This window comes from Vipera berus (genome assembly GCF_964194415.1).
Source record: "Vipera berus genome assembly, chromosome: 1".
Lineage (NCBI taxonomy): Eukaryota > Metazoa > Chordata > Lepidosauria > Squamata > Viperidae > Vipera > Vipera berus.
The window spans coordinates 64,520,094-64,664,272 of NC_138202.1; the positions used below are offsets into that span (position 1 = coordinate 64,520,094).

Below are 144,179 nucleotides of genomic sequence, written 5' to 3' on the forward strand. Positions count from 1 at the left end.
TGATCAGGCAAAACATTCCTGAAAAAAGGAATGGCTGGGAGCAAGTGGGAACAACTAGACCTGAACAGATGCTATGAGGATGACATACCAACAGCCTTTCTACAGCTCCCTATAGTAAAAGAGCTGGAAAACCATGCCACTCAAATTCAGTGGCACGTCTTTCTTTGAGACAAAAAGGGGAAATATTTTTGATGCTATCTCCAGCCATAAAACCATGATTATAGCCACTCATACAACTTTAATAAATAAATAAGTAAAATAAAAATTACCAACTTCTAAGTCTACATTTTCTTCAGCCATTGAGTCAACAACTTTGGCCTATGCTTCATTACTTCTTAGTATTCAGCAATTTTTATTGAATTATTATTATAGCCCCTCCATGTTTAGTGGCTACCTTGTTTAGTGGCAGCCTATAAATAAGTCATTAGTAATAAATTAAAAAAACATCATTTTCTGACTAATATGGGGACTTATGCCCAAATGTTTGTAATGGACAACAACACATGCCGGTGCGAGAGTAATGCTGGCATTGCTGCACAACAAAATTTTACCTAAATGAGGTCACAGCAACCCTTTGCAATCTCTTTCTCTGTCATGTGGTTTGCTTAGCGACCATTTAGCTTCTGATATAGGACATGAATTGCATTTTAATTTTATTATTTATTCATTTCAATTATAATTTTAATTCTAAGCTGCCCTTCATACAAGTTGTTACAGCATGAAAAATGGGAGATCAATGCTGTCTTTCTTCTTAATCTAGGCAGCGAGATATATATATATATATATATATATATATATATATATATATATATATATATATATAAATTTTTTTGATTGCTAACAAAGAATTAAAGGGAGACTGATATGCATTTCAAACTTATTTGTTCTCATCAGTCAAATCTCAGAAGGGTATGGCTGACTGATGAGAACAAATAAGTTTGAAATGCATATCAGCCTCCCTTTAATTCTTTGTTAGCAATCCAAAAAAAAATTACACACACACACACACACACACACACACACACATATATATGTATGTAAAAAATTTTGGATTGCTAATTTACACAAATATGAGCTGTCACTGTTGTGACTACTGCCTGTGGATGGCCTTGGGTTAGGCTGAAACAGTAAATAAGATTTGCCCCGTGTTTGGGGCCTAGCAAGGTATTCTAAATACTTAACAAACACTATATATATACATATAATGTAAGTAGAAAATGTATTTGTACATAAGTGTGCACACTCTGTTCCAGACACATACATACTCACAGAATTATGTAGAAATATCTAAACATTGGTTATATCAAAATGTTAACTGTTAAAGAATATAGACTTTGGTTTAGATTAATTATAAATAATGGAGACAGTTTTTGTACAGCATCCAATTAAATGATTATAAATAATGTATGGTTGAAGACTGCTATCTGGACCTCATCTAGATATGCAAGTTCTTCATTTTACCATTCTATCATTAAAACAGCAACAAAACTCGAAATATTAGTCAATACAAGTGCAGCATACATTTTGATATTAGTTCTGTCTCCATATGTGCAAAAACAGTATTTCTATTCCTATTCATAGACTGAGCTTCTTATAAAAATAATTATAATAAAATATAGAAGATAAACTTAACCGTTTGAATGCCATACAAATAATTTTAGGCAGACACCAATTCAGCAAATCTTCAATAAACTTATATTAACCATCCCCTACATCTGTTGCAGATGATATAAAGCTATTTATTTCCCTGCCTAAAATCCAGATTTGCTCTCTTCCATACTAGTGCACTTTGCATAGAGACGTTCTTTGCTTTTAAGAAAACCATTCAGCTTCAACCACATAAGAAACAGTTACTGGGGAACCCTTCCTAATTCCCATGTAAACAAACTCCTTAGCATTCCCTTGTTGGTATAAACCAAGGGATTGAAAAGTCTTTGGCGGATTGTCGGAAGAAAAAAGCAGAACAGAACTTCATCTAAAATAAGGTGCTCCCGAAGGGAAGGGGCTACGAGTAACATCACCCAGGTCACACTGTCATTATTTTCTTTTTGTTCTGGGATCTTCTTTCAGTTGGGAGTCACACCAGCTTCTTTCTGACGTAGTCTTTCTTTCTGTTGTTTAGGAGAAAAGGAGTTTATTATCATTCTTTGGTTTAGCTTTTCCATCTTTTTTTCAAACTGCAGGAAGTATATGGTTTACGCCAAAAGAATGGAACAATCTGAAACCAGAGTAGACATAAGCTTCCCCGTCCTGAAGTGCCACACTAAGACAGGGAAGGATATGGTTTTAAGTATATGTCAAAAAGCCTGTTGTTGTCTGTAAAAATTACAAATGTGAAAAAAACACCGACAGTTAAAAGTGGTAGAAGTAAAGAAAAAAGAAAGACTAACAGCATGATTTGAAGCCAACTACTTGTTGGGGTTTTTCCATTCCCTTTCCTTCAAAAATAAGTATTTTACCCAGTCCATGTGGCAAGCTGCATGGTAATGTAACTGTAGACCAAACGCAATACAACCTTGATAGCCATACATTATCATACACTATTTTGGATAATTTCTACCAAATTAATTAACAGCAAACTCTCTTTTGATTTCATATACCTGCTCGACATCAGACTGTCCCTCAAATAAATAGCCAAATCTTTATATGTAACAAAGCTTCTACATGTTACTCAATAAAATAAATTGGACTTAATTCCCTCTAGCTAGCTGGTACCTGTATTAAGCATCTACATGAAGCAAAAGAATTTTCCATCTGTCTTCATAAAAAAAGAGCAGTCAATACTGGACAAAATCCAGCAACCTAGAACTTGTTCTTAAATAGATTAAAATGACAAATTTAGAGAGAGTCTTACAGGAATGTGCTATTAACTATCTTTTCTGTCTATAGTTTCACATTCATATTTTAGAAATGGACTCTTGAAAAGCAAAAACAATGTCTGGGATTATTTAATTTATAGAATGCAGCAGGAAACGATGTTGAGTTAAGATCCACAGTGATTTTGTAAATTGGCTCCAGGTCATAATGTCATTGCAGGAAAAAGCCTTTAGGATACCTATCCTAAAATTGAAAATACATACTTGCTTTTAACTAAAACTTCCAGCTATATTAAAAAAAACCAGAATCACAATATGAACATAACATACCAGACTGGCAGTTGGATTGATTTTCCTAGTTTCCACTTTCTTTTCTGAAGTTAATTTGCTCACTGATTGCTGAGCCACTTGAAGTCTAAAACAAAATATAGGCAAGTATTATTAGAGCTTTAAAAATGATATATGTTCACCACATAAAAGTTGTTTTCCTAAATAGCTATACTTTATAAAGCAAACACACAGAATCTACACCAATTCTCTTATCTGGCAAATTTGGAAAAAATATTATCTAAATTTTTAGAGCTGGTATAAGACCTAACCTACATTCAGTACCAGTGAGAATTTTCCTAACAAAATGTCTTTTATTTTATTTTTATTTTTTATTTTAATTCCATTTATATCCCGCCCTTCTCCGAAGACTCAGGGCGGCTTACAAGCTTAGCAGTAGCCTTCATTCTATGTATATGCCTGCTTATTAGGGCTTTCACACACACCCCAAGTGGCATTATTACAAAGTCAGCTTAATTGCCCCCAACAATCTGGGTCCTCATTTTACCTACCTCGGAAGAATGGAAGGCTGAGTCAACCTTGAGCCTGGTGGGATGCGAACCTGCACTAATTGCAGGCAGCTGGTGTTACTTAAGGAGGCATTAGCCCACTGCTCCACCAAGGCTTTTACTGAGATAATCATTGATCCAACTCCTTACTCATATTAGCACTGATTGGGAACAGTCCCCCAGAGCTTCTCCAATCCAACCTGAAAATACTGTGAAATGGATTTAGGGTGTTTCATTGCAAAGCATGTGTTCTGTTACTGAACCATAGTTCTTCTCTTGCAAGAAAGCACTTATCAGGCCAGTATGACCTTCATTAGGGTCATTATGATGCAGTACTAACTCCAATCAGTAATGACATCAAGGTGTAAATCCTGTGAAATGCCAGACATTACATTTTAACATCTCAGTTAGTACTGAAGACATGTATTAAATTTTTATACATTGGCTCTCTTGCTCTTAATTCATGGATTGTTCTTGATCTCTAATGACCATTTTGATGGTGTGTCAGTACCAAGTGGTCCACACCACAAACAAACAAAAAAATTGCTATATATTGCTACTACCAGCTCACTGAGAGATCAAACTATAATTTTTATCGAACACTGGAATGTCTTGTTGAACAGAGCTGAGTATAAAGAAAATTTCATCCATGGAATTCAGCAACAAAACCTAAGCTTCTTTAATAACTATTTTGGTTGAATCAGCTAGGACTATAATATACAATACAGTTAGTTGGATTACCATGTTATTGCTGGTTAGTGGAACAGAACCTTAAATAATCGTGGCTAGCTAAATAGTATCAGTTGTCCATTTCTAAGTGACATTTAAAGTAACCCCATAAAATTCTGATCTATTACAAAACACTGTCAGTGGCCCAGCAGATTACTTCAAAAATTTCAGCTACTGCGGAATATGGAAACAAGAACTGCAGTGCCAATTAGACACTAATTCAAAAAAGTACAGAATTGTCTCCTTAATGGTTCCTATATCCTAGAAAATAATGGAAATAAGACTAGAATATTCTATGGTAAAACAAACAAGCAAACAAATTTCTATAAAAAATTGAACACTAAAACTTTCAGCCCAAATTGTTAATATTCCTATCTAGTCAACTTTGGGGAAAAGCATATTTTTAAATCTAAATGTTTTTATAGTAGGTCAAATAACAAACACATACATAGTCATTCACACTTACTAGCCAATTCAAGATCATTATAAAAGTACATATATTTTTTGTAATTGCACACATTAAATAAATTGTTCATGTGTTAACAATCTTAACTAGCTTTAAAATATATTTTTGCTATTTGCTAGTATAAAAGTTTCACCTTTTCAAGAATACATAAGTGTTGTGTCAGGGCTAAGGATGAAAATAGGCTGCTTACTTAACCCCATGGCCTCCTTTTCATTCAAAGGATCAAGGGAGAAAAGGATGGGAATTAAGGCATGAAGTGATTTGATACCAAAAGACTGATTTGGTATCAAAGCCAGCAGGATGGACCTTCTATAACCAGCTGCTGCCATAAGACATTCTCAAAACATATTAAATTCCTTATGATTAACAGAATTTGGGATATTGAAAGATTCCAACTATAATTGAGAGCCAGTTTTGTGTAGAGGTTAAGCCATCAGGCTAGAAAACAGGAGACTGAGAGTTATAATCTCACCTTGGGTATGAAGCTGGGTGTGTGACCTTGGGCCAATCACCTTCTCCTAGCCCTAGGAAAGAGGCAATGGCATAACTTCTGAAAAAAAAATCTAACCAAGAAAACTGCAAGGATTTGCCCAGGCAGTTTTCGAGAGTCAGACATGACTGAATGGAAGAAAAGATCAATAACTAGAAAGAGTGCAGAGAAGAGCAACAAATATGATCAGGGGACTGGAGGCTGAAACATATAAGGAATGGTTGCTGGAATTGGGTCTGTCTAGTTTAATGAAGAGAAGGACGAGAGGTGACATGATAACAGTGTTCCAATATCTCAGGGGCTGCCACAAAGAAGAGAGAGTCAAGATATTTTCCAAAGCACCTGAAGGCAGGACAAGAAGCAATGGATGGAAACTAACCAGTTTGATGATCATACTTCTATGCACTGCTCAAAGTATGTAAGGGGGGATTATGTTGATCTGGAATCAGGGGAAAGCATACAAGGCATACATTGTGAATATGTGCAGATGGCCCTGCTATCTTTGGGTACTTGCAGAGTCATGGATGCAGAGTCATGGAAGGTCAGCAAGGAAAACACCCAATGTCCCAGGTCACCCTACATGCAGTATCTTTAGAGAAACACCCAAAAGGAACATATTTAGCTATTTCTGCTTTCTCCTTTCTTATCTATGGTGTGCCAGCCTTTCTTTGTGAAGTCTTTATCTTATGTGTGTCAGCTTTGCTGGGTGAATTGCTTATGTAACCAACAAGTATAAATATTGGAATTTCCTGTCATTCGGGGCTTCTCTCTTTTGGAGGAGCCCATCTTTGTTCAGCTGAATAAAAATGTAAAGCTTAAAAAGGCAACTTCTGGTTTCCTGTATTTCTTTACCAAGCAACACCTCAGATCCTGCACAACAAATCGAAGAGAGAAGCAACCTAGAACTAAGGAGAAATTTCCTGACTGTTAGAACAATTGATCAGTGGAACAACCTGCCTCCAGAAGGTGTGAATGCTCCAACACTGGAAGTTTTTAAGAAGAGATTGGACAACCATTTGTCTTAAATGGTATAGGGTTTCCTGCCTGAACAGGGGGTTAAACTAGAAGACCTCCAAGGTCCCTTCCAACTCTGTTATTCTATTCTATTCTATAGTATAATATCCTTTGTTAACAGTTTTTTTTAAAAAAGTGTTCTTAGCTTCTTCAGGGTATATTGTTCAATCAATACAGAAATAGTTAAGTTTTATTTGGCATTTATTACTGCATACTTAATGCTTGCTTCAAATGATTTTCAGTGTGTGAGTAAGTGCACAATTACTTTTGAAAATACATATACATAAATATTATTTTAGGCTGAGTTCATGCATAACATCAAAACATGCTTTGTCACCATGGGAATAAATTTATAGGGAACAACGTTAAGTATAACAAAATAACTCAATTTTGTAACTAACAACATATTTTATACCATCAATTCCAAACCAGGTTTGCAGAATAAGCTAGTTTAGTGTTTTTCAACCTGACAATTTAAGATGGGATGGACTTCAATTCCCAGAATTCTCCAGCAGGCCACCATTCATCCATTTTAAAGTTTCCAAGTTTGAGAAACACAGGTGACGTATGGAGGAATGGACATTTACACTTCAGGAAGAAAAATCACCTGTTGGAATATGATATTTTAGAATTTTCTTTGATATCCATAGGGTAATATGAATGGAATATGAATTGTTTCTAAGCAATGTTTTGTCTATGGAACAATTTTGCCCATGACAGAAGGCTTGGTGAAAAAGAATTATGTTTTTTTAAACATAATGCTACTGCCTCTTTTCTGATAGCCCCTACCTCTCTTTAGTATGCTGGATCATTTTTCTCTAGAGCATGGGAGAGGGGTATAAGACATTTTTCTCCACTTGGGCAGATGGAAACTTGAATATTTACCTATCTTAAAAAAAATCACAAAGAATAGAAAACCTTCACACTGAACTCATTGTTTCTTCTTCTGTATATTTTTTTCCTTCCTAGCATTTTCCCACAAGTGCAAAAGACAAAACATTAGCTGCATACTAATGTCATCTAAGTATTCATATTCTAAATATCAGCAATTATTTAAAGCTTCATATTTATATAAATGTACATTCAAACTCTGGACATTTGCTGCAGTGGTCAAACTGTGAAATCACGTGAGGTTGAAAGAAGGTGCAGACTGGGACAATTTTGTTGAAAGATGGAAAGATACAAAATGTGCTCACGACTTTGATCTTTAAATTCTACATCTCGCTGCTTCTCAACCACAACAACTTTAAGACATGTGGACATCAACTTCCAGAAGTCATGATTCTGGAGTTGAAGTTAACCCAACTTAAACTTGCTCAGATTGTGAAACACTTGCTGTAAAGAGGAGAACAATACAGATGGAATTTCTTAATTAATTCCTAATTAATCCAACTGAACCACACTGTTTATATTAGTAACCTTTTTAAGAATCAATTATCATTTACTTGAAAAGAAGGCCTGGTGAGGATTTGGTTGTTTTTCCTGACTTCATGTGACTGCTGGGGATAATGATGAAATCTTTATATGCCGTTTCACAGGCAAAATGGAAATAGCTTCTATATTATGTCTAATATCAAGTCTAAGAGGACTTTCCCTTCCCTGACATTTTCTTTCTAAGCAGAAAAAAGTGACTGCTGCTTAAGATTGCTGCTTGTGATGAAAGACACCAATGACCCACAATGTTTGCACATCTCTTTGTATAAAAAGTAAAGTAATTTACTGAATTATCCACATCTGCATCTAATTTAAAATAGCTCGTTTAAGCAAATTTATGCTTCTAGTGTTGGACAATTAACATTGTTATTATGTTGAATGCCAACTACTATGTGGCAAGTTATTCATTTAGGCTCAAGAATAGTAATGTAGTCTTTGCTTGTTTAATATAAGGAACACACAACACACATACACACATGCTTTAAATGTTTAGAATAATTGTTAGCCTTCATCCAGCTTTTCACTAGATGTCATATGAGGAAGGAGATGCTTGCCTGAAAAATTTGTGTTCATTCCCAGCAAGCTACTATATTCCTTACTTTGCATTTCTGTGGCACATAATCCCATAATATTTTGCTTTTCAATTCCTGTATTAAAATAGAAGCTGGTGTCTATTTAACAATAGAATCTGTTGGGTTTGGCAACAAATATACCAAAATAAATATTCAAGAATGTTAGAACTGAACTGAACATTATCATTTTATAGTTTCCTTTTACTTTATTACTAATTTGAATTATGTTACTCATTAGTCTATTTGCTCAGATATTTTGCTACCTGTATGCTTCAAAAGTTGATTACAAACAATATAATTTATTAGGAAGCATGACATATAACAGAGGTCTTTAGTTTTTTTCTGGCAACACCACTTTTTTTTTTAAAAAAAATCCCATTACCCCTGATCAAGTGTCAAAGTTCAAATGATAGAAAACTGGCTGAGTTAAAGGAACTTTTTAATGTGTGTATTAGTCTCTCACAGAACCACAACCAATTCTTGCAAAACCCATGGGGTTCCATAGAACATAATTTAAAATAAAAGGAAGGAAGGAAGGAAGGAAGGAAGGAAGGAAGGAAGGAAGGAAGGAAGGAAGGAAGGAAGGAAGGAAGGAAGGAAGGAAGGAAGGAAGGAAGGAAGGAAGGCAGGCTATACTAGAAAGTTGCATTCTGGACAAATGGAACCTACTCCAAAATAATATAATGTGGAGTGGTCCAGGAGTATAGGTTTCTAGCCATGTCTTCTTCTAGAATATTTATTTCATTTCCCTTCTCTAGAACCATTCCATGATTACTAAGCATGCCCAATCATCATTAGGCTGGGTTCAGGAAGAGGGAGCGTTCCATTTCTGCAAACTTTCAAATCAATCCCAGCCTGTTTTCTGATGAATGAGTATGGGATTAATTTGGCTGTATAAGAAGTGAGAGTCATATAAGTGAATTCAATAGGAGGGGGAAGTAAAATGAAATGTAGCAAGACCACTGGACTGGGAAACAATATTATAATATGTCATTTAAAATATGTTATATTTTTAATGCAAACTTGTTACAATACAAAAGAATATACTACAGTGATGAAATTATTAAATAATCATCCCAATCTTTCTTTTTTCTCTTTAAACTTTCAAACAGTTCAAACCTTAACACAAAAGGGTGTTAACTAAAAACTAATAAAATCAGGAAATGATGGGACATGGCATGGCATGGAATTTGAGCTACACAGCAAGATGCCAAGAAATAATCCTATAAACTCAGTATAGGATTTTGACACTGTGCTAAATGTGGTCTGAATCCCATAGGTTTCCCTTTGATGCAAGCGTGGACATATTCACTTTTATTTGTTAGTGCTGTCTGCAACACCAATATTGCCTCACTTAAAGTTGTCCAACATGAAAATGCAAAGAAAAGCAATCTGTTCCAAATTAGCACAGTTCCTTTTTCATTTTACTAGCTACCAACTGGAAGGGGTTAAGAAAGTGTAATTTATCAGATTATATGTGTTTATCTTTTTGTGGGGACAACATCCCTTTGGTCAATTTCCCTAGGCACCCTGAGGGAATAATCTTTCCTTGAGGTCCATTTGATCTTAAAGAAAACAGTGATGCCTGAGGAATACAGGAGTATAATTTGTTGAGTTTGAAAATGAACAGCTCCCCAGACTTCTAAAATAATATTAATGGCTTTATTGGAACCTTACCTTTCTTTGGAAATGTTTTTGTTCTCCCGTTTCCAAGTAGTCTTAAAGTCACTGCAGAACTCATACCAAACCATGAAAACATAATTTGGCGTGGTCTCCTTGTCACCAGATTTTGGCTTTATTCCATAGTACCTCACCATTTCTTCAAAGCTGGAGGATGTACAAGGGGAAAAAATGGATAAATGTAAACTCACTGGGGAAATTCAATGGCAAGTTTGCTAGCATAGATTACTGACTAGAAATTCCCTCCCCCAAAAAAAGAAACAGAAAAAGCAAAAAAAAGCAAAATGGTAGGTAAGATCTGAGAACGAATCACATTTTAAAAAGTTGTTTAGAGAAATGGCACTGAATTGTACCATTGTACATTCCCCAATAAATCTCTCCCTAATAGACTATTAATTCAAAGTCATGGCAACCTCTCCCTAACTGAAGGTTTGCAGGTATTAATATACTGAAAATACATTATTTGTTCCAGACTACTGGAAGTCACAATCTTGTGGTGAATATCCCTAGGACTATTTTTACCTCCCATGTAGCTTCTGCTTCTTCGTTTGTGTCTCCAAGCAAGTTGGAACAACAGGGATAAAGATGAGGTGAACTTATCAAGGGTATATTGCTTAAGGACAATTTAAGACTTAAATTGCGGGCACTGAGATCTAGAATTAAGTTTCTTATACTGAAGAAGGATGTGGCTGGTGAAACTATGCATATGTAAAGCTTCAATGGACATTTTGCAAGGTTTTGGGTTTTTGACCTGAAAGAAGACTAAAATATTCTTAAATGATCTTTTGGACCTATAGTAAGCTTAGCATATAGTATTGTTCCCTGACTTCTGTTTTCTTCAAAGAAGTGACAGAATACTTCCCATGTTTTTAACCAAGCAACCTTTCTTTCATATGAAAAGAAAGCTGTTACAGGAAAACACATCTTTCACTTAAATTCAGTCCTGTTGGATTTCTCTGTGCACTGTATATATTTTCACCTATAATTTAATCTCCCCACACAAGTTCTAACTGTATGAAAATGCTGGAAAGAGTAATATGCATTTGAAGAAAGAATCCCAATCCTAATACTATTTAAAGATATTTCTGAATTTATAATCCACAGAGTTAAGAACACTAGAGAGCTTACCACTTTTGTGCATTGTCCAGGAGAATTTCCTCTGCCTTGTGTTCTTCTACAGCTGCAAAAAGCATTTTAAAATAATTTTAGAAATCTGAACGTGTGTTTTATAATTTCACACTGCTCATAGAAAAATGAATATTTGGAATATTAACATATGGATTATGAATTAAGAAATTATGTCATCCTTGTAAACATTGTAGGGAAGAACACTGACTAATTGGCTTAAAAATATTCCATAAATACAGAGGCTGGTGTAATTGGCTAAAACACTTTTAGAACAAAAGTATATGCTATTCTTATGATGATGAAGGGACTACTTGTGAGGAGATGCTGTACAGACCAATAATAAAGCACTTATTTTTATTGTGTTACAAAGATGCTTTATTTACAGTGAAGGTATACACAATTCACAATGATTTTGGTCTCCTTGTAGCTAATAGATTCCATATGTTCTCTAGTTAATCGCTTTTTTAATCCATGAAGGACATATCCAACAAAAGAGATATATTTGCCTGTATTTGTAGCTGTATCCCAGAATTACTGTACCTCAGGGTTTGTAGCTCAGGTTGTAAACAACCAAGCTCAGAGAGCACAAGAAATTCTAAAGGAAAAATATTTAGATGTTCAGGACCAAAGTTATCATACAAAGATATTTCAGATCCTGACAAGAAAGATTACTTACACTTCTGTCTAGAAGTGTAAGTAACTCAGAAACTATGGTCTCTTATCCATTCTGATTCCAACATACAGATATATCCTGGGAATTTTTTTGTGGAATTATAATGAAACATTTTCTACCAGGTGGCCAGAGATGATATTGATAGTGCTACATAGCTGAATTTCACAAAATATATGAACCATATATATGACAACCCTTCCCGTGTCTCCAAGGTTACTATGGACTAAATCTGGAAATCTATACTGATGACAAATTCCATAAAGCTTAGCTGTGTAAACCAGTGGTAGTTTACAGGTAAGTAATAGAGTCAATTTTTAATCCAACTGTAATAGCTACAATTATCTAAACCATAATAAAAATGATGCTCTGTACACTTATGTATTCACCCTATTTTCAATAGCTTCAAATGGATTCTAATATATGGAAATTGATAAAATCAGGCTCAAGGAACTCTTAGTAAACATAAAATGGATTGTGACTGGTTTTGTTTTCAATTTTGTATGCCATTCAGTATTTCTTTGGTAGAAGGATAGCCAAATAAATATCCTTAATAAATGAATAAACAAAATTGTTTGATAATGTATAAATGAGATTGGCTTAAATACAAAGTTGCTTTATGTAGGGTCAGAATTACAAGATTGTTCACCACATTTCTCCTTTTCCAGTGCAATCCCTGTTTTATTCTGATTAGATGTTAGCCCTTTGAGGTAGACCAGACTTGGAAACCAAAATTATGAAGACCAAAACTGCTTTTATTCTTCTCTTTTATGGTGATTTATGTTTCTCCCTCCCTGTCTTTATCTATAAAGATAAAGGGGGTGGAGTTTAATCTGAGACATTTTCTCAAACTTCATTTCTGCTTTGGATTCAGATTTCTCTTATCTGAATGTTGCTTAGTTGCAGGTCTTCCTCCTGATCTTCAAGGTCATTGTAGCAGCCTATTATATTAGGATTCAGGCTTGCCATCTCCAGTATCTCTCTGGAGAAACATCTCAGTGCCATCAGATTAGGAATTTTATATACACCTTGAACAACTGGAAGACAAAAAAGTGGGTTGCCATTCTCCATGGCCAGTTTAGTTAAAATCTGTTTTCAACCCAGATTAGTTTGGTCTATTTAACAAACTTATGGAAGTAAACTGTTTTCAAGTTATGTATAAATATTTTTATAAATGGGTTTGCAAATCGTAAAGTGTTACTTGTTCTTACACTTGAGATATTTTGGAAAATATCTTGACAGTTTTCAACTACATGATGCATGAAAGTTCAAATAACATTTAAAAATAACCCCAAAATACTGATTATATTTATACATTCCACCCATAGAACAAATCCAATTGTTTATTATCAGAGGTAATACAAGGAAACCAAGAAATTATGTTCTGTTTAAAAATGGATAATGTTGCCTATAAATTTGTCAAAATTGTGTTGAAGGTAAGTTTACTAGGCAATTATAGCAATAAAGCCAGCTAAGACAGATATTATATAATTCATTTTTCTTGGATATGTTTGTATATCAACAGAAAAAGCTTTTCAAAGTTTGTTTTTTTATATACTCAAGAAATGGAACATATTTTAAAATGCGTTTCAGTTCATATCCTCTTTTGAAATATAATACCAAAATAAATTGAGACCAATCATAGTATATGTCTCAAAACTCAGTATTTTTCTGGGAAACAACTGCAAAAATGAATTTTTAAAATATGATTCTCCTGCATACACATTATTAATCAATCATTATACCCCAAATGTGGTTAAACATGGTAACTTTTAAAACATAGTATTGTTTAACACAATAAAAAAGAATATTTTTCATTTTCTTTATTCCAAAGAAAACAGAAAGACTAATCTTTCTGAGATTGCTAAATACAGGCAAACAATTTAAGAAACTGGAAAATTGGTTTTAATCCCTTTTAAACAGAATATGTATGAAACCAATCTGTTCAGCTTTTGAAAAAATAAACCAGACAGACTATACTTATAAAAATGAAGGATTTTTTATGGGGGAAGGGGTGGGGTGGACTTAGTATGCTCAGAAGTATGATGAATTATGGTTAATAAGAATAGGAAACAGGTCATTTGTAAAACAGGAAACTGTCACAAATACCGAGCAAATAAGTATATTGGGTAATAGAGTTGCAAAAATTAATAACTGTACATGAACCCAACTTTTAAAAAAGCTTATGGATGTGTTTATTTGAGTTCTTTTTAGAAAAAACAAAACAAAACGCAGCATTATTTCCTCCTGAGGGATGCTTAGAATGATTTATGGAGTTGAGGTTATATTTTATAAACTGAACTTAGTAAAGATTGATTTCATACAATCAAGTAAAGCTTTAGGAATATAATATGTGCAGCAGCCTCTTACACTTAAGGTAAGTTTTCTAGAGTGCTGGAATGGAGAACGGATTAAAGAATTCTCTTCCTTCATTATGACATTTTCCTTTTACAAATAAACATTTCTGGTGGTCGGGAGCATGGGTTCATTTTAAAGGCACAGCAGGAAAATGCCAAAATTGAAATTAATTTTCTATGGATTTGTGTAGACTTTTTTCACACTGTGAATTGCTTCATCTCATTTCATTATTCTTTTATTACCTGTCTATAATGAATTATTCTGCCATATAGTCTTTTAAATCAGAATGAGCATCGGAATTGGAGAGTTTGTGATAGACATTGGAGGCATAAGAAGAAATATATGTGCATTTTATATGGAACACACATCTGTTTCTTCGCACAAAAAAATAAATAATAGGAACTAAAATATAATAATATGGCAAAAGTATTTTTTTAAATTTTATAATTTAATATTTTAAAAATGAAAGAAAAAGAACAGCATCTATGTATAGTTCAGTGTTAGAAAAGTATTGTAGTAGGTGTTGGTTCAGTAAGATTGTCAAACTTTAAATTCTTATCCGTATACCAAAGTAGACTATGGACAAATGTTTCTCCTATTGGTTAGTCTCTCTATATAAATATCAAAACAATAAATGTTTTCATAAACAAGGATGGTAAATAATACAATTTCACTGAAAAGATAGGTACTTCTTCATCCCAATATGATAAATCTGTATAAAACCCATTCTCATATGAGGAAAACTCCCCAACTTAGTGATTATGGAGACTAAATAATCTGAAGCTGAGATGGACATTACTCAGAGTTGGTTGGAATCACTGCCCTGAGTTGGTTTGAATAGAGCAGTCAAATAAATGAAATTAAAAACAATTAATTAGATTTAGTTACATTATACTTCAATCTTCTCCAGGTTGATGGAAAATTCTACTTGTTGAACCAATACATCTGAAGGGAGTCAGAATGGGAAAGGTTGGTTTAACTTTGCCCTTTTAATACTTTTTTGATTCTGTGTTTACAATTTTTCATTTATGTTGCTAATTTGTTTAATCATATGTATATGCAAAACCCCTTCATGGATTACTGCCTTGTCGTGGCGAAGGGGCTTGCGTAATTCAATGAAGCTATGAGCTATGCTGTGCAGGGCCACCCAAGACGGAAAGGTCATAGCAGAGAGTTCTGACAAAATGTGATCCACTGGAGAAGGAAATGGCAAACCACTCCAGTATCTTTGCCATGAAAACCCTATGGACAGTACCAAAAGGCAAAACGATATGACGCTGGAAGATGAGCCCCTCAGGTCGGAAGGCGTCCAATATGCTACTGGGGAAGAGCAGAGGGCTAGTACTAGTAGCGCCAGAAAGAATGAAGCGACTGGGCTAAAGCCGAAAGGATGCTCAGCTGTGGATATGTCTGGTGGTGAAAGGAAAGTCCGATGCTGTAAAGATTTTTTCTCCATAAGGAACCTGGAATGTAAGATCCATGAATCAAGGAAAGCTGGACGTGGTCAAACAAGAGATGACAAGACTAAACATCGACATCTTAGGTATCAGTGAACTAAAATGGACAGGAATGGGTGAATTTAATTCAGATGACCATCAGGTATACTACTGCAGGCAAGAATCCCTCAGAAGAAATGGAGTAGCCTTCATAGTCAATAAAAAAGTAGGAAAAGCAATACTGGGATACAATCCTCAAAATGACAGAATGATCTCAGTTCGAATCCAAGGCAAACCATTCAATATCACAGTAGTCCAAGTCTATGCCCCAACCACCAGTGCTGAAGAGGATGAAATTGACCGGTTCTATGAAGCCCTACAGCACCTTATAGAACACCCAAAACTGATGTCCTTATCATCATGGTGGATTGGAATGCTAAAGTAGGAAGCCAAAAGATAACTGGAATAACAGGCAAGTTTGGCCTTGGAGTACAAAATGAAGCAGGGCACAGGCTGATAGAATTTTGTCAAGAGAATACGATGGTCATAGCAAACACTCTTTTCCAACAACCCAAGAGATGGCTTTACACATGGACATCACCAGACGGTCAACACAGAAATCAGATTGACTATATGCTCTGCAGCCAAAGATGGAGAAGCTCTATACAGTCAGTAAAAACAAGACCAGGAGCTGACTGTGGCTCAGACCATGAGCTTCTTGTTGCAAAGTTTAGGCTTAAATTAAAGAAAGTAGGGAAAAGCGCTAGGCCAGTCAGGTATGAATTAAATCATGTCCCTGTTCAATATACAGTAGAGGTGAGAAATAGATTTAAGGAATTAGATCTGATAGACAGAGTGCCTGAAGAACTATGGACAGAGGTTCGCAAGATTGTACAAGAAGTAGCAACCAAAACCATCCCAAAGAAAAAGAAATGCAAGAAAGCAAAATGGCTGTCTGAGGAAGCTTTGCAAATAGCGGAGGAAAGGAGGGAAGCGAAAGGCAAGGGAGAAAAAGAAAGATATGCCCAATTAAATGCAGAATTCCAAAGAATAGCTAGAAGAGATAAGAATGCCTTCTTAAATGAACAATGCAAAGAAATAGAAGAAAACAATAGAATAGGGAGGACCAGAGATCTTTTCAAGAAAATTGGAGAGATGAAAGGAACGTTTCATGCAAAAATGGGCATGATAAAGGACCAAAATGGCAGGGACCTAACAGAGGCAGAAGAGATTAAGAAGAGGTGGCAAAATTACACAGAAGAACTATACAAGAATGAGCTTAACGTCCCTGATAATCACAATGAGGTGGTCACTGACCTCGAGCCAGACATCCTAGAATGTGAAGTGAAGTGGGCCTTAGAAAAGCTGAGCAACAACAAAGCTAGTGGAGGTGACAGTATTCCAGCTGAGCTATTCAAAATCTTAAAAGACGATGCAGTAAAAGTGCTACACTCAATTTGCCAGCAAATTTGGAAAACACAACAGTGGCCACAGGATTGGAAAAGATCAGTTTACATTCCAATTCCAAAGAAAGGCAGTGCCAAAAAATGTTCAAACTATCGCACCATTGCACTCATTTCTCATGCTAGTAAAGTTATGCTTAAAATTCTACAAGCTAGACTACAGCAGTATGTGGATCGAGAACTACCAGAAGTACAGGCAGGATTTCGAAGAGGCAGAGGAACTAGAGATCAAATTGCTAACATACGCTGGATCATGGAGAAAGCTAGAGAGTTCCAGAAAAACATCTACTTCTGCTTCATTGACTATGCTAAAGCCTTTGATTGTGTGGATCATAACATACTATGGCAAGTCCTCAAAGAGATGGGCATACCAGACCATCTTATTTGTCTCTGGAGAAACCTATATGCAGGCCAAGAAGCAACAGTGAGAACTGGACACGGAACCACTGATTGGTTCAAAATTGGGAAAGGAGTCCGGCAAGGCTGTATACTGTCGCCTTGCCTATTTAACTTATATGCAGAGCACATCATGAGCAAGGTAGGGCTAGATGAATCAAAAGTTGGAATTAAGATTGCCGGAAGAAACATCAACAACCTAAGGTATGCAGATGATACCACTCTAATGGCAGAAAGTGAAGAGGAACTAAAGAGCCTCTTGTTGCGAGTGAAGAAGGAGAGCGCAAAACTTGGGTTGAAACTAAACATTAAGAAAACCAAGATCATGGCATCCGGCCCTCTCAATTCCTGGCAAATAGAAGAAGGGGACGACAGAGAATGAGGTGGCTGGATGGAGTCACTGAAGCAGTAGGTGTGAGCTTAAATGGACTCCAGAAGATGGTAGAGGACAGGAAGGCCTGGAGGAACATTGTCCATAGGGTCGCGATGGGTCGGACACGACTTTGCAACTAACAACAACAAATATGCAAAACATCTGTGAAACCTGCAAGAGGAATACCAAACAGATTCTTAACCAACCTAGCTGACAACTTTGTGATCCAAAAGGTAGAGTAGGGAACTACAGAAAAAGCTTTACTAGATTTAATTCTTACTCATAGAGAAGAAGTGATAGAGGGAGTTGAAATTGCCAGAACTTTGGGTGAGAGTGAACATGTCATATTGGAATTCAATGTAATACAAACACAAGCAATAGAACATAATACAGCCAGTTTCTTACCTTAAAAGAGTTGATTTTGATAAACTCAGAGAGAACCTAAGAAAAATTCCATGGATGAAAATCCTGGAAAACAACTCAAGAAGCATAGGGAACTCTGAAAAATATGGTAATAACAGCTCAGTCCAGAACAATATCACTGAAAAAGAAAAACAAGAAATCCAAGAAGCAACCAGCACGGTTGCACAAAGATCTCTCTGATAAGCTGAAAGACAATAAGGACAAATACAAAAAATGGAAAGAGGAACACATAACTAAGGCAGAATACCAGCATATAGACTGAATCTTCAAAAATGAAGTCAGGAAAGCTAAGGCTCAGAATGAACAAAGACGTGCAACAAAAGTCAAAGATAATAAAAAAAGTTTGTTTCAACATATAAATAACAGGAAAAAAGACAAGGAAACAGTAGGTCCATTTAAGAGAGAAGATGGCATGGAAATAATAGGAAATAGAGAGAAAGCATAGCTGCTTAACTCATTCTTTGCATCAGTCTTCACGAAAAAAGAAACTATAGCCCAACCTACCACAAACCTAACTGTAAAAGACAGACTAGAAATAAAAATTAAAATAAGCAAGAAAATGGTTAGAGAACACCTATCTGATCTTGACAAATATAAATTACCAGGACCTGATGGTTTACATCCTAGAGTTCTGAAGGAGCTGGCAGATGTTATCTAGAACCATTGTACCATATCTTTCAAAAATCCTAGAACACTGGACAATTACCTGAGATTGGAAAAGAGATGATGTAGTTCCCATCTTCAAAAAGGGTGAAAAAAATAGACCCAGGAAACTACAGACCAATCAGCCTAACATCAATACCTGGGAAGATACTGGAAAAGATAATAAAAAAACAGATCTACGAACATCTAGAAACAAATAAAGTTATAATTAAAATCTAGCATGGGTTTGTTAAAAACAGATTATGCCAACTAATCTTATTTCATTCTTTGACAAAGTGACTAAATTAGTAGTCCAGTGAAATGCTGTAGGTATAGTATACTTAGATTTCAGCAAGGCATTTGACAAAGTAGACCATAAACTACTTCTTGGTAAGCTAGAAAAATGTGGGCTAGACAGCATCACAATCAGATGGATTTGTAACTGTCTGACAAACTATACTCAACAAGTCATCCTTAATGGTACTACATGGAGCAAAGTAAGCAGTGTGGTGCCACAGGGTTCTGTCTTAGACACAATATCTTCATAAATAACTTATATGAAGGAATAGAAAGGGAACTCAGCAAATTTGCAGATGACACTAAGCTGGCAGGAACAGCCAACACCACAGAAGACAAGCTCAGGATCCAAAAAGGTCTTGACAGACTTGATCAATGGGCCTATCCAACAACATGAAATTTCACATGGAGAAAAGCAAGGTTTTACACTTAGGCAGGAAAAGCCAAAGGCACAAGTACAGATTAGGTGAAACCTGACTCAAAAACAATAACTGTGAGAGGGACGCTGGAGTCCTAGTGGACAATTGCTTAAACATGAGCCAGCAGTGTGCGGCAGTCACCAAAAAAGCTAATACAATCCTTGGTTGTATAAATAGAGGCATAGAATCAAAATCATGGGAAACATTTGTACTGCTTTATAAAGCCTTAGCAAGGCCACACCTGGAATACTACATCCAGTTTTGGTCACCACATTAAAAAAAGATGTTGAGACTTTGGAAAAAGTGCAAAGAACAGCAATTAAGATGATTAAAGGCCTGGAGAGTAAAACATATGAAGTATGGTTGCAGGATTTGGATTTGGCTAGTCTAGAGAAAAGATAGCAGTATTCCAGTATTTGAAAGGTTGCCACAAAGAGGAGGGGATCAACTTATTTACCAAAGCACCAGAATGCAGGACAAGAAAGAATGAATGGAAATTAATCAAGGAGAGAAGCAACCTGGAACTAAGGAGAAACTTCCTAACAGTGAGGACAATTGACCAGTGGAACAGCTTGCCTTCAGAAGTTGTAAGGTGCTTCTTCACTGGAGGTTTTAAAGAAGAGATTGCACAGTCACTTGTCTGAAATGGACTAGAAGACTTCCAAGGTCCCTTCCAGCTCTATTCTTATTGATCGATTGTCTTTCTCCCAAACTTTAGGTTGGGATGGGTCTCATCCTTTTAAAGAATTACATCTGTTTGAGGAATAGTCTTTTCCAGAAGTATATAATCTGTGCCTTTTACTGCATTTACTTTTATTTAATGTTGTATGTTGTCTTTTGGAGTTCGATAACCTTCTAAACCCATAATTAATGAATTACATAATTAAGAAATATAAAGTAATATAATGTATTTTTCACTGCCAAAGAAAGCACCTTTGTTGCCTGTTCCTATTTCATTTTAGGCTTTTTTGCTTCTCAACCACTAAATTGTCATGAATATACTTATGTGTTAACTATATTTTCTAATATACTATAATACTGAAAACTATAGATGGAAATTTCCGTAAATGTAAAGAGTTTGAATCTGAAGTCCCAACTGGCCAGCAACCAATTTTCATTCATGAACAAGAAAATTTAGCTCCACGAATAAATAGTTTTCAGCAAGGAAGCTTATTGACTAGTCTTTCTGTGGATAATTACAATAAATAGTCTATCCCAGCTCAGCAAACAGTATTATAAGGGTTGGTTTTCTATATACTTTCCAACCCTTAAGGAGAACCATGGAAATGAATCTGCAGAAAAATATACTGCTCAAAAAAAATAAAGGGAACACTTAAACAACACAATGTACTGTATTTAATAGTAGGATGTCTTATCTTGTGTTCCCTTTATTTTTTTGAGCAATATATGTTAAAATTATCTTTAAGAAAATTCAATAAAGCCTATTCATTTGGAGTAGAATTCTATACATTATCACAAACAATTCCGATGTGGATTGGAATCATTTCTATTCCCCAAAGTAATTCTAAATTTACTTGAAGAAAATTATGTGCTAATTTCAAAGCAAACAGAAGGTACAGTCTGCTATTTTAAAGTGGAACATCCAACTTACTGCATTTCTGTTACTTAAGTATATATTTTATATAGATTACATTTAGATCTATTATTTGTATTGATTTTGTGAGCTTTTGCTTTCAATAACAACTGCTTGAAAAAAAGGGAACATCTATATTTGTTCTATCTCTGGCAATTCTAATATTTTTCCAGTTGCCTGCAGCTGTTGTAATTCATGGGTAAGGAAAGAAAGAGAAAAATGCCTGTGTATGGAGCAATGAAAATCATGAACACAATAAATGTTTGGTTATTCCTGGAATTTTAAAAACATGGAAATTATGTTTTTTAAACTACTCACTGTCTCCCTAAAAAAAATAGATCATAGATAAAAAATAATGCACTCTGAAGCATATTCCCAATGATTCCAAATGACTATTTTATTTTGTTTTTATCACTAATGAAAAATATTTACTAGCTGAAATACTAATTTAGCATATCGTGCATTGCTTGACAGTCATCCAGGAGTTTCTTCCCAAGACTGTTCCTTTAAAAATAAAAACAGCTGCCCTTGATATGGTAGCATCTTCTAACTTTTCTGTAACAAATCACTTAAAGTTCTTTTTACATGGAGGTGATATTGAATATTATGTACAACAGAGGTCTTAGTGTACCAAGAGACTGAAAAATAGCTCTTCAGTAAAATGAAGAATACAAACCCTCTTATAGGACATAACAGTGCTTAAAAAGAAAAGCAGTGCTTTCCCATCATTTACAAAATTAGAAAGTTGATAAAAGTGCAATTTTGCTATTATATTTTTAAAGAACATTATCTGGTGACATTGCTATTTTGTTGATGAATTTCAAAAGTTTGCATTGAGCTTGATGATCTGTGAGTTGCCCTAAGAAAGTTACAACATAATATGTAATATTTTTATGTTGAAATGGAGAGAAGGGTTGGTTGAAATGTGCTGTTTTCACTTTCTCCTCTGCAATCATCGTTATTATTGCTACTGAAAAGCAATTTTGCTTGTATATCTTGATTAATCGCAAATCAAAAACTATATTTGGGGAGTAGTAAGAGGGGAAAAATAAGTGGCTTGAATCCCACTCAATGGAAAATTATTAAATTAAAAATTTGTCTATTTTTCCATTCTGCAATTTAGTATCCAATAATATCTACGACGATATTGTCATGGTTAATCAAGAAATATGAAAAGCAGAATGATAGTATTTACAGAATTCTAAGTTGAATGAAGAAAATTACCAAGAGTTATGTATATTGGCAAGCTAAGCATGCAAAAGCATGTAATTATGCATAGCATAATTATATAATGGTATAACCCTAAGCATGCATTTTTAGAATGAAATTGCACTGCTTTTCAAAGGAGATAGTTCCAGGATTGTACTGTAAAACTTTTTCTACAATTACCAGGGAATCTGCTGAAAAGAGTGACACCCCTGTAAAAAAGTACAGTCTATAGAGATTAACTACACATAAATCACTCTTGATAAATACAGTTGGTCAACCACTGATTTTTAACTAACCATCTTGCATTGTATTTATATGTACCAGATAAATATCATACTTCTGGTTTAATTTTCACCTATTCCTGAAGCCCTGCAATCTAACCAACCAAACATTTTTTAAAAAATGAAATGTGCTCTCTCTCTCTACTTCTCTCTCTCTCTCTCTCTCTCTCTCTCTCTCTCTCTCTCTCTCTCTCTCTCTCTCTCTCTCTCTCTCTCTCTCTCTCTCTCTCTCTCTCACACACACACACACACACACACACACACACACACACACACACCAGAAGTAAGAGAAAGACAGATGGTTATATAGAGATCAAGCTTTAGATACAGGTTAAGGTAGTTATGCCTATCCATTCAGTGGAATGATAAGCAGCAGAAATGAACTTTGAGGACAGAAATAAACAAAAATTGGGACTTCCTCCAAAGACCAAATAAGGGGTTATGAAGCATGCAGAAGAATCTTTCTGGGAAAAATAAAAAAGCAATGAAAATATGGCCTAATATGGGTCCCATATTCTATTTGAAAGGACAATTCATGTGAAAAGGAAAAAAAAAACAACAGACATTTTCTCCTGCCAACACAAGTGGCTTCTAGATTTTCCCCTAGGTTGATCAACAGATCCCCTCTGCAGTGAGAAACCTATTATTGCTGGAACCCTGCTGATTTTATGAGGGTTAGGGTTTAGGGTTGCTTAATTCATGTATTACACTTTTTTTTAAAGAAATATTGTTGTTAGCTGCAAAGTCGTGTCTGACCCATCGCGACCCTATGGACAATGTTCCTCCAGGCCTTCCTGTCCTCTACCATCTTCTGGAATCCATTTAAGCTCATGCCCACTGCTTCAGTGACTCCATCCAGCCACCTCACTCTCTGTTGTCCCCTTCTTCTGTTGCCCTCAATCTTTCCCAGCATTAGGCTCTTCTCCAATGACTTCTTCCTTCTCATTAGGTGGCCAAAGTATTTGAGTTTTAGCTTCAGGATCTGGCCTTCTAAAGAGCAGTCAGGGTTGATCTCCTCTAGGACTGACCGGTTTGACCGCCTTGCAGTCCAAGGGACTCGCAGGAGTCTTCTCCAGCACCACAGTTCAAAGGCCTCAATTCTTTGGCGCTCAGCCTTTCTTATGGTCCAACTTTTACTGCCATACATTGCAACTGGGAAGACCATAGCCTTGACTATACACACTTTTGTTGACAGGGTGATATCTCTGCTTTTTAGTGTGCTATCTAGATTTGCCATGGCTTTCCTCCCCAGGAGCAAGCGTCTTTTAAATTCTTGGCTACAGTCCCCATCTGCGGTGATCTTGGAGCCCAGGAAAATAAAATCTGTCACTACCTCCATTTCTTCCCCATCTATTTGCCAGGAATTGAGAGGGCCGGATGCCATGATCTTAGTTTTCTTAATGTTAAGTAAAGAAACATTAGTAGAGAAATAAAGTCTGTGTTGGTATAGTGGTATAGTTGCTGGGTTACAATTGTATTGTACATTATTTTAGAGATACTGTAAATCTTAGTGAAGGCAGTGAGACCTACTGTGTAAATATATTTAGCATTATCTAAGAATATAAAGAATACTATGATACCCATCAATAAATTACTGTTTCAATATATTAATACTGTTATGTTGTCACTAGCATATAAAGTAAATCATTATCTAAGGCTATGATGCAGTGACAATAGACCCACTCAAAAAGTGAAAGAAACAAAAGTGAAAGTAGAATGGTTCCCAGAAGAGAAAATATAAACCCTATATCACAAAGGATTTGAAGACAGGGAATGGTAAAAAGGATATGGAATCTACTGTAAATTTACTAAAGTTGAAGAATTATGTTTAGAATGCCCCATCACCATGTGAAGATAAGCTAAGTTAAGTGATATAACTTCTGATACCAGCTGAATTTTTTTTTTTCACCTTTATAAAGAAATGTGAACCGCAGTCTGCATAAATCTCAACCAATAATTAAGAGCAGACTTGCATTGAATTATATCAAGAACTGGAATGTGCTTAAACAAACAGATCGGAAAGAATGTACCTTTAGAGAAAAATTCTTCAAACTTATCCTTAAAGGGCTGAAGGTGTTCTTCAGATGATTCTCTGAAAACAACTTTCATTTGTTTTTCACAACCTACAAGAATAAACTCAGTGTTAAACAACAAAACACAAAACCTCTAAGAAAGAATAATAGCCAAATATTTTCAAGCAACAAATAGTTTCTATCCAACTAGTAGAAATAAATACCCACCAGAACTGTTAACATATTTTATGAAAATAATTTCTAAAGTAAGAAAAAGAACTGGCTCAAATGCCAGTCATTTAGGCGATCCATTAAGGAGTGAATTTGTAATAAAATGACTTAAAGTATCTTTATGAAAAATACTCTCGTACATAGCAACAGTCTTGCATTGTTGAGCTTTTCTACCACGGATGGGCTTCGTTCCATGAAACAGAGCTTTCTAGTTATGGACTATTCCCAAATGAGTGTTCTCTACTCACATTCACTGGCATCGCCGTAAGAGAAAATAAGGCATCCACCAAATTTTGCAAAGTGCCAACAAGTTTCAGGCAGCAGTTTAGGAAGTTAGTACAAATGATTTGAACAATAAAAGGAAAGTATTCTGATGAATTCAAGAAGTAAAATTATATTTTTTTCACTGATTATCAAAAGCCTGGCTGCAATCCAGCCTACATGTAAGTACTTTATCAACTCAGTAGTGCTTACTTCTGAGTAAATAACTTCAGTAGTTCCTTTCATTGATCCTTATATTATAAAATTGTATATAGTTTTTTAAAAGGTTTTTATAAGTTTAATTGAATAAGAAACCGAAACAAGTTATTTATAATTCTTTTTTACACATAAAAATGTAAACATTTTCATTACATATTCATACAATGAATAGCAGTGGGACTATACTTGGGTTGTTTTTAGGATGATCTGTGTAATCCAATTAATCCAATTAGCTCTAAAGTATGTGAAATGTATCTAAAGATTAATATCAAACAGTTGCTGTTGGCTTTATAGCTAGTAACATGAGAAAGAACACAGAATAGTAACAGCTTGATTAACACCTTTATATCTGAGTAACTTAATACTGTATATTTTTTATTTGTACATATGATTTTCAGTGAGCAATTCTCCATGTACATTAATATCTATAATTATGTAAGGGAATAGTACAGCTCTGAAGTGTTTTGAGAAAAGCACAGGATATGCACAGTTTTATGGATTAAGATATCCGATGTCCTCTGTGGGGATGTTCATCCCATATTTTCATGATACATTTTAAAAACACAATTCTATGTTCTCTTTCTAGTGGTTATAAGCAATGACTGCATAATGTGGAAATAATTAGATAAGGTAAGAATTGCTAAAAAAATTATAACAGACTGCCATTAATCATGTTGGTTGCTATCCGGGTCTCATGCAACCAGAAAGATTTTTACTTCTCCAACAAATTCCAAGTTACAGAGAATGCACTAGACATATATTCTGAAAGAAAGACTGAGCTTCTCAGCACTTTTAATTTTATTTTGGTGGGTTACTTGACCCATCAGTGCTGTAAACTGAGAGCAGGTATTGGGACATAAAGGCACCTTCTTTTTATCAATTTTACTTTCTGTGCCATCACTTATTGCTAGGGGACCTGGCCCAATTTCTCACACACTGCAGTGCCACTACTATAAACACTGGGCTGGGCATTCGCCAGGCTAGGACTCAGGAAGCCACTAGTGTTCCACCACTTCGGATGGGAAAGAATCACATCAAAGCTAGACTGCTTCTGTATCTACATAATCTTGATACATGTTAAAGTCCTCATTGGTATTATGAATCAGGTGATCAACAATATAAAGAAACTGACATTTCTAATGACTTCATTATGTGTCCACTGCATATACAAGCTATGTAGTATACTGAAAGAATGAGGGGAAAAAATAAATTTCTTCATTGATAATCCAATACTCTCTGAATTAAAAGGGAAATGTTTTTACCTATCTTAATTCAGAAGGCAGAAATGTACAGTGCAACATTCAATTCTACAACTAAATGAAATGTTTTTTTATTCCTGATCAAATTTCTTCTCTTCTACAGTTTTTTTAAATATCACACACAGCCTACATCTAGTCACATTAATTCAGAAGCACATAACACTGATTTCAATGTATGTGAGATGAAGAATCTGGCATTGTTTTAATGTATTAGTTCATTAAATATATAGACTGTTAGATATGTTCACCCCTTGTTTGGTTACAAAATTTTAAAAAAATCCAATAATATCAGCTAAAACATCTATGATCCCCCAAAAATATAATTAATATTTTTAAATGTTGGCTATTGAAAATTTATGTGACATGTAATATTAACAGATGATATGTATGCCAAATGCTGCACAACAGGACAGCAAGGGATCAAGCATTACATTCTGGATCAAGCAATAGCTCTGCTGTCTTGAATCTTCTCTCTAGGCCATTTGGCAGCATAATTCATCAACGTTTCTGAATTAGTGTTAGAGAAAAGTTCCAGAGTCTTTTTGCAAAGGAATAAAATAGGCCTGGACATCATAACTGGCATTGGAGGAAAATACCATCCGCCAAAAAAGTAGCTCACCCATGCAATTGTTCTTTTATTTCTGATCCTCTGTTATTATGTGAAAGAAAAGCATTATTTCATATACATATTATAATTGAAATGTACACTGGAAAGTTAAACCTATAATTAGAACTTGCCCAGAGAAAATTATGCTTAAATTTGGGATGGAAGCACGAATGTGAAATATAACTGTTATTTTTCAAAATTTGAGTTTATGAACTTCCTTACTCTCCGCAAATGTAGTTTTGATTTTCTGTGCTCTCCCAGTGAACCAATGTTTTATTTTGTTTTTCTGGCACTGATATTGCTGGAAAATAAAGAATGATTGTCTCTAAATCTAGCACAGCTAGGGCTACCAGATATTTGAACAGACAAAGGAGGATATGGATAATTGGAAGGAAGGACAAATGGTGGAAAGGAAGACAGTTTCTTGGCATCGGTGAGAAAAATGCTCTTACACCTACAGGTATATGAAATTACTTTTTCCAGTACCATATTGGTTTTTTTTATTTTTAGAACAAATATTTATTTTCAAGAATATATGATAGTAATAACATAGAATTGATGATGTCAAGCTTTTCAAATTTCACCATAGCAATGAATGTATGAGTCATGTGATTTATACATGGCTTTTTTTCTCATAGAACGCTCAGAACGGAGTTCCGGCACCTTTTTTGGATGGAACCTTGTAGGGTAGGCAAGGTGGGTTGTATGACATGTGTGAGTTCCGGCACCTTTTTCTTTTACAAAAAAAAGCACTGGATTTATATAGTGATCACAGATTTGAAGGGATTGGATTGAAGCCGACTGCTGGATTTAGGAAATAAAATAATGTAAATCTAGACAGCAGATGAGAGAAAGAAAGAAGATGACCAGTTTCAACGATTACTACTGTTAAAATAGTCCAAAGAACAACAATAACAATGATCAGTTGTCGAAAAGCCAACAATGTCTAAGTTTAAGGTTATGCCTGCTGGACAGAGGACATGAAGACAAATAAAAGGACATTCCTCCTAAGCAAAACATGGAACTCCCACTTGAACCAGTAAATTAATGGAAAGGCAGGACATAAATCTGCAAATAAAGAAGCTAAACAAAAATTAATGGTATTTATTCCATTATTTATTCCATTCTCTCTATACCACCCAAAGGCTCAGGGTTTATTGCCAGTTAACCCAAAACATGTTAAGATCATAAGAGACACCAACAAATAAAGTAGAACTTAGATGTGGTGGATATTTATATCAGGGAATCCTTGTAAGCAAGGGGCCTAGGAAGTTTGAAAAGTAGCAGGCATAGAAGCATGGCCCAGTCTCACCTGTCCAGCTCAAATTTCTGTTGGGAGACAGACGGCAAAGATACAAAATATACAGTACACATGTTCAGTGTAAAGAAGCATGCTGGTGCTTGTTCAAGTCAGTTTTATGGAGGGGTTGCTGTTTTGTTTAAACAGTAGATAAGGATGGTTTCTAAAGGAGACTGGATTCTTTAAAAAAAATCTTAAGGCAGACACAAAGTTACTTCCTCAGCTAACTCTTAGAGAGCTCTGGAAAAAACAGAGCTAATGACTCTTCATGCTTCTGCCAGTCTTCTCTCTCTGGATAATAAAATATACAATTGTAAACAGTCATATCTCATGCTGTGACCACACTGGAATGATAGCTAAGGAATGACAGCTAAGGACAGAAATGAGGATTAACAATCCAACTGGGAGATGCAACACATCTCTGGAAAGATTCAAAAAACCCTGGAACAAGCCATGTGTAATTACTAGAGCCAAAGGAAAGCAGCAAGGAATGCTGGACAGCTAACAATGGAGCAAAAGTACAAAAATAGGAAGTTGAAATGCTTGCCATCCTGTGGTTGGTTGTTATTGTTTACTCTTCATAAAAATATTAGTACACGATGCAAAAAATGATATTGTCTGCCAATTTTAATCTTGCTTAAAACTCATCCCATAGGGCATGGGCCAATATAAAGCAGCCAGCATAATATATTGATTTTTGTGCTGGCATAGAACTGTAGACACCCAGGTAAACTTGGACCAGTTATTTTTCCTGAGCTTAACCTGTCTCTCAACATTTCTGCTAGGGGATAAGTGAGGACGATTCATTTAAATACCTCCTTTCCCACAGGAAATGAAAGATATAAAATCAGAGACTAAATCAGTTCAGTTCAGATCTTGAGGAGGGCAATTGGCTAAAAATTGAAGTGATTCATCTATTTATGGACTGCAGAATTCAATAACTGTATTAAATTGACTATCCTGCATTTCCATTCAACCAGATTAAAAGAAGTTGATACAACATATTTCGGAAAATGGCAACTGACTTTGGTTTGGTCTTATCTATGCATCTCATATTATCTGTTAATTTTTTTTAAAAAAAAAAGCTCTGAATTACCTGTTTGAAATAAAACCTGTTAACCAAGATTCTGCTTAATCAAGATCTGCTCTGGGACCCTTCTAAAAAGAAGAGTGGGTTTTATGTATAAAAACTAAATATTACATATACATTATGAGCTATATGAAATTTAAAAATGAATGTTAGCATCATTAGAAGCTTCTTTACTTAATCATTTGCTGTTACATTTTAAAGTATGTTATCTGGCTATATACTGTGTTTCCATACTGCTTCATATCTAAAATTAGCATGAAAAATACCTCCTATCCAAAATGACAGTGGAATATAGCAAGAAACGTTATTTAAAATGTCACAATGCATGTACTGCTAGATATGCATTATGGTTTCCATGGCAATGACTAGAATTCACTAGTACAATATGAAAATGTAGCTTAATTAGCATATTGCCACTCCCAGTTTTAATGCATTATTGCACCCATCTTTTTTTTTAAAAAAATCCCCCAAGTAAAATAATTGCACAGTGCAATTTCTTTCCTTAATGTCTGTGACCAATAATCTTTTAAAGCTCCACAGACCCCCTGTAAATCTGTCCAGAGCTCCATTACATGTAAGCAACCCTTCACGTAAGGAGCACTGTGCTGTCAATCAGAGAGGAGCTGGTATTTTTAAGCATCATTTTAAAACGAAATGTAAAACTAGAAATAGTTCAGTGTTGATAAGGATGAATTGTTGAACAAATACTAGGACCTACCAGTAGCACTTACAGGAATCATCCCAACTAAGCCAACTAACAGCATAGACCCTTGAAACTGTCACTGATACAATCCCCCATGAGTTATGTTCCAGTGAAGCAGCCTACAAGCAGCCATTCTCTGTCTGTGTCTCCTGATGTCTGCTTAGAACTCAGCAGGTAAGTCATTATTCAGGGCTCCTAAAGGTTCTTGTATTTCATTTGAAACCCATGCCATCTCAAAGAACGCTTTAGAATTTAAAATCTCATTTTAAGGTAAGAGCACAAGGAAATTTTTTTTAAGGAAACACATTGTGATAACTGATTGAATAAACTCTTTTTAAAACCCTTTTTAAGGGATACAAAGTGCCCCTTCCTCTCCCTACTTTGTCTTTTAAACAAGGAAACACCTTGTTCTCCTAGAAGAGAGGTACATATATGATATTAACCAAGGCATCTCTAATAATGTTTTGGCTAGAAACTACATTTTAATTTGGGCAATGATCCCGAAGACAGCTAATGGAATGAATCGATCCCAACAGCCTACCCAAGTTCTTGGGTATCTAATTATACGAAAGTAGCTTCCATTTATATCCATACTTGACTGTGCACCAATGTTGAGACTTGGCCTGTCTAAATGCAAGATATTTTGTTGGGATGCGGGTGGGGGAGCTGGGGAATAAAGAATCACAAAAAGGTCCTGATTTTTTTTTTATTACCTGATTGCAGGATTCACCAGCAGAGCACATAGGCTCATGTCTTGCAGCTCTTAGCTGACTCTGGCCTTGAGAAAGTTGAGGCACCGAAACAAGACAACAACAAAATATGGAACCATTAAGTACTGGAGGTCTCCTCTTACTTCTTTTATTCAATATTGATTTAGCAGAGGTACAGCATATTTACTTACAAATAATCTGGAATGATGTGGCAGACGAGCAGAACCAAAAATTGGTTGAAGCAAGTGGCAGATGGAACCAGAGCCAAAATAGGTAAGAGTTCAATCTCTTTTCCTCCTTTTTAAATGCCTCTTTTTTCCTGATAGCCCTTTCTAGTATTTCTCAACCTTAACACGTTTAAAATGAGTGCACTTCAACTCCCAGAATTCCCCAGCTAGCCATGCAAACTGGAGAATTCTGAGAGTTGAAGTCTACACATCTTAAAGCTGATGAGGTTGAGAAACACTTGCTTCTTCTTCCCCCCCCCCCCGCACACACACCTACATTTGAAGAGGTAAGGAACAGTTTGCTATTTTTTCAATTGATCATTTACAGTGTGATTTTCAAATGAGGATGAAATGAGCCTGAGAACCAAGGGCTATAGTTTAACTAATGTAAGGTTATATTCTCTCTCTCTCTCTCTCTCTCTCTCTCTTTCTTTCTCTCTCTCTCTCTTTATGTCTCTCCTCCTCCCCACCCATCTTGCAGACTTAACTTTTAGAAACATAAAGCTAGATAAATCTCAGAAAATCTAGGGTAACTCTCTGAATTATGTAATTATTGCTTTCATTCTATAGATACTATACTCAAGGTGAAGGGTTTTTTTAAAATAATGTTCTTGTAGAGGGACATGCTACCCTTGACATTAAGCTTTTTAATATCAACCTTGTGTTATTACACTGTGAAGCTTCAGAAAATAAATCAAAGTAAAAATAAATAAAATAAACAAAGTAAGAACTTTTCACACAGTTAAATATTTAGCAACTCATCCAAAACACTGGACAGTATTTTGGCTTTAAAACTATTGTTTGGATTTAGCAAATGTGGCCAAGCATTTGAAAAGGGAGAAATGAAAAATGTAATCATTCTAAGCTCTTCACTTAACTAATTCATATTAGGCCTTCCATTAACTGGAAAAATTCTTACTCATGTACTAGCCTTGGAACAGTGCGTATTATTGGAGGTGATGTTTTCATCATTGTCTTGGGCTTATTCCATTTTTCCTTAGTTCACTATTACTTTTCCCATCTGTATTTTTCCACTAATAGTAACATTAGAAACAGGCTTAGGAGAGGGTCTCCTTGAGCCATTCTGTGAATTGCCTTTGTCCAAGCCTAGTCTTCCTTTTGAACAGGACCAAAGAAGGGCAATAAGGATGGTCAGGAGAGTAAATTCCAAGAAGAGAGAAGGTTTTTGTAAATGTTTTGCCTTGAGAAGAGAAAACTAACGGAGAGAAATGGTACAACCTTTCCAATCCCTGAAAGGATGCAAAAATAGTTCAAGATTTATTGTCTGTCAGTCAAGGCAGAATAACAGACGAATTTTGACACATGTCACAGCATAAAACAAACAAATCCATATTTTAATATTTATCCAGTTACACCAGGGGTGTCAAACTGCCGGCCCACAGGCCGGACGTGTCATCCGGAAGCCGCGCTCTCCCCATTGCCGGCAATGGCAAAACAGTCCCGATATGTCTTGCGACGTCACGTGACTTCGCGAGTTTGACATGTCTGAGTTACACTATATGCAGCCTCATCATTTTTTAAAATATTCCCACAGGTTTTATGACTTCCTTTTCAGCATTTTTCATATCATTAAGAATTATAGCATTTCTATACTAGATATCTCTTTCCTCTTACTTTGTGTCTACTTTCCTTCCATCCTGTTGGTGAATAATATATCTTCTAATATTGTTTTCATACAGGAACTCATTCCTTCTCTTTCTGCAAGCATTTTTTCCTAATTTTTCTTACTTATTGTCCATTCCTATCCAAGATCTGCTCTTGACACTACTAAGAAATGGCATTTAGCACTTCTCCTTACCATTTTGTTTTTTTGTAATAAACATTAAACATTTACATTTACATTCATTGAACCTTGTCTTATATGGTTTAGGAAATATACTATACTATACTATACTATACTATACTGTACTGTACTGTACTGTACTGTACTGTACTGTACTGTACTATACGATATGATGCTATACGATACTATACTACTTTATTTTACTTTACTTATATTTCCTAAACAGATACTTCTGTTTTCATCCTTAGACCATGATCTAAAAATGAATTTTCTGCTCTCTTCATCTCTTTCACACTTACTCATGTCACATGAGTGAAATTCTTTCCTGTGTATCTCATGTATTTGGAACAATTCAGAGTTAGACCTGATTCAGTGGAATATAATGTAAAATTATCACAAATTTATGGATTTTTATTTTCATACACATCCACAACCTAGATGAAATCAATTCACACTTCCTAATATAACTTGTAGCCCTTCTTCAGTCAGACAGCCCTGGTGGTGTAGTGGTTAGAATGCAGTATTGCAGGCTAACTCTGTGCATTGTCAGTTCGACCCTGACCAGCTCAAGGTTAACTCAGCCTTCCATCCTTCCAGGTTTGGCAAAATGAAAACCCAGATTATGGGGGCAATATGCTGACTCTGTAAGCCACTTAGAAAAGGCTATAAAGCACTATGAAGTGGTATATAAGTCTAATTGCTAGTGCTAGAATGAAATCTACATCTTCACTTCCCTGAATGTAATCTTCAGTTCCTTAGGATCAGACCATCTTCATTATAACTTTTCTTTTCTGGATTCACAGACCTTTAAATTACCTATTGTTCTTTCATTTAATTTGTTAATTCATGTTTCCTTACCATTTTATTCTCTTCAATTTCAAGTCATCAGATATGATTACAGTTAATGAACTCCCAACACCTATCCTGGCTTTAGTCAATTGATGACTTCTGCATAATTTTCTTTTGTAAGATAGGGAAAGGATATTGCTAAGCTAGTGGTAATGATAAGGACAGTACCACTCAGTTTTGGCACACTTTGTGTCAATGTGCGACAAGAACAACCAAAATCCACTTTGGAAAAACAACCTATAGACTAATTTATAAAGCAGAGTGTTGCTTACATTCCAATAAGTGAAATATATATGGTTCCATTCAATATCACAGTAGTCCAAGTCTATGCCCCAACCACCGGTGCTGAAGAGGATGAAATTGACCGGTTCTATGAAGCCCTACAGCACCTTATAGAACTAACACCAAAAAATGATGTCCTTATCATCATGGGGGATTGGAATGCTAAAGTAGGAAGCCAAAAGATAACTGGAATAACAGGCAAGTTTGGCCTTGGAGTACAAAATGAAGCAGGGCACAGGCTGATAGAATTTTGTCAAGAGAATACGATGGTCATAGCAAACACTCTTTTCCAACAACCCAAGAGACGGCTCTACACATGGACATCACCAGACGGTCAACACAGAAATCAGATATATGCTCTGCAGCCAAAGATGGAGAAGCTCTATACAGTCAGTAAAAACAAGACCAGGAGCTGACTGTGGCTCAGACCATGAACTTCTTGTTGCAAAGTTTAGGCTTAAATTAAAGAAAGTAGGGAAAAGCGCTAGGCCAGTCAGGTATGAATTAAATCATATCCCTGGTGAATATACAGTAGAGGTGACAAATAGATTTAAGGAATTAGATCTGATAGACAGGGTGCCTGAAGAACTATGGACAGAGGTTCGCAACATTGTACAAGAGGTAGCAACCAAAACCATCCCAAAGAAAAAGAAATGCAAGAAAGCAAAATGGCTGTCTGAGGAAGCTTTGCAAATAGCGGAGGAAAGGAGGGAAGCGAAAGGCAAGGGAGAAAAAGAAAGATACGCCCAATTGAATGCAGAATTCCAGAGAATAGCTAGAAGAGATAAGAATGCCTTCTTAAATGAACAATGCAAAGAAATAGAAGAAAACAATAGAATAGGGAGGACCAGAGATCTTTTCAAGAAAATTGGGAGATGAAAGGAACGTTTCATGCAAAAATGGGCATGATAAAGGACCAAAATGGCAGGGACCTAACAGAGGCAGAAGAGATTAAGAAGAGGTGGCAAAATTACACAGAAGAACTATACAAGAATGAGCTTAACGTCCCTGATAATCACAATGAGGTGGTCACTGACCTCGAGCCAGACATCCTAGAATGTGAAGTGAAGTGGGCCTTAGAAAAGCTGAGCAACAAGAAAGCTAGTGGAGGTGACAGTATTCCAGCTGAGCTATTCAAAATCTTAAAAGACGATGCAGTAAAAGTGCTACACTCAATTTGCCAACAAATTTGGAAAACTCAACAGTGGCCACAGGATTGGAAAAGATCAGTTTACATTCCAATTCCAAAGAAAGGCAGTGCCAAAGAATGTTCAAACTATCGCACCATTGCACTCATTTCTCATGCTAGTAAAGTTATGCTTAAAATTCTACAAGCTAGACTCCAGCAGTATGTGGATCGAGAACTACCAGAAGTACAGGCAGGATTTCGAAGAGGCAGAGGAACTAGAGATCAAATTGCTAACATACGCTGGATCATGGAGAAAGCTAGAGAGTTCCAGAAAAACATCTACTTCTGCTTCATTGACTATGCTAAAGCCTTTGATTGTGTGGATCATAACAAACTGTGGCAAGTCCTTAAAGAGATGGGCATACCAGACCATCTTATTTGTCTCTTGAGAAATCTATATGTGGGCCAAGAAGCAACAGTGAGAACTGGACACGGAACCACTGATTGGTTCAAAATTGGGAAAGGAGTCCGGCAAGGCTGTATACTGTCGCCCTGCCTATTTAACTTATATGCAGAGCACATCATGAGAAAGGCAGGGCTAGATGAATCAAAAGTTGGAATTAAGATTGCCGGAAGAAACATCAAGAACCTAAGATACGCAGATGATACCACTCTAATGGCAGAAAGTGAAGAAGAACTAAAGAGCCTCTTGTTGCGGGTGAAGAAGGAGAGTGCAAACGTTGGGTTGAAACTAAACATTAAGAAAACCAAGATCATGGCATCTGGCCCTCTCAATTCCTGGCAAATAGATGGGGAAGAAATGGAGGTAGTGACAGATTTTATTTTCCTGGGCTCCAAGATCACGGCAGATGGGGACTGTAGCCAAGAAATTAAAAGACGCTTGCTCCTTGGGAGGAAAGCCATGGCAAATCTAGACAGTACACTAAAAAGCAGAGACATTACCCTGTCAACAAAAGTGCGTATAGTCAAGGCTATGGTCTTCCCAGTTGCAATGTATGGCAGTGAAAGCTGGACCATAAGAAAGGCTGAGCGCCAAAGAATTGAAGCCTTTGAACTATGGTGCTGGAGAAGACTCCTGCGAGTTCCTTGGACTGCAAGGCGATCAAACCGGTCAGTCCTAGAGGAGATCAACCCTGACTGCTCTTTAGAAGGCCAGATCCTGAAGCTAAAACTCAAATACTTTGGCCACCTAATGAGAAGGAAGGACTCACTGGAGAAGAGCCTAATGCTGGGAAAGATTGAGGGCAAGAGAAGAAGGGGACGACAGAGAATGAGGTGGCTGGATGGAGTCACTGAAGCAGTAGGCGTGAGCCTAGATGGACTCCAGAAGATGGTAGAGGACAGGAAGGCCTGGAGGAACATTGTCCATAGGGTCGCGATGGGTCGGACACGACTTCGCAACTAACAACAACATATGGTTGCATTGACACAAACTCAGATTGAATATTTAAAATTTTTTAACTGAAGTATAATCCTTTAAAAAAGCTTTGCTATATCTCTTCAAAGGGGTGAAATTGTCAGTAGTCCCATTTCTGTTTGAACTTGTAATTCTATGGTATCTAAAAATTGGTGGGAAGAGTTCATTTGAATTTTAGCTTTTACTTTACTTAATTCTCATTTATGTAAAAGCTATACTGTTAACATTTTGAATACAATTGAAACTTGATTTCAACCAAGGGCTGTCATAAATTCTGTGCATGCATATCTGATGGGAAAAACATGTTAGGTAAAGTAACTGTTTCTATTGAAATAAAAAGAAATCACATCTTTTAAAGTTTTTGGGTTTTTTTTATGAGGGAAACTATCTTTGTATTAGAAAGATCAATACATTAAAATGTATTTGAATATTTCCAACTACAATTAAGGATAGTTTCCAAGTTTTAGAATGTCTAAAATTTTGAAGCTGTAAATTAATGTGACGGTAAATCTCTTAAATATTAGCAAAAGTAATTTAAATTTATGGTTGAACAAACTGATAGTTCCAGCATGGCTAACATCTGTAATATAAACAGTTAAACTTAATATTGTTCATCTAATATTGTATATAGGAAATTTTGTGCTTGTCTGGCTAACTAGATGTAGCCTTCTCTGAAGACAGTTTTTGCAAATGACATCTGTTTCAGTTTTAGGTTTTTACTAGTATTTTGCCAACAGCCACAGCTTTTTAATGGTTGCCAGAAACTACATAGATTCATCAGATATTTTGTTCACATGCAAAAACAATATCCTTTTCAATTAAAACATTTCACATGGTATTGTGTCTGACAATGTACAAAAATAGTTGTTTGAAGAAAAAATGCTTTTTCTTGGCCTCTTAACCAAAACTCAATTTTTAACCACCATGCTCTTGTTACTTTTGGTTGCAAATAAGGTTGAATTTTGAGTTCATGGAGAGGAGATACATTATACCCTTTTGGGCTATGTACGACTAAGGAGAATTGGTGCTAAATGTATCACTAGAGCAGTTCAAATTATCAGATGATAAATTCAAGAATTCAAATTTAGAGTAAAATAAGCATCTTCTTTCAGCAATTCATGCATAAAACCATCACTGTAGTAATGATTCTGAAGTCTGTATTCTCGCATGTATTATCCTACGTAGAACTTATAATTGGACTTAGGCACACTTAACTTTGGTATAGTAATTCATTTTGTAAACCAGATATTATTCTAATATTATTCCCAGCTCTACACCTTTTTAAATTCTACCTGATGTACCTTGCGTACAACCACAATAAAACTCTGACTGAGCTGTAAAAGAAGGTCATATTTTATTTTATTATTTATTTGCTGTCCATCTTGCCTCAGGGTGACTGGGCAGCTTACAAGAAGCTATCAAACCATAACATATACAGTAAATATTTCTAAAAAACAATAAAAATGGCATCGCAATCAGGAAAAATTGTAAATAAAATATTTATTAAAATGGAATTTTGTACAGAACTGAGCAGAGTAGAAGTGTATATATGGAATTATATCTCACTTCCTAAGAAACACCTGGCAAAGCCGGCCACTGTTTCCACTCCTTGAGATAGGTCTCTAATATTTTGCTGTTTCCTTGCCAATGGAAGAATTCCTTCTCTTCAAAATGATCAACACTAAATTCATGAAAACTCTCTGCCTTATAATGTCTTTAAATAGGTTAAAGATAGAATAAGAATTGGGAAAATAAAAATGCTAACATTATTCTGTGCTAGTTTCAAGTGGAGATAATAGCAGAACATACTTCATTTTCTTGTGGAACACTCTGTCATTTCTGCAGAAAGAGTTTTAATATATTCTATTGTTCCGCTCCCATTTTTAATTAGCATTTTTAAGTTATTTGAAATAACAAACTGAAAACTCTTCTTCCACTCTCCTCTTGCATATTCTACCAGATAATTCTGATCAAATTAAACTGATCTTCAGACATTAACTTCATCTCCAGGAGAGATTTTTTTTTAAAATTTAAGTTTTAGGATGAGCCTAGACAAAATTAATTCTCAGCAATATTTGTTTTATCACAAATCTGCCACAAATCCACTTTAGCAAAATTTCCAAATTTGCTCCCATCTGACAAAATTCTACCTCTTTTTTGCCCTGTTGCATTTCTTGGATAAGATAAATTTTTATCAATTGTTTAAAATTGCTACTATAAGATTGAACTATAAAATTCAACCTTACCGCAAGATAAATACAGGTAGTTCTCTGCGTACAACCACAACTGTGTCCAAAATTTCTGTTGTTAAATGAGACATTTATTAAGTGAATTTTGCTCCATTTTACGACTTTTCTTGTAACAGTTGTTAAGTGAATCATTGCATTTGATATGTTAGTGACATGATTTTTAAGTGAACCTGACTTCCCCATTGACTTTGCTCATCAGAAGGTTGTAAAAGGTGATCACTTTGGGACACAGCAACGGTCATAAGTATGATCCACTTGCCAAGCATCTGAATTTTGCTCACATAATCGTCGGGATCATAACTGTCAAAAATGGTCATAAGTCACTTTTTCAGTGCCCTTGTAACTTTGAACAGTCACTAAATGAACTGTCGTTAAGTTGGGGATTACCTGTAAGGTACTGTATAAAACTATATATAAAAACACATGGAAAACAAATGACTTGTATCTTAAAGGAGAATAAAGTTTATTTTCAGTGGACTGTGAAATAGACAGGTGAGATAGAAAAAAAGGCTGAAAAACTTCTCTACTTATTTTAAGGAATATGCAATGTTAAAAAAAAACCCAGCATTTTATTGACTTCCTGTTACAACAATCACTGCTTGTGCATGTCAGATGTATAGCATGAGAATGATACTTCTGGAAAATGGCAGATCAAACACAGATCACATTTCAGCATGAACAAAGTTATGGGAGGGTAGGCCAAGAAGGTTTAACAGAACCAAGAGATGGGAGGAGATAGAGCATTCAGGGACGGCAAGGTTAAATAAACAACAACTGATATTTCCTTACCACCTTTGAAATTTTCTTTAGAACAAATCTGAGCTTATTCAGAGATAGCTAGCTAGAAGAATAAATTGTTTAATGAAAAATTTTATTGACAACTGTGGATAGAATCCTTGAATTTTTCAAGAAAATTTCTGTTTAGAGAGAGCAGAAATGACCAATAACTTATACATATTAAGATGTTTTATATCCATAAATATAATTTATGACAGCTCCCAATTTAATTTTTGCCAATCTCCTTTAAAAAAAATGCAAACGACTTTTATTAATCTCTTTTAACTCACAGCAGAAGGCCAAAATTTGAAATTCTTGTTTCCCTTGTTGGAAAATGGCCTGATACAATGTGTTTGATCTATAAGCAATGAGAATGCATAAATAATATAAGCTTCTTTTGAGAATATGACAGCAGTTCTACCCACTGCAGCCAAGAGACTATTCTGTTTAAAAGGAACTTAATCATTTTCAAATGGAATTTTTGCTTTGAGTTGCAAGCACAGCCTTTACTGATATGTACATTATGTCAACTCTATCCCAAATTGCTTATTTTATTCAACTTTTCCATTAGTATTCATTGTCCATCAAAAGTTACTGAATATTACTATAAAATTAGGGTCAATTCTAGTACATACTGAATTCTACCTATAAGGTTAAATTTACAGTAATCCAGTAGAAAACTTAGAAGACATTTGCTTAAAACTCATATTCTTCAAGCAAATTTCTTTAAAGTTCTTAAATGCAATGTTCTTTTAACATTGAAGAACTAAAGTTAACATTATGAAAAATATTTATTGTTGGCTTTGTTTTTAATTGTGATAAATTAATAACGTGGATATGCTACAGCACAGCTCAAACAGCAGTAATCTACCCAAAGCTGCAATCCAAAGCCAATTTACTTGGGAAAATTTGCCAAAAAGATTTTGAAAAACTGGATTGCTCAGAAGCCCAAAAGCATATTTTCAAAAGGAAACTAGATTTTATTTACCTTCTAGATCTCTCTTTAGTTTTCTTAAATCTTTTATCAGGTCTTCAAATTTTACTTGTGATGCCTGGAAGAAATCCTGGGGCTCTGGCAATGGAAAGACAGTCTTTTCTGTTCCTGCGTCCTAAACAAGAAAGTTAAAACCAATAACTATAACAATGCCATACATCCTACTGAAACAGATATGTTTCATGAATTATATATGTAAATAAATGATGCAAGTTAAAAAATTACCCCTTTCCCCTGAAGACAGATTAAAATCTCCCCAATGAAATGCTTGTGTCCTCCAAAGGAACCCAAATTATATTTATAGTACATAGTAATTTTAATATTTTAGCACCATCTAGGTTAAAGACAGCTCATCGTGTTAATACAACTTTATTGCATTGTACTTATTGTATTGTATTCCTTTATGATTGCACAGCTTTTACCCTCTTTTACCTCCTTCACCTTGGGCTTGGCTTCTAAACTGTGGAATTTCTTGTCAAAAATTCTAAATTCCGGTTATCTTTTTACTGGCAGGTATCTGATGGACAAACACTGTGGCTCCTGAGATAAAATTTGTTTGACTGTGCTTTAATGACTCTTAATTATTTGATTTCTACTGTGACGTTGCAAGCTATCACAGTTAGAAATGCAGAATATAAATCCAATGCATAAATTGATAAATAAGGTACCACATTTGTTCAGAGAGAATAAGTCTCATAGAAACATTCAGCTTTTGTGATGTCATAGGTGGCTGATGACACCCACATTTATATCTGGCAACGTTATTTATTTCCACAGTTCCCTAAATGAGGAAAACGTCAAAAGTGTCTGGTTAATGAATAGCAACTTTTCCAGTAAGCACGGAAGTGTTTTCTCTGTTTATCCATTCATCTTAGCCTTGGCTCCTCATTGAAAACCATTGCCTAGCATGCAGCGAAAACAAAGATACAAAGTTATCTTTGCATAAGCAAATCCTAATTTTTAGTTGTAGTTTAATGGCTTGTAACTGTCTTTTGCCATTTATAGGAAGTTCTTTAATCCAGAGAAGGATTACGCAAGAATAAATAAAAGGAGTAATTTAGAAATACTCCCTTTTCTCTTTTATTTTTATGTGCTATTACTCATGGTATCACAACTCTTTGAAAAGGATTCGAAGAGTGCTCCAGGATGAATTAAACCCCCAACTTTTATTTTCTACTTATGGAAATCTTCACTCAATTATAAAACTTTGGGTCTTTAGAAGTTCAAAGTTCCAATATCTTGGGACTGGAAAGTTAAAATATAAGTCTCTGTAGTGTATATAAATTAACAACCTATTGATAACTATTAAATCTGAACTTTGTATATCTAATGAAGTATTCAAATAAAAGCTTTAAATGTTTCTTTAATCTAAGAAATCCAAAAAGTTATGTGACTAGATCTACAAATTGCTCCCTTTAAAATATAGATAGTATTAAAATTATGAAAGATTGCAAGTGTGGTTAAATTAAGCTTCCTGGGAAAAGCAGAATTTTGAAAAATATTTTAATTTTATCATCTCTCATACACTTTAATATCCATTTATTATAAATAAATGAATTGCTATTAATACATTTTTTTAATTGAAAAGTTTTACAATACATTTTATCTTTAACAAAACAAAACCCCTCCCAACCCCCTCCCCTCCCACCCCCTTCCCACTCCCCAACCCTCCCCACCCCCTCCCTCCCTTCCCCCTCCCCGACTTCCCAGAGCTAAGTACAGGGTATAAGAATACAAACAATCATAATCTACCTTATGCAAACAATCATAAACTATTAAAACTATCGCACTTTAACTCATATAGATTAACTCTATTAATACATTTTTAAGGATAACAATAATCTTTTTAAACCAGCAGCATTTAAAATATATAAATTCATTAGCCATTTATTCATACTATTGTGTATTATTAATATAAATGTTCTGAATATATATTCAAATAAATATTGCTTTATGTTTAGCATGACATTTTAAAAGTTGAAATAACTATACTTAGCTGATTAATTAGGAACCTGGCTAATACTCTGCCCCACTTTGAGAGACAACCTCTCCCCAATTTCATCTGCCTCTCCTACCAGATCAAGCAGATCAGGGATGTTATGGGTTCCATTGCCTAGGGCAGGGGTGTCAAACTGCTGGCCTGCGGGCCAGATGTGTTATCTGGAAGCCGCACCCACCCCATTGCCGGCAATGACAAAACCGTCCCAATACGTTGCATGACATCATGTAACGTCGCAAGTTTGACATATCTAGCTTAGGGAGTTATATTTGGCAGGCCCTAAGTGATTAGCTTTTTTCTGTGGGGGCACCAGTGCTGTGAAATCTTCTCCCTCCTGAGGTGAGATTGGCCTTCAGCTTGAGGTCCCTCAAGTCCTGAGTATGCCAGCAGGCCTGGGGACCTCAGGAGAAGGACGATAGAGTTATAATTGTAAATGTAATTTTAATTGTTTTTATATTTCTCTTTTTACTGTTTGTAAGTTGCCCAGAGTCGCCCAGTGTGGCATATAAATTTAATTACAAATAAAAAATAAACTAGTGAGATAGCTCTGCTATTTTTAAATAATTTTCATTTATTATTCTTTCCAAAGAGGATCCCATACTCACAATGTCTTTTTTGTTGGGATTAGGAGATGTAGGAAGAGAAGTAAAGCCATTCCTGTAGCTTATGTTTCAACTTTAATTGAAGATATGCACACACAAAAAGTCAAAATAATAGACAACAGGTTTAATTTTTCTCACTTGTGTGCTAGCTTGCTTTCCTTATCGTTCCTGTTTCTTCTCTCATGTAGAAATGAGATAAGCATAACTCTACAGAACCTTCTTAAATAATATACACAGTGCAGTAATTGATAAAAACTTACCTTATCACAATGGCGTAGGTAATAAATTACAACATAATCTGCAAGGCTGATTCCTGTATCCTAAAAGAGGGATAATTGAAAAATAAGATTTCAGAATATCAAAAAATGTGGAGCATGAACATTAAAAAAATATACATTGAAAAGGATATTTTACTGTAATTTATACTTCCTAAACTCTTAATAAAGGAGACGTGACCACCAACTCTGTGAATACTAATTTATAATAGCAAATAGTATAAATAATTAATAGTAAATTGCTACTGTTTTCTATTACTGTTCTATTTTCAGCAACTTAAGGAGACTTAAGAAATTCATCCAAGAAAATTTTATCTCTTAATGGGGATAATACAGAATCAAATAAGTTTATAAAGTATTTTTTCATATTGTGCCTTATTCTGTCATATAAAGGTGTTGCTTGTCATGATCAGTAATGACTTGGACATGGACTTAGTTGAAATGAGGCCATTTGAGTCTGTAGCATCACCCACAAAAGCACCTGATCTCCATTCTAAAACTTGTCAGAAGCCAAAAACTGGGATTCTCAGCCCCCTCCCTCTCCCTGCCTGTTCTGTATGGACACACACTGAGTAATTGGGCTTGGCAAGAATACTACGTAAGTATCAACAGTAATTATTTGTCCAATTGAATTTAAAACCTACTGGGGGGGGGTCACAGAATACACAATGAGATTTTAATTTTTCTCAGATCTCTCCCAGGCACATTAGGGGGGGGGAGTAAGCTACCAGAGGGAAAAAAAAGAAAAATCAGCTAAGTGGGGAACACTGGAGCATGTTTAGCCTTGGGAAGAGGAATCTGCAAAGAGACATGTTAGCTCTCTTTGAATATCTGAAAAATTGGTATGTAAAAGGTGAGGCAGATGTGTTCAAAGCTGTTCCAGAAAATAGGACAGGAAACAATGGGGTTAAACTATTTGGATGCAGATTTCAGTTGGGCATAGAGTTAAAAATTGTAACAGTGGAAACCTTTTGACAATGCAGGTGGATGCTGCAATAGAATCTGGATGACCATGGCAGAGGAATAGATTAGATGATCTCCAAAGTTTACACAACATGATTTTATGATTCTGTTGTAATACAACGTTCACGAAGGAGAAGTCATTTTCAAAAAATTATAGACATTCCTTCTCCCAACTGTGCTGCACCATCAAGGCCAGAGAGCCAGTTTGGTCTAGTGGTTTAAAGCACCAGGCTAGAAATCAGGAGACTGAGTTCTAGTCCCACTTTAGGCATGAAACCTGGCTGAGTGACTTTGGGCCTGTCCCTCTCTCTCAGCCCAACTCACCTCACGGGGTTGTTGTTTTGTTGTGGGGAAAACTGGAGGAGGAGAGAGTATTAATTACGTTCTCTGCCTTGAGTTATTTTTAACATTAATAAAGGTGGGATTAATATATATATATATATATATATATATATATGTAAAGGTCACCTTATGAGCAATGAATTGTATATAAAGTCTCCTATGGACTGTTGGCAGCTTTTAAGAGCCTAATTATCATAGAGGGTGGAGCCTAGAGAAAGGCTGGGGCCGGAATGAGGAGTATCTATGGATTCTTCATTTCCGCTCCTCAGAATTCAGTCACAACTAGCCCTCATTAGTAATAGTCTTCCTTGGGACCTGTCCAGGGTACTGAAGGATATGTCCTTCAGCAGCCTTACTTTCTGACCTCACTCTGAATGGTTTCTTGTTTATTAAACCCTTGCCCATGGCCCCTTGCTTCAAATCACTATCTGATGTGTCTTTCTATATAATATGTAAGCCATGGGTGTCAAACTCGCCACGTCACATGACGTGTCGTGACGTATCGCGACTCTTTTTGCACTGCCGGCAGTGGGGTGGGCGCAGCTTCGGTATGATGAAACCAGCCCGCGGGCGCCAGCAGTTTGACACCCCTGATGTAAGCAAACTATATCAAACTTTTTAGGACATTCACAGTGATGCAGGGGCAGGGGCAGGCACTATGCTTTTCACACCATTGCTTAATTTAACACTCCACCATCATCACTCCCCACCAAAAGGCAAGCATTTTCGATTAATTACAGTTTTGTACAAGCAGTCTTCAACTTATGACAGTTCGTTTAGTGACTGTTCAAAGTTACAACAGCACTGAAATGACTTCTGACCATTTTTCGCACTTACAACCTTTGCAGCATCCCCATGATTAAAATTAGGCCACTTGGCAACTGACTCATATTTATGACAGTTGCAGTGTCATGGGGTCATGTGATCCCCTTTGTGACCTTTTGACAAGTAAAATCAACGGGGAAGCCAGATTCACTTAACAACTGTGTTACTAACGTATCAGCTGCAGTGATTCACTTAAAACTGTAACAGGAAAGGTCATAAAATGAGGCAAAATTCAATTAACAAATGTCTCACTTAGCAACATAAATTTGGGGCTCAATTGTGGTCATACGTTGAGGACTACCTTTAATACTGTACAACTTGTTTGGTATGGACTAGGTGTCTATCTGCATTAGTATTAAGTAACATAAAACTAAATATATCTAAATACGTCTAGAATGAGTGTAAGTGTGTGTTTTTCAACAGACTACAGCCAGCAGGATTTAGATATGGAGCAAATTCAAAAGGAGTCCAAATCCATATATCCATTTCAGTATGAATATATTATCGTAGTACACCTCCAGTGTATAAGTAATACTTTCTCTTATATGTAGTGAATATAAAAGGAGGTTACACTGTTTCATTAGCAGCTAAGGATCCTATTACTGACCCCATAGCATGTGCTGGTTCTTCAGGGAATTGCTGCCAGTCAACATAAACAATACTGCAACAAATGAACTTGTGGGTGATTACATTGTGGGTCCTTACATTTCCTACAACTGACTGACTACTAATCAGTTATAGGAAATGTACCAAATATACCAGATGTATGAAGGTAACAGTTTTATAGACCAAAATGTTAATCCACTGAAATAAATTGCACATGGTTTCATTAGGCATGGTGAGATATGGCTGTTTCACTTTATTATTTAGACCCTCCTTTTTAGTATAAGTTCAGTCATATATATTGGTAGACTGACAGGTATCCAGTAGAAGCATTGATGCCATCACACAGATTACATGTCATCAAACAATCAATGCAAATTATGTAATGCCGATTACATGCATCACGATTCAAGCGCAATCCAGTATATAAGGCAGTGTTTTTCAACCTTGGAGGCTTTAAGATGGGTGGACTTTGACTCCCGGAATTCCCTAGCAAGCTTTGTTGAAAAACACTGATGTAATGCGTTGGATGACATGGATGACATCACACTGAATGTGATAGCACTTGCTTCCTTTCCCCATGGATTTATATGATTATAATAATTAATAAGTAATTTCTGTTTATCATACCAACAATCACTGAATTTGGATGGAATATAATTTAGAAACAAATACAAAGAAAATCTACTGGATTCTTGATTCTGTTCAAATAATCTGACTGTCACATTACCCATTCATAAAAGGCAAATTAGTTCTGTTTATGAATCTATCTTGTAGCACTTTTTCCCCCCAGAATTTTGGACGGTGTAATTCCAAGACACATGATAAGGATTGGGTTTCAGAAAAAAATACGCACCATTTTTCCTCTGTTTGTTTAAAAAATTCTTTAGACTAAGATTAGTCATTTGACTTTAGTTATAGAAGTGGTTTTTAATGGTGAAATAGAGTAACGAAAGATGTACCTCAATTATCATGTGTATAGACTAAGGATGATTACCTTGATGGAAATATACAATAACCGTTACTTAGAAAAAAAAGGGATGAAACAAGTCTAGCACAACAAGATAATATTCAAAAGTGATGGAGCATAAACCTCCCTAATTCACTGGGACATAAGAAGGCGGGGAGGATTGGTACAATCAGACATGGAAGAGCATGTTATTATAGCCAATGCCAAAAAAAGTAGTTTTATCCTTCATCCAGAGTTGAATTTCAGGTTTGGTCTACCTGATAGGAGAAGTGTATGTCTTATGTGTAAACAAAAACAACAGCAAAGAGAAGAAAAAAACAAATGCTAGAGGCATTTGCAGTGAAAGCAAGGGGAAGGAGACTAATGATAAACACATAGCACAATGTTGTAACACAAACTCCATCACTTACATACATGTATGTGATATTATCACTCAAATACAAAAGAGTTGAGAGTGCATTATGTCATAACATGTATTTTGTCATTTTGGTTATGAGCAGATGTCTACCCACAAAGCAATGCCCGCTAAAAAGATTGAATTCAATTAAAATTAAAAATCATGATTTAAACTACATACAGTACTTACTCTGCTCTTAACATCTTTTAGTTTGGGAAGTATTTCCAAGCCAAATCCATCTGCCTGACCACGTGTACGATTTCCTCCATTCATATAATTTCCAAAAGCCAGAATCAAAGCTAAAATACTTTTCACACTTTTCTTTGTGGTCAACTCCTGAAAAATGTGGTAATAATTTATAATATCAGAAAAATATTACTTGAATAAATATTTTCTTTTCTTTATAAACATAGACAGTGAAATATGCTAACAGAGAAATGCAATAATTCTGAAGGTTTTAAAATCAACTCTGGGCCATGACATTATTTTGAGAGCTCACACTGCTCAAGTTAGTAGCATATTGAATTAGGACTTCAACAATTTTCAGCTAGAAAGTTAATTGGATGACTTTGGGATTGTTGTTGTTGTTGTTGTTGTTGTTATTATTATTATTATTATTATTATTATTTAATTATTATTATTCCATAGAATGTAGTATTGCAAGCTAACTCTGCTGTCTGCCAGGAGTTCAAGCCTGACTCAAGATTGACTCAGCTTTCCATCCTTCCGAGGTTGGTAAAATAAATAATTTGTCATGTTGATATTTTTGTTGTTTTAATATTATTAGCTGCTAAAAGAAACACCGGATAAATGTTTTGCATAATAAATGAATATAGCAATCGCAGACTTCAACAAAAAGTGAACAAAGCACAGAAGAAATTGTGCTATGTGGATATAACTAGATCCACATCAGAAGTACAAAATAGTTTTTATACCAAGAATTAAGCCTAGACATGGTGCTTTCTTTGCTCTCCTGTCAAGTCCCAGATCAGTCTCTCCACCTTAATCCACTTGAAGGATTGGGATTCAAAGGAAGGGCTAACTTCCAAAGGAGATGCAAACACAAGAAGAGGGCAAGAATGTCCCTATCTCATCTCTAGCAGTCATGAATTTTAAATCTTCTGGCTTCAGAAATTCTCATCCCCCTGCTGGTAGGTATGTAGAATTACATCAAGTTTGATGAGTGGTGAGCAAGTGCAAAATCTTTTCAGCCCAATTTACAAATATAGGTTAAATTAGACAAATAAATTTACTTTGAGACCATTAGGTTGTGACTTAGGCCTCAATTTTCCCCCCAAGAAATTATACAGTAGAAAAGTAAATGAAGTTCACACTGCAACTCTAAAGCAACATAATAATCTGTCACTGATCCAACCAAATATTGAATCCCTACATTACCAGATTTAAAATAAATCTTCAAAAACAATATTCAAACTCAGAAAAATGAGGAAAATAAAAAAAGAAAATTGTTTTCTATTTCAAAACTTTATCTGAGAATCAAATGCCTATTGTAGTTTCATGAAAGCTGTTCTGACCTGGCATCTCTTTGGATCCTGTCAGTGTTGAAATTGATACAGTACTTTGCTTTGTTGCATTTGAAAATAAACATTTGCAAGATCCATTGGAATTTTAAATTTATTATGCCCTAAGCATTTATAGATGTAAGTGAAAGCTTACAATATGCTCATGATAAATGAGCTGGATTATGCCTATTGTAATTGTAAAAAATTGGAACATATTTTTTCATTTATGATTTTACACAAATTACTTGTGCTATTATATTTTATATAAATAAGATATTGATTTAATTTAAATATAGAATACTGAAGCTATTTAATTTTTAATAGGTCATTTTGACTTAAAATACTTGGTGTTCATAAAGATTATAAAATCTGAAAACGACATCTGTTAGGCAGCACAACATTATATACTACTTTAACTAGAGTTGAATCAATTTTGTATCATTTTTACTCAGAAATACTTGTATTCAATGAAGAAAAATAAACCTTAGAATGCCACACATTTTGATCCAAGTACCTTACAAACATGATGAATAATGTCAACTTTATGATGAACTGCAATTATCCCTTCATTGAAGACAGATTGAAAGATTATACATTGGGCACGTTCAGCAAAGTTGGAGATCTGGGATAACTCATATAAAAATCTGTGAAAATAGGAGCAAACATATATTTCAATCAAGTGACTGCATTTTACATTATATAATCCAATATATCAGAGAAATACTGACAATACATGAGTTCTTGATATGTTTTAAATTGTGAATAAAATAAAAATAATCTTCTTATCTTTATTGGAAAAGATAAATTCAATATTCCAGCACAGTGTATCACAAATAAAGTCTGAAAGAAATAGAAAGGTAGAGATACCGCCCTCTGCTGGAGAGAAACAAAACTAAAAACAAAAGTTCTAGTCCCGCTGTGGTTATGTGACATTTGATTAGGGTCCAATGAGTCAGTATCCTATGACAATTTTATTATTCCCAGGCATATTCCTAAATTAATCTTCAAAATAGAAACTTTAATTCTATTTTATTTAATGTAATATAAGCATTCTACTTTTAATAATACAGATCTACCCTACTTCCTTCCATAGGGTAGCAAAGAGGATACAGGAATGTATCTTAATCTCCTATCAAAAATTGATGTTTAGAGTCTTGAGACTAACCCAATACAGCACCCTTTAGGTATGATGATCATAACATTAATCATCTATAGCTATCAAAGTAAATTGCATTGCTTGAGGATAAATGGAATTATAGTCCAGCATATAATGAGTCTCCTTCTATCCTTCTGTGATCGGGACCTTGACGAGGTGAAGGGGCTTGCGTGGGTAAATGAAATCATGGGCTGTCATCGGACATCTATATGTCCAGAAGGGTCTCCCAAGGCAAATAGGCCACTATGGATACCCCAGAATAATATTGATCACATTTGCCAACCCACATTGGCCCAGTGTGACAGATTATGTGTGGTCTATTCCAATGCAACCTCAAAAATAGTCCTCATTCCCTAGAGGCCTAGGGCAACTACCCACGGCAGCAGGAAGACCAAAGGCAAAGGGTGCTAAGAATCACTGGGTTAAATCAGGCTGCCTGTGCCTATTTCGGCATAGGAATAGTCAGCATTCAAACAATGAAAACGGACACTCAGCTAAAAGAACTGCTAACTCAACAATATACATTGGGATATCATTGGATTATGTAAAACACAATGAACAAATGTTTAGTTGAGCTTGATAGGACTGGGCATTTACTGTACACTAAAGGAATCAAAGATGGACTATGAGGCGGAATTGGTTTTCTAATCAACCAAAAATGGAAAGACTCTGTAATAAAATTTGAAGGTATATCAGACAAAGTAGTCCAATGCATCATTCAATTGAACAAACAATACAAGCTTCAAATCATCCAAGTTTATGCACCAACAATGAGCTATAATGATAATGAGGTCTAAGAGTTTTATGACAATGTGGCCTGCCTTCAAGACAAAGAAAATTGCTCATACAAAATACTAATGGGTGATTTTAATGCAAGAATAGGAAGAACAATACCTGGAGAAAAAGCAACTGGCCCACATGGAAGTGGTGAATGAGATAATAGAGGTGACAGACTAGTAGATTTTGCTGAAGGAAAGGAACTTTACATTATGAATTCATTTTACAAGAAAAAAGCTAGCAGAAAATTGACATGGAAGAGTCCATTTGGGTACACAAGTGAAATTGACTACCTCATGTCAAGTGCTAAAACCATATTCTGCAATTGTACTGCCATCAATTGTTTTAACGTTGGAAGTGGCCATAGAATGGTATGAGCTAAAGTGAAGATAGTCTGTCTGATGAAAATGATAATGCTATGAAAATGATAAAGATGTCACAAAAAAAACAAAAATAAAGAGTTAGAGGAGAACAGCAATTTTGAGATTAAGCTGTCAAATTGCTTTGTTCTATTGCACAATTTGGAAGAGATGAACATTACAGACCAAAATGAAGAAATAGTTAAAAACATTCTTGAATATGCTACATCCATAGCACCATTGGAAAAACACTTGGTACAGTCAAAAATCTTTGATAAAATTATTAATGAAAAAATGAAGAATATTGGAAGTTTCACTAATAAACTGGAGTACGTTGAACTTTGCAAGACCATAAGAAAACATATCCAAGAAGAAACCTATCAGTTTAATGTGAAAAAGACAATTGAAGAAAACAAAGGGGTTAATAGAACAAAATCCTTGCTTCTAAATACAAAGAAGGCTTTTGCATTCAAACATGAAGGTGGCTCTGTGTGTAGAACAAGACATGATAGAAATAATTGGAAAATTCTATTCAGAGCTATACAAAGATAAAGATCACTCAAAAGTAACAATACCCATAAAAGAGGAATTGCCAGATATCCTAGTGGAGGAAGTATCAAGTGCCATAAAATTAATGAAAAATGGCAAAGCTTCAGGAAATGATTATGTTGTAGTTGAAAAGCTGAAAGCTAGTGAACAGAGTTTACACAAGATACTAGTAAAACTATACTCAAGATACCTCAGAGAAGAAAAATTACCTGATGCATGGGAAAATACCGAAGTGATTCTTATACACAAGAAAGGGACCCAAGATGATTTTTTTTAAAAAATTCCATTTATATCCTGCCCTTCTCCGAAGACTCAGGGCGGCTTACAAGCTTAGCACTATCACCCAATAAGTCTTCTTTTAGTCATCTACAAAGTTTTCACCAAGATAATAGCAAAAAGAATATTAAGAACATTAAATGATGCATAGCAAAGGAGCAGGTAGGGTTCAGAAGTGGCTACAGCACAATGGAACACATCCAGGTTGTTCAGCAAGTCATGCCTTTGTGCATGGCTTTCATTGACTATGAAAAGTTTTTGATTCAGTATTCCAGAAAGCAATAACTAATACATTGCTTACATAAACTTACTACAATCAATATATGAAAAAACAATGGCGAGAATTTGGCCTAATGAACTTAAAGTGGAAATCAACACAGAACGAAGTGTATGACAAGGTGATACAATATCACCTATCTTTTTTTCAGCCTGCCTTAAAGAAGTATTTTGCAAAACAATACTTTTGCAAAAAGACTGGGCAACAGATGGAATAAAAATCATGGCGTCTATTTAAATCACTTAAGATTTGCAGATGATGTTGTTCTCTTCTCACAAGACCCAGAAGAGCTACAAAGACGCATACAAGAGCTGTACAAAGCAGGAGAACCATTTGGCTTAAACCTTAAACCATTTATTAAACCTGAAAAAGAGCCAGGTTTAATAAATTCACCAAAGAAAGAAAAAATGTTATATCTGGAGAAGAACTAGATGTAGTAGACCACTACATATACCTTGGCCAACAGATCTCAATGGAAGGTGATACAATAAAGGAAACTGAATGGCATGTTAAATGTGGTTGGCAGGCATTCTGCAAGCAAAACTAACTTTTAAGAACAATATCCTCCTATGCCTGAAGAGAAATATTTTAAATGAGTGTGTGCTACCTGCTCTAATATATGCTGGTGAAGCATGGACACTAACCTCACAATTAATACAAAAGCTATGAGTTGCACAAAGAGCCAAGGAAAGATACATGCTTGGCATTACAAGACAAGAAAGAAAAACCTGCTCATGGATTAGAGAACAAATGAAAGTATACGATATCATCAAGAGAGTAAAAGAACTGAAATGGAAATGGTTTGGTCACATAGCAAGAGGGATTGATGGCAGATGGACCAAGGCAGTCATAGAATGGATCCCATTTGATAAAAAGTGCCCACGAAAGAGACCTAAAACAAGATGGATTGACAACATCAGTAAGTATTCTGGGTCCAATTGGCAAAAGAAAACTCAGTACTATATTGGTTGGAAACATGCAGACTTTCATCCGTTTAGTGCAGGGGTAGGCAACCTCGGCTCTTTTATGATTCATGGACTTCAACTCCCAGAATTCTGGGAGTTGAAGTCCATGAGTCATAAAAGAGCCGAGGTTGCCTACCCCTGGTTTAGTGGATAGACAATGACTAAAATGGTGATGATGATATATTGAGTATGCCAGGCTTTTACATTGCTCTAGATCAGACATGTCAAACTTGCGATGTCATGTGATGTTGCGAGATGTATCGGGACTGTTTTGCCATTGCCGGCAATGGGGTGGGCATGGCTTCCGGATGACGCGTCTGGCCCGTAGGCCAGCAGTTTGACACCCCTGCTCTAGATCCTGTGAAAGCTGCTTATCTGAAATTTAGTTTTATTATTATTACCATATCACTTTACTAATTTTACTTTGCTGGGAATTGTTTGCTGTCTGAGATTATTTTACTGCTTTAAAGAACAATTCTTATCTTGAGAATAATCAACCTTCAATCTATAAATCATGAAGATTTCTATAGAGACAAAGGATTTCAATGTTTTAATCAATTACGTATTAATTAAACTGAACTAGAATCCTGGCTCTTAATTAGTGTAAGTGTCTTCCTTTGTTGTGATCTTTGTATCCATATAAGGATTAAACATGCCGGAAGTCTTCATATCTGTTCTACCTTTCAGTGGATTCAGTATAACAAGTAAAATGTAAGTGTTTTTCCATGTTAGGCTTCTCCCTCGGTAGGAATAGTTTAGAAAGCCAAACCGGATGTTACATACATATTTGTGGATTTTTTTCAAATAAAAAGCAAGCTTGGGAGGTTGCCATATACAGTAAGCCAGCAGTATCTACTACATTTCTGACAGTTAGGAAAAAGAAAATGCAGTCTTCGCCAGATGCACTGAGACTCCAACCCTTGAATTCTTTCCCAACATAGATTTTGCAGTTTCAAAACATCTGAATAGCAGCAGGTTTTGATCAGCTCCTTCTGTGGCTACAAAGGCTCTCTTTGATTAGCACCAATAAGAATCTTTCTCTCATGCTGTAGTCCATGTACTGATACTGATGTAGAAATCTTTGAACCAGGATACATCCCTATTGTAGTATCATAGCATAGCATTTTATTGTTTTTCTCACCATCACTGGAAACACAAAAATCTCTCCCATTTCATCCTCTTTAAAAAATGGGATGAAATACTTCCACTTGACAACACACCAATTGTGATTCAGGGTCAACCTGTGGGTTCGGCAGTTGGGTCGGATGATTCAGAGGAGGAGGAGGGGGGTGTTGGAGACCTTGCTGAGGATAGTATTGAGGCTCCGCAGAGCCCTCAGCCAGGCCCCTCCCATCTGGTCACAACGCAGACCCAGCTGTGTGAGCCTGACAGCGTGGATGAAGATGACCCACAGCTGGCCCTGTTCAAGGACGCCCGACGCAGGAGGCAGTCAATCAGGAGTAAACAGAGGAAAGCAATGGGGCACCTCGGAAGGAGGCAGAGAGAAGCCACGCCCTGAACTGTTTAAAAGGGGAATGTGTGGGAGGGCTGGTTTGCTGAAGGCAACCGTTTGAATAGCTCCTGTTTCATGGTTCATGTTTGCTCTCTTTGCTCTGTTTGCTCTGTTTTATGTTAATAAATTTGGCAGGCTTAGTTCCAGCCTCTTGCCGTTTTGTAAAAGGGGTTGTCCCTGCCTTTTCTGCAGGGCCGGTAGTAGGCTGGTACAGAACACCAATAGACAGGGGAAATGGGAAAGATAAGTTACCTTAAACTCCTCTCTTGATGCCAGATGGCATCAAGCCTGTTATTTCAGTAACAGGAGCAGCAGCAAGTACTGTACAACATTTTTGTGGTGTTTTCTACCACCTCCAAAAGGTTACACAACCAAGGGGACCGAGGCGTAGGAAAAGCTTCCTAAGAGCACAGAATTTCAGTCTGGGTTGAATTTCCAATGCTTTTTTTGTTTGTTTGTTTGAAGGAAAAAAGTGACAGCAACTAGGAGTGTCCTTAACCAAATATATAGCCTGATTCCAACTTAATTTTAACAGGATTGCTAAAATCTATATTTTAGCTAACAGGATTAATTTTTAAATCTGTATTTAAAGAAATAATTCTGGATAACCTGAGCTCTCACTCACCCTACCTGACATAAAAAAGGTAATGGTTTGAAATTACAATAACAAATATTTTGATTAAGAAATTCTCCACCCAGATTTAGCAACGGAAGAAGCTTCCTACTTCTCCAGAATCTCTGCGTTTTCAGATATTTAGCAAAAGCACAGGTAGACATCTCCTAAGACTGGGCTATCTACATCAAGGGCCAGCCTGAAGCTGATCTTGGGTTAACTGTGAAAGCTAAAGTTAAAGCCTCCAGTGCACAGCAGTGGCAAACCACTTCTATACCATTGTCAAGAAAACTACGTGAACATGTTTATGAAGTCACCACAAATCATACTTAGCCAAAGGGGAATGAAAAACAAACAACAATAGGGCATTTGGGAATTCCTTCAGACATGTTGTTCTGTCATAATGCTGTACCAAGCATTCTGCTTTTCAAGACCGTTTTGAATGACTGGGAAAAATATGGGGCACCTTGCCCATCTGGTCTTACTGTTCAGGTTTGTCCAGTAGCTTAACTTCTTCTTCTGTTGAAGTGTCATAATGTTTCTTTACTTTTTCCAGTTCATCCTTCTGTGCTCTCTGTAGATTCAGTGACAAAAACAAGTGTGAGATTATCTTTCTTATCCGGAAGCTGGGAATACTTCTATTTTTGGAAGTATGAAAGTTTGAATTAGCTTCGACAAGTATAGTTGGTTACAGTCAAAACAGAAAGAGCATCTTACATTTGCATGGTACAAAGACTGGACTTATTTAAAAGTAAAAAGAAAGAAAATACATGCAGCACATTCTTATATGTCATTTTTGACCTACAAGAAAAAAATGTCTTCCATGACCATATTTCTCTTCCTAGATTGAGCCATTTACATTGTTTTAAAATCTTCTGTTTTACATACCATTGATAAGATACATATACGTTGATGTCTGAACAACAAAAATTTAAAAAGTTATTCTACGATATATATTTTAATTCATTGCCATAGATATGGAAACATACACTTTAGTTTGGAAATCTCAATAAATTGATGAGTATAGCTGTACAAAGATAGGATTTATATCATAATAATTCAAGTAATTTCTTAAGCTTCCTATAAAAAGGAACTAATTTTTCTTTCATTCTTCTCAAGATGTGATGAGAGACATCTGCTAATCCAATCATCCAATTCCAATGTCTTATTATTTTAAAAAATATTGTTTTGTAACAAAACAGAGAAACAACTTCAGCAGTCAGTTAAGAAATTGGGATTATTAAACTGTATTGCATATAGGCATATTGATATCTGTTGCTCTGTTAAAATATTGTGACCAAGTGCAAGTGTTTAATTCTAAAATATTCTAAAATGATGAAGATACTTTAAGTAATTTAATACAAATTATTACAAAATATACAAAGGGGCCCAATCTGTATTATGAAAACCATGCAATTCTGAGGTTCAATATAATAATTCAACTGGGAATTTTTAAGGCATGGAAACTATCTAGATGACTTAGAGTGAATCATTTTTTCTCAATCCAAAACACGTTACAGAGTTGTGGAGAAAATATTAAGGAGAGAGCATTTTGGATGCTGCCTTGAATTGTATAAAATAAAGGCAGGAGATCCAGCTAATTGATAAAATGGATGGATGGAAGGAAGGAAGGAAGGAAGGAAGGAAGGAAGGAAGGAAGGAAGGAACACTTCCAGTTCCTATTCTACATTTCTCATGGTACCATGCAACTATCCCAATGCAAATAGAACAGGGCCATCCTGGGTTGACCAAATGATGCCGGCCAGGACCTTTTCCAGTGCCTGAAGGCTGTGAAGGTCTCGACTGGGGCTGAATAGGCAAAATGAGTGGCTATGGATTTTAAGACTGCCTGGCTCCAGTGATTTTCCATCGGCGGGTACACTTCCTCAGTTAAGAGTCGGTGAATGATATAGGTCTACTGCTTGATGGTAATTAGCAATTATGGCTGGGGAGAAGGGCTGTTGCTGTGGTTTTGATTACTGTAGCATGCTGCACATAGGACTGCCCTAGAAGAACATTTGGAAGCTGAAGCTGGTTTAGAATGCAGTTTTGAGGGAAGTTTTGGTGTTTTGTATTACACTCATATAATGCTGCTGTTTTGTAAGCTGAATTGGCTCTTAATCTTTTTGGTGAAAGATAATGGTCCAAAGCTTTGTGCCAAAGGGAGAGATTCATCTGATTTTACTTCCAACCCTCAAATAAACTATCAGCATTACTTACATTTTCATATAGTGCTTCCAATGTTTCTAGGTCAACTACTGAATCATCCATATTTAGTACAGCTGTTGAAATAATAAAATAACACATTAATATGTTAACTGACTGTGTTGCTTATCTGTTGCCATGAACTGAAAACACTTGGAGAATGTTTTCCTTTTCAGTTGAATGCTTCTTGTATGCTGCCAATGTCATAACACTCCCCGAGTAACACACTGTAAAAAAAAAGGCTACAGTTCTCTATTTTTAAAAATATGTATTTTACTGACCATCTGCTCTGGAGCCTAGATCATTAGGATACATGGTAGGTGATTAGAAAATTTACAATGCAGCAGACAGCATAAATGACACAAAAGCAGATAAAAGTATCGTGATTCTCTAATCAGTTATTATGAGACTTTATAGGCAAAAATTCACTCTAAATCAATGACATATTAATATGCTCTGTAGAATTCTAAGCATTTGTACTCAAGCTATTCAATGTCACTAAATTTATTCCATGATCAATCAATCAATCAATCAATCAATCAATATTTAATATTGATCATTATTAATTATGAAATATTAATTAGTAACATGCTTAATATTAATGAAACAGAAGCAGAAGTGAGTTCAAGTCCCACCTTAGTCATGAAAGCCAACTAGGTATCTTTGGGCCAATCACTCTCAGCCCAACCCACCTCACAGGGTTGTTGTAGAAGGGGAAAGGTGTGTTGGATATGTTTGGTGCCTTGAATTATTTGTAAAATAAGAAGGTGGGATACAAGTAAACAAACATATACATCATAGCCTTAATTATCTGTATATTGCACAGATATCTTATTTAAATATTTTCCCATGTAAAATGTTCTTTGTTAGAAACTCAGTTGTATAAGAAATACAACAGAAAAAAGAATGAAAAATAGTCCTGATCATTTATCCCTTTCTTGCTCACTGTTCTTTCCCCAACTTTGTGGGACATAGATCACCTTCTCATATTAGTTTGAGACATCATTTACAGCAGAGGTTAACTAATACCTCTCTATTATTTTGAACAGGTCATTTATAACCCCCCCCAAATATTCAATCTGAAGCACAATTTTTCTGTTAATAGAGGTTTTGCATGTAATAGTCTAAAAATTCCTTAAGAGCGTTCATTGTTTCGAAAAGATGAAAAAATAGAATTTAATGTAAATTGTGCATCCCTATTTAAGTTAAATTGTTTACATAAGTAAATTATACATCAGAGTGGTATGAGTATAATGATTTTCTTATCCTTTTCCTACTTGCAAGTCATGGCGTTCCCCAAACCCACCATCTGAGGTACAAGGGACTTTTTCAAATATGGTATTGGTTGAGGGGAAAGTAAGAGAACTTTGAGAAAATCAACTTTCCTTTGAGAAAATCAGCTGATTTCCCCTGCCATTTCTAAATTCCTAGGTCACCTGTTGAGCTCGCTCTCTCTCTCTCTCTCTCTCTCTCTCTCTCTCTCTCTCTATATATATATATATATATATATATATATATATATATATATATATATATATGTGTGTGTGTGTGTGTGTGTGTGTGTGTGTGTGTGTGTGTGTATGTGTATGTATGTGTATATATATGTATATATATGTATGTGTGCATGTGTGTATATACATATACATATACACATACACTAATACATACATACATACATACATACATACATACATACATACATACGTCTTTTTCAGCAGAAGTAAATTGCACTGGAACAGATGTTTACTGTAGGAGATGATCAGGCTGAGTTCCATTGCACCCACTAAGCCCAGTCCTCTGTGAATTCCTTTGACTTTTATCTAGTGCCAATTTGCCTTGACCATTAGTCGATCAGATCCTTTTGTAAGGGGTAGCATGTAATAAACTTGTAGTCTCTGAACTCAACTCCTGTACCTGGTTGCTTATGCTTGACATTTACATTGAATATATGACCGTTATGAAATTACATGCATTTATATTAGGTAATCCTGAGTCAGTCATATTTTTTTCTGTAGAACAAATTGACTAATTTATGGACCCATTGCTGCAGTATGATCCCATGCTATGTACTATTGTACTGATCAGAACACCAGTTACCTCAGGAACAACTTGGTCATTACTCTTTCAGGCATCTCTGCTGAAGAATAATTTAACTGCATTTTTTAAACTGATGTTCTTTTCAAAAATAAAGTGACTTGGCAAACATAAAATGAATATATTGACAGAAAGTTATCCTAGTAATATAATCTTAATTTTTAATTCACTGCATAACAGTATTGACCAAAAAATTGGGGGGGGGCAGTTTGACTGACACATTTTGAGGTTAGACCCTGAAATGACTATTGAAATCTTATTTTGCATTTACAGTAATCTTGGTGAGCTGCTCTTCTGACCATGGCAGCTTGATTTGAATATGTTATACAGACTTCATTCACCAAAGGAAATAAACACAAGCTGTGAGAAGCCAGTAAGTTTATTGGGTTCCTCTGAAACTCTGTTATTGGGATAGAGTGACCAACAGTCTGTTTTCTAAACTCCTTGTCTGCAAGGAAATTGAGATAAATATTTTTATGTGGCTCTATAGTGCCTAGAACTATTTTTATGTTTTCTATGATTTGGAACTCCAATCAAACTATAAAATTACTATATACTCTCCTTATATAGTGTTATTACATTTAAACAAGACAGGAAACACTGATCTACCTTTTCTATTAACAACAAATGCCACTCTCTCCTAAGAAACAGCTATGGCTGATTCCCCCCCCCCCAAATGTGGCAGTCTTCAATTTGTTGGCTGGTAATCAAATGCAAACTTAAACATCTGTCTCCCAGATGTATGGAGCAACATATTACTCAACTATATAGAAATTGTGAAATATATCAGTTACTGGCTTACAGATGGCGGGAAGTAGAAAAGTGTTGAGTTTTTTTTTAAGGCATTTTGGCTAATCTCCAAACGAAAGGATGCTAGTAAGATGTGCTCTTGGTATACACCAGCGGGGATCTTTTGACGGAAGGGAGAAAGTACATATTGAGCAACTATTAATAACTGAAAAATGTAATAAATGTTCAACAGAGATGTAATCTGTGATATAACATTTATACATGGATAAACTGAGTCAAGTTGTTAAAGGGATATAAAATAAAAACATCTATTTATGCATATCATTCTCTTGAGATAAAAGCAACACTTACCTTGTTCTATGTCCTTCATCTCCAGATGTAAACTGGATATCAGAATTCCTACAGTTTGAGATCTCTTCCCATCCAACAATTTGATAATCTGGAAATAAAAATACCTGATCATGTCAGAAAAGATGAACATCACATTTATAGCTCTCTATATTAATTTAAGTAAGGGACGCGGTGGCTCAGTGGGTTAGGACATTGAGCTTGTCGATCAGAAGGTCGGCAGTTTGGCGGGTCGAATCCTGAGTGCCGCATAGCAGAGTGAGCACCTGTTACTCGTCCCAGCTTCTGCCAACCTAGCAGTTCAAAAGCACATAAAAAATACAAGTAGAAAAATAGGGACTACTACAGTGGGAAGGTAACAGCACTCCGTGCGCCTCTGGCGTCTAGTCATGCCGGCCACATGACCACAGAGACGTCCTCGGACAAGCGCTGGCTCTTCGGCTTTGAAACGGAGATGAGCACTGGCACCTAGAGTCGGAAACGACTAGCACGCATGTGCGGGGGAACCTTTACCTTTACCTATATTAATTTAGTAACTAAATGTCAATTATTATAACTTACTTTTATATTCATCAAGACATTTATTTAATGGATATAGCCCATAATTTTTAATTTGTTTTGACATAATACAAAATTAACTCTGTGCAATTTAAAAGATACACAATCCTAATCTAACATGAATGATTTTCAAGATATTTTAATAATTCCCCCTGTTTATGTGTATTAGCTAGAGAAATCAAGGGACTTTTAATTGCCATTGATAGACCATTAAACCATATACTTAATTCTTTCATTGAAATTAGTAGAATTTAAATCTAAGTTTGCCTGAAGCAAGCTTAGTTTTATTATTAACATTTACTGTAAAAATGCAGTAAGTGAATAACTGAGGGAATTAATGGGAATAAATGAATAACTGAGAATAAACTATTGGTTGGTTGTCTTTTTTCTTATTAAGAAAAGCTGCCTTGGTAAATGTTTTCACATGGAAAGTTATATCATATATCTTTCTGAAGTTACACATGTTACGCAATGAACTTGACAACAGGTTAATATCTAATAGAGGTAATTATTGTCTAAAGTAGGGTACAATTTGTATAGCACTGACTGACTTTTAGTCTGACCTTTTTAAAGGAAACTTCTTAGGCTATCATAAACTTCATTAAGCATGCCTAATATTTGAAACAAAATCTTTCCTGAATGTACTTTTATTGTGATTCTTCTCCAAATTGTAAGTATGCCCCAGAGATACAATCAGAATTAGCTCGCATAGCCTCTCCCGATATGTCCTATTTTAAATTGCAAATAACTATTGAGGTTTATTTTTAACATAATTTTAAAATCACAGATGTTGATTTCAGAATAGCTAAAGCTCAGAAGGAGTAGCTTGTTACAACCAAGATACAGAACTCTTGCAACACTAACATGGTTGGGTATTGATGTACAAAAAAAAATCAACAACTAAGAACAACTTCATAACAGAGGTTGTTAGCAGGGAGAAGAATAATTTCCCTGTATTACAGCTGCATAAGAACAATTTGCAGGAATATAACAGTACTGAAGTCACATAGTCTATAAATAACTTCTCATCTGAAAGCAAACTTGTTACAAGTGTACAGAATGCAAGAGCTGATCTATAATAAACTGCCCAAAGAATACCTTTTAAGTAATGTATTAATGAACAGGGGGTTTAGAAAATGATTGAATAAATAAATACCATTTTAAAAATTGTGTGACATCTGGCAATGATCCTAAATTGTAAAAGCTGCTGAAACTCACAGCAGGCTTACACTGGTCAAATTCTGGTATTAATGGCTTAGAGGCTGTTATAAAATGCTGATGCAGAATTCTCAAATCATTTTTACAAACACCATGAAATAGTAACTTATAATCTTTCATAATTATGAAATAAGCAACAAACCTGATGACATTCTTTTAAAATATAAAAAATGTTCCTTATTCAAAATATTGACATTCATTGTAAATGAGAACATGTGTTACTGATTATATGAAGCCAGTTAGAAGCAGAACACCCATTATCTTCTGTCACTGATATAGTAATTATTGCACTAAAAAGCTAAAAATGATGGATGGAGCCTTATTTATATCATGTAGGTGACACAAATTGCTTGATATTTATCCCCTTTCTTTGTATAAGGAAAGTATAATAGCCTTAGTTTGGTAATGTTAGCTTCCATAAGAGAAACTGACATATGGCAAATAATAAACCTCAGCAATACTGAGTTATTTAAATTTCAAAAAATATTATCTGAGCTATGTATTTGAGAATTTTCACTCCACACTTCAGGTAATAACCATACTGAAAAATATGTATACTTTCTCACAACAGAAGGTGAATAGCAGATATTCTTCCTTAAGGGCTAATTACAATACATCTAGAAGGCAAGTTTTGCCTAGTGGTTAAGGCTAGAAACGGGAGATTGTGAGTTCAAGTTCCACCTTAGACATGAAGCCAGATAGATGACCTTGAATCAGTTACTTTGACTCAACCTTAGGAAGGAGGCAATGGTAAACCACTTCTGAAAAACCTAGAAAACTAATACATCTTGATTGTTTGTAGTACCCCAATTCATGATGTACTTATTGCTGTCTGCTTTTCAGTTACATCTCCTTCTCCTTCTCTTTTTCCTAACAAACAATTTAGTACAAATTAAAACTGTATAAACAAGATAAGACAACCTTTATTGTCATTTTTTTTTTACTGTGGGCACAACAGCACACATCAAAAATGAAATTTAGTTACCCGCTCTCAAAGTGAAACACATACATGACACACACCTAATGGTCATGGGTAGGAAAACAGAATCATTCTAAGATGTCAAATGATCAGGCAAATAAAATTATTTAGTTGAAATAAGACAAGTGCATAATTTGTTTCCAGGGGGAGAGTAGTTCACAGAATGGCTTCAAACTAAAAGGCCATGTGTTGTTTAGAATCTTAGAGATTAGTATCAAAACTATACATGTAGCTTGGTCTCATTGTAAATTATGGCTTAGTGAATTGTCTAAATACATCTCATTTTACAATCAAATAATCAAATAAACCATATGTGTGAATCCAGTTTTTGTTTTAGGAAAGGTAGAATGATACCAATCTATTGCAATAAGTAAGATTTCTGTCCAAAATGCAGATTCATTCTATCCAATTTTTTCTCTCAAAGCAAAATAATTCACATTTAGTATCTAGAGAAGATTGTAAAATATGAAAGAGTATTTTTAAAATAACTTTAAATTTCTGTTGCCTGATTGGTATTAAAAGTAAAAGCAGGGTCATCTCATTCAGTTGGGAGCAATGCCAAAACAGCATGGCATATGCACCAAGGAAGATTTAATTTTAGGTTATAATTATGTGGGTACTAATAGTCATGTTCTTTATTTGATGGAAGTACTATTTTAAAGGACTAATTAACAGCCTGAAAAAAAATCTGAAAAAAATTAATACCAGATGCTGACTTTCATAAAAATTCTTGGCGAATCAGAAACAGATAACTTTGCTCCAATTTCTATATCCCTTGCCCGTAGATTTTTTTTTAATTTAAATGTTATTGTAATTTTTATTCTATGCTAAAAATCAAAATAATTAAAAATGCTCAATAAAATTATTATTTTTAAAAAACAATAGTTGGAAAATAAAAAAAATACCTTTTTGGTTTTTGTTTTCTTTTCATAAGACTCAGCTAGTACTTTTTTCTTTTCCTGAGCTGTTTCTTTTGAGAATAAGTATTCAAATTCATTTGTATCACAAAGGTCGGGTTCTTCTAATGACTCCCAAAAAGTTGGCATTGACTGTTGACTAAAATAAGAAAAAAGAGAGAAACATTTATAAATTGTCTCTTAAAGATAAAGCTGTTTTGCAGATGGATTAGATCACTTTTGAAAAAAATGTTTCATATGAAGAACCCAACAGTTATCTCAATTGTTTTCGTATCGCACAGATAACAAATATTTTTTAAAATTATTTACTGAACAACAAGATCTTCTTATCTCTCCTGTCTCCTCTACGTACTACTTTTCTTTTTAGGAAAGCTTCGAGTAGAAAAGTAACTCTTCAAAATCTTTTATTATTATAGTTAAGGTATGTATATCATGCTCAGTTTAGTGTGACACATGAATTAAATAAGAATAATTTGTGAGAGACCACGATGTCTTCTTCAACAAACTGCAATTGAAGTATGATTTAGTAATTTATCACAATATTCGAAACCAATCAATATTTCCTCACTATTGCTGTGGATGGATACATACAAGATGAAGAAAAACTTATCAGCAGAAGGCAAGGACTACCTCGCAGAATACTCTAGCATTGTCTACATTCCTTTTGTATTGTTTAATTCACAAAACCTATTGTTGACTGCTGCAATTAAAAACAGTATTTATTTTTTCATCTATTTTCCATTGCCTTTTAGCAAAGGAAATTATTCCCGACAGATTGCTTTTCTCTGAAGAAAAAAAAGTGTTTTCTTTAGTAGCAGCAACTGACATTTTTCCTCCAGCAGGTGTCACTCAAACAGCATTCTACTTATCCCTGTCATGTAATACAGTTTATTCTTTTTTCCATGATATAGCCATGGAAAGAAAAACAGGAAAAGGCAAAAGGGAAGCCAAATGTGGCAAATGGACCGCCGAGATATTATTGACATTGCTTATAGTATTATCTTCCTTTCCTGTGACTGCTTCACTATTTTTCAATAGTTAACATGCAATTAATATAGCAGCAAAAAAGTAAAAAAAAAAATCAAAATATTGCTGCAAGGACACCTTCAGTCTTTTCTCTGGGACCCTTACAAGCAACTATATCCTAGGTCATCCTGGGAATACTTTATGTCAAATGACACTGCTGTGTAAGCCATAAGTATAAGTCTGAACAAGGACGCTATGAAACTTCATAGGAGTTATGGGAGAAAATATTTGATGACACAAAGCAGTCTAAACAAATTGTTAAAATTTCTCTTAATTTATTTGAGTATTTCCCATAATTTTGTCTCTTGTTCTTTTTCTCTTTAGTGAATTGCACACCCACGTACACGTATGTATGTATGTGGGTACACAATATACCCACACCTTCTATGTATAAGCAAGAAGACATAACTGTATACCTGCTATCTGATATTTGGATTCTGTTCCAGTAGAGCGGCCTCATGGGACAAGAGGGTTCAACTGCAGGTTTTCGAAGATCTTGACTTCTTGAAGAAAAATTAGAGCCAAGTGGCAGTGGTGGTGGCAGAGGTGGTGGTGGAGGAGGCCCTGTTCCTGTTGGAGGTGGCCCTGGTGGGGGAGGTATAGAGGGCTGATGAACGCCAAAAGCTGAAGGAAGTGGTGGTGGTGGTGGTGGTGGTGGTGGTGGTGGCGGCGGCACCAGTGGATGGGCAGATCTCAAGCTTGTCGGCAATGGTGGTGGTTGTGGTGGAATTGAATCAGATAGTGAGAAAGGAAGAGGTGGTGGTGGTGGAGGAGGAGGTGGTGGCGTTGTTTGGTCCAACTTTGAAAAAACAATCCCTGAGGTTTGGCCAGAACTGCCTATTTCTTTATGATCAGCTGAAGCTGAAACACTGTTATTCAAATAGGGTTTAGAAAGTTTCTTAGGAATTTTTTGATTATTTTTTGGTGTCCGTGTTTCATCTTCATTTGGCTTTAAAAAAGTTTCTCTGTCTGTCTGGATGCAGACATTTCTGTATGTCTTTGGCGGGTAGTCATCTTCGGTGGATACACAGGCATCATTTGCTTCTTCACTTTGCTTGCATAACCTATTTTCCAGTTCATTTTTTAAATACAGAACATGCTCCTCAAGCTTTGTTATTGATAAAGCGTGTTCTCCTCGAATATGAAAGACTTTGAGTTCAAACTCAGACTGTGAAAGAATATTGAAAAGTTAATGTATAACCGTGTGAACCTTTGCCTTATTTATTCTGCATACAATTTATGATGGTTTGCAGTGGTCTCCCCCAAGCTACTGTTCCCCAGGTATGTCTGAATTAAATTTCTCCCCCTAAAGGCAAAGAATATTCTTGACAAGAGAGTTTGTCCAATGTATCTGAAAGATACCAGACTTCAGGAAGCTAATCTGCACTAATAATCGCTCTTTGTCTTATGAGCTTATGATAAGTAAAATGCCACGGTGTGTTAGATTATTGTGCCCTGTCTACAAATGCAGGTTGTATTTACAGCAACAAATTTACACAGGGAAAATTTAAAAGTCTTCTTATTAGTTTTACAGATTTCCTTAATGAACATTTTGGATGCATATGATTTATTGGGATTTATTTCTTTTTTGCCTAAAAATGTGAGAGTTTGTTCATATATTGATTATTCTGGGATGAAATATCTGTTTATTATAATCTTGGTATGAACAGTCCCATGTGCTGCCTTCTGACTATAGGGAAAAAATAATGACTTTTTAGTTTGAATCATTTCTACTTTACCTGAAGCCAAAACAAATACGTTGCATACTACTTTATAAGAAAAAAGAGGCATTGAAATAAACTCAGTATATCTTACATCAGACATTCTTCTTTGCAGTGAGAGGGTATCCTGAGACTGTTTCAAAAGTTATCAGAAATAATTTCCTCTCAACATCAAAGATATTAGAGAATCATGTAAACCTTCTGAAGATCATCTATTACATCTTGCAGCATATCCATTGTTTCCACTTAGTTACACATGAACTGGAAAAATAGCCAATAGTCTGTATGAAAATAGATAGGCTTCCTAATAGTATTAATATATGCCATCTGTGACAAGTAAATATAGTAGGAATCTGCAGTCATACAAGTAGCTGAGCTTCCTCTTTAGTAATAATGAAATTCTACTGAAATTTATTTCAAGCATATCAAATATATTAAGAATAAGGTAAAGGTAAAGGTTCCCCCGCACATGCGTGCTAGTCGTTTCCAACTCTAGGGGCCGGTGCTCATCTCCGTTTCAAAGCTGAAGAGCCAGCGCTTGTCCGAGGACGTCTCCATGGTCATGTGGCCGGCATGACTAGACGCCAGAGGCGCACGGAACGCTGTTACCTTCCCACCGTAGTGGTCCCTATTTTTCTACTTGCATTTTTACGTGCTTTCGAACTGCTAGGTTGGCAGAAGCTGGGACGAGTAACAGGCGCTCACTCTGCTATCCGGCACTTGGGATACGACCTGCCAAACTGCCGACCATCTGATCGACAAGCTCAGCGTCCTAACCCACTGAGCCAACGTGTCCCTATGTTGGCTCTATCTTTGCTAAACCTAAATTCTGCCAACACAGATAGAGGAAGCTCGTGTTTTTAGAGCCCTCAATAAATTAACAATGTTAGAAATTAGTTAGGGACTCTTAGCCTGAACTAATTTTGTGTTATCATCCTAAGAGGCCCCTAGTTTGTCTGGAATTTTTGATGTGGAGTAACACATCTCTTCCTTGGACACAGATTTTCTTCTATTTTTAATCTTAACAGTGGTAGATCTCTTGCTCCTAACAGCTTGTTCTGCCATCAGCAATATATTGCTTTAGCAGGTGGAAGTGACTCATGCCTCATCTTGACTCCCTCCTATTATTGCCTAACAAGACTGTGTTTTGCAAAGTAAATAAACAAATGGGTGTGCTTGAGAAACCAGTTCTGAGCTGCAAAAAACGATACAGTGACAAAATGCATATTTTTATAGCCCAATCCTACACATGTATACTTGACAGCAAAAGTACTATATACACGTATGTTTTATAGTACTTAATTTCAAATAAGTTTTACAGAAGGACATTTCTTAAAGTTTATTTCATAATGAATCTGGTAGAAACATAAGGTGGCATAGTATTCTTTTGCATTCTATTATAGTTTGCCACCTCACTTTGGCTCTTCTTACTTGCCCAAGTACAATTTCCTGGTCAAATACAGGAAGTCCTCAACTCACAACCATTTGTTTAGTGATCGTTCGAAGTTACAATGACATTGAAACAAGTGACTAATGATAGGACCTCATACTCATGACCACTGCTGCATCTCTATGGTCACAGAATTAAAATTTGGGTGCTGGGCAACCACACGTATTTATAATGGTTGAAGTATCTCCAAGTCATATGATCACCATTTGTACCTTCCCAACTGACTTCCAACAAGCAAAGTGAAGGGGGGGGGGAATTCACTTAGTGACCACGTAGTTCACTTAACAACTGCAAATATTTGCTTAACAGTAAAATTGGGCGTGTCTCACTTAACCATCACCTTATTCAGAAACGGACATTCTGGTCCCAACTGTGGTTGAGAGTTGGATTATCTCTACAAGGTTTGAATTTTAGGAACCTGGCTTACCTTACTGTTCAATCTGAAGACTGCTTATAATATCCCAAAGGTGCTTTTTCATGAGGCAACTGTACTTTCTTGTTTTTCTCTCATACAAGAAGCTTCTTCAGCTCTGACTGGATGGTGGGGAATGGAAGGATTTATCCACCATCCATTCAGAGCTTTACTTTGCAATTTGTTACTCATATTCAATAAACAAAAATCATCAGAATATTTGTATTTAAGTTCGGAATTTTCCACCTGTACATTTCTATCTGTACATTCCTTTGATGTACAATATATAACCAGAGGCCTGTCCACAGGAAAAGTTAATTACTGCAAAGTACCATGTGAAAAATATTCTACAAAATGTTAATATCTCTAAGATAGGAGAGAACAGGAAGCAACTAATCCTGAAACATTTTTTTCTAGTGGAGATTTTCTTTAAAAAAAATAGATTTTTAATTTGGTTGTACATAACAGGCAAGGAACCCCGTCATCCTCCAGATGTTGTTGGAATGATCTTCCATCAGATGCAGCCAAACATAGTCAATGGTTAGGAATGACAAAGACCGATCCAACACCATCTGGTGACCCATAAGGTCCCAACCATTTTGCTTTAAATGTCTCAGAGGATGAAAGAGTTGACCTTCCCAAATTTGCATTATCCAAAAAATGAGAAATGCATTGTCCTCCCCCCCAACAAATCAATGGGATGAAACAGTATAGACTCAGGTGGTTTTGGACTCACAGCAAAATTGATACTGCTGAGTTTGGTCTTACAACCAGGTGTCAAATAGGTATATTGGATGCTACTTTTTCAAGTACAGTTCAGTGGAAATAGTTAACTACAATTAGAAAAAGAATATTATCAACAAAGACTGTAAAAATACTTATGTACACATCAGGTACTTTGGGAATAAATGTATTACATGATGGCATATGCTTCTGTTTTTCATTTAACTTACTCTTGTATTGGGAATATTTACTAACGAAGGAAAATAGAATAATAGAAATATTACTTTTTGTAAATGTAATTGTTTATTCTGTATCCTTTTCTTTTCAGATCAGACAGATGTGTGGATTTCTGAAGCAATACATGGATCAGTTTAACTAAATATATTCTTCTCGAATAACACAGAAAATGAAGACTCTTACATAACAAACTTTAAATCCTTGTTCCTGAAAACCCAATTGCAGTGAATAGCTAGCCAAACAAATCCAAATATATTAACCTAAAATATTTTTCCTAATCTTTAAATACAGGGATGGTTCCATTAAGATAAATGAAGTCAGCCGTTCAGTATGAATGGTGGGGACAAGATTGATTTATATTATCCTGTGGTCTCTCTAACAGTTAACAAAGCTTGGCATTCACAGAGGTCTATTATTTCTCTAAGGAAGTGTTATTTGAGAATGTTTAAAATTCTGACAATATTTGAAAATGAAAAATATTTTCAATACAGAAGACGCCTAATAAGAACATTCAACAAGTTTGTATAATAATTTAATAGTGGAAGAGGAAATATTTTTATAGAAATAAATGCCCAAGGATACTTACTTTTAGTTTCTCAATTTCATCCTTATGTTCCCTTTTTAACTGCAAAATCGCAGCATGGTACTCTACAAAAAGTGAAATAATATGTCAGACCAATGTTACAAAGGTTTCTGAGACACCAGCACAAATATCAAAGGAATTACCCTATCTGATATCATACAGCTTTTCCTGACTGCAGTGTAGTAAACAAAGTATAAATTGGAACTTTAAAATATATTGAAGCACAGTGCACTAAATTTACATTTTGCTACAATAAATTATTTTGCATTTCATTTTGTATTAATGGCTTCTAGGGTAATATTTTTTATTTATATTTTATTACTTTTTCATTAATAACAAATAAGAAAAAAACAGCAAAACACAAAAATTATAGTGATGCTGATACATTTTCAAAAAGAAAAAAAATACATAAAAGCGCTGTAAGAAAACAGTGAAAAAATGAGAAAAGATACATAAGCATTTTCATCTTTTCCCCAAGTTACTATGTCTAACGTAAGCAAAAAATGAAAACATGGGTTAGCAATTAACAACTATTTCCCATTGAATGAATAGCACTCATTAGCAGAAATTAATGAACTGGTATCTCTATGTGTTGGGTAATTGAAACACCTTTAAAAGTGCTCAGAAAAGCTACTCCATATAGAATATCTTAAGAAAGCAGACAGGCACTGAATAACTCCAGTTGTGTTCACAGACACCCTGCCCCCAACACTGTTAGCCTAGTCTCAGTTAGCACAATGTGTGGTTTCTTGTGGATGTGCAAATTAATGTTGTGGTTAGTGTGTGGTCATCAGATTCTTTAGTGCTCACCCTCTTAAGGGAATTCTTAATAATAATCCAGAAAATGTATTATAGATGAAACAGAGTAAGGAGGCGTGTGTGTGTGTGTGTGTGTTATTATATTATTACTATAATGCTATTATTTTAGTAATAGAACTGTCAGAACAAAACAAAACAAAACAAAATAGTGATTTCTAAAAGAGGAAAATGGAATGGAAAGTGTATTCGTATACATACACGCTATAATTCCTAATTTGCAGTAGAGGAATTATAAAAAATATCTAAAAGAAAAACTTAAGACATAAAGATGGTGAAAGAAATGGGAGAAAAAAAAGAAAGGAGTGATACTTGATCTATACATACATACTGTAGTCTAAACACACTTACGAAATAATGCACATGGAATTGTCTCTTGGTGACCATCTGAGATATTCTAACATAACCTTGATAGCTATATATCAGGCATGTCAAACTTGCGACGTCATGTGACGTGCAACATATCACGACTTTTTCCCCATTGCCGGCAATGGGGCAGGTGTGGTTTTAGTATGATGCATCCAGCCTGTGGGCCGGCAGTTTGACATGCCTGCTATATATGAAGGTCCCACTTTCTCATTTCAATAACTTAGAAACACCCTAAAATAGCACTTCCAAAAATGTTTGCTATTTAATTGGTTGTTATTTAACCTAAATTCAATGTACTTATCTGGTAAATTATATTGGAGTCATAGTGGATAGATTGCTGAAAGTTTTGGACCTAGCAATAATAAATAAAAATTCACAGCAAATTCAATTAAATAAAGTAAAATTGTGTACATTACTAGTACTCCCACATGAAACAAGCAATCATAGATAAAATAGTTAAGAAAAAATTGCCACATTTTCTCTAAAGAAAACTATGAAGTGTGTTTGTATGTGTATGTATGTATGCATATAAGTGCACATAGATATACACATACGTACGTATACGTAGACACACACACACACACACACACACACTCACACACACATAGTTGGGCTATTGGTTTGATCTCTGGGCTTGGTAATTAGGTTGCAAACGTTTCATCTCCATTCGGGAACAGCAATGACCAAACGAATCACAATTCCTTACACACTGAACATTTCAGAGATGACAGCAAGACTACTACACAAACACAACCTCACAGTAGCCCACAAACCAGCCTCAATTCTCAGACGGATCCTATCAAAACCTAAAGAGCCAACAGAAACAAATCAAAGATCAGGCATGATATACCAAGTCCAGTGCAACAACTGTGAAAAGAACTCTGTGGGCCAAACAGGAAAAAAGCTATCTACCAGACTGCATGAGCACTCCCTGGCTATCAAAAGACACAACCCATTGTCCCTCATGTCCATCCACAAGGACTTGGAAGGACACAAGTTCGATCTAACCGGGACCAGAATTATAATCCAAGCAAAGCCGAGGAGAGGAAGAGAATTTCTCAAGGCCTGGTTCTACACCAACCAATCAGTGAACAGACACATTGACACTGACCCCTCCTACCAATCACTGAGAGTGAGAGAGCTAGTTCAACTGAAATACTGGAAGCAACATTCCAAATAAACAGAACACAATTCAAACAGCACTGGAGATTCCCCCCAAAAAAGAGACGAAATGTTTGCAACCTAATTACCAAGCTGGGAGATCACACCAACAGCGTGTGTGTGTTTGTTTGTTTGTGTGTGTTTATTTTGTTAAAGAAGAACAATATACTTTTTGTTATCCCAAGTACTAATAAATATTACCATGTCCTCCTCAGTCTTATTTAAGAAAGGTGTATTCTTCCTTCTCAGTCAAAGTTTGTACATATTGTCATAAATCCATGTTGACTTAAAGACATTTTCTTTCCTACAACTGGCCTTCATATATTACTATGAGAGTAATATTAACTAGTTATACAAAAGTGAAATTAGACATCTTCCATCTCTTGAATTAATCTATAGTAATCCTGAGGTGAATCTTGAGGTGCTTTTTTCATGAATGGAGGGCTATTTAAGTTTACAGATAGAACTGTGATCCAGCAGTTGATATGATTGCAGAAATAATAGATTATTACTGACTTCCTCCTCCCCTTGCCACCATCTCCTAAAGTTGAACTACTGGGAAAGTCAAGTCAGTTTACTAGGCATTGTTGTAGAGTTGCCTAAGGCTTTTGCTCAGTGGTGGGATTCAGCCAGTTCGTACCACTTCGGCAGAACTGGTAGATAATTTTTTGTTGCCCAGGCCCAGAATGGACTTCTGGAAGTGGCATCCACACAGAGAACCTGTTATTCACATATTTGAATCCCACCACTGCTTTTGCTGGAAAAAAGTATAATTGGCAGCTACAAATTTGTTTAGCTCTTGAATCAGAGGGATGGGAAAGTAGATCCATGGACTACCTAACTCTTTAAGTAATCTGTGGAAGTATCATACAGATTCTGTCATGTTTGCCAAGGGTTCCTCATCTCCTTTTGCTTTTTCCTCCTTCTGCTTCAAGAAAAAGAAGAGAAGATGTCAAGGAATGAAAAGCCAAGATAGCTTTTGACTGAGAGTTCCATTGAAGCAATGTAGGTTGAAGCAGCATTTTTTGACTCTGCAGGTTGGTCCACAGTTTCTGAACCCTAAGCAAGTGACACTGTTGTGAAACAGAGGATTATGAGACTGTAGGTCCGTAAGGAACACCAGCCACTATTAAGAGAAATATAGCCTTTTAGGTAAAGCTAAAGGTTCCCCCGCACATGCGTGCTAGTCATTTCCAACTCTAGGGGCCGGTGCTAATCTCCATTTGAAAGCCGAAGAGCCAGAGCTTGTCCGAGGACGTCTCCGTGGTCATGTGGCCGGCATGACTAGACGCCAAAGGCGCACGGAACACTGTTACCTTCCCACCGTAGTGGTCCCTATTTTTCTACTTGCATTTTTACGTGCTTTCGAACTGCTAGGTTGGCAGAAGCTGGGACGAGTAACAGGCGCTCACTCTGCTACGCGGCACTCGGGATTCAACCCGCCAAACTGCCGATCTTCTGATCGACAAGCTCAGCGTCCTAACCCACTGAGCCACCGCGTCCCTTAGCCTTTTAAGGGTAGCTAAAACTCCTGATTTTACTGATTCTTATTAAAGAGACAAAACAAGACAATGGGCAACAAAGAAGCGAGAGAACAAATAGGTAATATGAACAAGTAAGCAAGCAAATGCTAAAAACAGTAATATTGTATATATTAAAATGGGTATATATGCATATAACAAGATAAATGATGTATACTATGCTAAAGAAAGACAGGGAAAATATGTTTCATTTCTCCTGTCATCTCATCTTATACAAGGAATATCTTATTGTCATCAAAGATACACCCTCTCACCCACTTTTGTTAGTTTATTTTTTACCTAAAAATAATAACGCGGACACAATTTTCTTATGAAGCAGGCCTATTATTATCCTAGATCAATATGGCTTTTATACAATTCATATACATGGCCCTCACATCATATAGACATTGCCTTTATTTAACACAGAAACAAGAACATGGATTATATTTTCTATCAACCCAGTTGTTCTCCTTAAGAGATACCCAGTGAGCTAAAGAGTACAATTAAAAAATATTATCCTTAGTATATTTTTATAGTAATTAAATTGAAACAATTAGTCATTCTCTTATACAAAGGGCTTCTATATCAATCCAAAAGCTCAGCACAGAAAACTGAAACATAAGATAAAAGCAAGGAACACACTGAACTACTGCTAAGTGTTGGATTTAACACTCTATCAGCACCTGATACACTTGGACAACTGAACACCTGATCATACAAAACCTGCTGGCCATATTAGTTCTAGATTTCTTGTAAGGTTACTGAACTGGGAAGATGTCCTACAACAGGGGTAGGCAACCTTGGCTCTTTTATGACTCGTGGACTTCAACTCCCAGAATTTCTGAGCCAGTCATGCTGGCTCAGGAATTCTGGGAGTTGAAGTCCACGAGTCATAAAAGAGCCAAGGTTGCCTACCCCTGTCGTAAAAGAATGCTGCACTAATTGCAATTTAGGCAAAAAAATAAAAATAAAATATAGCAAAGCACAGATTCAGTTTCTGCTATTGCTTGTGCCTGTTAAGAAACGTGTTGAGAAGACACCATTGTTCAAGTTGTTGGTCCAGAAGATACTTGGATGGGGAATTGATTAAGGAGCTAAAACTACTTGTGATGACAGGTCTCCAAATGCCATTATGCCAATCAAAAGAGACGCTCATGCATTTGTTTAACTGGCTGAGTTAAAATTTAAGCTGATGTTATTACTGGTAATTCTGCTGATCTTTCTAAGATGCAAATATCCAAGAGAATCTGGATTACTTTTATCAATCAAACTGTGTTTTGGGACAAAAATACCTTTTTTATCTGATTTAAGATGAAAAGTACATATTTGTTTTTAGATAAGACAGCAGAAGCTCAGTATTTGTTGCACATTAAATAACAGCTAAGCTCAGATGATAAACAAGAAACCGTGCGGATTTATATATTTGCCTTTGATAAGTACATTATTCAGGATTATTACATTTAAAGCAGGCTGGAAGTTCTTGAGAAATCCTTCAGAACAAATACTTCAATCCTTCTTGTGAATTAGATTAACAGAAGAGAAGACAGATCAGGACATTATTATTATTATAAGCCAATCTATATATAGGCAAGGAATGGCTTCAGGTTTCTGCAAATAAACATGACGGTTACAGTACAGAACCTCACTGAAAAATCTGTTTTACAGCAATTTTAGAAATGAGAACTGCAATTTCATAGTGAGATATACCTTACAGATGTTCAAAAGTTTATAGTTATTATTAAATCTTGACTGACTTAATTAAGAACTTATGGTCTGGATTTTGGATTTTGCCAACGTGGTTACCATTGTGTTTCATGTTCCATAGCTATATGAAGACAGAAATGGGATTTGATTGTTAATCCTTTTATCATCTTGACCATCTTTACTCTTTAAAATTTCCTCCTCGGGGGAAGCTGATAAAGCAGACTTCTTCATCTACCTAAGAGCTTTACTGATAGAGGGCACAGGTAGAAAAGAAACTCCCTCTACGCCACACAGCTGTTAAAACAAAGGAAGTAGCTCTTTACAACAAGGGTGGGGAATCTTTTGGGACCTACTGGCTGCCAGTATTTGGTTGCTTCTTAGAAATATTCCTCATATTTCTGTCAGGATCTCAAGGCAGGACACAAAGTCACTTTCCATGAGGTGGGTGGCCAGATTAATAAATAAAACAAATAATGCTCTTTCCTACCATAACAACCTTGTGAAGGAGGTTGAACCACGAGAGAATGGCTTTGGGTGAAGTTGAGACTGGATGTCTCTAGTACTAGTCAAACACCTTAGCCCACACATCATAGTAAAGCGGAAAGATGCAACAGCGGCTCTACACAAGCATTTTCACCATATTTACTTGTGAACACACAAGCTCACACAACCTCCCGTGATCTCGGTGTAGCTGAGACTGCTAGACTGAAGAGGTAAAACTTGCTCTTCCACCCGCTTGTCTGTTTCTTCCTCACTTACCAGCATTGAAAACTGCTAATTTTGGAGAAAGCCTAGCAGCCATAAAGTCATCAGTGCAGCAAGTATTATGAAGTCTTGTAGGAAGGTATTAAATAACTACGGCATGCAATGCTCAGAGCTTGGCACTGAAAGAAGTCTGCACTGTTGGGCCTCAAAAAAATAAGTAGCCTTTTAAACATGGACAGCAGGGGCAGCCAATGCAACCCTTGGAAGTAGGGGATGAACAGAGAGGGACTGAGAGTATTTCTCAATATGTCTTTGTTTTGAAGGTACAGTGCTATCCTTTTATAAAATGTTTCCAGTTACGACAGTTACTCTGCCTTACCACTGCTTCTAAATAAAATACTGTATCTGGAGAGGCAAAAACATCTGAAGAGGCCTTCCTTATTTATTTTCTATTTATATAGCCACACCTCTCACCAAAGTAATCCTAGGTGGTGAATAAAATGTAAAATTTGCAACAATAGTAATAAACAAAAAATGTAATACAAAAGAAATGGCAGTTAGCAAGTAGCCCTTGAGGAAAATATTTATAGCAAATATTTATAATAATACAAGTGGAAGCTTTAAAAAATTATAGACCTATGCACTTTCTTCTTAGGGAGAAATTCAAATGAAAAGACAATTTTTAATAGAAAAAGTGATGGCAAAGGTAAAGTTTAAAAGTATCTTCCCATTTCAGTTTAATTTTCACATTCATCTTTATTTTGAAGGTGTTAGATACATTTTTAATATTCTGCAAGTTTCTGATTCAGCCACTAGATGTCAGTACTTTATGCTTTGTTGAACTCTAGTTGCACGATTTAAAAACTGAAGTGAATTATTTCTATTAAAGCTTTGATAAAGTTTTGCTTTGCAAATTAACAAAAGTGCATCAACAAACGTGAATAGCACATGATACAATGACAACATTTTGGAACAAGTATTTTTTCTTCTTCTAATAAATGCAAAAGGCTTAAGTGAAAGTCAGAATATAGGCATAGAAAACATGTATTTAGGAATACTTTAAATATATTTGAATAAATCATTTGCAAGTATGAAGGCAGTAAAAAGGCTGATAGAAGAGAAAGTGGTCAACTACTATCACTGATGATACAAGCATCCTGTTACAAACAACTCAAGGTAGTAATTACTGACAGATAATACAAATGATATGTTGAAAGAGATGGAAAAACTGACTACAACACAACACATAGTTACTGTAAGTAGAATATATTGATTTATCATTTAATCCAAGCAATTGAAAATGCTTCCAACTGTCCTGGAATTAGCAATCCTAGCACTCAAGATTAATTTGTGATGTTTAAAATTTGTGATTATCTTTAGAACTAGTATGAACAAAACAAAAAAATAATGCCATGGTAAATTCAGTATCATTTCCAGAACAGCGGCTTCAATATATACATAAATACTGTACAGACCAACAATAGGCAGACTCTTTACACAAGTTTAACGTTTTAAGAAACGTTGGTGGAATGATTGCACCTTACTCTCCCAAACTATGCATCCTAGTATCAAGTAATTGTAATGCAGCAAACAGGTCAATAAAAGGTGATAAAAAACTTTGTCACATTAGACTTCTTGAAATCAAGACAAGGAAAAGGAGATTGAAAAAAATAAATCTTTTGGTTTTCTGGTGGCAGTTGAATGGTTTCCCCTTGGAAATGCATCTATCTATACTGTACTAAATCAGATTTTTGCTAAGTAGAACTTATATTTTCAATTTTGTATTGTACTAATGATATTGAAACCGTTGTTGTATCCTAGTTCTGTTCCACAGTTATATGTCATTTTTGCCTACAAAAATGTCCCCAGTTTAATACCTCTAATTTGCAGTATGAGATTCTCAGGTAGAAAGACTGAGGAATCCATTCTGATTGACTCTTGAAAGCTACAGCTTCTGTAGCCTAGAAAATATTAATTTACCTGGTTTACACTGGTAGATTGATCTACGTCTCTTACATATTTCACAATCAAATGTTAATTACATTCTGTGTTCTTATATATTCCCCAATAAAACACAATATTTTAGTTCTGAAATATATTTCCAAGAACATAAGTGAGTTTCTGAAAGTACCTATTGAGAAGGCTTTTATTTGGCAACAGATACATATATTTCCCTATCCCGGCACGGTGGTCATGTAATCTACTCTTCCATGAGGTATAGTTAGGTGGCCTTTTTTATTTAATACAAGGTCTCCTTTGAGTCAAGCATATCCATTAATGGCAATAATACAGAAGTTGTTCATCATTGCCCTCTAGGATGAGTTTACAACTTCCCAGTAACTCTGGTATTTTCTCATAGTTTCTTATCCAAGCATTAACCAGAGCTGACTTTATTTACCTTCCAAGTCCAAACAACCCTAGGTATTCCATATTAAGTCCATATAAGCATTCTAAAAATCAACATCAGCCACTGAATTGGCATGGGTTCAATTAAATTAAAAAGTTTCAAGCAGCTACACATACTTGCAGATAGCAATGGAACTCTGCACTTCCAACAATCTAAAGCACTATTTCTCAACCTCAGCAAGTGGAATTCATTGCTGGCTGGGGAATTCTGTGAATTGAATCCATGCATCTTAAACTTGCTGAGGATAAGAAACATTGCTCTAAAGTTTCTAATCTGTCTTCATGGACAGCTCTACATACACTATTAGTATACAATATTAATAACAGTCAGGAACAGAAAAAGTCAGATGATGGAATCTTTTTAAAATTAAAAATTGCTGGAGACTAGTGTCTCAATAAACCAGTACAACAAGAGCAAAATAAGGTTCACAACAAATACGAAGAATAACTAAGATGCAATTGCTGGCAGCTGTGCATAGTTCAACGATTTTTAGTATTGGAGATTTGGTAAGGTTAGGTAAGTTTGGCACTTAGCTATTCAAGTTTAAGGTCTGTCAAGAAAAAACTTGCAAGATTCAGACAACATTTTATTCCTATAGATACTGAGCTTTTCATCAAAAAGTACAGGAAGATAATTGTGCATAAATGCAAATCAGTCAAAATAAACATTTTCCTGAGTTTCTACCTCATTTATCTGTAAATGCTCAACCACATCTACATTTGCTTAATATCAATGAAGCATTTACTCCCCTGTCCAAACACAGCACATGTAAATGATAAATCATATCATGTAGACAACACTAACTAGGCCACATAATCCCTCTTTTTATTTTGGTAAATATCTGGCTGTCTCATGCCCTAGACAAAAATTAATCCACTACCAGATCACTTGATAAAACTGAGTAGTTATTCTGTTAAAGGCCAAACATTCAAAATTAGAGTCCAGCAAATAATTACGCCCAACTGGCAAATATTGAAAAAGGTGCCTTTGGTATGCTTCACACTCCCATTTGCCCATCTTAAACAAAGGAATGATAATAATAGAATATTTACTTTGTGTCATACAACATAGTTCTCTGCAAATGAGTCATTTCAGATACAAACATTATTTGGATAATAGGCTGTGTGATAGCCATCCACATCCCTTTCATTCTTTTAATTAGATTCACTTGGTTATTTTATATTTAGTACAAACCATTATTGATCACTGCATCCAACTAGAACATAATTGCCCATATAGTTTCTACAAATACAATTTACAAAGCAATACACAACAGTGGTTTGCCATTCAGCATGGAGGATATGTACAAACAGTAGAATATAGTTCAGATATATTGCTATTGCTACTTCAGTTCATGACATTATCTAAATTAATTCAGAATATTCTTATAGAATACTGTATTCACAAAGGTTTATAACAAGATGCATACAAGTTGCCATTAGGGAAATTCTATTCCCTCTTTTAGATTACTCATAATAATAGTAAAATAATTAACTGAAAAGCTTATTTACAAGGGGACAATTGGTCTAGAAGAACTATGTCACAAAAAGGTTCATTGGCTTTTTTGTTTATCATTTCAGTGGTCTTTTCAGTAAAAAAAGGCCTTTTAGCATGGATTTAATTGTAAAAGGTAGTATATTTGTTACATATTTACAATGAAGGCTATTCAAATTATATTGTATAGGTTATATAAATAAATAAATTAGATTTAATGGAACCTTTTTGACAGAAATCTTACTTCCTCCAAAGTAAGTAGCTTAGTGTAAATTTTAATTGACATTATAACACAAATAGTACAGTTATTTGTACTATTTTGCAATTAAGTGTTTCCCAAAATGGCCTCACCAACATGCTGGAATTCAGCTTCCATATCCCCAAGTCAATGTACCCATTGGCTAGCTTGACTGGGATTGGGTATCCAATATCCCTAGGATCTCCATATTGAGAAAAAAATGGTTAAATTAACAGCACCATCTGACTCAATTCTCTTTAAGAAGGGTTTTATTTTGCACAGTCAAAACATAATTTCTGCAAATATTAGAGAAGAATGAGAAGAGTACAATTTTACTCAGGGCTGTACAGTATAAAAACCTGCAGATTAACAAACCAATGGGCAAGTCTTCAAAATCTTTCATTTGTCAAAAAAAAAGGAAAACTAAAATTGTGATTTTTGTCACTTGAAATCTTTCAAAATGCCAGATCATGTATCACTTGAACCCAAAACAGGGTTGTTACATACTGTAACACAATTAATATTACAACTGAAATCTGTTTTTTGATGACGAGTATTATTTTCAGTTTTCAGTTAAGGTACTTTGGTTTTGTTTTCATTCACAACCTTACTTCTTTTTCTCACACTAAATTAAAAATAGTATTTATAGCTTCACAGTCTGTTGCCATGGAAATTGAGGTGCCATAGAAACAGCATGACTGCAGGATTAAATAACTGTAAAAGGCGATGAAATGGAAATGAAACATATAAACTTATTAGAAAATGCTATTTAAAAATTTAAAACATGAAATAAATTATGTCTTACTGTGATTATTTCCAACACTGTCAGCTAATCAAAGTTCTCTTTTTATATTACTTATATCAGAAAAAAATTCAAATTATTGCTACTGCTCAGAGTGGGAAGAAAGAAAGCCATTTTAGTAAATAAATAGATACAACAGTACCTCAATACAATTGAAATACACAATATTGTTTTCAGCACAGCACATTTTCAGAGTCACAATCAGTGGTCGTAATATGAAATATAATACTTACATATTGACAAATAGTATAATGAAGAATCTTAAAAATAAGTTTATTTTTCCCTCTGTACTATTTTTATATAAACATTTTAAGGATGTAATTTTCTCTTTCCATAAGCAGAAAAAAATGATTTGAAATAGTACATAAATATTTCCACCTAGAGAGGACAAATTTATGAGCTGACAGTTCTGAGGTAGGGCAGTTAATCTGATAAATGCTCAATCCTTATGCCCTTTTTCACTTGGCAGCAAGGAAAGACACGTTTGATAAGAATGTGTGTGTTTTCCTTAAAATGATGTTTTTTGCTCTAAACTAGATTTAATGAGCACCTAATTCACCATATTAGAGTGCTCTGTAGCGTGATATAGTCTTCCACATATTAACCTTTTATAGTCCCTTACGACATCTAGTGCTAACTCTTCTTTTAGATTTTTAAAGAATCTTGTTTATCTATATTTGCATCTATTATCTATATCTATTATATCTATATTATCTATATCTAAATTTATATATCTTTCACATTTTAGCCTTTCATATTTTTTTAGATTTTTATTTTGTCATTAAATGGTCTATTTAATGAATTTGTCTTATCCTCCTGATCATAGTACCATGACTGTAATAAAGATTTGATGTGATCTGTAACTAAATTGATAAGTTATGTAGTTAAACTAAAACAATAGGACTAGTGGTTAGAACCTGAATGGTTAGGTTAAATAGATTTTTAATGATATTTATAAAAGAAAAAAATGTAAAATTCAAGGCAATTAAAGAAAAAATAGGAAAGGATATATAGGGCATATATATGGTATATATCATATATATATATGGCATTAAAATAAAATTTATAGTCTGTGCAGATGCCAGTGATTTTACCAACTGCTACTGAATATTTCTCTAATTGTGTTTAGTGAAATTTCCTTTTCATTCAATCACATGGTGAATAAGCATGCAATTGCTGAAGCTTAGTCTGTTCAAAATATATTTGAGATAAATTATTGCACAACAACAGCAAGTAATGACACCCAATAATATTGTACCTACTGTCTTATTAAATTCAAATTTTCTAAATTTCTACTGAATTCTAACATAGCTTTTTGCTATAAAAAGGGAAAGTTGCTCTTCAATCAGGCTGGACTCTTGGAAAATACATGGATATGTCTGCAAATATCTTGGTGCAGAACAGATAGGTCAGGTGTGACACTGTCCTTTTCTGATTTTTTTTAAAACTCTAGTCCAGCAAGCTGCTGGGGAATGCTGAGAGTTGAAATCCACAAAACTTAAAAGTTAATAATAATAATAATAATAAGTTGGAAGGGACCTTGGAGGTCATCTAGTCCAACCCCCTGCTAAGGCAGGAAACCCTATACCATTTCAGACAAATGGCTGTCCAGTCTCTTCTTAAAAACTTCCAGTGTTGGAGCATTCACCACTTCTGGAGGCAGGTTGTTCCACTGGTTAGTTGTTCTAACTGTCAGGAAGTTTCTCCTTAGTTCTAGGTTGCTTCTCTCCTTGACTAGTTTCCATCCATTGCTTCTTGTCCTGCTTTCAGGAGCTTGGGAGAATAGCTTGGCTCCCTCTTCTTTGTGGCAGCCCCTGAGATATTGAAACACTGCTATCATGTCACCCCTATCATGTTGCCAAGATCGAGAAACACTATTCTACCTTATAGTTTATATACTTAACAGCTCATTCTTTGATTGTTTCTCTTATTTAAGGAGGTGCTAGTCAGGCCCAACTGGGTCACATACGGAAAACGATCCAAATGCTACTACCTATTGAGACACTTTTTTTACAATAAAATATGGAAAAATATATTGAAAATAGAATTTTATAAAGTTCCAATAATTCAATATATTTTTCTGAAATATATGAATGTATAAACAGCAAAGCACATAGTTGTGGATTTTGTTACCATAAATCAGATATTGGATTAGATTAAAAATCTGCCTGAGTGGATACCCGTGGGATTCAAAGGCGAGGTCCATTAGCAGAATGGATGGGACAGCACAATTTGGTTGATATTCCTCTACCCTGTAAATTTAATGGACAATTTTCCCTAGTGGACAATCATTTAACTGTGCTGCAGCTGCCAAAATAGTCAATGTAGTACTAAACTGCTTAACAGAGGGATAGAATCAAGATCACATGAAACGTTAGTCCCACTTTATATTGCCTTGGTAAAATCACACTTGGAATACTGCATCCAGTTTTGGTCATCACAACATTCAAAAAGTGTTGAGACTCTAGAAAGAGTACAGAGAAGAGTAACAAAATAATTAGGGGACTGGAGGCTAAAACATACGAGGAACAGCTGCAGGAATTGGTTATGTCTAGTTCAATGAAAAGAAGGACTATGGGTGACATGATAGCAGTGTTCCAATATCTAAGTGGCTGCCATAAATAAGAAAGGTCAACCTATTCTCCAAAGTAATGGATGGAAACTAAAGGAGAGAAGCAACCTAAAACTAAGGAGAAATTTCCTGATAGTTAAGAAGAAATTTCCTAACAATTAATCAGTGGAACAACTTGCCTCCAGAAATTGTGGGTGCTCAAACACTAGAGGGCTTTAAGAAGAGACTGGATAATCATTTATGTGAAATGGTACAGGGTTTCCTGCTTGAGCAGGGGGTTGGACTAGAAGACCTCCAATTTCCCTTCCAACTCTGCTATTCTTTTCGATTCTGTAAACCTCTCCATGCTTCCATAATCAACCCTAAAGATATCCATGATTATGTGCAATAGTGGGAGAAGCTGAAAAAGGGTATTAATGAATGACTCCTTTTTTACTGGTGAAAATATCCTGAGCAGATGTCAACCAAGGAAATGATCCTATTTTCAGAAAAGGAGCTGGATTCAGCTCAGTGCTTATACTGTTATGTAAGTAGAATGTTCTGTGACAGCTACAGCCTGGGAGAATTCTCTAGAAGTTATTATAGCACAAAAATCAGCTAATGATTTTGATTGTGTCATTTAGGATTAAAAGTTCACCTGGAAGCCAACCTAAATTCCCTCATTAGGAGGGGAATGACTGATTCCAGGGTGACTGTAAATAAGTTACTAACATTTTAGGCTCAAAACAATGAATAGCCATAATGAGAACATGCATGTGTTAGATAAGTAATATTTCAAATCTTTGGGACCTTGGAACTTATCTAAATAGTCTACGATGGATGCCTCCACCCAGAGCAACCCACATTACAAGGTATTGGCCCTCCTGTGAAGATCAGTGGATTAAGACATCATGAACATTTTTTTTTACTTTCTTACTTAAGTGTGACTAATTCTGGCATTTCTCAAATTAGGTGAGAATCTTTGTGTGCAGCCCCATGCATTCTAAACTCTCTTCTCTTTGTTAAGTGTGCAACAAACAGTGAGAATGCCATTTAGAGCACATGCTATATAATCAAAACTTTTCACCAAGTGAGTATGACAATGCTTCTCTTTCCTAGCTCAATCTAACAGTTATGGGGGGAGGGGGAAGTCAAAGCTGTTTCCCAGGATGCTATGGATTCCTTCTGAGATTCTCAGTAGCACCATCATGATTCTTAAATTTGGTATATGGCTTGAAAAAGATTTGCTTAAAAAGTATTTTCTTATCCTTATATATATCACACTTAAGAAGCATTGCTCAGAAACTAATATATTTGTAACATATCATAAAGCTATTATCTCCTAATTTTAGAACCTTGCAATTATACATTTTTATGCTTTATGTGTTACATCCCTGTCTTTTATTATGTCACTTCTCGCTGACCATGATAACGTTTTATATATGTTATCGTCAAAATGTGAAATTAGGCATTTTATAGAATGTCTAGGAATTCTATAGAACATCAACAATGGGATGTCAAAGTATGAAATGCTTAATATTTCATTTCCTAGGCTTTCTATGCAGTACCAAAAGGCAAACCAGCAAAGTATAAAATACTCCTGCTAAAATGCCATTCTAGCCTTCCTTGTTGCAACAAGTAGGTCAACGCTGGTCTTTTTCTCTCGATTTTTTTTCAGTAAAGGTTCTCCACTTTATTTTGTATTTCTTCTTTCATTTTCATGTACATCTTTTCAAAAAAGTAGGTTAACCTAACACTAACCCTTTTCATGACTCTCTTCTCATAGTTTGCCTAAATGATTCTTGTCATTCTGCAGAATGCCTAGGTATTATATACAATGCCTAGGGAAAGTATATAGCATATTAAAATAACACAAACATGTCTTACTTTGCCTAAAAACCTGATGCATTCTATCACACATTATCAGTAACATATATACATATATACCTATGTCAACCTGTGGAAATGATGCAATAACTTTTGTTTTCAAGCATATTGTGTAAGCATTTGTGTAAGAAATCTATCATTACCAATCCTATGTATCACTGCTTTCAATTACCTGCTTCTGTATATTTTAAGCCTATTTTCTCTTCTTCATCCTTTGCTTTGGGTGGTGGCCAGACAGTCTGGAGTCTTCCTGGAGTCTTGTCATCCTGCTCTGAAAGAATTACATCAGCCTGATAAAACAAAACAACAAAACAAAAAAAATGTATTACAATATTTAACTTTAATATTATAAATTATTGTACATCCACTTTTGTTTTCTTCTTTCCCTATTTTCATTTTGCAGAACTTTGGACTTGAAGAAGAGGAACATAAAAGCTTGCACATATTGGGGCTTTTTATTTGGTTCACATTATTTTCTTTTACTAGTGGATCATTATGATTTGCATTTTTTCCCTTTTTGTATAGACTATCACAGTTAACTTAATGCTCCATGTAAGCATGTTATCCTTGTATGCACTTCAAGCACGGGATTACCAACTATAGAAAATGATAGACAATGCACAATGTCACTAGATTAAATTGACAGTGTCAAACTACGGTGGAAGTTCAGTAACAGGTTCTTAACACTCATCATGTGAAATTGAGTAGCGTAATAATAATCAATTTACACTACCCTACAGGTTTATTTTAAAGATAAAAGTAAACATATATCATGATCCTGGTTTAAACCTCTTGGATAAAAGCAAAATGTTAATGTATTAAATATACACAAATTATTTTTAAATGTTTTTACAAATGAGAATTTGCTCCTCAATATGTTGACTAATCATTGATTTGCTTTCAAAAACAAATTGAAATAATGAGTAAGTCACAAATCTATAAATTATAGGCAAATAAGGCTTTTAATTGCCACTTCTCTTGCTCTTTTTTAAATGAAATATAATCTGACAATTCAGGCATATAAGATTTTGCCTACTAACATATGATAATTTATATTTGTATAATGTACATTGCTATTTTATACAATACTGTCTTTATGCACAAATCTAACAAGATAATCTAGTATTGTGCTGAGAAAAATAAAATGGGGGGAAGCCTCAGTTTGGTATATTTTCTGCATCAGAACTTACTATCATTATTTTAATTCATCCCACTCAAGAAACCTAAACACAAAAAACTCCAGGTTTTTGCTACTGTATTCTAGACATAGCACACAAGAGAATCAATCAACCTACTGGTTTTGTTTCTGTGGCTCCATCACTGGATTTTGATTTAGACCTCTCAAATATTGCCATCAAAGTTTCCTTTTCATGTTTCATTTTACGTTTTATTGCTTCTAATTCTGAAGTGTCAGCAGTTGTCTCTTTTTTGGGAGGACGTGTAAATAAAGCTTTAAATGCATCCAGTGCAGATTCTGCAGGACTTGGTTTCATTTCTTCAGATGGATCTGTTCTCACATAAGATTTCCTTTCTTCGACCTCTTCAGATGCCGGTACTACTTCATCAATACCTTTCTCCTCAGCTTTAGGCCCTAACAACTGAGAAAGCTGTTCTAGAAAGGTAGGAGAACCTTTCGGCTCTGATATTTTCTTCTTGTTTATCGGGTCAGGTGCAAGATTCGACTTCTTAACAGGCTGTCTTAGTTTGAGCATAGCTAGATCACTGTCTTTCTGTTTGATTTCGGTGACAGTTTCTTCTGGATCTGTAGACAACCCTTTCTTTCGGACACGTAATCCACTAAAGAAGGCTGGGAGCTGAAAGGACTTTTCACTTGAAGCTGGCTTTGTAGGAGAATCAGTGCTGCAGTTACTTGAAAGAGATCCCTGCTCTTCTTCAGCTTCCTGAATATCCTTTGCTGTAGAAATTGAACTATTATTTTCCTTAATTAGTGTTCTAACCTTTGAATTTAAATACATTTCTGGTATTGCATCACCCATTTCTTTTGAAGGCCATTTGCCACTTGGTAGAATTGGCTCTGTGTTATCCCCTGCTATAGCACTACCCATTTCTATATTTAGTTCTGTGTCTTCTTTATTTTGATCATTATCCTCCAATGATGCAGCACAATTTAACACAGGGTAGTTTGTTACATTTCCATTGTCTAATTCTGTGTCATTTGTTGTATGAGCCAAAGTACCCTGAACAAGAATGGAATCCTTACAATCTTGTTTGCTGAATTCACACAAAGGAGAGTGGCTAGAATAGAGAGATGGCTCCTTCTGCTCCCTTTGCTGTGTTTCCAAGTCACTTGTGCCATAAATATCAGCCTGATGACCATCTGAAACAAAAGCATAGTCTATCGAGGTATTATGTATGCTATCATTGTTTTCAGAGTCAACAAAGTTTCCAACATAAATTCTGTGCACACTTGAAGCACCAGTAATAGTTTCTGCATGGTCATTTGAAGCCAAGTCACCCATTCCTGAGACTGCCTCCGAAATAAACATGTCTCTTGTGTCAGCTTCTGGAACAGCCTGAACATTACTTTCTTCCTGCACCATTTCTGGAAGCAGATGAACAGCATTTGGATCAGCTTCTTCATTTACTCTGTTCTTCTTGTCCTTATTGTCCACATGGTTATCAATATCCTCACTGACATTTTGAAGCCCTTTTAAAACTACTTGCTGTTTTGAAGCTCCTGGTTCTAATTTATCTGTAAATCCAAACAGTGCTTTCATAGAAAATTTAGTAAATAAAGTATGGCCTGCTTCAGTCTCTTTCTCCTTCCCTGGATTAGACAGCTTACCACAATCACAATCTTTTTCCATGTTGGGCAAATCAAAACACACATATATTCCTGGAACAAGAACTATTTATTTCTGTACAATTACTTCCAAGAAATATTTTGTTCATTCAGTAAGTAAATTGAATCATTATGGAGGGAAGCTGTTTCTCCAAATCATACACTATTTTTCCTACAACACAGTATTATGTAATGCAAATTCCTACCAACGTTTATAACTTTAGTACAGAAGAAACAGGAAGATTTCACTCATCTTGCATGCCACGTTTTCTCAGTAGCAACACAGCTTACTTTTTACAAAAAGTGTCTTTTTTTTGGTCAGGGCAAATCTGCAAACTAATCAGCTGAAAAGCACGAGTCACAGTTGCATTGATTCCTACAGTTCTGTGAGTTCCAAAGCTTTTTACTTTCTAGAAAATAGAGTTAAAGGTTAGTACTGAACAACTGGTACTTGCTGTTTGTTATTTCCTCGTGCCGGCTCATGTCAGCAGAAAATTTCAGAAAGATCCCCACTGTGGTCAAAAGCTGCTTTAGCAGAATCTTCAGAGCGGCTATGTATTAGAAATGTGGAAAGTCTTGATGGATTGGAATTTAGTTGAAGTTCTTTCCTAAAGAAGTTCTTTCTTTGCCTTCTGGAGAATTCCAAATGTTGAAGTTAACTGACTGTACTGCCCTTGAAACTGAATAATAATAAAAAAGAAAACACTCTTCCGCTTTGGTGCAGGTTTGGTCTGGAATGTAGCTTGCAGCGAGTGAACATCAAGAAGATTGGTTTCATATTACCATTTCTGTGGCCCACAAACAGGTACTAATCAGGCAGTTTCACCACACCCACGGATTAGAAGTTATATGGGAGGGCAAAGTAAACAGAGAGAATATTCATTAACTCTGAGAGAACAGGACATTTAGAAATATGTATTTCTGCTGTCTTTTCACTATACAAATGTACACATGGGTGTTTGCACATATACTGTATAACACAACTAATTAATTTCTGAATACCTTTGCAGTGTAGGCCTTGTGGTTGATCTTATTTTCCCATTTTATGAACGAAAGCAACATAAACCAATTCCAGATAGGTACAGTTGTTGGTGTAAAATTTAACAGTGTAAAGTAGGTGAAGGAGCAGCTAGTTTTCAACTTACTTGCTTAACATTTATCAGTAATTCTTTTCTAAAATATAAAATTTATTGGAGGTATGGATTGGCTTTCGAATTGAATGCCCTGGGCACCCTTTCAAAAACCTGACAGGGTCAAAGCAAATGTTTAATTTAGTTTAAAATGGAAATAAAGTAATTAATAGAAGCTAATATGATTCTTTAATATCATAATACATACATATGATCCCATTAGAAATTAATGATATGGCTGCTTGAGGAATGGCTTCAGGAACTTCACCCACAGCTTTTGATGGCTGCAAAAACCCTGGAAATTCAACAAGTTTTAAAAATAGAGTTTCATATGTTTTGTCTATTCCAGGGGTGTCAAACTAAATTTCATTGAGGGCTGCATCAGCATTGCGGTTGCCCTCAAGGGGCCAGGTGGGTATGGCCAGGGTGGGCATGGCCTACTGGGTGGGCGTGGCTAGAGTGCATATGGCCTACTGGGTGGGCATGGCCAGCTCTACATCGTTCGCATCAAGGGTGCCAATGGGGGCCTGGGCAGGAGTGGGACAGATGTGAGGGTCTCTGGCAGGAGGGTCTCTGGGCCAGGGTCAAGACAGTGGGGGCCGTTACCTCACTGTTTCCAGGATGGCTTTGTGGGCCACATGAAACCACTTTGCGGGCCGGATCCGGCCCCCGGGCCTTGTGTTTGACATGTCTGGTCTATTCCATTAGGTATAACATTAAATCCCTTCATTCCTTCCCTCTTCAATATCTGTTCATGGGACCTAGTGTACCCTTGAGAATGGAGAGGGGCACAGTTTCCTTGCACAAGGAGAGTAACCTCCAACTCTGTAGAAAGAAAGAAAGCCTTTTTGTCAAGGTAGACTCGGCTAATAAATGAATGCCATAAAGAGAAGGATTACTTTTATTATAACAGCCATAAATGAATCCTGCAAATCTGAAGCCTGAATGTGTTTCCTTTCTTCCCTTTATTTTTATGTGAACAAGAAAAGATACGTCTGAGACATTTTCTCAAACAAGTTTCTTAGCTCAACTGATGCCTCTACCTCTTTCTTTCATGGCCATTCATTTACACCTTCCCAAATTCTCTTTTTTGAGCACAGTCATAGCCTACTCACCTTGATGAACATTCTACTATTCAAAATATATATATAATTATAGGCTAATTATTATGCTTTGGAAATTAAAACCAGTGATGTGACATCTTAAGTGGAATATTTGTAGACAGGATAATGAGATTTTATTTGCTTTGGCTAAATAGGTCACAGTTCTTTCCATCTATTTAGCTTTTACACATATATGTTTACTTGATAAATGCAAGCAATATCTGCTGTTCACATTGATAAAGTAAAAATGATCATTAGTGTCATAAAAATCTTTAAACATTCAGACTGTGCCATCTGAAATATTTTTTTTGTCCAAAGTTCCATCACAAGGCTAAACTAAATCAAGGTGAGTAAAATTAATAAATATATCATTCTCCATTACATAATAGCACTGGAAAATATATTCTAAGGTTTTGTCTTCCTCAAATATAATTTCCACAGCCATGTTCCTCACACTATGATATAACTAAAGTATAAATTTTAACAAATTGAAAAACAGCAGGAAGATTGGCATAGATTTAAAAAAAGAATTGTGTTGATGGCAAATTATTTATTTCATATGTAATATTACATTACAAAAGTATAGTGTAGTTATTACTATATTGTTGAAAGGAATTATGATTCTAATGGAACAATCTCATTATCAGATATCATCTCTGAATATGCTACACACATCAAAGCCTAGGATATTACTGTAAAAAGGTTGTAATTAAATGCTTCCGGTATTCAGAAGGACTCAAACAACTTAAGAATCAATTAAAAGATGTCCTTCCTCTTACAACAAATTCATGCTATTGAGAGCTTGTTTGGAAGAAAAACAGATTGATGACCCTAAACAAGAACAAGAAGAACCTGGAGCTCTTGGTTATTTACAGTTGTATGCAAAAGTTAAGTCAAATTGTGAATTAAACTACTTATAAAATAGCAAACATGGATTCAAAGAGAAAGAGATTGTACTGAATTCTGTGCCATGTAGAGGCAGTTTCAGCTTCAGTTTACTCATGGATTCATTCAAACCTACAATTTGACCAGATATGTCTGAGCTAATAATGTTCTTAGAAAATAAAGACAGTTGTGGGAATTCAGTTGTTTGCTTCAAAACACCAGCTGCCTGCAATTAGTGCAGGTTCGCATCCCACCAGGCTCAAGGTTGACTCAGCCTTCCATCCTTCCGAGGTAGGTAAAATGAGGACCCAGATTGTTGGCGGCAATTAAGCTGACTTTGTAATAATGCCGCTTGGGGGGTGTATGAAAGCCCTAATAAGCAGGCATATACATAGAATGAAGGCTACTGCTAAGCTTGTAAGCCGCCCTGAGTCTTCGGAGAAGGGCGGGATATAAATGGAATTTAAAAAAAATAAAAAAAATAAAAATACTTTCTCTGAAAAAAAATACATCTAAGTTATGCTAATAAAAAGCATATTGCAGGATAGAGTGGAGGGACCTCACAGTTGCTCTCTCTCTCATTCTCTATGTCACTATCAAACTTTGCAATACCATAACCATGTAAAATAATAAATGAATTATGCAGCACCTTTCATTAAAAAAATCTAAATAATAAATAATATTTAAATAAAATAATAATAAATCTGCTGTGGCATATGGTTTTGATAATTGGATAGACACAAATTTAGTTATCATTCAAAACTCATTCCAGGCTTGGCAGCCTATTTTGTCCAAGTAAGCTTTCAAAAATATGATCTCTTTTTATATCTCAGCATTTATTCTTTTCTTTCAAGCTTACTTATTCATCTTACCCAATAAATTGGAAAGACAACTGATGAGCCAGGAGTAAAAAAAAAATCTCCTTGACTAAACCTTAATTTCTGGCATCTATGTGGACATGTCATTATCTTGGCAACAGTACAAAAGTAGTTTGCCGCTGTTTTTCCCCCAGGATGTTTTTGTATTTCCAACCTAACTTTCAAGCCTGGCAGCCTTCCATTGAAATATTAGTAAGATTTCACCTTGTTTAGTTTTTCAAAAATAGCTAAATCAATGTTTTTCAACTTCAACAACTTCCATATGCATGGACGTCAACTCCCAGAATTGCCCCAGCCAGCCTGCCAGTGGGGAAATTCTGGAAGTTGAAGTCCACTCATATGAAAGATCCTGAGGATCACAGAGTCATAGGGCTAGAAGGAACCTGGGAGGTCTTCTAGTCCAACCCCTGCCCAAGGCAGGAATCAGGTTGAGAAACATCCGTAATTTTTATATAGTTCTCAGAACATTCCTTTCTTGGTATAATCCTGTTCAGGACTGACAGCAGAAGTGCTCTTACCAAATTTCATGATGCAATGACCCATGTCTCATGCCCAAGCTAAGGAACTGTATTTCGTTTTTTCCACTTAGGAAAAGAAATAACTGTCTTCTTCAGGCAAGGTTTTTAAGAAATGGTACTAATAATAGTTCAGTGTTTGCTGGCAGGTTAATATATGACATTGTATATTATTAGCCCCCTTTGAAGACCAACTGACAGAAAAAACAGGATATCAAGTTACAGAGTGAATAAATATAGGTAGTCCTCGGCTTACAACCACAATGAAGCCCAAAATTTCTTTTGCTAAGCAAGGCAGTTGTTAAGTGAGTTTTATCTCATTTTATGATACTTTTGCCACAGTTAAGTAAATTACTGTGGTGGTTAAGTGAAATATGAGGTTGCTAAATGAATCTGGCTTCCCTCATTATCTTTGCTTGTTGAAAGTCAGCTGGGAAGATTACAAATGGTGATCACATGGCCCAGAGACTGTGCAACTGTCATAAATAATGCCAGTTGCCAAGAGCCTGAATTTTGACCATGTGACCATGGAGATGCTGTAGCAGTTATTAAGTGTGAAAACTGGTCATAAATCACTTTTTTCCTGTGCTGTTGTAACTTCAAATGGACACTAAATGAATGGCTGTAAGTTTAGGAATACCTGTAAGTACTTATAAGGTTAAGCTTCCCCTATAATTACGACACAGAAAACGCCCATCCCCTGCTCATTTTGAAGTTTTGCAAATGTAAGTGGTCTTTTGTTTTAAAAAATAAAGTCTGTTCAAATGTACGTAAATATAGAAATAATATAAAAACAACTATTTGGGGAAAAACTGAAGTATTTCTAAGGTATCCTGCTACAGTACTTTGCTTTGTTATATTGTCCAGATATTTGTTTTTATTTCTTAGAAGTACAATCCACAATGTTTAGGTTCCATCCAATGTGAAACTCCTGAGATTATATAGGTAAAGAAGGGAATGCCCTTTCACTTGCCATCTTCCCCCTGTTATCTCTTGTCTCCTTCACATGGTTGTTATTTCTGAGGGAGAATGGCAGGTCAATGCTTTTATATAATATTACCTTTAAGGGTTTCTTTCAGCTAATTTGGAAGGAAGGAAGTTCTGAAGAAGAGAATGTGCCACCTTCTCCCTAAAAGTAACTTTGCCAAATTCTTCTCCACCATTAATAAGAACTTGCCAAGGCTCCATGATTATCCAGCTGTTGGGAAGTTCATATTTTATATATTTAGAGGTATAGATTTAGCTGCTAGTTTAAATAATAAATATTATTTTCAATCAACAGTTAATGATTTTTCAGCACAATTAATCATACATACATATATATATATATGTCTGTGTGTGTGTGTGTGTGTGTGTGTGTGTGTGTAAACATAAAGGTTCCCCTGCACATGCGTGCTAGTCGTTTCCAACTCTAGGTGCCGGTGTTCATCTCCGTTTCAAAGCCGAAGAGCCAGCGTTTGTCCGAGGACGTCTCCGTGGTCATGTCGCCGGCATGACTAGACGCCAAAGGTGCACGGAACGCTGTTACCTTCCCACCGTAGTGGTCCCTATTTTTCTACTTGCATTTTTACGTGCTTTTGAACTGCTAGGTTGGCAGAAGCTGGGACGAGTAACAGGCGCTCACTGTGTTACGTGGCACTCAGAATTCTACCCGCCAAACTGCTGACCTTTTGATCGACAAGCTCAGCGTCCTAACCCACTGAGCCACTGTGTATGTATGTATGTATATAACACAAGCATTTAACACATATCTCCCTTGCTTCTCAGCTAACAAAGTGAGATAGAGCTTGTGGCCTAGAGGTTAAAACAACTGCCTAATGTGCAATCAGCCCAGGTTCAAATCTCAGAAGGGTATGGCTGACTGATGAAAACAAATAAGTTTGAAATGCATATCAGTCTCCCTTTAATTCTTTGTTAGCAATCTAAAATTTACACAAATATGAGCTGTCACTGTTCTGACTACTGCCTGTGGATGGCCTTCGGTTAGGCCGAAACAGGAAATAAAGATTTCTCCCATGTTTGGGGCCTAGCAAGGTAATCTAAATAGTTAACAAGCATTTAACATATCAGTCTCCCTTTAATTCTTTGTTAGCAATCTAAAATTTACACACACACACACACACAAACACACACACACACACACACACACACACACACACACACACACACACACACACATATATATATATATATATATATATATATATATATATATATATATATATATATGGAACTTTGGTCATTCGGGTTTTTTCCCACGTAGAGTTGAAGGTGTAAAAGCAACGTTTCGACGAAATCCCATCCGTCATCCTCAGGCTGGTGGCTTCAGCTTCCTGAAGCCACCAGCCTGAGGATGACGGATGGGATTTCGTCGAAACGTTGCTTTAGGACTCAGGGCAGTGAACAGGGCCATAAATACCAAATAACCAAAATACAAAATTAAAAACAAATTAAACCCTAGTGCCCAAATGTAAAAATAAATTATATTAAAACAATAATTAAAACCCAAACCCATCAGACCAGGCCGGCTTGTTCAAACAAATAGGTTTTTAGATCACGTCGGAAGGAGCGAAGGTCGGGAGCCATCCGGAGCTCAACCGGTAAATGGTTCCAAAGGTCAGGCACACCCACAGAGAACGCCCTCCCCCTGGGAGCCACCAGACGGCATTCTCCGACCGGTGGCACCCTAAGGAGGCCCTCTCTGTGGGAGTGCACTGGGCGGAGGGAAGTTGTTGCCGGCCGCAGGTGCTCCCTAAGGTATTCCGGACCCATGCCATGTAGGGCTTTGTAGGTCATTACCAGTATCTTGAATCTCACCCGGAAGGTAACCGGAAGCTAATGCAGTTCATGGAGCAGAGGTGTAATATGGGAGTATCGGGAGACCCCCAACACAACTCGCGCGGCTGCATTCTGCACCAGTTGGAGCCTCTGAGTGGTCCTCAAGGGCAGCCCCATGTAGAGAATGTTGCAGTAGTCTAACCGAGAGGTCACGAGCGCATGAGTGACTGTACGCAAGGCATCCCGGTCTAGATAGGGCCGCAACTGGCGCACCAGGCGAACCTGGGCGAAGGCCCCCCCTAGTCACAGTTACTATATGATCTTCTAAAGAAAGCTGTGAATCTAGAACTCCCAAGTTGCGAGCCTTATCTACGGGGGGTAATAACTCACCCCCCATAGTGAGAGATGGAATGATCTGAATTTCCTGAGATGCTGGCACGTACAGCCACTCAGTCTTGTCAGGGTTGAGCTGAAGCCTGTTCCTCCCCATCCAGACCCGGACCGCCTCCAGGCAATGGAACATCATGTCGAGGGCATCACTGGGGTGGTTTGGAGTCGAAATGAAAAGCTGGGTATCATCAGCATACTGATGATACCCAACTCCAAAGCCATGAATGATCTCACCCAGAGGCTTCATATATATATGTCGTATCCCTCTTCACCCAAGTGCCAATCAAAGAAGCCTTGACAGCTATCCTAAATAAATACAACCCCCCAAAACACATCCTAGATCTGACCAACCACTGCCTATCTAATACATACTTCATCTGCAATGGACAAAGATACAAACAAATGGAAGGAGCACCCATGGGATCACCCCTTTCACCTGTCATCGCAAACCTCTACATGGAACACTTTGAAACCCTCGCTCTAGAAAAATCCAACCACAAACCCAAACTCTGGCTCAGATACGTAGATGACACCTTCGTAATCTGGCCACACGGCAAAGAAAAACTGGATGACTTCCTCACACACCTCAATAGCCTACACCCCAAAATACAATTCACCATGGAAACAGAAGCTAACAATCAACTTCCCTTCCTTGATGTCTTAGTCTACAAGAAATCCAACGACTCCCTAGGACACACTATCTACCATAAAAAAACACACACAAACCGCTATCTGAACACACTCTCACACCACCACCCAGCACAGATCAACTCCGTAGCCAAGACACTCAATTCCAGAACAAAACACCTAGCTGACGAACAACACCTAAAAACCGAACTACACACTCTCACTAATGTACTAACAGCCAATGGATTCCAAAGAAACACGATTGCCAACTTAATCCGAAGAGAGACACCCACAAAAACCCAAGACAGAGAACAAGAAAATGGCAAAGCCCTCCTCCCATACTTAAAAGGGACCACAGACAGAATCAGCAAGATCCTCCAAAAACACAACATCAAAACAGCATTCTACACAGACAGAAAAATATCCACCATCCTAAGAAACCCCAAAGACATAATTGGGTTAGAAAACCAAGGAGTATATGAAATCCCATGCCCCACCTGCCCCACCACATACATCGGACAGACCAACAGAAGAATAAGTGCACGCATTGAAGAGCACAAAAACTCACTCAGAAAGGGAGAACAAACTTCATCCCTGGTCCAACACTTTGAAGCCACGGGACATGAAATTGATTTTAAAAAAACCAAAACTATCGCCAAAATTGAACATTTTAACAACAGAATAATCAGAGAAGCTATTGAGATAGAAAAACGCCCCCACAGCATGAACAAACGAGATACCTCTCGCCTACCAGCCATTTGGAAACCCGCCTTGATTGACAGACGAGTCCCAACCACCAAGAATGATACCAGACCCAAACTCATGATAACATCACATGACATCACCACCATACAACCATTCAAAAAGCAAATCCGAACCCACAATGATAACGAGGCACAACCACAAAACAGAAACCTAACTACAGCTGCAACATCAGCCACTTTAAACCCCTCCAAACCACACAATAAGCAAACTGATACCCACTATAAAAACATGGCACCACCACAAACACGAAGCCGAACAAAAGCAGCACAACTCACCAGCTCAGGTCTAAGGCTGGCAGCTGAGACCAGCCCATCCACTCAAAACACCCCCCCACCCAATCAGAACACACCCACCATTCAAAACACACTCCCACCCAATCAGAACACACCTAATCCCCCACCCAATCAGAGCACACCTCCACCCACAGAACACACCCCCTCTGGCAGTTTAAAAAAGAGGAACAAACAGCCACTACCACATGCTTCTCCCAGAAGAAGGAAGCTGAAGCCACCAGCCTGAGGATGACGGATGGGATTCCGTCGAAACGTTGCTCCTACACCTTCAATTCTACGTGGGGAAAAACCCGAATGACCAAAGATCCACATACAAACACCCGCGAAAACCTAAGAAAACAAATATATATATAAACCTCAGAAAACAAATATAAACATATATTTATATATATATAAACATATATATAATATATGTTTTCTGAGGTTTTCGCGGGTGTTTGTATGTGGATCTTTGGTCATTCGGGTTTTTTCCGTCGAAACATTGCTCCTACACCTTCAATTCTACGCGGGAAAAAACCCAAATGACCAAAGATCCATATATATATATATATATATATATATATATATATATATATATATATATATATATGAGAGATGGAATGGGAAAAAGGAGCATCTCCATGCAGTACCTCTCTTGAACTCTAAAAAGCTATTTTACATGGAGCAGATATTTATGGAACTCTAGTCTGACATTTAGACTTCATTGAATATTATTGCCTGCAACAGATGGGGAGCTATATGATGAGGTTATACAATGTTAAGTTTCTTATATCTCTATAACGGTTATCAATAATTGTAAAATCTGATGTATGATTGTAAGAAGATAATTTCTTAGTTTTAGAGTATTACATCCTTAAATGAATGAATGAATGGCCCAGGAATTTCTGAGGCTGTTACACTGCTGATGGAAGAATGTAAAAGCAATAAATGATATTTTATCTTAACAAATGAAGAAATCATTGCCTAATTATGGAGAACCAATCCAGTAAGCAGACATATAACAGTGTAAACAACAACAATAAAGTATTTCATAAAGATACTCACATTTAGTTCAAGATGTAATAGACTTCTGTCCACTCTTTCTGGTTCAGTGAAATAGACGGACGGATCAGTTTGCCTCAACCTGCAAGCTAAAACCCAGGCATCAACATCTCTATTTGTGACAGGTGTCTTAACTGTCTGTTCTGAGTTTTTCTTCCAAGAAGTTTCTACTGGAAAACCTATATGGTTTTAACAAACATGAAGAAGAAAGGGAATTATCTCCAACTGTAAAAAAATTAAAGTGCAGGTCATTAGGGTGGTTAGCTGTTGCAACAACATAAAATTTACTTTTTCTCAACTTGAAAGACTTAAAAAGCACCACTGCTATATTTTATTTAAGAAGCAAAGTTCTTCCCGATTTATAAATGAGCACATCCTGAACACACTGCGACGACTGAGCCGTAACTTGATTTCATTCTCTGAACATGGAGTAAAGAATTAAAAAAACAGGCATGGATAGGAAGCAATGAGCTACTTCAAGCATAGAGATGTCTCTGAGGGGATACCTCAACACCCACTTTGTCTCTTCAGACAAGTAGGCCATGACAGGAAGTGCAACATCTGCCATACTGCAATTTTTTCCATATGCAGAAAGAGGGTTTTTATTCATAAATATTGAGGGTTGTGAAGGCAAGTATGCAAAATATGGATGGACCTGTTTCTAGTATTTTCTACCTTTCTCAGAACAGAATTGTCATACTTTGGGATAGTGATCTTATACATGGCCGCACGATTATTTGTATGCTGTTGAGAAACAGATCTGCACGGATCTGCATTCCAAGTTTCTTTTCTGTTCACACTTGAGTGAGAGAATATGATAGTTTTTCATTCATGACAACGATCCCAGCCCTGCTGCCAGCCAATGGCACATGGGTTCCCTGATCCTCCTACTAATGTTATGAGCAATGAACACTTATACATGTGGCTTACTAGAGAGATGTAATTCAGCTTATTCCTACGTACAGTTCTTATGCTTAGATAACTAGGGACTGGAATGTTAAAAATTCACTGATGTTGCCCCTGTATTTGTTTATTGTGAAGAAGGGCAACATGATAAGCAGACAGAAACCAGAAACTGTATTTTCATATTTTCATCTTGATACTTTGTGGAATAGACTTTCCTTAACTACTCATAGGCACTATGACATATGGACACCCTTTGTATACTGCACGTCCTTTAAGTGTATATGACTAACTTTCAATTCCTAATTTCCGTATTGTATGATAAATAACACGCACTTTAAAAATTAGATTTGAATTTTCAATTCAGGTCTTCACTCTTCCTTATTAATGTAATTCAGTAGAAAAACAGTTTTAAACTTTACATCTTTATAGTAAGACTGAATATTAACACTTTTTCTATTTGACATTTTGACTGATAAGTCAAAGCCTAAGGACAGAATGGTGCAATAATAATGAAATGGTATATTAGCTTGATAAAGATTTGCAACTTTGACCCAGAAGTTTCTTATCATATCCTTAACATGGCCTCTGATTTCAAAGGTATTTTCATCATTATGCACATAAGCTTTGAAATGTGTGTTTCATTCATTCATTTCATTTGTCTGTCACTGAATAATGTAGTGGTTAAGGGACTAGGCTAGAAACTGGGAAACTGTGAGTTCTAGTTCTGCCTTAGGCATAACACCAGTTGTATGATCTTGGGGTAGTCATACCTTCTTAGCCGGAAGCAGGCAATTCTGGGAAGCAGGCAGTGGCAAACCACTTCCGAAATCTTACCAAGAAAACTGCAAGAATTAATTCTGGCAGTTGCCAGGAAATATTGAGTCAAAGGCAAAAACAAACAGTGAGGGAGGGAGGGGGGAGGGAGGGAAGGGGGGTGCCATTGCTGGAGATTTTCAAGAATAGATTGGACAATCATTTGTCTAGGATGGTATAAGTCTTCTGCCTTGACCAGGGGTTGGGCTAGAACAGGGGTCAGCAACCTGAAACAGTGAAAGAGCCACTCGGAACCGGTTCCCTCACAAAAGGAAAAACTGGGAGCCGCAAAAAATGTGTGCGCATGGGTGTATATGCGCGCATGCGCAGAACAGGGTTTGACTGAAGAGTGGAGCCAAGGCGAGATATGCACCTACCCTGCATATTTGAATTGATTGGTTGAACCTTTTTAGTCCCACTTTTTTTTGGGGGGACTGCACATGGCAGAGGACTGGGAGCCACAGGAGGTGGGTGAAAGAGCCGCATGCGGCTCCGGAGCCGCGGGTTGCAGACCTGTGGGCTAGAAGATTTCCAAGGTCCCTTCCAGCTCAATGATTCTAAGAAATCAAAAATTCTGTCATCTAGCAAGGAATGAAAGATCTTTAAATTTTGATATATGTAGTACTGAAACAATATTGACTTGGTTTCTTCCTGGAGATTTTTTTTTTTACAAATGCTTTACCGGAATTTTGATAAAAGTATTTGGTGGAAATTTGTTCTATTCAGAGAACATGCTGATTTTGTGAAATTTTAAAATAAGTTATCTTAATATGTAAACATATAAGTAAATATCAGTCAATTTATTTATAGTAATGTTTGGCTACTTTTGTGCAGGTTTTATTTGTTATGATTAGCAGGCAAAACTATAAATAAATTGACTGATATTTACTTATATGTTTACATATTAAGATAACTTATTTTAAAATTTCACAAAATCAGCATGTACATTAAATTGATTGGTTGATTGATGTAAGTATATATGTTAAATTATAATCTAAATATGAGGTAAGCAATCTGATACCAAACATTTCAGACCATCCCTGATTAATCTTGGGATTGGCAAGAGATTGTACAGCTGTGACCTGAAACATCAGGTGAATATAAGGTTGATTTTGTTTGAACTAAATAGTACATGCATCATAGACAAATATGAGAAAACATTTTGGCTACTTCACAATCAACAGAACTTTTGAATGAATCTATGTATACAATTTAACTTACCTGTAAGAATTTTTCATGATACAATGAAGTTAAGGTAGATCCAAAACACCTGATATTCTCCTTCTTTCCAAGCTGCTCTGTATGGCTTACTTTCGTAAATAAAGTATGTGTTTATTTAGACAACAGAACTACAATACAGTATTTAATTTCTGGTACACCATCTTTGCTGTACAACTGCCCCAAATTTGGAGACTGGCTATCTATAATTTTCACAGAACAGACATACAGAATTTTGTTTAAAATTTGCTTTCTCATAAGAATTTTGCATACCATACCTAAAAACTGACACAAGTATCTTAAAACATACATACATGTAGGACAATTCTTCAGAATGTCAAAACATATTGGTAGATGTAGAATCAGAAGCTTATCATAATATGTTACTGACATGTAGCATAAACAATTGAATTCAATAGAATCAGAAAAGTTACTTGCTTGACTATATAATTTAGTTATGTTTTAAATTCAACAGCTTTACAATTGCTATTTCTCAGGATGTTATCCTAATTCAATATTTCATGTGGTAGATTTTAAATAATATGGTAGTGAGAAAGTGACTGCAATGAAGGCCTTTTTGACAAAAATTAAGCAAAAGCAATCATTGTAAATGCAAAAAGTCTACAGTTTATCACAAGTGTTATTCAAGTTATTCTTGAATATTTAATATATCATTTAGTACTCCAAATATAAACATTTACATAATGTTATGCCACAAAGCATTTGGCTGGTTTTCGATGTAGCATAATATCAATCCCGCAACCAGGGGTAAAAATCCCAACTGAGCATTAATGACAACATAGCTCTGGTCAATTTCTAGATGCTATTTCCAAAGCCCATTCACTGAGGTCTTTTGATTATGGAATCCATCATTGTTCATTGATCTGCTGTGACGCTTTATTATACAGCCCCAGATAAGCAGTTGATGTGGCTACCAAGAGCAAAAGAAACATTTTCCTTGAATCAGCACTGAACTCAGTCAGTACATAGCATCATTTGTGGCATTTGGCTTAAGGCCAGCATGCACTGACTTAAGCATATGCATGAACCACCTGTCTGCAATAAGTTCCCAGTGTCCTGCTTGTGGGTTTCCCATGGGCATGTGGTTGTCCATTATGGGAAGCAGAATGCTAAACTAGACGAGCCTTTGAGCGGATCCGGCAGGACTTTTTACATGTTTTAAAATAATTTTATTTTGCTGCACTTTAAGAAAAGGCAGACATACCTGCTCCTATTTCCTATTCCAGTATCTTCTAACAAAAGTCCTTCCTAAACTTTGACCAGATATACCAATTTTCAGATAAAGAAATATGCTCCAGCCCTGCTTGATTAATTTGTCTAAAGGTTTCTAGTTTTTATTTTTTTCTCTTGTGTCATTAAAGTGTCATTAAAAAGAAAGAAAAGGCAAGGCTGGTTGTCCTCCTAAGAATTTTAAGATTTGGTGCCCTCTAGAGTTTGAAGGGTGCAGCAATGTCATGCATAAAAGGCAACAACACTGAAACCATAATGTCATGGTTTAGAACAGGGGTGTCAAACTCAATTTCATTGAGGGCCACATCAGCATTATGGTTGCCCTCAGGGGGCCGGGTGGGTATGGCCAGGGTGGGCGTGGCCTACTGGGTGGGCGTGGCTAGAGTGCGTATGGCCTACTGGGTGGGCATGGCCAGCTCTACATCGTTCGCATCAAGGGTGCCTATGGGGCCTGGGCAGGAGTGGGACAGATCTGAGGGTCTCTGGCAGAAGGAGGGTCTCTGGGCCAGGGCCAAGGCAGTGGGGGCCGTTCCCTCACTGTTTCCAGGATGGCTTCGCGGGCCGCATGAAACCACTTCGTGGGCCGGATCTGGCCCCCAGGCCTTGTGTTTGACATGTCTGGTTTAGAAAATGGCTGGCTCAGGAATTCTGGGAGTTGAAGTCCACGAGTAATAAAAGAGCCAAGGTTGCCTACCCCTGGTTTAGAATGACAATATCTGTCAACATAAGGGATGTATAGATTCTGTGAATTTGACTAATGGAGGAAGATTAGGCAGACTACATTTTGTGAAAGATGTATGCTTGTAGATGTATGCTATTGTGATCACAACAGCTTAACACTATTGAATGTTATGCATAAGCATTAAAAACAATGGGTGAGATAAAGTCCTGGTGAAAATAGGTGGTGCCCTTAAACATGTTTCTGCTCCCTCTTGAATCCAAAAGAGCAGGGATTGGTTTTTTGTTTTGTTTTGGTTTTTTTTTTTGCATCTTTCTGACAACCTACGATTGGCAGTTTAAAGTATGCATTATGCTACTGGAAGCAAACTCAAGTTTTCTTATATATTCAAGATGAGAGATAAATATCTATGATTCTGTTGGTCATATGATTCTGCATATAATAAAATAGCTAGATATTATTAAATATCTTTCCAGAAATTGAAAGGAAAACGTGTAAAATGTATTTTGTTGGTACCGACTGCAGTATAGAATTCCTATAGATGGCTGTTACTAAAAATATAGTCAGTGATTACTAACAAATTAATAAATTAACTCCACGAACTATTTAAAGATATAGCCAGCATAAAAATAAAGTATCATGAGCTATTCCTTCTAATTAGCTAAACTTAGTATAGTTTGATGACAGACTGAACACATTTTTGCAAAAGCAGACTCAACAACAGTGGTGAAGAATGAAGAGCTGGTAAGTAGACTGGTTTTTTGAAATATCTGTAGATAAGGAGAGTTTAGCTGATTGCCTTCCTGTGTTCTGGATGGCTACTCCACTCAAAGAGATTGCAGGACAGTTGTTTCCCATGCATTTGAGTGCTAGAGATAATGGGAATAGCCATTTTGCTCATAACCATGCACCTTTTAAAGGACACTAACTTTGCTAAACTTCACTTGCTAATCACTTTAGGAAATTGCTCATTAACTACTTCTAAGCTATTAAAGTGACAAGTTTGAAAAAGCCCATTGAGACTGCCTTTAATCCTGAATGAAAGAAATTATTTTTTTTATTGAAAAGTTTTACAATACATTTTATCTTTAGCAAAACAAAACCCCTCCCAACCCACTCCCCAACCCTCCCCAACCCCTCCCTCCCTTCCCCCCCCCCGACTTCCCAGAGCTGAGTACAGGGTATAAAAATACAAACAATCATAATCTAACTTATGCAAACAATCCTAAACTATTTAAACTATCGCACTTTAACTCATATAGATAAACTCCAAACATATATATATATCATATCAGTAATTATTCAAATGCAAAATAATACTTTTTAGTCCCATATTTGCTCCGTGGTATCTCTCTGTTACAAATAGTCTTTCAGGTGCACTAAGATCTTTACCATATCCTCGAAATTAAAAACTTTACAGTCCATTCTTCTGTAATCAGTAATTCTACCTTTTTACTAGAAATCTTACTGCCATAGTTAAATTCAACATCCATTTAATATCCACCACAATAATATCAATAATACCCAATAAGAACAATCACAGACAAAACAGTGTTATATCAATTATTAAAAACTATTCTTCTTTCCAACTGGGCTTTAAATTTCCATACTAAAACCAAGTTTATACAACCTTTCCTTCTCCTAATATATTATACAGCTTAAAGTACCATACATTACTTTCCAAACTTAAAATTTTTTTATATAGTCACATCATTCTTATATTTTCTATTACATGTTTCATTATTACCCATAAAGATATTACAAGTTAACTTTCATCTATAATTTTTCCCAAAGTTGCACCAGAATGAAAGAAATTAATTATAACCCAATGAATTTAAAGAATCTGAAATAAATAACAAAAAGCTAAATAAGGTTTTGATTTTAGCAAGTTATAAGTGGACCAAGGGTGACAGATGAACGTGGAATATTGGAACTTTTATAACAAGATTTTGGGATTAATTATAAAGAACAAACAGCTTCTCAGGGAAATACATCTGGTTTTGATTTTGTAGGACATAATAGATATTTATCTTCATGATTTTAAAACTTGGACGCCAGAGGGGTCTAGACAGAGAGTAAAAAATCCAAAGCTCCAAAATGATGCAAAAGTTACAATAATGAGAATACTGAAGGAGAAAGAATGGGCTTGGAAATTAGTAGCCATAATATCAACAATGTTAATAAAGATGTCTGCTTCTATGGATAGACTATGTTCAAAATATGTTACTAAAGAAATAGCAGATATAGAACAACATTTATCAGACAGGATAGAGATGGTATCAAAAGTGGATTTACAACTGACAGGCCAAAAGAATGACTTGGAAAAGGATTGTTCACTGATCTGGAACAGAAATTGGCTGATATTTTAATTAAAAATTAAAATTCAAAAGGGAAATAAAAGGGTAGAGCAAAAGAGGGACTTGAATATTTTTTTACACTGATTTTCAAAAGAGACTTGCTAAAGCCTTGAAGAATATGTATAATGGGACAAAGAAATTTTTTGCCAAATTTCAGTTCAATGGGAATAATGCATCCTGGATTTTGGACACCTTCTTTAAATTAGCCCATTTGAGATATATTTATTCAAAAATTGTTGTCCTATGTTTTGCCTAATTGAAAGTGACAAATAGACTGGAGAGTTTTAATTATATATAGAGGGAAGGACGTGAATATTGAAAATTCTTTTGTATGTTTCAAAATGCCCTATTTTGTAATTTGATCCATCCCAACTGTTTCCAAACAACTGAAGTTATGATTATTTATATAATATTAACAGATTAAAGGAAACTACAATGAGGCAAAATACTGGGGAGGAGCTGGGGGTGGATTAGATTATCCACTGGATAATCACAGAATAGTTTTATTCAACAGTATCCCAAAAATAATGAAAGTGATGAAAGCATCAGGCCCAAACTCTTCCCTTTTTCAGGGTGCAGGCAACATCACCATCCATGTATAAAAGAGGCACAGTTTGCATCACAATGCTTCACAATTGTTTACAGCACTCCAACATGGCCTAACAGATGGGATGAACTAAAGAAAAAAATTGGAAAGAGGAAGGTCTGTGCCTCCTCCTTCATTATCTCCATTGTTCTGGAGCAACTGCCATTAGTCATTATCCCAATGGGGAAAGGGTCACGGTTAAGGTTTACTTTTCCAGAACTCTGAAGAACAATGTTTCACATTTATTCACAATTACAATAATTAGCAAATTATGACACAGCTAGATCACCTTCTACATTTTAAATTAACCTTCTGCCATATCAGCCTGTACTGATCTCTTAAAATAGTTTTGTCAGTTAGTTCATGCTTCCAATGTGCTATCAATTGTATTATTACACTCAGCAGAAGCACAGTGATTGCCATTGGAAGTTCAAGGACTAAGAATCTATCATAATACCAAACATTCATCACAGTAAATCTGATATAATACAAAAATGTAAATCCATTTCATCTTTTGTACTAGTGTTTCATCCATCAGGATAGTAAATACCATCGTGGAAGTCTAAGAATCACAGAAGCTCAGCAGAAAACCATAGCGTATTTACGAGTATCTATATTACAATAAAGCGTTCTGTATAGTAATCTAAACTAGTAATACAAAGTGACATCAAAGAAAAACAGTTCAAAAGGAATTTGATGATAAATTTTAATTTGAAAATCATCTGAATCTGTGCTGAACAGATCTGTGCTAACTAAGAATTGTGCATCTATAATTCCAATATATTTAGACAGGTCTTTTAGTATGAGATGGAGAAAGACCTATTTAAACACTGAAAAATGCAATATTATACACATCTACTAGAAGCTATTTTCTTTTTTTTTTTAAGACTTTGTTCCCGAGTGTGTCCTGAGTGTGTCCTAAGTGTGTAAGACACAGTACAGGTAGAGGTAGTCTACTGATTTCAGGGTATGGATATGATCAGAAAATTCCCTTTAGTGGAACTCAAGAAACCTAGATGGCAGAAACTGTTTATGGACACATGCAGTCCTACATATGTCATGTTCTTCAATACAGACGGAGACTAAGGAATCAGAGAAGAGCCTGATAATCCAGTAGTTCTCGACGTACAACCACAATTGAGCCCCAAATTTCTATTGTTAAGCGAGACATTTCTCAAGTGAGTTTCGTCCCATTTTACGACCTTTCCTGCCACAGTTGTTAAGTGAATCACTGCGGGTATTAAATTAACAATGCAGTTGTTAAATGAATCCTGCTTCCCCATTGACTTTGCTTGTCAGAAGGTCACATGACCCTGGGACACTACAGCCACCATAAATATATGTAAGTTGCCAAGTGTCTGAAATGGTCGTGTGAAAAATGGTCATTAACTCACTTTTTTTCACTGCCTTTGTAACCTTAGGCGTTCACTAAATGAACTGTTGTAAGTCAAGGATTACATAGTTAGTACAAAAAGCCTAACCTTGTTCCTTTTCCTAGAGTGAAAAGCTTTGAAAATAAAAAATGTACACTGCACACCATACAATGCAAAGCTGGTTCACATTAGAGCTCAAAAGAAGGGCTGCTGTCCTAGCACTTGTCTCCTAATTCAGGAGTGCCCCTAGGCCTGAAAAAAAGAAATCCTTTAAGAGTCACCTTTACTTTAATAAAGAAGATGGAAAAAACGACTGTGTTTTAATAAATAGTAGAGAAGTATGCACAGCAGTATCTACTTCACTCTGAAATTTTGCACAAAAGACTTCCTAAACCTAATCAACATATTTAAATGTTTGGATATGATTTTAAATAAATGCAGATGTATGAAACCGTATTCCCTTTGTTCTGCACCATTGGGCATCTGTTTCTCTTCTTCCATGCAATCAGCATTTTATTGTGACATTTTAATTTGCAAGCTTCCTTTTTTGCAACTTTTTTTTAATGAATGACAATGGAACGTGGTTTCTGATTTTGCTCCTTTGATGTGGTAGGGTGAGGGGTCAAAATTGGCAAGATGGAAGATGCAGCATCTCCATCTAAGCCCCGTCACTGTTGTATTTTCCTGTAATGTCAATGCACATATAAAAGGGGTGGGGATTGGATTGTGATGCTTTGTCTGCCATCTTGACTGTTTTGATTCCCTCCTGCAGAAGTCATGGCTCCTGTGTATATACTCTAAAAGGGAAGTGAACATATTGTCACTGGAAACCAAGAACCAATTATTATTACTGTAAATTTTTTAAAAGTAAAGTCTCTATCTAGAAGATGGTTAATATGCATCACTGTATGAAACGAAGGAGTGAGAAGGACACTGACCTACCTTGATTCTTTTTTTTTATAAGAGTAAGGAAACAGAAACTCTGTCAGGCTTTCAATATTTTGTTATATCCTTTAAAAATAAATGAGAATTCCAATGGTCATTGTGGAGATTCCCTTCTTTAAAGGACTGACACCTGAGCAAAACAAATAATCAGCGCTGCTTAAAATTGATTCACCATGAAAAACAAAAAGCACACAAGCATCTCCAAGAACCTGATCTAACAATCAGCGGCTATTTTAAAATTCTGAATATTAAATCAAATGTAATATGAATGTAAGACTACACATAATAATAATAAATACCCCACAAATTAGAACAATGTTTCTAACCTCTGCAACTTTAAGATGTGTGGACTATAATTACCAGAATTAGAATAATTGTTAGAATAAACACTCTATCTATACTGAAAATATTCCAATAGCAATTGATTGCTAGGCTAGAACCCTGTCTAAAAAGCAAAACGTATTGAGAAGCAAAAAAAAGATGGGCAAAAAATAAATGAAACAGAGGGAAAGACAAATAGCATGAATTTTAGATAAGCAGCCCAATAGCCTACTCACATTATAGTTGTCATGGAAGACACACCCAACCACAAATTGTAGAGTAAGCAACATAATCTCCTAGCTATCTAACACCACCATGGACTCAAAAGAATTCTTGTAAATCCAGACGATGCTAGGAGTTTTATCTTGGATTACCTTGGAGTCTACTTCTGTCTTTAAAATCTCTACGGCTACTGGCCTAAAAGCAGAATATTCAAGTTCATATGATGTTTTTCTTCACTAGATTTGAAGCTTCGTGGATTCTTTCTTTTCTTATATGAGAAAATAGTCTTCGGTCTTGAGCACGGGTGACAAACTCGATTGTGTCACGTGACGTATCATGACGTATCGTGACATTTTTTGCCTTTGTAGAGCTGGGGTGGACGTGGCCTGCACGAGACGCATCCGGCCCGCAGGCTGCCAGATTGACAGCCCTGGTCTTGAGGATGACTAGCAATCAAGACTCCCAGCATAAATGTTGCTGATTTTTAAATTACTGTATCAGATCATCATTGCCTATCAAAAGCCTATTTTAATTTTTCAAGTGTTCAACAAAACATTTGTTAAACGTAATTGTTTCTCAGGATCTTTTTTTAAAAGTTTGTTTCCATGTGTTTTATATGTTTCAGCTTCCTTAAACTTTAGAAAGGGGACAAATCACTATTTTTAATAAGCAAATACTCCTTTCATTGCCTTTTTGAATGAGCTCATGGTTTTAGAATGTATCAAAAATTTAATCTATTAGTTTGGTATTTTATTACTATGGTTAAGATCATCATTAATTTAGAATTAATTTAGGTCAATGTAGGCTCTATTTTATTAGTTATATGACATTTTATTTATTTGTATCCCACTTTCATTATTCTGACAAATAACTCAAGATGGTGAACATATCCAACATTTTCCTCTTATTTTCCCCACAACAATCCTGTGAGTTGAGTTGAACTGAGAGAGAGTGACTGGCCCAAAATTACCCAGCTGGCATTCATGGCTAAGACAGGACTAGAACTCAGGATCTCCCATTTTCTAGCCCTGGTACCTTAACTACTAGAGCAAACTGGCTCTCTTACACTTTTTAGATTCATATACTTCATCCTACGTTTCATACATTTAAACAACGGAAAAAGGACATTTGCAAATGTCTTTAGTAATTATGTGAAAAATTGTTGGTTTGGGTTTCACTCAAGTTTCATTCCCTTTGTTCTTTTCAATAATTGGCTTTAATCAGAAAGGCGTTTTTATATAGGGGAAAAAATGCCAACTGTTGCATAAGGATATCTTGTTGGAAAACTAAAACTGGAGACGTGGCCTCACAAGATTTGTTCAGAACACATCAACCAACACCATATCAGCTGTCTGCTTTCCACGGAGCGAGTAAAAGGTCTTTTTTGTTTCATAAACTCATTATGCCAAGAATATCACATAGGAACTTATCACAAGACTATCTGACTAACTTCATTTAATTAAGCTTGTTTCTTTTGAGATCAAAGACTCAGTTTCACATGTTAATCACAACAAAAGGAGAGAAATGTTAGCTGGACCAAGGCAGGGTGGCAGGCAACACAGCACAGCTTCAGTAGCAGAGCAGCATTTCTTCCACACTAATTCAAATAGCCCCGTTTTCCTGTCAAACCAATTTCCACTATTTTATGAAAGATTCCTTTGTAAGACACCATTCATGTAATTAATAAAACTATAAAAGTAGTGAGTGCTTCGGAGACCAGACATGGAACTTTTATACATGATTATATGAGACTAGGATGAAGCTATCAAAATCTCAAATGAAGCGGACATGTAAGTAGAGAGGAGAAAAACCTGGACTCTTGTTGAAGAGATCCCTTTGAGGAGGTAGATAAGAAAAAAATAAGATGTTAAGGAATCAAAAGAGAAATGTCACTTGAAGCAGACAAAGGAGGTTAGGTCTGAGAACACAGAACCCCCCCACCCCCACCCCAATCCCCACTGTTGGCTACCAGTCTTGTAAATCAACAAAGCAAGGACTTGGGGGGATAAAATTTTAATTTATTTTTTTTAAAATTTAATCCCATTTATATCCCGCCCTTCTCCGAAGACTCAGGGTGGCTTACAATCTAAAGCACAAATCAATGTGCTTAGCAATAGCCTTCATTCTATGTATATGCCTGCTTATTAGGGCTTTCACCCCCCCCCCCAAGCGGCATTATTACAAAGTCAGTTTATTGCCCCCAACAATCTGGTTCCTCATTTTACCTACCTCGGAAGGATGGAAGGCTGAGTCAACCTTGAGCCTGGTGGGACGCGAACCTGCACTAATTGCAGGCAGCTGGTGTTACTTAAGGAGGCATTAGCCCACTGCTCCACCAAGGCTCTTGATGCCAGCCGTCTCTTCAGTTGTCCTAGATCTGGGCTTGCCAGCCTATAGTATCTGGTAGCCTATTTGAGAAAAAGGTGGGGATGATGTTCTTTGTGTGTGTGTGAGAGAGAAAGAGCATGTGTACATTGTACATTGTCATCAGTAAAGTTTTGTTGCTACTTGGAATTCCTTGGCTACCTGTGTATTGTATCAGAACCTTGTTGTTTGAAAATGATTTGTGTGGGTTCCTAATTATTTCCCAGCTGTTGACTAGGAACATGTATGCTCTAGCTGCACCTATCTGGAAACTCCAGATAGAAAGGGTTTGCAAGGTCTACGTGCCTCGACTGGTTGTGAGTACATGAATGAGTGATTATAAGCTGCATGTAACAATGATCAGCACTGAGGTATAGGCATTATACCTAAAGAAAACTCAGATGACAGCAAGGCAGGAGATAGAAGAAGAGGAGGCTCAAAGCAAAGCCATAAAGCTCATCCCAAAAGGAACAATGGTTAAATGGGAACACAAGCAAGCAGGCAGTTGTACAAGATGCCAGACAGGACAGCAAAAGGAGGAAGAAGCTGAGTAACGGAGGATCGTCCTGGCAGTCTTCACTATTACAGTGGTGGTTCACATTGTTTTATGGCTCTGCATGTGTTGTTTGCAATTTATAGAAAAAACAAGTTAAACAAATTTAAAACTGCATACTTCAAGGGCAAAATTAGGAAACTAACCACACTCAGGAAAAGACCCAGGACAATTGTACTATCTTCCTCGCAGAAATGACAGCTGTCAAAGGCTGCTCCACGTGGCCGCACTGACAGCTGTCATAAGGCCGCCGATCCCAACACGCACGCGCACCCCACCGTTGACACTGACAGCTGTCAAAGGCTGCGCGTGCGTAGCAGCCGCCGCGAGCTGTCAAAAGCCACACAGGCGCAGAACCACCAGCCGACTGACAGCCGCTAGCTGTCAGAACGCCGGCAAGGTTACATGGGTTCCCAGCTGAAGCGCCAGCCAGCTGACGGGTTTCCCCGGCTCAGCGGCGCATGCGCTATCACTAGGGGAATGTCAAAAGCTGCCAGCTGATCATTGGGCATGACCCCTCGGCAGGAAAACACCCGTCCCTGATTTGTTGACAAGTTTGACCGTTGCCTATATAAAGGCTCGTTGTACTGTTCGCGTTTGTCCGGGCTGAGCTAAATAAACTGTTTGAACTGAAGCCACCGTCTCTCTCATCACTGCCCGAGATCTTGCACCTGGCGACGAGGATGGGATCGCGGTAAAATTGAGCTGAAGTCACGGCCAAGAAGGAACTCCGTCCCGGCCGATATCGCTGAAGTCACTGGCTAAGTCACTGGCTGAGGGCAGGACAACCTTCTATGCGCCACAGTACCGCTGACCCAACATGGCAAATCTCGGGCATATTAGAGAGTTCGACATCCGCCACCCTGAAGGCTGGGAGTCGCATTGGGGCCAGGTCAAGGGGTACCTCGTCGTGAATAAAATCACCGAGGACCGCCACAAGGCCGCCGCGCTCCTATGCCTCAGCGGGCTGGCCGTGTATGACATCGCCGTGGGACTCTGCAGCCCGGACCCGATCGCCACAGTGCCCTACGCTGAGCTGACGGATCGCCTCAGCAAACATTTCATGCCCAGGCGATCAGAGCTGTACTGGCGACTCCACTTCGCCCGCCGACGCCAGCAACTGGGTGAACCTTCCACCGCGTTCATCGCCGGGGTCCAGCACGCCGCCTGAAAATGCCATTTCCCGGACCTGGAGGACCGCATAAGGGACCAAGTCACCGCCGGCCTCCAGAACGAACGCCTCCAGAGGAAACTTGTGGCAAGGCCCACAATGGACCTCGCAAAGCTTACGCTCGAGATTATGGCCTACAAGGGCAGCCACCGTGAAGACCCCCCGGTGTTCAGCGAAAACCCCAGCGCCTCAGTCCATCAAGCCTGGGAAGCAGACCACAGACCCACGGAGACCGGCTCAGGAGTAGACGCGATCATCTCCCGATTCAATAGGATGGCCACCGGACGTGAAGGAAACCATGGACAAAACAAACCAGTGGGTCCCAGCACAAAAAAACCCCCTGCAGGCAACAAGGCCAGGTGCGCAAGCTGCGGCAGGGGCCACGCAAGAGCCACCTGCTGATTCAGGAACGCGAAGTGCCATGGTTGTGGGAAGACCGGCCACATCCACTCCGCATGCCGCAGTCAAAACCAGGAGACCCTCCACGAGCTTGACGAGATTCCCTCAGGTAGGACCAAGTCTCCCCGCCATCCCCAAGGGTCTGTAGGGTCCGTACTTTCCCAAACCAAACCCGCTGCCACGCACCTCATACGTGCTAAGGTCAAGGCCTGGGTCAGAATTCAGGGGGTCCCTTGCGAGATGGAGGTCAACTCAGGGTCTTCCGTCTCCATCCTATCATGTGACACGCTCCAAAAAATAGCATCTAGAAGCAAACGCCGCATTCCTTTGCAACCGTCCAAAGTCCTGCTAGCAGATTTCCAGGGCGCTCCTATAGCACTAAAAAGACAGGCTAATCTAAAAATTGAATTCAAGAAATTCAAAGGGAACCTTTTAGCCCAGATAACCGAGCACCCCCGGACCAGCCTCATCGGCCTGGACTGGTTTGATGCATTAGACATCCGCCTAGAGGGGACAAACCGCATTCAACCCCAGTCGTTAGAGGGCGTCTGCAAAACCTTTGCAGAAGTTTTCGATGGAACCTTAGACAGATATACCGGTCCGCCAGTCAACCTTAAACTCAAACCAGAGGTCGGGCCAATCAGAATTAAGGCCAGACGGGTCCCCTTCGTGCTAAAGCAAAAAATTGATAGAGAATTAGATCGTCTAGTCGCCCTGGGAGTCCTAGAACCCACTGACAGCGGAACTTGGGAGACTCCCATAGTGACGCCTGTCAAACGCCTGTCAAACCAAACGCGGACGTGAGGATCTGCGCAGATTATAACCGTGCACTGAACCCCCACGCGTATCCCATCCCCGCTGTCAGGGACGTCCTGTCAAAAATTGGTTCAGGCTCCATTTTCGCAAAATTAGACCTAGCGCACTTATTCCTGCAGCTCCCTGTCAGCAGAGAGACAGCAGACGCCCAAACTATAGTCACCCATCGAGGAGCGTTCAGAGTAAACCGCCTCCAATTTGGAATCTCTGTGGTGCCTGGTATCTTCCAAGAGGTCATGGAACGAACATTAAAAGGAATTCCCGGAGTATGCCCATAGTTCGATGACGTGCTCATCGCAGGAGATTCCGAAAGTATGTTGGCAGCCAGGCTGCACGAAGTTCTGAATAGGTTCCGGGGAGCAAGTTTAAAGGTAAAACGGGAAAAATGCTCCATCGGGGTCCCCTCTACTGAATTTTTGGGATATAGGATAGACGGCAAAGGCATTCACCCTACAAATTCGAAAATCTAAGCCATCAGGGCCGCACCCACACCCCAAAATAAAACAGAGCTCCAGGCATTCCTGGGGCTCTTGAACTTCTATCACGCCTTCCTGCCCGGAAAGGCGACGATTGCAGAACCCCTCCATAGATTGCTGGACAAGGGAGCATCGTGGCAGTGGACCGCTGCTCACAATGAGAGTTTCACAAAACCTAAACAATTACTGTCAAGCAATACCACCATTTCTCACTATAATGAGGACAAACCCCTGTGCATCGCTTGCGATGCATCCCCATACGGAATCGGAGCGGTCCTAAGCCATATATTTAAAGACGGAACACAAGCCCCCGTAGCATATTACTCGAGGACCCTCTCAAAGGCAGAATGCAACTATGCCCAAATAGATAAAGAGGCACTGGCCATAGTAGCTGGGATTAAAAAATTCCACGATTATCTCTATGGCAGGCCCTTTACCATATTCACGGACCACAAGCCTCTCCTTGGGCTGTTCACGTGGGACCGCCAAACTCCCCAAATATTGTCCCCTCAAATGCTGCGATGGACGACTTTCCTCTCCGCATACTCCTACCAATTGATCCACAAACCGGGCAAGGAGATGTGCAATGCAGACGGCCTCAACAGACTGCCCCTGCCCCAAATAGATCCAGCCCCAGCCCCGGCAGGTCACATCCTAGCCATTCAGGAACTCTCAGAATGCCCGGTGACAGCTAAGGACATCGCGTCCGCCACTGGCAGGGACCCGATACTCAGTAGAATTCTAGCTTGGGTATCGTCAGGCTGGCAGTCTATAAGCCCTGGCCCCACCTTCCAACCTTATTTCGTAAAACGTCACAAACTTACCACCCATTTAGGCTGCATACTATGGGGCTGCAGGGTGATAGTGCCACCATGTCACAGACCCAGGGTCCTACAAACCTTGCACGATGGACACCCTGGCATCATAAAAATGAAAGCCTTAGCACGTAGCTACGTTTGGTGGCCATCAATTGACAAGGACATCGAAGCACACGTAGCTGGCTGTTACCTATGCCAGCAAACCAGACCAGTGCTTCCCCATGCCCCTATTCATGCCCTTACAAAAAACCCCTGGTCCCGCATCCACATCGACTTCGCTGGCCCCTTCCAGGGACAAGTCTTTCTCATTATCGTAGACAGTTTCTCTAAGTGGTTGGAGGTTCTCCCGGTTTCTAGCACCACAACAGGTGCCACCATTCAGGCTATAAGGGGGTTTTCGCAACACATGGTCTCCCCGACGTGATAATCACTGACAACGGGCCTCAATTTACCTCCCGTGAATTTCAGATCTTCATGACGAACAATTGTATTAGACACACCACGTCGGCCCCCTTCCACCCGTCGACCAATGGCCTTGCAGAGGTCATGGTGAGGACCACCAAGGACTCCCTCCGAAGACTCATCTCGTGAGACTGGCACCACCGACTCGCCCGTTTTCTCCTCGCCCACCACACTACTCCCGTATCTACCACCAGTAAATCCCCCGCCGAACTCCGCTGGGGTCGCCGGCTGGTAACAAGGCTCGACAGGCTGCACCCAGACAGACCAGCAGCCGAGGAGGCCATCAATCTGCCTTCAAGGACTTTCACTCGGGTACAAAATGTCTGGGCCCAGAACTATGGGGGAAGGGATAAATAAACCCAGGGAGTTGTCCTAGAACAAACCGGCCCCCTCTCCTACACCATAAACATCGGGGGGGGCTCACCCTTCGCAGACACACGGATCAGCTGCGCCCCAGGACACCTTCCAACACTCCTCCGAGGCCGATATCCGAAGGAGCCAACCAATCCGGAAGCGATCACCCTGTTAACCCCCAAACACCCCCTGATCCACAAACCCCGCCCCCGCCGCCCCCAGAGGACCATTCCGCAGCCGACGAAGAGCCACCTCTCTGCCGCTCCAAAAGGACCCGATGACCCCCTGCATACCTTACGGACTTCGAATGGGCTGGAAGCACGCCGACAAACAATCAGTTGTAGTAACATGTTCCTGCTCCACTGTTCCATCAAGGGGGGGGGAAAGGGGGGTACTATATTCCTCACAGAAATGACAGCTGTCAAAGGCCGCTCCACGTGGCCGCACTGACAGCTGTCATAAGGCCGCCGATCCCAACACGCACACGCACCCCGCCATTGACACTGACAGCTGTCAACGGCTGTGCATGCGTAGCAGCAGCCGCGAGCTGTCAAAAGCCATGCAGGCACAGAACCACCAGCCGACTGACAGCCGCTAGCTGCCAGAACGCCGGCAAGGTTACATGGGTTCCCAGCTGAAGCGCCAGCCAGCTGACGGGTTTCCCTGGCTCAGCGGCGCATGCGCTATCACTAGGGGAATGTCAAAAGCTGCCAGCTGATCATTGGGCATGACCCCTCGGCAGGAAAACACCCGTCCCTGATTTGTTGACAAGTTTGACCGTTGCCTATATAAAGGCTCGTTGTACTGTTCGCGTTTGTCCGGGCTGAGCTAAATAAACTGTTTGAACTGAAGCCACCATCTCTCTCATCACTGCCCGAGATCTTGCAACAATTTGTAAAGGTTATGAAGAGACTGATTTTGGAAATGGCCTACATAGCCCAATATCAATCACACTTCTGCCAACTCTGTCATTCAGTGGCATTCACCTGGTGTTTGTATATACATATGTCAAAGTCCGCAAGATCAAAGCTTTCCCTTTTGAATGCCACTGCTTCACTGACTTATCCTGAAATGCACACATATCCAGAAACTCATTTTAAATCGGAAGACTCAATTAATTAGTTACAATTTCTAGTGCTTTAACATTGTTTCAATTAGTGAATATATGCCAGAGCAGAAAGGCAGGATATAAATAGAATGAATAAGTAAGCAAATGAATGGCTAAAGAAATAAGTCTGAAAACTGCTGACCAACACATCTGGAGCCTGCTAGGTTGAGAAAAGATGATGTACAAACAATTCAAAGTGCTACTACTGGATAAAAAAACTTTTATTTGTGCAACTTCTATCCTCTACTTCTGCCTAAGCACTCTAGTACAGCGGTGTCAAACTACCGGCCTATGAGCCGGATGCATCATAGTGAAACTGCGCCCACCCCATTGCCGGCAATGTCAAAAAAGTCACGCTATGCCATCACACGTCACGTGACATTGCGGGTTTGACACCCCTGCTCTAGTATATGATCAGCAGCACTGATTTTAACGAGAGCTGAATATTAGTTGGGAATTCATTTCTTTTAAACACATTTTCATAGTTCCATTCTTCTGTATTTTGTAAAGTGGAAAATATATATGCCCAAACAACATCATTGCAATATCTGAAGAGAAGTTTTGAATGCAAAATAAATAAATACATAAATGAAATAGCAGCCCAAATGAAAAATTCAAAGAGTAAATGGGAAAACAAGAATTACAACAGTTCAAATATGCTGAATGTCACTTATACCATCAAGGAAGCACATTTGTTTTTTAATTGCCCATCTCCAGTAATTAATCTAAGGGAATATGCTGAAAAGATGCTGAGCAGATGTGCATCATTTTGTAATGACAGCTATAGTAAACTTGGACTAACCTGAAAGCAGTTGGTGCTGAGACTGAACGCTGATTTTTTCCTGAGGGCTGCTTCTTTCAGAGTTATCCTTATGGGTATCTTGACATAGTCCTTGTGGTCTTGTGCAAAGGCTGGGCTCTCCACATTCAGAAACTTTGAGTTGCCTCTGTGCTTCCAAGTCACAGTACAACGGCAAATCTGAAGAAGAATGTCTTGAAATACAATGGCCAACAGATTCATTTTCAAGATCGAGGGCAGTCAGTGGAAGAATTCGATGGTGTAGCTTCAGGTTTGGTGGGCTTGAGGATAAAGGAGAAGGCAGGGGAGACATTTGTGCATGTGTATTGGATGGAGGATATGACCGATTAAAAACACTGCTAATAGCTACTAAAGACGGAGAGAGTGGTTTCTTCTCCTCCTGCTTATTGTTGGTTTTCTGCTGATAAAGGTCAGGTGGTGTCTGCAAGTGTAAGGTCAAGTGATTGTTATTTTTCTGGGGCACTGCAGTTCTTTTTTCTCTTTTTTCATGTAAGAAACTGGATGGACTTGCAGCGCACGGTAACTTCTTCCATTCTGCCGATTCATCTAATCTGTCAGTCTGTATAACTTTCTGCAAGGTTTTATTGACTGCTTTCACTGGACTGCGTGTTTCCTCAAAAGAATGATCTCGTTCTGCTTTAGATTGTTGAGTAACTCCTTCATGGACTTTTTCACTGGTAGCACCTGAACCACTTGAACCTTTGGTTTCATTACTGGTGGCACAAGACACCTGGCCATATCCTGCAGAATCTTTCAGGTCTTGTCTTTTTGACAGCCCTCCAATTTCAGATGCCCCTTTGCAGATCCCTGCAATATGGCTATAATCACATCTCTCTTCAGATGCTAAGTTTTCTTGGAAAGTATGCAGCAAAGGGCTGCTCTGCTGAATCAGTTTAAAGGTATCCTCTACTTCATCTAACAGACTATGGCTGGAATGTGCAAAACAGTGCCCAAACACAATATTGTCATATTCAGAGAAAGAAACAGAGAGATCTGAATCAGATTCCAGTACCTGACAGTCCTCAAGTAAATACTGCTTTCTCTTTGATAGTTCTGGAGGTTTATTCCCATCTGGTAATTCACTTTTGTATTCCACCTTCCTCTCAACAGAACATGTCAGAAATCTGGAGGAATCATTAGAATGATATCTGTCATTTCCCGATAAAGCTTCCTTGTTGTGTAATGCTGGAGGCTCCAAAGTTGCAGATATCTTCCTTTTGATATTCTTGTTTATGAATTCTTCAATGCTCTCCCTCCGTTTGCTAGATTTTCTTCTTTTTTTGTTTTTCAGACTAGACTTCTCTGTGGATCCAGAAAAAGAGTCCGTCTGATCCTTAAAATCTAGCTTCTCCTCTTTATATTTCAAATTTTCTGAAACTTCTTGTAGTTTTCCATCCTGGTTTCCCATTTTAACTCCAAGTATGTGGCTTGAACTAAGCAGAGTTGTCAAGATTCTATCTTTTTCAGCATGTAGCTTGTACAACTCAGTGAGAATATTCTCAGTAGTCGTTTGTTTAAAGAAGATTTCGCCAACAGTTTCATAACTCTGCCTTTGTGATCCAATCACTTCTGAGTCTTCTTTCACTTGATAGCAGTTATGAAAACGTTTACTGGACTTGTCAAGAGTTACACAGCCTTTGTATGTGAATCCTGTGATTTTGCCCTTTGGAAGATAGAATCTGACATAGCAAAGTTCCATAATGGGTCTATGCAATTGGATGACCGTGTGAGTGCCTTCCATTATGCTTAACTAATTAATCATGCATTAAAGTTATGAGGTCAACATTTCTAATTTTGCATGACACATCATGTGATGCAAAGAAAGAAAGGAGGCATCTGACTAATCTTCCACGGTGATGTTTCCTGCAGAAAGAAAAAGAAGGAGACTGTAAAAAAGTAAAAATGAGCTCATAGTTTTGAACTAAGAATTTTACATTATTATATTTTTTAAATCTTTGTAACGGGCTAAAATGTATCAGGGCATGCATATAACAGAGCACACTAATTTATTTATGACATTTGTATGCTGATTCAGTTTGTAGTGGTTAACAGTAGTTAGCAACATCAGAACCAAACGGAACAACATTAGTAATCCAGTTGAATTACAGGAAAGTTTAGACATTGGATTGCCATTAAAAATTGCTCAAAATTTTTAGAGGGTGCAGAGCCATCAAAAGTTTGACTTGGTATATTTAATACTTTAATATATATATTATTAAATGTTAAATATTAAAGTCTTCACTTCTGTCAGTTCACTTCTGAATCAAATTCAAGATGCTTATATCTTTACACCTCTAAATATCTTGGAAGTGAGAGACTTGAAGGAAAAAAAATCATTTCATATTAATTTGTACTTTACGTTCTTCTGCCAAGATCCTTCTCCATAATTCAGCAACAGAGAAAATGATATCCTTAGCAATTGTAACTTGGTTACAGAAAGTCCTTCTGATTACTTGATACTACAATGAACGTCTTTCAAAATCAAGTAAAGCAATTTTTAATCTATTAATTATTTAAGTCAAAGGCAATGTTTAAATCTGTAATTGATTTTCATTATTAGACTCGTCTACCCCGGGCAACTGATGGATTATGATGGGTTTCAGAGGGAGATGGGGACCATACCTGAAGATCTGCTGCAGATCTGCTGCACAGTTCTGCCAAGACTTAGGAGGCAAATGAGACTTTAGATAGGACTGCATCTATGACCTTTCCTGACCCACGGATCTCCATGCTCCATGGCATAAGAAGAATTGAGAGGGATTAAATAGAACAAGAGACATCTAGAGTGCTGCTGGTAAAAGAAAAAATACTAACCTGACTGAATATGGGTAAATGTTTTTACATATTAAAGCCTACCTCATGGCACTGAAGCAAAAATTGCACTAATTGCATCTGCAAATTAGTGGCCCTCTTTAAGGTGATTTGGTTCTTTCTGGTAAGGAGGACTCAGAGATCTGTATCTGCAGGGATGCACTGAGGAACTTGCTAACTTTGTGGCAAATAAAGTCACTTGAATTTGTTTCCAGTTAGACATTTGTATGGATACTGGTCCAGAGGAGATTCCTGGGGTAGATTCTTGCACAGTTATATGGGAATGGTTTGATCCTGTTGCTCCTGAGGAAGTGAACATGATCCTAGTGAATGTGACCTGAGCCACCTGGGTTTAGATATATGTCTTCCCTGGATGGAAACAGCGTCCTGGAAAATGACATGTGAGTGCGTACTGGCAATGATTAATTTATCTTTGTATGAAGGAGTGGTGCCCCACTCTCTTCTTAAGCCACTGCTAGTTTTATGGACAATTTTCATCCTGTCTCCAAATTTGCCTTGCTGGGGAAGGTTGTTGAGAAGGTCACATTGCAGCTCCAGAGGATGCTGGATGAAGCAGATTATCTGACCCCTTTCATGGCTTAGACATGGGACAGAAATTGCATTCGTCATGCTTTTTAATGATCTCTGGCAGGTGCAGGATGTGAGAATTAAGTGATAGCACAATTGGTTTTTCTTAGTGCCTGGATGCTGGATGGGAAGCCATAGTCTGAAAGAGTGGCTTTGGTTCAAGGGTCCTTGGTTGTTGAAGAATTATCAACTTTGGTCATAGATGGGGTTGTGCTGGCTCAGAAGTGCTCAAGCAGTTGTGACCAGGAGGGCCTTTGTACAACTGCAACTTGTGCCCCAATTAGGCCCATTCCTGGATCAACATGCCTTTGTCACAGTCTCCGCGCCCCAGACACCTCCTGTTTGGACTACATGTTCTAGATGAAGCTGGCCTTGAAGAGTATCCAGAAACTTCAGCTGGTACAAAATGCAGAGGTCCACATAATTTTGTGCATGTCTCACCTGCTGGAGCTGTATTGGCTACAGATTTGTTTCTGGGTCCAGTTCAAAGTGCTTGTTATTACTTTAAAGCCCAACGTGATTTGTGCCCTCGTTATTTGAAGGTCCACCTCTCCCCAGTTACATCTACCCAGCCTATTACAGCAGGAAGGCAGGGTATGTTGTGAGTCCCATCTATTAGAGAAGTACATCTAGCAGAATCAAGAAAAAGGGCCTTGTCAGTGGTGGCTCCTTCCCTATGGAATATCATTCTCTTGGAGAGAAGATTAGCCCCACTTAATGCTTTTCCAAAAGGTCCTGAAGATATGGTTTGCCAGTGGTCCAGGGGAATGGTTGGAAACTGATCAAAGAGAGAAGCAACCTGGAATCAAGGAGAAAGTTCCTAACAGTGAGGACAATTAACTAGTGGAACAGCTTGCCTTCAGTAATTGTGGGTGCTCCATCACTGGAGATTTTTAAAAAGAGACTGGACAGTCACTTGTCTGAGATGATATAGGTTCTCCTGCTTGAGTGGGGGTTTGGACTAGAAGACCTCCAAGGTCCGTTCCAGCTCTATTCTATTCTAAGGACCACAGGTTGATGTAAAAGTGATCAAGTGGCTGGTTTAATTGTGTTTGTTGCTGCCAGTGGAGGGATGGAGATTTGTGAGCTTCTGTAATGTGTGTTTTTTTAAAAAAAAAACAACGGTAAGCTTCCCGGAGTCAGTGTGTGTGAGAAGGGTAAGCATAAAGATTTGTTTAATAAGTAAATAACGATTGCATTCCTATTATGAATTAGCTATACAAACTTAAATACATTTATGTAAGAAGGTCGGCAGTTTGGCAGGTCAAATCCCGAGTGCCATGTAACAGAGTGAGCGCCTGTTACTTGTCCCAGCTTCTGCCAACCTAGCAGTTCAAAAGCACATAAAAATGCAAGTAGAAAAATAGGGACCACTACAGTGGGAAGGTAACAGCGTTCCGTGCGCCTTTGGCATCTAGTCATGCTGGCCACATGACCATGGAGATGTCCTTGGACAAGCGCTGGCTCTTCGGCTTTGAAACGGAGATGACCACCGGCCCCTAGAGTAGGAAACGACTAGCATGCATGTGCGGGGGAACCTTTACCTTTACCTAAGCATGGATTACAGTTGAATGTTGATCAGACCTTCATTTGTCAGGGTTTTTCCCCCCAGATATATCCCTGGGTAATAAGTGCAGCATGATTTTCCCTTCCACACTGCATTTAGAACTTGCAGTAAAAATATTACAATTCTTATTATTATGGCTTAATGAGCATGCTAGGCAGCTTGCTGTACATAATTTGTAAGGATTCTAAATTTAACTTTTCAGTAAACAATTTAGATTCATCTGATCACATGCAAAACTACCATAAATAATCTACCAGGAGCACATGAAGACTCTTGGAGGTCCTAAGCACTTAGAAGTCTGTCAGTGTAGTGATCATCTGGATGCTAAGGGTTATAAGGTTTTCCCTGAACAACATTATTTTAATACATTGCAGGAAATAAGTCACATTGTATGTTGCATATGTACAAACACACACATATACACATAGAAATAATATCTTAAATATATTTATTTTTAGGAGACGATATGCAAATGTTGATTTTATTGTAGTTTTGTGGGGTTTTTTATTTAAAATGTGTTGTAGACCCTAAGCACTGTGAGTATTATGCCTAATACAGGCATGCAATTTAATTCCAGAAGTGCAAGCTACTTTTCTCTTAGTTAAATTATGCTCAGTTCAGCAATTTGTATACCCTTCTCCATAAAGTTCTTTTCAAAAAATAATTATGCTGACTACAGGTAGTTTTTGACATATGGCCATAATGGTGCCTGCCCACTATGGTTGTAAATTGTGACAATAGTAAAAGCCTCAAATGGTTGTAAATGGGGGCAAGTTGCTAAGTTCCTGAAATGCAGTCATGTGATCATCAGAATTTCAGAACTGAGTTATAAGTATCCCCAGAGAGATCCATTATAATCTCATAATTCCAGGACTATCTATATTTTTACTGCTACTGGGAAGATCTTGGTCCTTGTATCACACAGAAACCAAGCACAGCAAATGAAATATTTGTTTTAAAATAAATATGAAGTGGCATGAGTAAAAATGTTTTGCTTCTTAAATTTAATAAAGAAGCATCTTGTTTCTGATGGTGGTTCAACGGTAGTTTTATTCTCTGCTTCTTTTCTTGTCTAGTTAACATAACAGAAATTGATATATGAGTGTGTGCTATTAGCATGGCAGAAGCAATAGAGAGAGTAATCGTATTATCCTTCTTTTAATTTAATTTCTCCAACAGATATGTATTATATCTTTCAAAGTTCTGCTTCATGTTGAGGGACATTGTATATGTTGCTTAATGAACTCCTCAGACTATTTCCATCACAGAAAAATTGACAGGCAATTATTTTTGTAATTATTTTTTTCAAAGGCAGACCCACTCTACTCTTTAACATCCATATTTAGTCAAGTAAGATTTTCCACTGGCTTTCAAGAGAATGCATTACTCTTTAGCTTCCTCTAAGTGATGAATATACATTAGGTTGAAGAATAATTTTAATTATCATCACTTATTAGATTTACAGCCCACTTGACTCCAGAACAACTCTGAGCAGTTTACGATTTAAAAAACAGAACAACAATAAAGAGAAAATCTGAAAATCTGAAGAGTCCAGATTTGGTGTATCCCATATACCTGTACACCAAAACAACAATAACAACAACTCTACCACACAGGGCTTCACAAACCACCTACCACAAAACCTGGGAGAACTGCCAAGTTTTTAAAGACTTCCTGAATATCATCCGGGTGGAAGCTACATAGATCTCTTTTTCCCCCAAAAAAGCTATTTATAACTGGGCAAGCAAGATCCATGGGAAAAAATGTACTAAGCTCCCCCACAACCTAATCACTACTTAGATAAAATAGCAGACAGTGTTTGATGTCTTGTTAAATCCCATCAAGCTTGACCTCTGGAGACCACATAGACATAACCATTCAATTTCTCTGACAATAGTTCAGAAGAGGTTTCTAGAGGCATTTTTAAAAAACCTTATACACTACCACAAGCTACAAGCTTCCTACAGGCTTTTCAGTGTAATTTAAAATGTTGGTGTTAAAGAGCCATGGTGGCACAATGGTTAGAATGCAGTATTACAGGCTAAGTCTGCCGACTGCCAGGAGTTTGATCCTGACCGGATCAAGATTGACTCAGCCTTCCATCCTTCCAAGGTCAGCAAAAATGAGGACCCAGACTGTTGGGGCCAGTATGTTGGCTCTGTAAACCACTTAGAGTGGGCTGTAAAGCACCATGAAGCTGTATATAAGTCTAAGTGCTATTGCTATTTCTAAAGTACTTTATGGCTTTGGAGCAAGCTAGGTTGGCTGCTGGTAGTTTTCCAGTTTCAGGAGATATGGAAAACCAAGACACAAAGTGCTTTTCTGTAGCAGTGCCAACTCATTGGCCTTCCATTGGAAAGTAGACTAGCCCTGACTTTAGTTGCCTTCCAGAAGCATGTGAAGATAACACTCTTCCAGAGGGCATTTGGGACCTGATGTCTATCTCTTTAAATAATATTTTTAGAGCAGCATAACGTTCTTCCAATTTATTTATGTCTTCAACTAAGATTAGGGAATTCAGATGTTTGGATCTGTGCTACAAAAATCTGGATGATTACTAGACAACTGCAAAGGTTGGAAAGGTTGCTGTTTTTTTTTTAAAAAAAACAACTCACCAATTACTGTACTCCTATTCCTTAATATGAGAAAATGCTTCATTTTATAGTGACACAGAATTTAATCAGGATTTTTTTTATTGGTGGTTGCATTTTGTTCATTGATTAAAGGTGATTTTTTTTAAAAAAAAGTTTGAGCAAAACAATGATTATGGTTCTACTCTTTTCTTTATTAGATACAACTTGCCTAATTCTAAATCATAACTTTAATTAGTAATTCATGACTGCTTAAAGGGGAAAAAGGCTCTTAGTATAGTATAGATCAAAATGGATACTATGTATGAAAAACCAAAAACTCCTAATATAACCAGTTTTTAGTGAATTTGCTCAGCTTATTCATAGGTTGAGCAAATCCTATTCGTAAACTGACTCAAAATATAAAATTGCTTCTTTTCAATGATCAACGGTATATATGCCAAAGTCAGTTTAATGCAAGAAAATTGACATTGTAGAGTAATCTATTTTGTACAATGAACAGCTAAGAAATATAGTTACATATTTTAAAATTTAAAATATAGTTTATTTATGACTCACCAACATTAGCTAAACATGGTTGATCTTGAAGGCTAAGCAGGCTGTACTTAGTTTGTGGATTGGGACCTGTTGAAATTTTGAGCTTTTGGCTGGATAGGGAATTTTTAAAAAAAAAACAAAACAGAAAATGATCCATAAGAATTTGTAGGGATACAGTAACAGGAGATGACTTAGACATGAGAACATTCTTTCTTTGACCATATTTTGTTGAGTAAATCACAATGGGCTGGGTTTGCATGCTAAAGAATGAATCACAGTGGTTAAATTCATGCAACTTATTAAGGTGAAAGCAATCCCCCTCCCACCAATGATGATTCTGTATATGTGAAACAGGACTCATAGCTCTAGCTCCTACTGACTCTGACTTCAGTGGCTATTGAAGTTCAGATCAGTTTTCTTTGGATACATGCACAATATAAATTGGATTAATAAAAAATAGCTCTTTTTAATCTCTAAAGCTCCTTCTCCTCCAAAATACATCTTATGTTAATGCATTGTTTCATATCTATTTTACTTAAGCAGAATATTTAAAATGCTTCCAACAACCCAAAAGCTCACATTTACCTGTTTCATAGTATTGTACTGGCCTAGAAACAAGAAAAGGATTAAATGCAGATTGAAAGCCAAAGAAAAAGTAATTACAGACAAAAGAAAATATCTAGAGGTTCAGCATAATCACATTAGTGATTTTATTTGCAGCCAAGTAATTAGCCATACAAAGCCTATTTTATATCAAGCTATATTCTACCATGATCATCCAGCCAACTGGTTCACCTTGCAGCCCCAGAGTCTTGGAAGCTTAAGAATTGCAATTCCAGCCGTTTAATGGCACCAAAGGTTGAGGAAGGCTCTGTGACAATTTGTGAAATGTTAAACTGGGCTTTGGTTGTGTGCCTTTTGATGGGCTGTTCCTGAGTCACTCTGTTTTCTATTGCCTATAGCATCATTCTGTTTTAAATCAGTAGATCTATTGGATATGTAGGGGTTTTTTTCTTTTACAATCAACTACTCTATTTAAGATGCTAGAATTGTTCTATATACACACATTTTCAACAAGCATCAGAAGAAAAGATAGATTATATGATTCAGTGTTATATAAAACCAATGAATAAATTAATAAAACCAGTCTTATTTCAAAGGATCTGTACAAGTTTTAAGCCAGTTAAACATATCCCACCATGAATTCAAGTACCTCAGTACTCATCGTTAATTGGTTCCAGGAGGCATGATGAGTACCAAAAATGATGAATACCAAACTCATGCCATAAGGAATAATGTAGGGAGTCACAAGGCAGCTGACGCTGACAAGTTTTAGCTTGTGCATTGAGTACCAAACAAACAATAAGTATTGGGACAAAATTTTCATATCAAAATGCATTGAATATCAAATCCCATGAGTTTCAAAGCAATTGAGTACCAAGGTACCATTATAAAATGAAAGAAGAACCCTATATTGCAAAAACAGGAGAGTCTGTGAAGCAACAAACGGACCACAATATATAACTAGTGGATTATTAATACTTTTTTAATCACAAATCATATTGCTCACTTGTTTTGGAATGTGAAGTTCCTATTTCAGATGGAATAAAATACCCTTTAGAGCAGAATTCTATGACCAATTACTAAATTATTTGCTATTCTTCAAGTCACACAAAACCCAATTCTCCTTACAGCAAAAATATTAAATCATAACAAAAACACCTTAATAAGCCACTTCAGAAATCAAAGACGTGGTGCATGTTTTTAAATTATTCAGAACATTCTATAACATATGATAAGGAGGCATTCCTTTTAAAGCTAAAACATATACATTTATTTTCATGTTATATTCTACTTAGTATAAATCTCAAGTGTCATTAAAAAAATTAGGAGCAAGTCACTAACAACAGATACCCTGGGCATGCAACAAATACTCTGAATGTATTCCAGAGAGATGCACATTCAACATATGCCCTGGGTGCCTGGCAATTTATTTGCTCTCAATGGAAGATATACTATATAAATAACATATCAAAATGCTATGGGTAAAACTATTTAAGGACTTAATAGTTTAATGTAGAACATTAAAACTAGGCTGGAAATTTTACTAGCCTGAAAATATTTAATACTGTATTGATTTCTTAGGTAAGTTGTTGTGCTGATGGCATAGCATTGTTTTTGTTACTCTGTATGATTATCTTATAATTCAATTTAATTTAATCTTCAAACATGCAATAGTAACCAACATAAATAATAATAGGTCTGTAATGAATACATATATTCAGTAGCTTCACAAGGGTAGAAGGAACACTCGAAAGTATATTCAGAAACAAAACTATAATTCAATGTATATTTAGTTCTATAGTCTTTAAACAGTAATGTGATACAAAAATTATCTATCCTAGAATTGGTATAGGAACTGTGGATAACAATATCAATAACTCTGGGCATGGTGATATATTTGTCACTGTATGATTTGGACACCTGAACTCTTCTAGGTCAGATCAGTAGCTTGGATGAGAAGTGATCATTGGAACATGGTATGATAAAGGAGGGACAATGCAGAGAAAAAAAGTTACTGAACATCTTCCATGTTCAAATATTAGGGCTGCCCAACCAAAGAAGACTTTTACAATATGAAAAAATCTATATGAATTACCGTATATACTTGAGTATAAGCCGAATTTTTCAGCCCACTTTTTGGGCTGAAAAATTCCACTTCGGCTTATACTCCAGTGAACAAAAAAACTTACCGAGGACTTGTGCGCGGCCGAGGCTTTGGTGCTTCCGGGATCGCGCGCACCTCTCCCAAGCCACCGCCGTCCGAGACCTGCCGAAGTTTGGGGAGGTTTGGGGAGGTGCGCGCGCACCTCCCCAAACCTCCCCAAACGGCAGGTCTCCGTTCCTCCGCGCCCTGCCTGCCTGCTTCTTTCCGCAGCGGAAAGAAGCAGGCAGGCAGGGCGCGGAGGAACGGAGACCTGCCGATGTTTGGGGAGGTTTGGGCGCCTCCCCAAACCTCGGCAGGTCTCTGTTCCTCCTGCCGACGTTTGGGGAGGTTTGGGCGCCTCCCCAAACCTCCCCAGGTCTCCGTTCCTCTGCGCAAACCTGCCGACGTTTGGGGAGGTTTGGGCGCCTCCCCAAACCTCGGCAGGTCTCCGTTCCTCCTGCCGACGTTTGGGGAGGTTTGGGCGCCTCCCCAAACCTCCCCAGGTCTCCGTTCCTCCTGCCGACGTTTGGGGAGGTTTGGGCGCCTCCCCAAACCTCCCCAAACGTCGGCAGGTCTCCGTTCCTCCTGCCGACGTTTGGGGAGGTTTGGGCACCTCCCCAAACCTCCCCAGGTCTCCGTTCCTCCGCGCAGACCTGCCGACGTTTGGGGAGGTTTGAGCGCCTCCCCAAACCTCCCCAAACGTTGGCAGGTCTCCGTTCCTCCTGCCGACGTTTGGGGAGGTTTGGGCGCCTCCCCAAACCTCCCCAGGTCTCCGTTCCTCCGCGCAGACCTGCCGACGTTTGGGGAGGTTTGGGCGCCTCCCCAAACCTCCCCAAACGTCGGCAGGTCTCCGTTCCTCCTGCCGACGTTTGGGGAGGTTTGGGCGCCTCCCCAAACCTCCCCAGGTCTCCGTTTCTCCGCGCAGACCTGCCGACGTTTGGGGAGGTTTGGGCGCCTCCCCAAACCTCCCCAAACGTCGGCAGGTCTCCGTTCCTCTGCGCAGACCTGCCGACGTTTGGGGAGGTTTGGGCGCCTCCCCAAACCTCCCCAGGTCTCCGTTCCTCCGCGCAGACCTGCCAACGTTTGGGGAGGTTTGGGCGCCTCCCCAAACCTCCCCAGGTCTCCGTTCCTCCTGCCGATGTTTGGGGAGGTTTGGGCACCTCCCCAAACCTCCCCAGGTCTCCGTTCCTCCGCGCAGACCTGCCGACGTTTGGGGAGGTTTGGGCGCCTCCCCAAACCTCCCCAGGTCTCCGTTCCTCCTGCCGACGTTTGGGGAGGTTTGGGCACCTCCCCAAACCTCCCCAGGTCTCCGTTCCTCCGCGCAGACCTGCCGACGTTTGGGGAGGTTTGGGCGCCTCCCCAAACCTCCCCAGGTCTCCGTTCCTCCGCGCAGACCTGCCGACGTTTGGGGAGGTTTGGGCACCTCCCCAAACCTCCCCAAACGTCGCGCAGACCTGCCGACGTTTGGGGAGGCGCCCAAACCTTCCCAAATGTCGGCAGGTCTGCGCGGAGGAACGGAGACCTGGGGAGGTTTGGGGAGGTGCCCAAACCTCCCCAAACGTCGGCAGGAGGAACGGAGACCTGCCGACGTTTGGGGAGGTTTGGGGAGGCGCCCAAACCTCCCCAAACGTCGGCAGGTCTGCGCGGAGGAACGGAGACCTGGGGAGGTTTGGGGAGGCGCCCAAACCTCCCCAAACGTCGGCAGGTCTGCGCGGAGGAACGGAGACCTGGGGAGGTTTGGGGAGGCGCCCAAACCTTCCCAAACGTCGGCAGGTCTGCGCGGAGGAACGGAGACCTGGGGAGGTTTGGGGAGGCGCCCAAACCTTCCCAAACGTCGGCAGGTCTGCGCGGAGGAACGGAGACCTGGGGAGGTTTGGGGAGGCGCCCAAACCTCCCCAAACGTCGGCAGGAGGAACGGAGACCTGCCGACGTTTGGGGAGGTTTGGGGAGGCGCCCAAACCTCCCCAAATGTCGGCAGGTCTGCGCGGAGGAACGGAGACCTGGGGAGGTTTGGGGAGGCGCCCAAACCTCCCCAAACGTCGGCAGGAGGAACGGAGACCTGCCGACGTTTGGGGAGGTTTGGGGAGGCGCCCAAACCTCCCCAAACATCGGCAGGTCTGCGCGGAGGAACGGAGACCTGCCGACGTTTGGGGAGGTTTGGGGAGGTGCGCACGCACCTCCCCAAACTTCGGCAGGACTCCGGACGGCGGCGGCTTGGGAGAGGTGCGCGCGATCCTGGAAGCACCGAAGCCTCGGCCGCGCGCAAGTCCTCGGTAAGCTCCGGGCAGTCACTTGCTTCGCGTCTCCTGAGGGAAGGGGGGCGACTGGAGCGGGCGTGTTTCCTCGCCTGCTGGGTGCCGCGATTTGCCCGGGGAATGCGCGGGCCCCGAATGGCAGCGTGGAGCGAGGAAGCGGACAGCCAGGGCTTCCCCGAGAGCCGCGGCCACACAGGGTATTCCTGTGTATTCAGGCTTGCAAAATGGCGGATCGAGCCTCTGCTGGCGGCAGAGGCTTGCAGAGCGCGGATCCAGCCTCCGCCGGCGGCGGAGGCTTGCAGAATGGCGGATCGGCTTATACTCGAGTCAACAACTTTTCCCAGTTTTTGGGGGTAAAATTGGGGGTCTCGGCTTATACTCGAGTCGGCTTATACTCAAGTATATACGGTACTTCTCTTTGAATCAATATATATGCATACATAACCACTTAGCCTTACTAGGAAAAAATAGTGTGACACAACTATCTATGCATATGCTGAGATATCTAGAAACAGCTATAAAAGCAGCCATATATTCCTGAAAAATAACATGGCTGCTTAGTGATTCAGAATCACTACTTTATGCAAATGTCTGTGTGTTTTGAAGTACCTCACTTCAAAAAATTTACATAGCAGTACTGGTGTCAACGCTGCTAACATCGGATGTTCTTGCTTTGACAAAATATGAAGATGCAGCTAATTTCCCCTTAACTTGTGTGTTACTTTTAGAGTTAAGAGTTAGATGATACTGGGGGGAAGGAGGAGGAAGAATGTGTATGGGAATTAATTAGACATAACGACATTGTAGTAGAATGTTTTTCAAGGTGGTTTGAAATAAGAGATGATGAGAAATGGCAGGTTGGAGAACTGGAGGGAAGGTCTGCATTTCAAACTATGGGAGAATGTGTTTTATGACTGTTAATTAGAGGAAGGAATTCTGCTTTGATACTATGTATTTAGGGGAAGGGAATCCAGATTTCGGCATCTACCATATATGTGCCGATGCCATGCTACTTGAATAAAGATTCTTTAAGGTAAACAATGCCTCGAAGTTCTTTGAAGAGTTTCATCTGTCGGAACCATGACAACTGGTATGTTTCTACAACTCTTATTTAATTTTTAGCAACTCATAACTGTCATTTCTTCCAATTACAAAGTTTGGGATACAATCTAAAAATGCATTGTGCTGAGTGAAGACATGGCAGGCCATAGTTAATGGCTTAGTAATGGTCCCTTATTCAGTGCTTGGTATTGTCAAAGAACACAAGCAGAATCTTGTTGGACTGAGTTAATGGCCCAGACAGGACAACATCTTCTTTCTCATAAAAGTTATGAAAATGGGAAAGTCCAAAAGGCACCATGCTGGGATAGATTGATGTGATAAGGATTTACATTCTTGCATTATTGTGGCTGAACTGGAATAGCAGCAATGCTCATTTCCCATACTGCTAAGTCTTCTGAGTATCTAAGGTCTACTGTCCTCTGACAACTAGAGACAAAAACCAGTAGGTTCTTCCCTGGCCAATACAGCAATTGCTTAAATCCACTGTATATAGAAATTTTCCCACAAAATATTCTAAGTATAATTAGTTAGGAGGATAGTTTGCCACTCAATGCAACACAATTGCCCATAAAAAGACTGAACGATCCTCATCAGAAGATTCTGGCTAGTCCATTTAAAGCACAGCCCTAGTCCCTTCCTTTAGGGATGCCCAAACATAAACCCACTGCAACATGATAGCACTATTCCAATATTTTAGGGGCTGACACAAAGATGAGGGAGTCTATTCTTCAAAGCACCTAAGGATAGACAAGAAGTTACAGATGGAAATTTATCAAGGAGAGAGCCAACCTAGAAGCAAGAAAAAATGTCTTGATGGTGAGAAGAATTAACCAATGTAATGATTGCCTCCAGAAATTATGAATGCTCCATCAGTGGAGGTTTTTAAGAAGAGATTGGACAGACATTTGTCCAGGATGGTTTAGGGTCTCCTGCTTGACCAGGGGGTTGGATTAGAACAGGGTTTTTCAAACTTGGCTCTTTTATAACTTGTGGACTTCAGCTTCCAGAATTCCTCAGGCTGGCACGCTGGCTGAGGAATTCTGGGAGTTGAAGTCCACAAGTCATAAAAGGACCAAGTTTGAAGATCCCTGGATTAGAAGACCTCCATGGTCCCTTCCAACTCTGTTATTCTGTATTCTGTATCCTAGCCCAGGCATGTGCATGATGTTCAGTAAGCTTCCCTTCCTGGACAACATCCTCAAGACGTACAAAATACAATTGCAGATGCTGACTTGAAGAACAACATGCAGCCATGAGCTGCAAAAAACCCCAGTTTTAGAAATGAATGTCTACTCTTTTTGTATCTAACGAGTGGTAATAAAATAAGATTATTTGAAAGCTATGATTGCAAATCTCTATATGTTCTCCGAGAAATAAATACTATTGAAAAATGCATCATTAGCCCTAAGAAAGCAAAGGCTATAAAATTATCAAGAATTTTCCAGAAGGAAAAAAGATAAGCAATCTTTTTTATTGACATGAAAAATAAATCATGCACATTTGGTTCCAAGTCATACATTTTCATAATTTGAGTACAGCAAAGCAGCCTTATGGAACTATGAACTCATTCAAGAACATTCTGTATAAAGTCAATAGTTATTTGTTAGGAACAGGATGTGAAGGATTCAAATAAAAAGTGATTTCACTGGAACTGAGTTAAACTAAAATCGAAAGTCTGCCATAAAGTTGGTGGCAGCATGTGCAAATGTCAGGAATGAAAGCATCATGTCATAATAGTAAGCACAATGTTGTTCAAATAACATAACATTCCAATAAGAATATGGTGACAAATAAAATTGAAGTATAAGGCCTGGGCAGAAAAAAACACTGAAGGAGTGAAAGATGGCAATGAAGACAATCAGAAAAAATTGTGCTTGTCTAGATTCTAGCAGCCCAGATATGGAGCCTAATCAGAATTTTAATCATTTTCAAAAACACTTTAAGAAAATCAACCCTAGACAGAGAAGCATGAATAAGATCACTGTTTAACTTTTGTCCACAATGTTTCTCCACTTAATTACCTCCCCTACTGCTTTTATTCAGCATGTCTTTGCTTGTCATTTGGGAAAAAGAAAAAAAAGCTTCAGATTAAGAAAAAGTTAAGCTTGCTTTCCTTTAATTCTCAATTTCAAAACTGCTTTTTCAACAACAACAATAAAGTATTTGTTTCTAATGTTAATACTATCTAAGCCTACTATATTTGAACTGCAAAAAAAATCCATACCACTGCTAAATAGTAGCAAAAAGGGTTGGTTGTTACCTATTTGTTCAAATAATCACCATCACCATCAGTATCATACAAACATTTCTGATTCTTAAATTGATGTTCTTTCCAAGGTCAAATGTTTAAGCTAGAATTTCCACTAAAACCTAGCCTGTATGGGGTATGGACATTATCAGTATTGTACCCAAATGTACACAGAGAATACCAAATTGCACTAAACTTTTCTACATGCTTACAACAGAAGCAGATAAACAAATTATGTGGCCTGTAGCCATACTAACTTGGGTTTGTATGAATTAAAATCTAAAAAAATCTTATACTATCAGTGTTGCAGACACTGGTTAAGTCAGCAGCAAGAACCATCTCAAAGAATTAAACTTCAACTTATTATTTTGCATGAATGCACATAAAAATACTGTATCAGATTTGTATTTACTGAAAGTATTTGTATACTTTTTATTGGTACAAATTTCTTTTACATATAAAAGATACAATATATAGATGATTTTTTTATTTGGATTGCACTATTAATTTCAGGGACATGCAAAGCTTGCCTTTGCATTGTAGCCACTCCTCTGGTAACAACTTTAAAGACAGCTATAAACAGGATCATCTCTTTTCAATCAACAGCATACCAAAATCAGGAAGAGATGGGGCAGTTTTACAAAGCTTTTTGGAGGATCATCTGGAGCAATTTATATCCATTGCACGTAGAGGCACACATTATACCAGAATGCAAACATGAATGGTCCCCTATTTTAACTTTAATTAGAAATCCAGACCTTAAATTCAGCCTTGTATTAGTTAAAGCAGCGCCTAAACCTGCAAAGTTGCAGAGGGAGAAAAGGGGAAGAAAATATGCTTGTCCAATGTAAAAATTGTATGCTGCCCAGCGTCACTTTTTGTGAGATGGGCAGCCATATACATTTGATAAATAAATAAATGGAGTTAATGTCTTCTGCAGGTGCTGGCTAAAAAGAAAAGGCTGATGATGCAAAAGTGCAGGGAGAAAGGCAGAAGTTTATTTTTCTCTAAAGAACATTCTTATTGAAGTAGGGTATTTGAGACAGTCCGAGAACAACCAGTCTTCTTTTTTTGGCAAGAGCTGATCCTGCAGAGAAGAACTTGACAAGTCGACTTACCCGGCAAGAGGCAAATCAACGCAAGCTATTTACCTTACAAGAAGTGACAGTCCTCCTAAGCTCACCTCTTGGCGGCGATCCAGGGGCAGAACGAGAGAGGATGCTAGGGGCTGTTTTTGCAGCTACCTTTTGCTATTGAATATCCCCCTCCGCCGCTCTTGCTGCATCTGGAAACCTCTCAGATTCCCTAGTTTTGTAGGTTCATTCACCGGGCGCTGTGCGGCAGCTTCAAGAGATAGAAAACTGGCAGGGCGCCTAGCCAATCGGAAGCCTCAATAATCTGCCGGCTTGGTGCGGAAACCAATAGAACAACAGCACAAAATGCCGGTTATACCAATGGAGGAGGGCGGGTTAACACCGCAAATGGGAGATGGGCATCTGTTTCTGGTCACTCGGTCGAGGGCGCATTAGGTGAGCGCGGAAGGCTGCTTGTTTATTTCTTTCTGTAATTGCTCCTCTCCAGAGGGCATTTGCTCTGGGCGGGACAGATCTCATTTTCACTTGAAGCCAAAGCAATTCATACATTTCATTTGTACTGTAAAGTTCAAAGCTTTGAAATTCAAAACCAAAGAGGTAGATATATAAAAAACAAAATAATGATCTTTTTTTTAGCGTTACGATCAATCAAAAGAGTTGCCTGACGCCTTTCAAAGAGCAGCTATTGTAAATTGTATATCTTGTCTTTTATTTTATTACAGCATTTCAATAGTATATAAAGCACCTGAAAAGTATTTCCTAAAATAAAGAATACAGCACATGTAAAAGGCAAGGCAGCTGCAGCTGTGTTTATTTAGGAATTCAATGGATTTCTTCCCATGTAAATGTAATTGGAACATTAGACGATAAACACTTTCAAAGATGATCAGAGCACCTCACAATATTTAACAACTGTAGCAAATCTCAAAACTCTTAAATTTTATATACACTACTTTTGGCAGTTATAATAGCAATGAAGTTGACATGTTCAGTGTTTTATAATCTTATTCTTGAAATATTAAAATATCACTCTGCTATTTCCTGTTGACAATAGACCCTTAAGGTTAGAGTAGTTAGCCCCAAATTCTCTTCTTAGTTCAAGAAATTGATTAATAATAAGAGGGGGAGGGGTATATATAACGTAAGCTAAGAGTCAAGGATGCTGTTGGTCAGGTAGGTAGAAAAATAATGTTAGGGAAAGGAAAGAAAGTCAACTTACTTAACACTTTGTGCCTGAATTCTTCTAGAAGTAGGTGAGGAGCCCTCCTAATATGATAGAAGAAAGATGATGGGGAATGCAACTGAGGACTAATAAAGATATACGATTCTGCAGTATCTTGCAATTTACTTTAAACAAATCCAAGTTTCTAGATGAAATAGATGTCAGAGAGCTGACTGCAATCCTTGAAAATCTAGAGAATTTTTGAGATGCGAAAATCATAGAATTTAGAGTTGGAATGGACTCATCTGCTCAAACACATACACACAGTCACATAGCATAGGACAGTGATGGCGAACCTTTTAGAGACTGAGTGCCCAAACTGCAACCCAAAACCCACTTATGTATCGTCAGGTGCCTGGTGGGCATGGCCAATTGGGTGGGTGTGGCCAATTGGGTGGGCATGGCCCATTGGATAGGTGTGGCTGTGGTGGTAACAGCAGACTGGGTGGGACTAAAAAGTTAAATCAATCAATTCCAACTTTGCGAGATCTTTTTTTCCCCACGAGAAGTTGAAATTGACTGATTGAACCTTTGTTTTTTGCACATGGCAGGGGAGGCCTAAAGCGAAAAGGTTTTATAAAACCTAGCTGAAGGCTTAGGATTGGGGCGACGGTGCGTGCCCACAGAGAGGGCTCTGCATGCCATCTGTGGCATGCGTTCCATAGGTTCGCCACCATGGGCATAGGAAATAATGATTGCAGCATCCCAACAGATAGCTACCCAGTCTCTGTTGACAAACAATCTACCACCCATGGATTAGGGAATTTTTTTACATGTGTATCAAAGTATCAAATTATATATGAAAAGTCAGGATGTATGTTTGTAAAGTATATAAAGATCTTCTTTGATTGTGGCCATCACCTCTCTAATACAGATATGGCACAATACCCTGACATTCCTAAAAGCACTTTATTACAATATTGTGGTTTGGATATTTTAAAAATCCTCAAGCAAGACAGCCTTCTGGAAGGCTATTATTATGTGCTTTAATTTTTTAAAAAAAGCCAGTTTATTGTAATGGTTAAGGCATCAGTTTGGAAGCTGGGAATTCTAGACACAAAACCAGCTGGGTGACCTAGGGCTAGTCACTCTGTCTCAGCCCTAGGAAGGGGGCAATGGCAAATCACCAACAAACAGCTTGCCAAGAAAACTGCAGGCAATCATCAAGCGTCAAAAACGGACTTGATGCTTAAAAGAAATAAAAAGTTTTTAAAGTAACTTAGTGAAATGGTTATGTGAATCAGCAATGTAGGGCATGTGGCAAGCAAATCCTAATCTAAGAGATTTTTCTCTTCATCAGCACTCAGCAACATAATCAGCTTTCCAGCCTTCTGCTTCACTTATCCTATGTTTAAGATAGATTTATATGAATTACACAGCCACAGAATATGAATGAACAGTGCTATATAAGAATTTTAATACTACTACTTTTTTGCTCATAAAATTATAAGACAACTAAAGTTAAATCCTTTATTTATAACTTATATATAAGAAACACTGCTGCTAACAGTAAGGTATATTTTTTTAGGAATAAGAAATTGATGAAGACTTCTAAAAGATGGGAAATTACTATAGCTGAGATTAAGTTTTGTTTAAGTTCTTCAAACAAGATAATGGAATGGTGATCAACAAATGGTATGTATTTCATAGTGACAGTAATAGTATTCATGAATAGAAGTCCATTTGACTCAATTCTTTCAGAATAAATTAGTAAGTAGTTTGCACTATACAGAATGAGATTGATTCACTTTAGTAGGCTCTATACAACTATGATTATATTCATTATGTGAGTTTATCATTTAAACAAGTGCATTTACTTTCACAAATACATATTTGCTCTAAAAGAAGTTTCAGAGCATAAGTTCATATTTCCTTAAATAAGATTTAGGCCATTTTTTATGTTTCACATTAAAATAGTGAATAATAGTAGTAATATGTTACTATTTTTATAGCAGAATTTCAGAGATGCATAGAAGAACAAGGACAGAGAATAAAATATTGTAAAATTCTATTTCTGATCCAAGTTTCCTCTTTCTTTATAAATTCTCACAAATTAGGGATTCTGGAGGCTATAGTCCCAAAATTGAGAACACTGGTGTTGCTAAAATAGTATTTATTTATTTATTTATTTATTTATTTATTTATTTATTTATTTATTTATTTATTTATTTATTTATTTATTTATCCCACCTTTATTTTTATAAATAATTCAAGATGGCAAACATATCTAATACTCCTTCCTCCTCCTACTAGTTGTATTATACTTTGGGGCAATAGCTCAAGTTTTGGGAAGAGATACTCCATTTGTTCTAAGCTATAAACAATAATGAAGCCCTTTCTCTGCCTTATCAGTTCCATTCTTCAGAAATAGAGGAGAACAATTTCATGGCACTGACATGCTAGATGGATCCTACATATGTATAGCACTTACGTTCAGTGGTGGGATTCAACCAGTTCGGCAGAACCGGTAGCTAATTTTTTGTTGCCGGGATGTCAGAATCCATTTATATCACATTCATAAATGTATGTTTAAAACATCCCCCCCATATGGATTCTGCCATCTCCCGAGGAAGGAGGAGCATATGTGGATTCAGCCTGCCTTAGGTTATTTCAAACGCCAAGGGAACCTTTTGAACTGGGGGGATCAAAAGGGAGGGTTAGAGAAGAAGGTATCTGGCTTGTGTTTTCTTTTAATTCTGGAGAGGAAGAAGGCAATAACCCTAAAGATTCAAAGTTCCTTTTTTTCCCCACGAAAGGGATGACACGAAGTAGAAGGATGGGGGCTGACCAAATGGGGTTGAGGGAAGGGGGGTTGAACCGGGTACCCTTTATAAAATTTCAATTTGTAAAACAATACTAAGTCCTGTCTTGTATTCCCATAACCAAGCATGTCCTAGTAAAGATTCCTTTTGGACTAGAACTGACTCCAAGAGTTTTTGTCTTCCTAAGACGTGGTTTGGGGTGGGTCCTGACACAGAAGCAGCATCCACACAAAGAACCAGTTGTTCACATATTTGAATCCCACTACTGCTTAGGTTTAATCATGGATAGGCCACAAAGTATAAGATTCTGCATTCTGAATATTCAGAGAATTGCCTAAAAACTACTACGACTAGGCAGATCCTCTTTAAAAGCAATAGACTTAAATAAGAAATTTAACTTTGATATTTACCTTCTTGCTTTACAAAGCATGAAGAAAGCTGTTTATGCATTCAAAGAAAAAATCCTTTTCTGAAAAATTCTTAACACTGTCTTCTTGAATTAAGTCTTATTAGTTTATGTCAGCAGTCACTAATCCTACTTCCTTCATATATATTAAAATTGTAGTTTCCAGAGTTTCAGATCATCATCAAATATTTGCGAAATGAAAAAAGTTCTGATGATTATTGAAGAAAAACATTCAAGACTTTATCAGCATTTGAATGCTGATAATTTAAAGAAGATTTTCTGTGTGCATTTATCAGCAGGCATTATAATAGGAGTTATTGATAATTATCTTGTACAATAAACCTCAGAAGGGATAAAACACAGTGGGCTTACATTTATTGTCTTATAACTGATCCTTAGTTACAGTATGCGATCTGTCTTCAATTACCTTCTTGCCTTTCAGTCCAATTTACTTTTTTCCCTCACAAATCCTTATTCTTTCTATTATGTTGTGGAAATGTACAGTGGAAAAGGATAATGGTCAATCTTCCAAAAATGGCACTTGCATCTGGGATGGAGCAACACAGCCTAGGGATGCCAAAGAATGGAGCAGCCTACCGTCTTCCCCAATGTGAGCTCCAGACATCTTCCAGAGATAAGTGCACAATTGGTGATTAGGGGGAGGGATAGGGAAGAAGGGATGTAATCTGGGTATGGGAAGCAGGGTTAAGGCCTTCAGGAGCCCTGAGGGACAGGATATCCCAATAGCTGGAAAAGGTCTGGAGCCCAGGCAGGCCTTGGCTTTCCAGGGTCTCCCCCACCCCTGAGGCACCCCATACTCTGCTAAACAACCTGTGCAGTCACTTAACAACCATATGGTCATGGTTCAGATAGATGAAACTCTTAAAAAGAACTTCGAGGCATTGTTTACCTTAAAGAATCTTTTATTTGAGAAACAAAGTATCGGTACTACATAGTTGAAACCAGAAACTAAATTCCCCTCCCCTGGATACAAAGTAACAAAGTGCAATTCCCTCCTCCAATAAACAGTCTTAAATCACATTCCCCAATTAGCTTGAAGCGTGGGCTTTCTCCCCAGCTCTCCAGCCTGCCAAAACACTATCAGCTCTGGGCCCAAAGTCCTTGGGTTCCCATGATTAAGTTATTGTTGTTATGATTAGCTGGACTCTCATCCCTATTCCCCCTCCTAGCAGCAACTAATTCTAAAAACAATAGAGAAAATGGCTGCATTTCCATCTGTTGTCAAAGCAAGAACATTCTTGAGAGCAAGAATAGGGGTCATTAAGTGAGGCAATCATGTGGGATGCTTCATTTAATGACAGTTTCCATTAGACTTGTAACTCGAGGACTATCTGTATCGATATCCTAAATTGTAATGAATACTGATAGAATATTTATGTTTCCTTTACTTCTAATTCTGTAAGTTATCTAAATAATAAAATGTCAATAATTTTAATTAATATTGTGCAAATAATATTAAGATTTACATCAAAACAATAAGAAAAAATGAACATATGTGTATTTTCCTCTTTGCCAAAACTAACAGTCACCATGGAAATAAATAAATGCTAACAACTAATATAATTATATCCAAGGTTCTCGGCAATACTGAGATTTTAATGGAAGGGCTTACTATGTGAAAAGAAACCATATTTCATGTAAAATGTCAACATACTTAGTTGCATGATCTATATTAACTTGCCAGCTCCAATGTTGGTGCGTCTCACTGGTTCAAGCAGAATTCTAGATGTTTGGAATAACCAAGAATTATCCAAACATCAGTGCACTGATGACGTTACCTGGTTTGGTTAATGAAATGTCTGCAAACAACCAAGCAAGCTCAGAGATGACTAGAGTCCTCATTTGTTAGAAATATTCTCCTCTATTGGAATCCTGACACAATGCTGCAGTTGAATCTTGTGATTTTCCCATCATTGCCACCCACTGGAAATGATCAATCACGTGAATTAGCTTCAAAGAGTAGTAAATAGAACACTCATGCAATTTAAAACAGAAAAAGTTTCAGATAATACTAGTTACTAAAAATAGGTCTTCCTTTCATATGATATTAAGTTTGGGCAATAATGATCAGCTTTATGCTGTATCCAGGGAAATAAAAAAAAATCCACACAGTTTTCTTATCAGTTTCATAAGAAATGTAATGACAAGTCAGTGGAAGTTATATACTGTAGTAGAAAAGAGAAAGAAAATGAATTAGTATGTTTTTAAGGCTTTTAAAATATAATTTCTTAATTGTAATTTATTCTGAAGGTATTATTTAGAAAATCATTGATCTCTAAGGGCCAGTGATTATTAGTGCAATCCCAAGCATACTTATGAAGTGTAAAATTCTCTGCCTTTAGTAAGATCTATCTCTTTT

At 37.3% G+C, this 144,179-nt stretch overlaps 1 protein-coding gene across 1 annotated transcript; it reads right to left on the reverse strand.

Moving 5' to 3' along the window:
• Window positions 1–1,008: 1,008 nt before the first annotated feature.
• FMN1 (formin 1) lies at window positions 1,009–90,250 on the reverse strand. The gene is made up of 17 exons (XM_081345392.1): window positions 88,025–90,250; window positions 86,902–87,019; window positions 71,076–71,137; window positions 66,363–67,114; window positions 64,909–65,059; window positions 61,252–61,339; window positions 58,072–58,133; window positions 56,337–56,425; window positions 49,881–50,010; window positions 48,033–48,179; window positions 43,729–43,788; window positions 40,862–40,982; window positions 24,757–24,849; window positions 11,166–11,217; window positions 10,035–10,184; window positions 3,147–3,231; window positions 1,009–2,111 (listed from the first exon to the last, which is right to left on the reverse strand). Exons 1-17 carry the CDS (start codon window positions 89,555–89,557, stop codon window positions 2,067–2,069), a joined length of 3,738 nt encoding a protein of 1,245 aa, XP_081201518.1. The 5' UTR covers window positions 89,558–90,250; the 3' UTR covers window positions 1,009–2,066.
• Window positions 90,251–144,179: the final 53,929 nt, after the last annotated feature.

What these genes read in the sequence shown, in the direction of transcription:
- FMN1 (XM_081345392.1), bottom strand. Translation starts at nt 89,557, where the DNA reads ATGGAAAAAGATTGTGATTGTGGTAAGCTGTCTAATCCAGGGAAGGAG. An exon ending in CTTAAAATATACAGAAGCAG is followed by an intron (nt 71,138 to 86,901) that starts GTAATTGAAAGC and finishes CACTTTTTGTAG; the next exon opens with AGTACCATGCTGCGATTTTG. An exon ending in TTATTCATCATGTTTGTAAG is followed by an intron (nt 48,180 to 49,880) that starts GTACTTGGATCA and finishes CACATTTTTCAG; the next exon opens with GAGTTGACCACAAAGAAAAG.